Here is a 144179-nt window from a genome sequence, read left to right as displayed (position 1 = left end):
AAGAGGCGACAGACATTCCAGTTACCGAACAAGGTGAAGCGGAATGGCCCTATTGTGCTCTCCTGGATGTAGAAGGCATGCAGGACTCTAGTCCAACCCCTTGTGATGGCCGGCCGCCAATCATGTAGTTTGAGAGGTAATCTTGAGTAAACTGCTTCAGGATCCACTGCAAAAGAAAAAAGATTCAAATATTGTCATCTAACACAACTTATTACGCGCAGTAAAAAGAAGGCTACAGGGTTCTTACTTACCATCCTGCAGTTCACTGTTGTCTTGCATAAAGTGTAAACAAATAGTTCGATTGACATCTTTTGACCCATTTTAGTAACAATCTTTATCAGTTTCCTCACTTGATGCTCGTTCATAAATATCTCATTGCCCCATACGCAGAAAGGGTCGAAGTGTGGATCTTTGGCAATGATATATGTACCTAAAAGCACCAAGTTAATATTAGAAGCTAAACAACAATTGAAAAATGATGTAGTACAACACTCCATCCATCCCATTATATAAGATTTTATTACATGTATATCTAGACATCATCAGAACATTAAGGTAACACTCTTCCTTGTTGCTATGTAACCTGGGATTGCATATTTAGTCATTCAGTACAATGCATGTTGCTAAACAACAATTGAAAAATGAAAAGGCATGTTAACTGTAATATCCTTAACAGCAACTAAATATCATAATTCATAGTGGTATTCTTGAAACTGTTATTGATGAAATTGAACTGCACAACAAATAGTTGCACATATAGAGCATCATATTGTGAAGAACTAAAATAACCAAGTCATAAGGACATCTTTAGGCGATCCTTAAAAAGTTAAACGACTAAAACCCTTAGTGGATATATATATATATATATATATATATATATATACTCCAGCAATTTTTGGCCTTCTCTAGTCGATCCCCTAAACTTAAGGTTGTAAACTTCAATTTGATCAAGTTCAAAGCAGGTTCAACCAAAAGTAGCATGCATTCAAACATAAACATAGATAGTTTTGCATAACCGAACATAAAACATAAATTTAAACTAAGCTAAACTACTTTCGGTCGAAGTAGAGGTCGAGCCAATCCTTCCTCGTCATGTACGGTGTGCCGCGAGCCGGGTCCGGGCCAGTATTGTCATCGGAGTCGTTGGGGAAGGCACTCCTCCACTCGTCAACATCGATCTCCTCGTCCTCGGGGCCCACTTCGACGCCCTCCGCGCCGCCGTCGCCGCCGCCTTCGACCTCGTCCTCAGAGGAGAGCGCGATAACCTCGCTGCCCTCCGTGCCGCCGTCCTCGCCGCCTTCGACCTCATCATCAGAGGAGAGCGTGATAACCTCGCCGCCCTCCGCGCCGGCAAAGATCGCCTGCTCCACCTCGTCGGCGGCCTTGGCCTCGAGACGCTCCCACGCCTCGTGGTCCTCCCGTGCCATAGCCGAGCTCACCACCCCTGGCTCCGGCGGAACGAGGTGGACCGGACGTGTGCCGAAGGGGAAATTGAGCCTAGCCACCGCACCATGGTAGCGGACCTGCCAGCGGTCGTACTCCATGGCCGCAAGCTCGGCCGTGTGGAAGCTACCGAGCCACCGGCGGGTGTGGGTCTCTCGATCTGTAATCTCGGCGACCCACGTCCCCCACCGCCGCTGCCGGACCCCGAGGTATCGGCTGCCGGGTCCGAGGGAGGACGGGTAAGTCCTCGAACCGGCGTAGGGGTGCGGCGGCGGGCAGATCGGGGGACCGGTGACGGCGGATTGGGCCCGCGAAGGAAGACGGGTACACCTCGGCGACCACTTCGCCGACGTTGGGTGAAAAGGCCGCGATAAACCTCTTTTTGGGCATTGGCTCCTCAAGCTCCCCGGCACACGGGCAGAGGTTGAGGTGGGAGGCGTCGATGATGGTGGTGACCTACCAATGGTTTCGAGGGTTGTGTGTGTCTGTGTGAACGGAGGTTTTGGGGTGTGTGTGTGGAGGGAGGAGGGAGCAAGGTTGTGTTTGAGGAAATACTGCGGCAACTGAAAATTTTACTAGGCGGGAGTAACAAGGTGGGGATACTGAAAATTTGGATCAAGGGCGAGCAGAAATTTTTGAGATTGCGAGGAATGTAGAGGCGGGACTAAAATGCCAGGGCTACTGAAAATTTGAATCAAGGGACTGAAGCAGAGCGGGAGTAACAGACATCGCACACAGTACGCACATACTAATCGTGTGCTATAAAACATTAAAACCTTCTAGGCGGTAGACATTTTCGAGATTGCGAGGGATGCAGAGGAGGGAGTTTTTGGGGAGTGAGCTAGTGTGCTTGACACGCCGACTGTGGACTGTAGCTGACGCACCTTCTCGCATAAGCCATAGGCGTACTATACACCAACGGTGCTCCAAGATATTTTGTACTACATCTCACACGGTTAGTGATAATAAACTGTGTGGGATCTACTTGATTTGAATTACAAAATGGGGTCACAGCGGCAATGGACGCTGTTTGAATTGCTAGACCTTTTATCCGCAGTGAACATGCAACTATATGTGTGTCGTAAAAGAATTGGAATTATTCAGGGTTCGTTTGGACATTTTTATACAATAAACTGGTTTTCTAGCCATTTCACGTGCACAATTCAAAATTAAACTACATGCACATGCTCCGGTGCATACAAATTGGTTGAAAAATCAAATCTGTGTCCTTCAGTGCATGCTTAGGTCCCATGGAAGAAATGGGAATGATTTTTCCGAGGTTCTTTTGACCATTTTATACATTAACTGGGTTTTCTAGGCATTTTATGTGCATAATTCAAATTTGAACTACAAGCACATGCTCCAATGCACCAAAGTTGGTTGAAAAATCACATGTGTGTCCTTGGGTGAATTTCTAGGTCACATGCAAGAGATGGGAATGAATTTCAAACACTAGGGCACTGTTGATTACCGTCAAAACGTTGAGGTACCTAGTTTTTAAATTCTAGTAAATCCAAAACTCGTCTGAAATTCATGAAACTTGGCATGTTATGATGGAGCAGCATCAACATGCCGTGGTGAAAAATTTGTCCCATTTGGGGCAGGTTTGGGTATAAGCTTCTCACAAACCAGAGCTTCTCAAAACAAGCTTGATGGTTTCGATAGGGAATGTACCACCTTTGGGGATGGGACGATATCCATTGCCTCTTATTGCTTTCATAAAATTTCTAGTGTCAACATAGAACAATATGAGTGTTGTGTTTAATCTTGGAATTTTTCGGGGTTCGTTTGGCCCTTTTATACATTAACTGGGTTTTCTAGGCATTTTATGTGCATAATTCAAATTTGAACTACAAGCACATGCTCCAATGCACTAAAGTTGGTTGAAAAATCACATGTGTGTCCTTGGGTGAATTTCTAGGTCCCATGCAAGAGATGGGAATGAATTTCAAACACCAGGGCACTGTTGATTGCCGGCAAAATGTTGAGATACCTGGTTTTTAAATTCTAGTAAATCCAAAACTCGTCATGAAACTTGGCATGCTATGATGGAGTGGCATCAACATGTCGTGGTGAAAATTTTGTCCCATTTGGGGCAGGTTTGGGTATAAGCTTCTCACAAACCAGAGCTCCTCAGAACAAGCATGATGGTTTCGATAGGGAACGTACCACCTTTGGGGACGGGGCGATATCCACTGCCTCTTATTGCTTTCATAAAATTTCTAGTGTTATCATAGAACAAAAGGTGTGTTGTGTTTAATCTTGAAATTTTTTGGGGTTCGTTCGGCCTTTTTTATACATTAACTGGGTTTTGTAGGCATTTTATGTGCATAATTCAAATTTGAACTACAAGGACATGCTCCAATGCACTAAAGTTGGTTGAAAAATCACATGTGTGTCCTTGGGTGAATTTCTAGGTCCCATGCAAGAGATTGGAATGAAATTCAAACACCAGGGCACTTTGATTGCCGGCAAAAAGTTGAGATGCCTGGTTTTTAAATTCTAGTAAATCCAAAACTCGTCTGAAATTCATGAAACTTGGCATGCTATCATGGAGCAGCATCAACATGCCGTGGTAATTTTTTTCCCATTTCGGGCAGGTTCGGGTATATGCTTCTCACAAACCAGAGCTTCTCACAACAAGCATGATGGTTTCGATAGGGAACGTCCCACCTTTTGGGGACGAAATGATATCCATTGCCTCTTATTGCTTTCAATTTTTTTCTCGTGTCAACATAGAACAACAGGAGTGTTGTGTCAATTTTTGGGATTTTTCGGGGTTCGTTTGGACATATTTATGCATTAACTGAGTTTTCAATGCATTTATGTGCATAATTCAAATTTGAACTACATGCACTTGCTCCAGTGCATATAAATTGGTTGAAAAATCAAATATGTGTCCTTGGGTGCATGCTTAGGTCCCTTGCAAGAAATGGGAATGAATTTCAAACACCAGGGCACCGTTGATTGCCTTCAAAACATTGAGATGCCTAGTTTTTAAATTCTAGTAAATCAAAAACTCGTCTGAAATTCATGAAACTTGGCATGCTATCATGGAGCGGCATAAACATTCCGTGGTAAAAAATTGTCCCATTTGGGGCAGGTTTGGGTATATGCTTCTCACAAACCAGAGCTTCTCCCAACAAGCCTGATGGTTTCAGTAGGGAACGTACGTCCCACGTTTGGGGACGAAACAACATCCATTGCCTCTTATTGCTTTCAAAAAATTTCTCATGTCAACATAGAAGAACAAGAGTGTTGTGTCAATTTTTGGGATGTTCATTTGGACATTTTTATGCATTAACTGTGTTTTCTAGGCATTTTATGTGCATAATTCAAAATTGAACTACATGCACATGCTCCTATGCACCAAAGTTGGTTGAAAAATCACAAGTGCGTCCTAGGGTGAATTTCTAGGTCCCATGCAAGAGATTGGAATGAAATTCAAACACCAGGGCACTCTTTATTGCCGGCAAATTGTTGAGATGCCTGGTTTTTAAATTCTAGTAAATCGAAAACTCATCTGAAATTCATGAAACTTGGCATGCTATCATGAAATGGCACCTGACATGCTGTGGCATTTTGCATGTCCACTTTGAGAGAAGGCGCACTCGAATAATGACAGCCAACAAAGGCATTTTGAAAAAATAGCTGCCACTTTAATATCTCAAATGTTTGTAGAATTCAAACCGTGTGCGTTCTTTTAACCATTTATGTGACTCCACATGTCTTGGTTTTAATGGCTGTAGGAGGTGCCGCGCGGACAACTGCTTGACCTTGACTAAACGGGAGGCATGCGAGCGCAGTCCGGTGTGCAGGCTGACCAAGAGCGTGCAAGCTGTCATCCAATGCACAGGCTCACCAGGAAGCGTGCGAGCTATACGCTGCACAGGCTCACTGGGAAGCGAGCCCTTTGACTTCCATGGCCTCCCGCCTTCCTCTCCATTAATGGCGCCCAAGCCGTTGTTTAATACGGGTGGCCTTACTGTTCGCCTCCCATTCCCCTCCCTCCCGCAACCGCAGACCTCCACCAACGCCATGTCGCAGAACGATCATCTGCCACTAGTCTTCAAGTTTGGTGAAGTCGACTCCGAGCCGGAGGAGATAGAAAATAAGGAGGAATGGGGCCTCATGGACATGGCTCAGAACGAGCTGGCCCCGGCGGTTGCTGCCCCCGCTCCCGTCCCTGCTCCCATCCCCGCTCCCGCGCCAGAGATCATCCCCGTAGCATTGGCGGGCTGGTCGCCGAGCACTATCGCAGAGCTGGAAGCCGCGGGCGTCAGTGAGGTCTCCGTGGACCCGCACGAGCTCGTGTACATGCCAGCGCCAGCACCAGCGCCCGTGCCCGTGCCAGTGCGCGCCCCTCCACCCACCGTGCCGCTGGCCCCCGTGCGTTTGGATTGCACCCGCTGCGCTCGTGCGTGTTGTCGATGTCAAAACCGGCGGATCTTGGGTAGGGGGTCCTGAACCATGTGTCTAAGGTCGATGGTAACAGGAGACAGGGGACATGATGTTTACCCAGGTTCGGGCCCTCTCTATGGAGGTAATACCCTACTTCCTGCTTGATTGATCTTGATGAATATGAGCATTACAAGAGTTGATCTACCACGAGATCGTAATGGCTAAAACCCTAGAAGTCTAGCATGTATGTCTATCTATCGATCCGTACTAAGCCCTCCGGTTTATATAGACACCAAAGGGGACTAGTGTTGTACAAAGTCGGTTACAGAGAAAGGAATCTTCATATTTGGATGCCAAGCTTGCCTTCCATGCCAAGGAGAGCCCCATCCGGACACGGGAGAGAGTCTTCGGTCTTGTATCTTTACAGCCATTAGTCCGGCCCATGTCCAACAGGCCGAATGTCCGAGGACCCCTTAGTCTAGGACTCCCTCAGTAGCCCCTGAACCAGGCCTCAATAACGAGGTGTCCGGCGCGCATATTGTCTTCGGCATTGCAAGGCGGGTTCCCTCCTCCGAATACTCCAAGATAGTCTTCGGACGCAACAAATGTATTCAGATCTGCAACACAAGTACCACACACAACCACAGAGAGTATAATATTTCACGAGTCCGATCGGCTGACAACTTTTTTGTAATGTGACATCACGTCAGCCCGGTCATTATTTCGAACCATTTTCGTCTGCCATTCCATGTTTCGAGACGCGGTTTTCATTGGCACGTCTTGTCAAAGCAGAGATCATGTCCCCTTATTGCGGGATTCTCATCAATACAGGCGTGGGTAATCCAACCATGCCGTTTGCACAGCCCTTGGGAATAGGCGAGTTTTAAGGCGTGTGGGGAGGCGTTCGATATTCACTGCCTTTATAAGGGGATAAGGATTCCCTTTCTTCACCCACGCCTTCTCTCTTCGTCTGCCCTTCCATTCTTGAGCTCCAGCGCCCAAGTTCTCATCTTTTCCGCCTCAAGCAAGCTCCCAACCATGTCCGGATCTGGAGGACAAGGCAAGTGGATGGCCTCCTCCGTTAAGGAGAAGGACATCGCCGAGCTTCGGGAGGCCGGGTATCTGGCGAAAGAAATCGCCCACGGGCTTCCGGCCAAGGGGCAAGTTGTCACCACACCAAAGCCCAATGAGAGGGTAGTGTTCATCCCTCATTTCGTTCGCGTGTTAGGGTTTCCACTCCACCCTTTTGTCCACGGACTGATGTTCTATTATGGGCTAGATTTCCATGATCTAGCCCCAAACTCCATCCTCAACATCTCGGCATTTATTGTCGTGTGCGAGGCCTTCCTCCGCATTCCTTCCCACTTCGGACTATGGCTCAAGATCTTCAACGTGAAGCCGAAGGTGGTGGATGGCCAACACGCGGAGTGCGGAGGCGCCATGATGAGCAAGATGCCCAATGTCACATGGCCCAAAGGTAAGTTTGTGGAGACGGTCAAGGAGTGGCAGAAGCTGTGGCTCTATATCACAGAGCCTCGTGATGCCACCTGGGCCGCAGCTCCCAAGTTCAAATCTGGAGCTCCAATGCGGCTCACCTCCTGGATAGAGAAGGGCCCAAATTGGTCTTTGTTGGATGAGCTGATAGCGCGACGTGCATCCAAAGCAAGGTGGATAAAAACATCAAGCTCGTCCATGTGATCCAGGTGATGCTAGCTTGCCTGATCCTTCCATGCCAGAGCCGAACATGCCCTTTATGGGAATTTGATCCGGAGAAGCACCAAACCTTGGAAAGACTCTTCGGAACTACTCACGAAGATGTTTGGAAGTTGCTCTTCAAGGGCAACGAGACGCCGCCGACCATTGATTCCGACTGCGGGCACGATCTTGCTCATCCTGCCAGTGCGGTAAGTCACGTCTCAAGGCGCATCCTCTACTTGCTCGTTTAAGGAGGATCTAAATTTTACTATAACATTCTTTCAGGTATCGACGGAGAAAGCGGAGCGGATTCAGTGTCCAGCTCTGCTGCTCGAGGAGCCAGCCATCCCGCTCCTGGCGAAGATGCTGGTTTCGGCGCCCTACAAGGCACCGGAGAGGAAGGCCGAGAAGAAGGCCAAGGGGGCCAAAGGTGGCCCTCGCCGCAAGGGCGCTTCGGACGTGACATCCGAAGACAAGACTCACTCCTCTGCCGCCGAAGACGACGACGAGGAGGAGGAAGAAAGCAACTCTCTCCCAGATGGGGGGAGGAAGAAGACGGTGGCCTCCACAAATCTGGAGGCACGGGCGCCCAAGAGGGGAAAGGGCCCCCTCGCGGATAACTCCGCGTGGGACGTCGACAGCAGCCCAGAGCGGCACCCCCGAAGCAAGTCCCTGGCCACATCGTAAGTACTAAAAATCCCATATGCATCCATGTATCCGGCCTCTCCTCTCCATGATATAAACGTATTTTAATTATGTTATTGCAGTCCGGCCCGCGACAGCTCCCCGCGAACCTCATCAGGAGGTTCGCTGGATTCAAAGGCGATGGCCAGTGAGTTACCGCTGGCCGCTTACTCTCCCAAGGCCAAGGGCGATGACGAGGTGCTGCCCCAAAGGACCTCCCCAGGCCAGGGAGAGGTTCAGGAGGCCATCAGGGTGGCGCCGCAGGGTGAAACCTTGGTCGCCGAACACCTAGGGGAGCAGGTCCCCATGGAGACTGGCGACGGGGGTAGTGTTTAGTTCGGACCCCGGCCGAACACAGATCCGGAGACCCATACGGCTCTGGAATCTGGCGAGTAGCCTCCTTGAAGAGAAAGAGGTGTGCCTGTCCCGCCGGTGACCTCTGTCCAACCAGAGGCACCGGATAATCTGCTAGAAGCGCTACGAGGCGCTTCCATTGTGGAGGAACACCGTATCCTTATGGGTACGGTGATTGAGAGGGTTCAGTCCGTCAAGAGCGGACTAACCGAAGCCTGCAGCAGCTTGCTGATAGGTTTTGAGGTAAGCGACGCAAAAGAGAAAATCCCAATATAGACAGTAGCCCCTGAGACACTGTCCGGTGTTCGGAAAGAAAGGCCGGACGGAGGATCAATTCATTTTTGCAGGAAACTAACTAAATGTGTCTTATATGAATAAGCAGGCATCGTTGCTGGCCGCGACCTCTCAAGCAGTGGAGGTCTCTGGACTAAAGCTGAGTCTGGAGCAGGCCGAAGAAGAGCTCGGCCTTGTAAAAAGGCAGCTAGTGGACAAACAAGGTATGGTGTAACTAGTTGTATATTCGGAAATAATAAATGATTGATGGCAACATTGTTGGGGAATATGCCGCTAGGGTGAACATTCTCGGGTGCATTTATTTGCTTTACAAATAAATAGATTTACGGTTTTTCATATGTTTTCTATCTTTCACTATATGTAGGAAATGTAAATAAAGTTGTTCTACTTACTAAGAAAAGAGTTGAGGAACCTCCTAAAATCCTCACCACTGAAGAAGCTAATACCTGGATTATCTTCCATCCATTTGTGTGTGTGCTAATATCCAACCTGGCTTAGTATGGGAAAATACATAGGGGGAGCATGATTTTGATTCCGAAACACCGTTCGTCTCAGAAAGGGAAACACTTGAAGGGCATGCTAAAAGAATTGAATGGCTCGGTTGGTGATTTGTGTGAAATATATATATCAAATAGCTTGTTGCTCTATGAAAGGTTGTAAACACTTTCTATTCCAATGTGAGTATTATGTCATGATACACTAGCTTCTTATGTTAAGTATGAGTATAATTATTATGAGATAGAGAAAGTTGAACATTTTTCTTCACTTTAAGGCCACATATGAAATTGCTTCTATGGTTGATAAAGTTGAAACAAATGATGTTGCTTGTGCTACTAAATCTTTGAAATATAAGATCCTTCGATATTGTTTAATTTTTTATATACTATTCATGAATTATTGAACAAACTGAGAGAGTCGCCGGTGCCGGAGAAGAGGCTTATGTTGTTGGGGAACGTAGCAGAAATTCAAAATTTTCCTACGTGTCACCAAGATCTATCTATGGAGAGACTAGCAACGAGGGGAATGAGAGTGCATCTACATACCCTTGTAGATCGCTAAGCAGAAGCGTTCAAGAGAACGGGGTTGATGGAGTCATACTCGTCGTGATCCAAATCACCGGAGATCCTAGTGCCGAACGGACGGCACCTCTGCGTTCAACACACGTACAGCCCGGTGACGTCTCCCATGCCTTGATCCAGCAAGGAGAGAGGGAGAGGTTGAGGAAGACTCCATCCAGCAGCAGCACAACGGTGTGGTGGTGGTGGAGGAGCGTGGCAATCCTGCAGGGCTTCGCCAAGCACCGCGGGATATGAGGAGAAAGAGAGGGAGGGCTGCACCAACAGGGAGAGATCAGATCGCGTGTATTGGGCAGCCCCTAGGCCAAGTATATATAAGGGAAGGGGAGGGGCTGCGCCCCCTTTAGGGTTTCCACCCCTAGGGGTGGCGGCCAGCCTAGATCCCATCTAAGGGAGGCGGCCAAGGGGGAGGGGGAGAGGGAGGCGCACCAGGATGGGCCTTAGGGCCCATCTGCCCTAGGGTTTGCCCCCTCTCCTCTTCCCTTGCACATTGGGCCTTGTGGGAGGGTGCACCAGCCCACCTGGGGCTGGTCCCCTTCCACACTTGGCCCATGAAGCCCTCTGGGGCTGGTGGCCCCACTTGGTGGACCCCCGGGACCCTCCCGGTGGTCCTGGTACGTTACCGATAAACCCCGAAACTTTTCCGGTGACCAAAACAGGACTTCCCATATATAAATCTTTACCTCCGGACCATTCCGGAACTCCTCGTGACGTCTGGGATCTCATCCGGGACTCCGAACAACATTTGGTAACCACATACAAACTTCCTTTATAACCCTAGCGTCATCGAACCTTAAGTGTGTAGACCCTACGGGTTCGGGAGACATGCAAACATGACCGAGACGTTCTCCAGTCAATAACCAACAGCGGGATCTGGATACCCATGTTGGCTCCCACATGTTCCACGATGATCTCATCGGATGAACCACGATGTCAAGGACTTAATCGATCCCGTATACAATTCCCTTTGTCTATCGGTACGATACTTGCCCGAGATTCGATCGTCGGTATCCCGATACCTTGTTCAATCTCGTTACCGGTAAGTCTCTTTACTCGTTCTGTAACACATCATCCCGTGATCAACTCCTTGACCACATTGTGCACATTATGATGATGTCCTACCGAGTGGGCCCAGAGATACCTCTCCATCACACGGAGTGACAAATCCCAGTCTCGATTCGTGCCAACCCAACAGACACTTTCAGAGATACCCGTAGTGCACCTTTATAGTCACCCAGTTACGTTGTGACGTTTGGCACACCCAAAGCATTCCTACGGTATCCGGGAGTTGCACAATCGCATGGTCTAAGGAAATGATACTTGACATTAGAAAAGCTTTAGCATACGAACTACACGATCTAGTGCTATGCTTAGGATTGGGTCTTGTCCATCACATCATTCTCCTAATGATGTGATCCCGTTATCAACGACATCCAATGTCCATGGTCATGAAACCGTAACCATCTATTGATCAACGAGCTAGTCAACTAGAGGCTTACTAGGGACATGGTGTTGTCTATGTATCCACACATGTATCTGAGTTTCCTATCAATACAATTATAGCATGGATAATAAACGATTATCATGAACAAGGAAATATAATAATAATCAATTTATTATTGCCTTTAGGGCATATTTCCAACAGTCTCCCACTTGCACTAGAGTCAATAATCTAGTTCACATCGCCATGTGATTAACACTCACAGATCACATCGCCATGTAACCAACATCCAAAGAGTTTACTAGAGTCAATAATCTAGTTCACATCACTATGTGATTAGCACTCAATGAGTTCTGGGTTTGATCATGTTGCTTGTGAGAGAGATTTTAGTCAACGGGTCTGAACCTTTCAGATCCGTGTGTGCTTTACAAATCTCTATGTCATCTCCTAGATGCAGCTACTACGCTCTATTTGGAGCTATTCCAAATAACTGTTCTACTATACGAATCCAGTTTACTACTCAGAATAATCTGGATTAGTGTCAGAGTTTGCATCGGCGTAACCCTTTACGACGAACTCTTTTACCACCTCCGTAATCGAGAAAATTCCTTAGTCCACTAGTTACTAAGGATAACTTTGACCGCTGTCCTGTGATCCATTCTTGGATCACTCTTGTACCCCTTGACTGACTCATCGCAAGGCACACTTCAGGTGCGGTACACAGCATAGCATACTGTAGAGCCTATATCTTAAGCATAGGGGACGACCTTCGTCCTTTCTCTCTATTCTGCCGCGGTCAGGTTTCGAGTCTTACTCAATGTTCACACCTTATAACACAGCCAAGAACTCCTTCTTTGCCGACCCATTTTGAACTCCTTCAAAATCTTGTCAAGGTATGTGCTCATTTGAAAGTACCATTAAGCGTTTTGATCTATCCTTATAGATCTTGATGTTCAATGTTCAAGCAGCTTAATCCAGGCTTTCCATTGAAAAACACTTTCCAAATAACCCTATATGCTTTCCAGAAATTCTATGTCATTTCCGATCTATGATATGTCGACAACATATATTCATCAGAAATTCTATAGTGCTCCCACTCACTTCTTTGGAAATACAAGTTTCTCATAAACTTTGTATACACCAAAATCTTTGATCATCTCATCAAAGCATACATTCCAACTCCGAGATGCTTACTCCAGTCCTCAGAAGGATTGCTGGAGCTTTGCATACTTATTAGCATCTTTCAGGATTGACAAAACCTTCTGGTTGTATCACATACAACCTTTCCTCAAGAAAAACGTCGAGGAAACAATGTTTTGATATCCTATCTGCAAGATTTCATAAATAATGCAGTAATCGCTAATATAATTTCAACAGACTCTTAGCATCACTATGAGTGAGAAAGTCTCATCATAGTCAACTCCTTGAACTTGTCGAAAAACATCTTAACGACAAGTCGAGCTTTCTTAATGGTGATACTTACCATCATTGTTCGTCTTCCTTTTAAAATCCATATGTACCTAACAGCCTTACGACCATCAAGTAGTTCTTCCAAAGTCTATACTTTGTTTTCATATATGGATCCTCTCTCGGATTATATGGCCTCGAGCCATTTATCGGAATTCGGGCCCACCATCGCTTCTCCACAGCTCGTAGGTTCATTGTTGTCTAGCAAAATGGCTTTCAAGACAAGATTACGTACCACTCTGAAGTAGTACGCATCCTTGTCATCCTACGAGGTTTGGTAGTGACTTGATATGAAGTTTCATGATCATTATCATAAACTTCCACCTCAATTGGTGTAGGTGCCACAGGAACAACTTCCTATGCCCTGCCACACACTAGTTGAAGAGACGGTTCAATAACCTTATCAAGTCTCCACCATCCTCCCACTCAATTCTTTCGAGAGAAACTTTTCCTCGAGAAAGGACCCGATTCTAGAAACAATCCCTTATTGCATTCGAATCTGATACAGGAGGTATACCCAACTATTTTGGGTGTCCTATGAAGATGCATTTATCCGCTTTGGGTTCGAGCTTATTAGCCTGAAACTTTTTCACATAAGCGTCGCAGCCCCAAACTTTTAAGAAATGACAGCTTAGGTTTCTCTAAACCATAGTTCATACGGTGTCATCTCATCGGAATTACGTGGTGCCCTATTTAAAGTGAATGTGGTTGTCTCTAATGCCTAACCCATAAACTATTGCGGTAATTCGATAAGAGACATCATGGTATGCATCATATCCAATAGGGTGCAGTTATGATGTTCGGACACACCATCACACTATGGTGTTCCAGGCTATATTAGTTGTGAAACAATTTCCACAATGTCTTAATTCTGTGCCAAACTCGTAATTCAGATATTCATCTCTATGATCATATCATAGATTTTTTATCCTCTTGTCACGACGATCTTTCAACTTCACCCTGAAATTACTTGAACCTTTCAATAATTCAGACTCGTGATTCATCAAGTAAATATACTCAACATCTACTCAAATCATCTATGAAGTAAGAACATAACGATATCCACTATACGCCTCAGCACTCATTGGACTGCACACATCAAAATGTATTACTTCTAACAAGTTGCTTTCTAGTTCCATTTTACTGAAACCGAAGCTTTAGTCATCTTGCCCATGTGGTATGATTTGCATGTCTCAAGCGATTCAAAATCAAGTGAGTACAAACGGTCCATCTGCATGGAGTTTCTTCATGCGTATATACCAATAGACATGGTTCGCATGTCTCAAACTTTTCAAAACGAGTGAGCCCAAAAGATCCATCAACATGGAGCTTCTTCATGCGTTTTATACCGATATGACTTACGTGGCAGTGCCACAAGTAGGTGGTACTATCATTACTATCTTATATCTTTTGGTATGAACATGTGTATCACTACAATCGAGATTCAATAAACCATTCATTTTAGGTGGAAGACCATTGAAGGTATTATTCAAATAAACAGAGTAACCATTATTCTCCTTAAATGAATAACCGTATCGTGATAGACATAATCCAATCATGTCTATGCTCAACGCAAACACCAATCTCGATGGTAGAGGGAGCGTGCGATGCTTGATCATATCAAAATTGGAAACACTTCCAAAACATATCGTCAGCTCACCTTTAGCTAGTCTCCGTTTATTTCGTAGCTTTTATTTCGAGTTACTAACACTTAGCAACCGAACCGGTATCTAATACCCTGGTGCTACTCGGAGTACTAGTAAAGTACACATCAACACAATGTATATCCAATATACTTCTATCGACCTTGCCAGCCTTCTCATCTACCAAGTATCTAGGGTAATTCTACTCCAGTGGCTGTTCCCCTTATTACAAAAGCACTTAGTCTCGGGTTTGGGTTCAACCTTGGGTTTCTTCACTAGAGCAGCAGCTGAATTGCCGTTTCATGAAGTATCCCTTCTTGCCCTTGCCCTTCTTGAAACTAGTGGTTTCACCAACCATCAACAATTGATGCTCCTTCTTGATTTCTACTTTTGTGGTGTCAAACATCGCGAATATCTCAAGGATCATCATATATGTCCCTGATATATTATAGTTCATCACGAAGCTCTAGCAGCTTGGTGGCAATGACTTCAGAGAAACATCACTATCTCATCTGGAAGATCAACTCCCACTCGATTCAAATGATTGTTGTACTCAGACAATCTAAGCACAAGCTCAACAATTGAGCTTTTCTCCCTTAGTCTGCAGGCTAAGAAAATCGTCGGAGGTCTTATACCTCTTGACGTGAGCACGAGCCTGAAATCCCAATTTCAGTCCTCGAAACATCTCATATGTTTCGCGATGTTTCAAGACGTCTTCGGTGCCTCAACTCTAAACCGCTTAACTGAACTATCACGTAGTTATCAAAATGTGTATGTCAGATGTTCGCAACATCCACATACGACATTTCAGCACACTGAGCAGTGCATTAAGGACATAAGCCTTCTATGAAGCAATGAGGACAATCCTTAGTTTACGGACCTAGTCCGCATAATAGCTACTATCAACTTTCAACTAAATTTTCTCTAGGAACATATCTAAACAGTAGAACTAAAGCGCGAGCGACGACATAATTTGCAAAATCCTTTTGACTATGTTCAGGATAAACAAGTTCATCTTATGAACTCCCACTCAGATAGACATCCCTCCAGTCATCTAAGTGATTACATGATCCGAGTCAACTAGGCCGTGTCTGATCGTCACGTGAGACGGACTAGTCAACATCGGTGAACATCTTCATGTTGATCGTATCTTCTATACGACTCATGCTCGACCTTTCGGTCTTCTGTGTTCCGAGGCCATGTCTGTACATGCTAGGCTCGTCAAGTCAACCTAAGTGTTTGCATGTGTAAATCTGTCTTACACCCGTTGTATGTGAACGTTGGAATCTATCACACCCGATCATCACGTGGTGCTTAGAAACGAATGAACTGTCGCAACGGTGCACAGTTAGGGGGAACACTTTCTTGAAATTTTAATGAGGGATCATCTTATTTACTACCGCCGTTCTAAGCAAATAAGATGTATAAACATGATAAACATCACATGCAATCAAATGGTGACATGATATGGCCAATATCATATTGCTCCTTTTGATCTCCATCTTCGGGGCTCCATGATCATCATCATCACCGGCATGACACCATGATCTCCATCATCATGATCTCCATCATCGTGTCTTCATGAAGTTGTCTTGCCAACTATTACTTCTACTTCTACAGCTAATGGTTAGCAATAAAGTAAAGTAATTACATGACGTTTAAGTTGACACGCTGGTCATAAATAAATAAAGACAACTCCTATGGCTCCTGCCGGTTGTCATACTCATCGACATGCAAGTCGTGATTCCTATTACAAGAACATGATCATCTCATACATCACATATATCATTCATCACATCCTTTGGCCATATCACATCATATAGCATACCCTGCAAAAACAAGTTAGACGTCCTCTAATTGTTGTTTGCATGTTTTACGTGGCTGCTATGGGTTTCTAGCAAGAACGTTTCTTACCTACGCAAAACTACAACGTGATATGCCAATTGCTATTTACCCTTCATAAGGACCCTGTTCATCGAATCCGATCCGACTAAAGTGGGAGAGACAGACACCCGCTAGCCACCTTATGCAACTAGTGCATGTCAGTCGGTGGAACCAGTCTCACGTAAGAGTACGTGTAAGGTCGGTCCGGGCCGCTTCATCCCACAATGCCGCCGAATCAAGATTGTACTAGTAACGGTAAGCATATTGAACAAAATCAACGCCCACAACTACTTTGTGTTCTACTCGTGCATAGAATCTACGCAATAGACCTAGCTCATGATGCCACTGTTGGGGAATGTAGCAGAAATTCAAAATTTTCCTACGTGTCACCAAGATCTATCTATGGAGAGACTAGCAACGAGGGGAATGAGAGTGCATCTACATACCCTTGTAGATCGCTAAGCGGAAGCGTTCAAGAGAACGGGGTTGATGGAGTCGTACTCGTCGTGATCCAAATCACCAGAGATCCTAGTGCCGAACGGACGGCACCTCCGCGTTCAACACACGTACAGCCCGGTGACGTCTCCCATGCCTTGATCCAGCAAGGAGAGAGGGAGAGGTTGAGGAAGACTCCATCCAGCAGCAGCACAACGGCATGGTGGTGGTGGAGGAGCGTGGCAATCCTGCAGGGCTTCGCCAAGCACCGCGGGATATGAGGAGAAAGAGAGGGAGGGCTGCACCAACAGGGAGAGATCAGATCGCGTGTATTGGGCAGCCCCTAGGCCAAGTATATATAGGGGAAGGGGAGGGGCAGCGCCCCCTTTAGGGTTTCCACCCCTAGGGGTGGCGGCCAGCCTAGATCCCATCTAAGGGAGGCGGCCAAGGGGGAGGGGGAGAGGGAGGCGCACCAGGATGGGCCTTAGGGCCCATCTGCCCTAGGGTTTGCCCCCCTCTCCTCTTCCGTTGCGCATTAGGCCTTGTGGGAGGGTGCACCAGCCCACCTGGGGCTGGTCCCCTTCCACACTTGGCCCATGAAGCCCTCTGGGGCTGGTGGCCCCACTGGTGGACCCCCGGGACCCTCCCGGTGGTCCCGGTACGTTACCGATAAACCCCGAAACTTTTCCGGTGACCAAAACAGGACTTCCCATATATAAATCTTTACCTCTGGACCATTCCGGAACTCCTCGTGACGTCCGGGATCTCATCCGGGACTCCGAACAACATTTGGTAACCACATACAAACTTCCTTTATAACCCTAGCGTCATCGAACCTTAAGTGTGTAGACCCTACGGGTTTGGGAGACATGCAGACATGACCAAGACGTTCTCTGGTCAATAACCAACAGCGGGATCTGGATACCCATGTTGGCTCCCACATGTTCCACGATGATCTCATCGGATGAACCACGATGTCAAGGACTTAATCAATCTCGTATACAATTCCCTTTGTCTATCGGTACGATACTTGCCCGAGATTCGATCGTCGGTATCCCGATACCTTGTTCAATCTCGTTACCGGAAAGTCTCTTTACTCGTTCCGTAACACATCATCCCGTGATCAACTCCTTGACCACATTGTGCACATTATGATGATGTCCTACCGAGTGGGCCTGGAGATACCTCTCCGTCACACGGAGTGACAAATCCCAGTCTCGATTCGTGCCAACCCAACAGACACTTTCAGAGATACCCCTTTATAGTAACCCAGTTACGTTGTGATGTTCGGCACACCCAAAGCATTCCTACGGTATCCGGGAGTTGCACAATCTCATGGTCTAAGGAAATGATACTTGACATTAGAAAAGCTTTAGCATACGAACTACACGATCTAGTGCTATGCTTAGGATTGGGTCTTGTCCATCACATCATTCTCCTAATGATGTGATCCCGTTATCAACGACATCCAATGTCCATGGTCAGGAAACCATAACCATCTATTGATCAACGAGCTAGTCAACTAGAGGCTTACTAGGGACATGGTGTTGTCTATGTATCCACACATGTATCTGAGTTTCCTATCAATACAATTATAGCATGGATAATAAACAATTATCATGAACAAGGAAATATAATAATAATCAATTTATTATTGCCTCTAGGGCATATTTCCAACATATGTTTGGTAGGAAGAACAAGTGAGGTTATGGAACAGGAAACTGCTAAATAGAAATGCTCACTAGATGAGAAAGAAGACGAGGAGAGTGATGAACAAAATGGGGATAGTGGATTAGCTACCCATGTCAATCTTCTAATAATACTAACTCTTCACCTCAATCTATTGTTGGTAACCCTGCATGCTTAGAGGATGAAATATATGATCCTTTCAACTAATTAGATAAAAAGTCCCTTGTTGATGACTTCGATACTTACTATAATGAAGGCCATTATGACCATATAGAAAAATTATATGGACATGAATTTACTATTGTTATATATGCCAAAAATACAATAGCTAATCTTGCATCCACAATTGATGGTATTATCTTGTTTCTTATATTGGTGGTTTGCGATTCGTTTGTGCTCATGATGATGCTAATAAAAATTATAGTTTTAACATTGTCGCTACTGCTTGTAATTATTATGAGAGAGGACACTTATTTCCTTCATCTCTATGTCCCAAGTACACTAAAATTGCAAGAAACCGCTTATATCATGCATTGGTAATTACTTTGTGTTAATGAATTGTTCTTTCATGACATGGCAATGCCTCGGAAGAGGGGTACACTTTGATATTACATGCTCTATGTTACCATGTGCTTTCTAATTAGAGCCAAATATTTGTTAAATAAATTTGGCTTTGATATACTTTGGTATCTTGGTGAAATGATTACATGAGAAAAGCCTAGTAATATGTCTTTAAATAAAGCATCGCTTGTGAGTCGATCTAGAAGTTTCAAAGAGTCATTTTATTCTGGTGTTTCACCACACAAATTTTCAAAAATAAAAAATAAAAATAGAGGAACCTAAAAAATTCTTAAAAGAGAAGTGATTGGAAGGTCGAGCATCGTAGAAGTAGGGGACGACCATGAATATTTGTGCTCACGCCCATGGAAACAATGTAAATGTTGTAATGGAAGTTTCTCATAAAAATAATTATCCCCTTGTATATACCAATGTACTTTAGTTTTAAAGTGCAAGAATTGCCTTTAGCATATTATGATGCGACTGTATGCATTGATGTGCTGAAAGTGAATTTTTTATGTTGTTGTTTATCTGGGTGAAAATCAACATAGCATGCTAAAATCGTGAGAATAATCAAGCTCCGTTGTCGCAGCCCCGCAATTCTTGGCCGCTCCCCGCCCCCTCCGTTCCCGCCATCACCTAGGCATTGGCTCTCACCTCAGCCCTGGCGAGCTCTGCAGACCGAAATCGAGCTTGGTGCTGGCTAAGTTTTTGATGAATCCCCCCCCCTAGTTGTTTTTGCTATTTGGTACGAGCTAGGACTATTCATAGTGGAGGTTGTTCTATTGTGTAGATGAGATGGCGTGATTCAGTGTCTTATGATGATCCCTACTTCCAGGAGGAATATCACTGCGATGAAGATGAGGACATTGCCATGATCATGTTGAGTGACATGGAGAAGAACAAGCAGCTGAAACAAGCCGTTCCGTTGTCGTCCATGAGGTGATTCGTAGGAGGAGGCTAGACAGCCCTAATAGACTAATGCACATTAGGGTTTATGAACAATTTTGTGCTGAATTTCAGGTTTTGGATTGAAGAAATATGTAACAAAGTACTAGTACCATTTGTGTGGGATATATTTCACATCAATTCCATATTATTCAGAACATTTCATATGCAAAAAATACATATGGTAAAAATAGAACCTGGAATTTAGGTACCCGATTTTTATATACGATGTAAAAGCATGATTGTTTTTGTTACCATAGCCAAAATATTTGTCTACCCTTGGAGATGATCTAAGCTTGTTCCACATCCACCAAAGCCACAACCATTGACGACAAGTACCATACCACCGACTGTGGCTAAAATACTGTAACTCAAGTCAGTTGACTTAGCCGTCACTAACATGTGGGCCCTTTCACAAGCTGGCCACACGTTAGTGACCGAAAGGCATCACATTACTTATGTTAGATCACGCGAAATTACAACTTTGTCCAAAGTCAAATTCTTGAAAAAACATCGATCCGCTGCCACCCCCCCCCCCTACCCGGCTAGTTTTCGATTGCTCGTCCAAAACCCTTTCCCTTTCTTACTTTCATGGATCTCACATCGGGAGTACTCTTCGAACCAACTTAGTTAATGGCGCACACATCATCCATAGCAAAGGTGCAGTGTGCCCAATTTGCCTGGCTGCTAGATAGCTATGCAGTACTACGTCACATGGAGCAGTTAAGTTGAGCCAGTAGTAGTGCAAATGTTAAGGAGCGCGTGCGTGTGTGGACAGCAGCGACGGCGTAGTGGGTGTTGGATCTGCTCCATTGCTCGCGAATATACGCCCACAGCCATGAGTTGCTGGCCTGGGTGCCACCTCCATCGCCCACCAGTGATTCACATGGCCGTCTTTCTTCTTCTTCTTCTTTGCTGCAAATCAACGGGCGCACCTTTTTCCGATCTCCTAGCTTGCTACCTACTGCTGCATGGATAAATCATAAATGGATTGCTGAATTCGATGATGTGGATGAGCTTCCCCTCCCTCTATCCGATCTAAGGTCTTGGCACGCTTAATCTCACCCCCTTGATACTTGATCTGAGCAATTGTGGGGAGAATGCTTCCATTGCCATGTAACACGGGATTTGGCATCGCGGCGGGCAGTAGTGTTTGAAGAAGGAGACGGATGCTTTCGATAGAACGAGCGAGCATGCTAAGTCCTTCCAAAATGTGCAGTTCCACACATGTCCAGTTTCTTAATCGTAGTAGGGTGTGGAGGCGCTGATACATTTCGGGAGCCGACCGCAGATCATCCAGCATCTCCAGCTCAACGATACTCAGAGCGAAGACGTTCTCCAGCGCTATGAGATGGGCGTTCGTACGGATGACTAAGACTTGTGCCATGGTACCTGTGAGGATTGGTACCGCTGCGACAGACACAGAGACAGAGTACTAATCTATCCTTGCCGCGGTGGTAACCTGCTCACTTGGCTTGGCCTTCCTTGCCGCGGTGGCCTGATCTGCCTTGACCTTCTTCTATGCGGCGGCCTAATCTATCCTGGCCTTGATCTGCAGTGGGCTCCTTTCTCGCAGCATTCGCCTGCTTCTAGTCGGCCAACCTTGTTGCGTGAGCCTCTTTCATCTTCACCTTCCGCACAACATCAGCCTGGTCCGACTTGGACTTCCTCTCGACACTGGCATGCTACAACTTGCCTTCCTCAAGGCCGCAACCTCCGCCTCCTTGGACTTCTTCTCAGTGAGAGCCTCATTCGCCGACTTCTTCACAGCCGCAGCCTTCGCCGCCTTGGCGATCTCCTTCATCCCTGCTCTCCTTATCTTTCTTGTAGTGTTCAATACCCTTTGCAGTGCTTGGACACGAACTGAATTGAGTAGATACTAGTAGTCCCTAATAGGAATGTCATTCTCTGTAACTGTCAACCCTGCTCTCCTTCCTTTGTTAACTAAATTGAGTAGGTTGTGAGCTAAATAAAATGAACCGTTGCCCAACATTTATACAAAACTTTTTTACTTCATCATAACTATATGTGACACATAAATATATATGACCCTTATTGCTATATTTAGTGATATATTTTGTTATAATTGTATTTTTTGTATGTATACTAGCGAAATTGACAAGGACATCCCACTCATACACATTAAGTTAAAGAAATTTGAATATGTTCATTATGTGCTAAGCCAAAGCAATCCATTTTGCATTTTAATTAATTTGTGGTTTAATTTGGGTTGTTTATGAGAACTATTATAGAGGTTTTTACCATTAATTAAGAATACGAAAAATATCACATAACTCCAGAAGTTAATGTATACACCTTAATTTACTATGTTGTGTTTGTATGTGTCATTTCCACAATATTCATAGCTAGTTATCTTAACTTGTCGGCTACCATTGATTGCATATATATAAGGCTTAGGCATAACTAAATACACGATTCTAGAGTGTATGGTGATGCCAATAAATAGTTTATCATTGAATACCTCCTCCCTTCGCTTTCACCCTTGATGGGTGCTTGTTTCTTTGTCAAATATGCATGTATTTATCTTAGGAATAAGTAGTTAGGCATCGAAATATATGAGCTTTGTACTTGGTATGAAATCATATTGTTTATGGCATGTCGAGTTCAATGTTTTTAATGTTGTTGTGTTCAATAGTTTTTCGAAAAACTTAACGATCTGATGTAAGTGTATTGGTCTCCACACCATGAGAAATCTAGTTCGTGCAAGAACATTCTAGTTTGCATTTCTACATACACACAACAAGAGATTAGTGAGATCGCAAAGTGCACAAGGAAAATCAGAAGCATGATGAGAACATTGGATTTAAAGTTGATTCACGAGTACAAACTTTTCAGAGCCTAAACATTTATGACATTCACAATCCATTTTTATTGCGGGCTTCATATCAGTGTGGCCTTCTAACTAGACCCACAAGGGCATATTTTGAAAAGCTTTTCTCACGCTCTTTTGTTGCCCGATGGCAATGTGTTAGTTGCAAACCATTTTGTAACAAGTTACCACGTGATAACCTTGGTACCAATACAGTGGCAAATTCATAAATCACCAGGTGGTAAGACATAAGAAACTAATATATCATGTTTACACTATGGACCCAACTTAGAGACATGACACTAGTAACATAATTGATATCTCTCAAGCCTGGTCGAGAGCAATTCATTTTTTTAACAAAGTCTAAACTCATTCGATGATCCCAAAACCAACTCAGTCCAAAACGACTTGTGTAGTTATTCACGAGCTATTTCGGGAATTACTTCGGACATAAACCATGGATGTACAACATCGCTACAATGTTGCCTAGACTAACCCGGGAGCAAGGTAGGGGGGTGGGATTTCTCCCGTTTCATCGTCCCCACCTCTAACTTTTAACTTGCTTATCAATCATCAGATTGCCATCATGCATCCGCTGCTTATCCAAACGCGTTCCGCTTCTTTTTTTCTTGGATCATACCACATCATCCACTCATTCAAGAGGGGCAGGCCGTATGTGTGGTGTGCTCAACTTGAGTCTTGGATCCATACATACATAGTTACACACAGAAATCTCTTCAATCTCCACTTCTGCACATATGTGTGGGAGTTATTTGACATGAATTTGATATTATTTAGAGCAATATGCATATGCACAAATATGTGTGGTAAAAGTAAAAGTTGAAATTTAGGTATCTAGTTCTTAGGTCTGTTGTGAAAGCACAATCTTTTTGGCTACCTAAATATTTTCTCTCCTTGCCTAAAAATGGATTCAGATAACGAATGTTTAGTTTGGCTGTTGGGGATGCTCTAAGCTTATTTTGTGGCCACCAAAGCCACTGCCTTTGCCCACATTATTTTTTGATAAAGAACATTTCATTCGGTTGATATATTGAGGTGATACAACCGCATTGAAAGCATATCCGGCCTCTACATAGCACGATACACACAGTCAACAAGTCCAATAATCCTAAAAATAAATATCGTCTTACAGCAAAAAATAAATTAGTCCAGCCTAGGGTAGGGCAAATCCTAACCGGAGATTACACCGTCATCCATGTTGGGAGAAAATCCTGCTGGCCGTATGCTCCAGCCGTGTAGACGCCAGCATAAAAAGTTCTCTGTCCTCCGGCCTCTGCAAGATAGACCAAGTACGGAGCCATCACGTCCACGCATAAATAACCTGCACAGGAGATGAAATACATTTATTGTTAAAAACAACATCATTTCTAGTAAGTCACAATGCCCAACCCAACATAAGGCAGCCACCCCCACAACTAGATGTGTAGAAAATTGTTTATCAATACTTCACAACCAATTGCCGAACATGTTATGTGCACTATGTGGGAGATATAGATTTGAAGCTACTTGAACTATGGCCCAGGCTGCACGAGCAAATTTACACACACAAAAAGTAAGTGTTTAAGGAATCGTCATGTTGCCCACAAATACTATACCGATCATGTACAGATTCTCTAAATTAAGTGAGGTGACATAGCAGTCATTGACATCTGGGTCCTCTAACAACCTAGGCCACATGTCAAGTAACTGAAAGTCACATGACTTGAGTCATAGGATCTACGCCCATACTGATCACACTCATACTCACATGCTTGGTCTTTTGTTTTGCGAGGGACATCGCTGGTCATCTTCTTCATCATCTTCTCCCCATACACATACATGCATAAGTCTCTTTTTTTTTAAAAAGAAGGATAGCCCTCGGCCTCTGAATCAAGCGATGCACACAACTGAGAGGTTGTATCCATGCCGAAACTATGGGCCCAACGATGAGATAGTACTAGCAACTTGATACCTCACTAACCCACTCGAAACTAAATCGGTACCACTGAAACTCACTTGATACAACACGGACTTGTGTATTCATGGCATATATTGAGAATTATTTCCGAATAGAAAATTGTGAATGTACAATCTAGCAACTATGGTAACTAAATTAACCTCATACTTCCCTAGTGAGTGACGATGCCAATGCAAATGCTCAATGGTTCGCCTCTATCAAGCAATTGGGTCAAACGAAATAGAGATAGCCTAAGAGCATCTACAGCCGGGCGCCCCAAACCCGCTTCATACGTCTAGGCGGGCTGCCCGGTCACTGAACGGTCACGATTTTCGACCCAGACGGCCCCCTCAAACGGGCCTTAAACGCCCAGGCTGACCGGCACCCCTTATATACAGCTCGGGCACGCCCCCCACGTCGAACTGACGGCGGAGTCCCAGCCGGAAATGCCCGAAAACCCGGTGATCAGAAGCTCGTCTCCTCCGTCGGACCGGTGGCGCCGCGTGGCACAGCTCCTGCGGGCCACATAGTGCCTAGCCTGACTATTTTAAGTTGACCGGAGGCACCAAAACCTTACCATCCATCCACATTTTCGTCCGCCTGTCCGCCGCGGCCGCCACTTTTCACTCCACACGTCCGCCTAGTAGCCATGCCCCCACGCCGCCGGGTGAGGAGCGAGCCATTTCTGACGCCGGAGCGCCGGCTCGAGCTCCTTGAACAGATCTGGGCTAGGCGAAGAAGCCCGAATCACCGCGTGGCTAGCTCCGGATGCAGTGGATTCGGAGCAGGAGGAGGAAGTGGAGGTGGAGGAGGAGGAGGAGGATGAGTAAGAGGAGGAGGAGGAGAAGGAGGATGGGGAGGATGCTGGCGACGCGGATCTGCAGGCCATCTTTGATTCCCTCCGGTCGGCGTCGGCTGCGGAGGCCAGACGCCGTCACCGGTAGGAGATGGAGGTGCATGAGGCCGCCGAGGAGGCGGAGATGCTCGCCTACATGGATGAGGTCGAACAGAAGGAGGATAAGCCGGAGTCCTCCTACCCGCCCGTCCAGCCGGCGACCGGCACCGTCGTCATGGACATCTCCGACAAAAAAGAGTAGCTAGGGTAGCATATAGTATGTAGTACGTAAGATTTTGCATGCTTTGTATGAATCTAGGAGTTAAAATATGAGAGATGTGGATGCAGAGTGACTAATTTAAAGCATGACTAGTCACTGTCTGTGGACACGCCCGATGGTGTCCGTGGATGTTTGAGGAGCTAGACTTGCAACGTCGGGCTGTCGATGCTCTACGTCTAGTGATTTAGTACTCGCTCTGTAAACTTATTAGTAGATTAGCATAGAACTACTGAGTCCAGCCGAACCCAACTCTAACATGCTGGCTCCGCCAATGTCTCCGGTCTCAAACTACTGCGAATTCTGGCTTTGTCCTAAGTAAAATTCGCCGAACAAAACATCTATTCCGGCTGCCACCGCCTCCCTACCCTTACTTTTCTGTCTCTCGTCAATCATCGCCTTATCCAAAACCCTTTCACTTTCTTACTTTCTCGGATCTCACATCGTGAGTGCGCTCGATCTCTTCAAACCGTCCTGGTTAAAGGCGTGCACATCATCCGTAGACCATAGCAAACGGCAGGGCATGTGGTGCGGTGTACTCAATTGGCCTCCATCCACACGCAGAAATTTCTCCATCTCCACTGCCTGGCCGCTAGCTATCTACTCCCTCTGTAAACTAATATAAGAGCGTTTAGATCATTATTTTAGTATTCTAAACGCTCTTATGTTAGTTTACGGAGGAAGTAGCTAACAAGTACCACGTCACATGGAGCAGTTAAGCTAAGCTAGTAGTGCATTTGTTACGGAGCGCGTGCGTGTGTGGACAGCAACGACAGCACAGTGGGTGTTGGATCTCCTCCACTGCTCGCGAATCTACGCCCACAGCCCACGGCCATGAGTTGCTGACCTTGGCACCACCTCCATGGCTCACAAGTGATTGACATGGTCGTACTTCTTCTTCCCTGCAAATCAACCGGCGCCCAATTTTTCTCATGGCAGGTCCTCTGCTTTTACCAGCATGAACGACTCTGTTTTGCTCTGTTCCGAACAGTTTCGGTCTCTGCTCTGCTTGGCAGGAACGCTTCCAGGGCGCGCCCAGCAGCGTGTGGCAACAGCCAGACGGCAAGAACAAGGACGCGGTGGAGTACTACGCCAAGAGCAGCTCCTACGACCTCGCAGTGCCCGTCCGGGACGCCGGTGACCGCGCCAACCAGGTACGGTTGCAGGGACGGTGCTGCAAATCGAGGGGGTTACACCGGTGGCAATGGATAGCCTTGGCGCTGGTACACCGGGCAAGGCATCCATTATGAAGAGAAGGAGACAAGGGGGAGGAGAAGGAGATGCTGACGTTGATGATGTTATGAGTGAGGCGGCCAAAATCAATGAGAACTTTGTTTGGGAAATGTCGCGGGGTTGGCGATCCCACAACGAGTGTGCTCCGGGAGCTCATCAGAAAATATGTGCCGTCGGTGGTTTGTATCGTGGAAACACAAGTATATAAGGACAAAGAATGGAAGGCCTGACAATGTTGTTAGGTTTCGATGGTGGACTTGCAGTAGTGGTGGACTAGCAGTTTTCTGGGGGGACAATGTAAATTTGCGAGTCAAAAACTTTTCCAAATATAATATTAGGGTGTGGCTAGGTCTCAGTCGGCTGAGATTTAACCAAGTCTCAGTCAAGTGGCATAACATGCAAGAAAGAAGGAAAAAAAACTAAAAAGAATATTTTACATGAATCTCTGTGTAAGATCTCACGGATATAGTATCGACTGAGACTTATCAAAGTCTCAGTCGACTGAGCCTTAGAAAAAATGATCATATTAACACGGTTACCTCAGTTGTAGGGTAAGATGAATGGAGACTAACCTGCGTCTATCGTGAGGCCAATCGGAGCTTGAGGCAACAAACCTGGGATACGATTATTAGACTCCGTAGTGAGTCCACCCTGCCATGGATGTGTATAGCAGATTATAACGAGGTGTTGCTGAGAGAAGAACAAATGGGTCCGAATAAACGAGATGTGTCCCATGGGACAGGGTTTAGGGAGGCAATTTATCTATGCAGCTTTGAGGATATTTGTTATGTTGGGGTTGATTGGACCTTCGAAATTAGGGTAGGTGGTGGTTAGTTATGTCGCGTGAGGCTAGATAAGGGCTTTGGTGACAGTAGGGTGGAGTGCTCTATTTCCGTTGCATCATTAAGGCACTTGGTTGCAATAGTTGTACATGCAAACACATAGTGCTCTATATCAAGTAACTGCTCCGGTACTTTGCGGACACAATCACGCATGGATGTGTATATGGCCATCGCAATGGCGAGAACCTAGCTAGCCGGCTACAGCTTCTCCAACCACGTTGGCATTGTGGACTCCAGGAAGAGCATCTATAGCATGTTGTTCTTCCTCAGGAGCAGGCCCATCAACAGGGAATCAGTGAGGCAAAAGGTTGTCGTCACTTCTTCGTGCGAGGTGGAGTACATTGTGGCAGTTATAGTGGCATGTCAGGCGACATGACTGGCTCGCCTCCTCGGCGAGATGCTGAAGCAAGACACCGCCCATGCGCTCATATTCGTGACAACAAATCGACGATTTCCCTTTTCAAGAATAATTTTCTTCAAGGTCGCAACAAGCACATTGATCTCCACTATCACTTCATAGGTGACTGCATCAATAAGGGCACGGTGGTCATCGAGTTCATCAGGACTGGTGAGCAGAAGGTGGAATTCCTGACAAAGGCTCTGGGTCACGTCCGATTCCATCAGCTGCGGACAATGTCGGGATCATCAACATCCGACCTGTTCGATAGGGTTGAGGGGGGAGAATGTGGGTTTCAACCCTGTCTTCCCGGTATTATCGATATGGTGTTCATGGGTTTTATCTCTGTTGTGATTGATTCCCCGATAATGATGAGTGTGTAATTCCCCATAGGCGTGGGAGATGTAGGTGAGTGGTAAGATTCATTTGTGCCTATTCTATATGTCACCATTTGCATTCGTAGTAGTATGATCTGTCTAGTAAGTTGTTATACTATGGTGAACTCTGTGTGTGTTGTTCAATTTAAGGACCCAGGCAACATGATCTCAATACCTACACAGGTAACATATATTATTTAGGAGGTCTGTGACCTCTATCGTGACAGGTGGACATATCTATAAGGACCAAAGACAATACGAGATAACGGTGATCCATCAAACATAATGCTTCGTTCCGGTCCAAGGACCTTAATTGTGGAAACGACCACTCAGTGGCAACGGTGAAGCAGGACCATAGAATGAAAATAATCCCACGAGGACGAGTTTCATAACCTTAGGGTGATCCGCCTACAAAACACAAATATCAAATACTATGAATACAATACAAGGTAATTGGTATTACCGTCGCACTGGCACACTTGATAAATTCTTACCATGAACTAAATTCTCTCCGCGCCTAATCTCTTCATTGCAGGAAACACAACTTTCATTCTCATTTATGTTATTTACTTTTAATAGTTCTTATAGCTGCTACTTTAAAAACCATTACTCTTGTTCCCCTGGTTTATCTGTTTACTAGAGCAGTAACAATATTTGTAGAAGCTCAAATAGTTACTTCCCATAAGAACTGTAACACCATGTGTCTGATAGTAACACTACTATAAATACTCTCCTCGCTCTTCGTTGGGACGATTACTCATTGGTATACTTCTGCGAAAGTGCTACACTACTCTGTTTGGCTTGCGGGCATCACATACCAATGGGGATTCCAGACTCTGTGAGAACGCCTTAATCCTCTGTATTTCCGTCAGTCACTCTAGCCATAGTTCCTTATTTAGTTTTTATATTATTTATTTCCAAGTTCACTTTGTCACTCAATTATTATTTATATCCGCTCTCACTTTGTTTTAGGTTTACAATTATCTGCGGGCATAAAAATACATAATTCACTACAAGAGAAAAAAGTTTGATTCCTGCGCTCCCTATGGGGATACTCTTACTTCGAAAAGGCTACAACTAAGCTTTGTGCACTTGCAGGCCATCTTGTGTTGAGGTGGCGGAGCTGGCTTAGGATTACCTCAACCTCATCTCGTTCTGACGTGCGGAGCTCTCGTCATTTAGTTGGATGTCCCTGACATCGTACTTAACAACTAACCAACTGGGATTGTGGTCATTGCTCCACTGTTCTGTACTTATTTGCTTGTGAGTCGAGACATCATTTGTTAGAGCTTGCTGAGATATGACAAACTTTAATTTAATGAAAATCAACTTATCTAAGATCAAATATTAGGTAGCGTATCTATCAGATTCCTGATGATGTCAACCTAAGGGGGACTATTGTCTGCTTTCTGTTCTACCATTTCAACTCATTAGACTTCCAATATACAAACCATATTCATCAATATGGATGGTCTAACTATTTTTCAGGTCTTGAGCTAGCTAAAATCAATCGCCATCAACATTAATTTATACCAAACTTTTTTACTTCATCATAACTATTCGTGACATATAAATATATGTTGGTCCTTATTGATACATTTAGCGAAATACTTTTTATAATTTTAATTTTAGCTATGTATTACTAGAAGAATTAACAATGAAGCCACTCATACATTAAGTTACAAAAAATTTATATATATGTAATACTCGTGTTAGAAATATATACTCTTTTTTTTGCTAAATGGAAACAATGTATTTTGCAATTTACATCACTTTTTTGTCTAACTTGGATTGTCTATCAAAAAAATACAGTGGTTTTCACCTTAAAATCGAGACTACCAATAATACCACATAAGTCCACAAAATATTTTATATACATTAATATATTATATTGTGTTTTGTATGCATCCTTTCCATAATATTCGTAGTTATCTATGGACCTTGTTCGGTTGCTATTGATTGTATATATCAGGATTAGGCATAACAAAATGCACGATTCTAGAGTGTACTAGATGTCAATAAGTAGTTTATCCTTTAATACCTCCTCCCTCTCCTCTCTTCCAATGTTTGTGCTTATTTCTTGGTCAATCTACATGTATTGATATTGGGAATCGGTAGTTAAGCATCGAAATATATGTGCTTTGTACTCGGTATGGAAATCATATTATCCATAGCATGCATAATTATGTCCAATGGTTATAAAGTTTATCATCAATAATTGTATGAAAAACATAACAAGTTGATGCTAGCGTATTAGTCTCCGCACCACCACACAATCTATTTTGTGCAAGAGCATTCTAGTTTGCATGCAAAGTCTAGGAGATGGCTAGCGGTTGCAAACAAAGGAAGTTGCTAGGTGCACACAACAAGAGATAAGAGAGAACACAAAGTGCACAAAGAAAATACAAGCATGCTGACCACATTGGACTAAAAGTTGATTCACAAATAAAAAATGTTATCCTAAATATTTAAAAGATTTGCAATTGGTTTTTATTGTCAATTTCATGTCTGCTTGGTTTTCAAACTAGATCCAACATGGGCATGTTTTGACAAGCTTTTCTTATGCTCCCGATGATATGTTTCAAACATATCTATAACTTTTGTTATGTTCATGCTATACATATACCATATAAACATACTTTGGGCACCTTTTTATATTATGTTTAGTGGACTAACATATTAATTCAGTGTCAAGTGTCAGTTGTTGTTTTCTAGTGTTTTTATACAACAGAAAAAATGTATTTCTAGTGATAGAAAAAATTATGAGGATGCTTTTTTGTACCAGAGGGCCCCATGGGCCAGAAGGCCACCTGGAAGGGACTCCCCAAGCCTCCACACAGCCTCCTCCCACAGCCCAGGACTTGTCGATGAGCCCCTACAGCATTGGAGGTAGGGAGCTCCCCTAATGACATCCTTTTGCCGCAAACTTGTCACAGAAGTTTCTGAATTGATCTGTTTTGAATTTTTCGGATTTATGGATCTCCGAAATAAAAAAACGGTGACAACACTCATATTTTAGCATCTGGAACACTACTTCCCAAGGATAGATCCTTTCTCCAAGGGGACTCTCGCCCTCTGGCGGGCATGATGGACACCAAAACTAGAGGGGCAAGCTTATCCCACCTAGGTAGAAGGCCAAGGAAGAAGAAGAGATATCTATTCTAATCTCTATCGGCGGCACGGTAAAGACGTCGGGAACCGTTATCACCACCAGTGTCTACATCGACAACCACCATCTCCATCGTCGTCACCTCCCGCTCAACAGTGGTATACTTATCTACAAAAGTATGTGATCCCCTTGTTAAACATGGTGTTTTATGTGAAGAATTTGTATCCAAAGATTTATTGCACTTTCATTATGTATGGGTACATTTCTTTTGTCTTGTGGCTTTGGTGATCTATTATGATTGATTTGAGTTGTATGTTATGATATGGTGTTGTATGCTATATCACACTTTAGGTTTAGTAATATCTTGTGGTGAATATGCGTAGGGTGACAGGAGTGACAGATATTACAGTGCCAGAGTGTAGAAGTCAAAGCATATGGGGTAAAGAGAACCCATGGCTATTAATACCATGGTTGTATTTTACCTTAAATCCAAAGTATTTGTGCATGCTTGGTAATGTTTTCAATCAAAAGAACATATTAGCTAATGCATTTTGCTGCATGTTAGCACAAACATCTCCCACATATAAAACTACAATGCATGATTATCGGTCTTGTATTGTAGCCAATTAGTTAGGGACAATTCCGCAGCACCTACAACCACTACTTCATAGCTGCTTCCTTTTACTTTATTGCAACTTTATATTACAACTAACTTTTATCTAGTAATACTCAATAATCTTGCTCTTCACCACTTTATACCTACAAACTATCTTTAGTCTGAGAGTCTATGTAAAGAAAACATTAGTGTACATAGGGGTGTATTGGTGGGCAGATAGAGCATGAGAGAAATATATTCCCACCTTTCGCTCCCTTGTGATATCGACACTTCATACTTCCTCCTCCGTATTGAAAAATGGTACAACAATTCCTTGCATTTGGGGATTATCAGGTTTTTTGATGGCAACACTGTTGGGGAATATGCCGCTAGGGTGAACATTCTCGGGTGCATTTATTTGCTTTACAAATAAATAGATTTATGGTTTTTCATATGTTTTCTACCTTTCACTATATGTAGGAAACGTAAATAAAGTTGTTCTACTTACTAAGAAAAGAGTTGAGGAACCTCCTAAAATCCTCGCCACTGAAGAAGCTAATACCTGGATTATCTTCCATCCATTTGTGCGTGTGCTAATATCCAACCTGGCTTAGTATGGGAAAATACATAGGGAAAGCATGATTTTGTTTCCGAAACACCGTTCTTCTCAGAAAGGGAAACACTTGAAGGGTATGCTAAAAGAATTGAATGGCTTGGTTGGTGATTTGTGTGAAATCTATATATCAAATAGCTTGTTGCTCTAGGAAAGGTTGTAAACACTTTCTATTCCAGTGTGAGTATTATGTCAATGATACACTAGCTTCTTATGTTAAGTATGAGTATAATTTTTATGAGATAGAGAAAGTTGAACATTTTTCTTCACTTTAAGGCCACATATGAAATTGCTTCTGTGGTTGATAAAGTTGAAACAAATGATGTTGCTTGTGCTATTAAATCTTTGAAATATAAGATCCTTGGACATTGTTTAATTTTTTAGATACTATTCATGAATTATTGAACAAAGTGAGAGAGTCGCCGGTGCCGGAGAAGAGGCTTATGTTTGGTAGGAACAACAAGTGAGGTTATGGAACAGGAAACTACTAAAAAGAAATGCTCATTAGATGAGAAAGAAGACGAGGAGAGTGATGAACAAAATGGGGAGAGTGGATTAGCTACCCGTGTCAATCTTCTAATAAGACTAACTCTTTACCTCAATCTATTGTTGGTTATCCTGTATGCTTAGATAAAAAGTCCCTTGTTGATGACTTTGATACTTACTATAATGAAGGCCATTATGACCATATAGAAGAATTATATGGACAGGAATTTACTATTGTTATATATGCCAAAAATACAATAGCTAATCTTGCATCCACAATTGATGGTCTTATCTTGTTTCTTATATTGGTGGTTTGCGATTCGTTTGTGCTCATGATGATGCTAATAAAAATTATAGTTTTAACTTTGTCGCTACTGCTTGTAATTATTATGAGACATGACACTTATTTCCTCCCTCTCTATGTTCCAAATACACTAAAATTGCAAGAAACCGCTTATATCATGCATTGGTAATTACTTTGTGTTAATGAATTGTTCTTTCATGACATGGAAATGCCTCGGAAGAGGGGTACACTTTGATATTACATGCTCTATGTTACCATGTGCTCTGTAATTAGAGCCAAATATTTGTTAAATAAATTTGGCTTTGATATACTTTGGTATCTTGGTGAAATGATTACATGAGAAAAGCCTAGTAATATGTCTTTAAATAAAGCATCGCTTGTGAGTCGATCTAGCTATTTGTTGCGAGCTAGGACTATTCATAGTGGAGTTTGTTCTATTGTGTAGACGAGATGGCGTGATTCAGTGTCTTATGATGATCCCTACTTCCAGGAGGAATATCACTGCGATGAAGATGAGGACATTGCCATGATCATGTTGAGTGACATGGAGAAGAACAAGCAGCTGAAACAACCGTTCCGTTGTCGTCCATGAGGTGACTCGTAGGAGGAGGCTAGATAGCCCTAATAGACTAATGCACATTAGGGTTTATGAACAATTTTGTGCTGAATTTCAGGTTATGGATTGAAGAAATATGTAACAAAGTACTAGTACCATTTGTGTGGGATTTATTTGTCATCAATTTCATATTATTCAGAACATTGCATATGCAAAAAATACATATGGTGAAAATAGAACCTGGAATTTAGGTACCCAATTTTTATATACGATGTAAAAGCGTGATTGTTTTTGGTTACCATAGCCAAAATATTGGTCTACCCTTGAAGATGATCTAAGCTTGTTCCACGACCACCAAAGGCACCACCATTGACGGCAAGTACCATACCGATTGTGACTAAACTACTCTAACTCAAGTCAGTTGACTTAGCAGTCACTAACATGTGGGCCCTTTCACAAGCTGGCCACACGTCAGTGACCGAAAGTCATCACATTACTTAAGTCAGATCATGCGAAATTACAACTTTGTCCAAAGTCAAATTTGTCAAAAAAAAAAACATCGATTCCCGCTGCCACCGCCACCGCCTCCTACCCGGCTACTTTTCGGTTGCTCGTCGATCAACGGCTTATCCAAAACCCTTTCCCTTTCTTACTTTCCTGGATCTCACATCGGGAGTACTGTTCCAACCAGCTTAGTTAATGGCGCACACATCATCATCCACAGCAAAGCTGCGGTCCGGTGTGCCCGATTTGCCTCCATCCACGCGCAGAAATTCTTGGACCTCCACTGCCTGGCCGCTAGCTAGCTAGCCAGGCAGTACCATGTCACATGGAGCAGTTAAGCTAAGCCAGTAGTAGTGCATTTGTTACGGAGCGCGTGCGTGTGTGGACAGCAGCGACAGCACAGTGGGTGTTGGATCTCCTCCACTGCCCGCGAATCTACGCCCACAGCCCACAGCCATGAGTTGCTGGCCTCCATCGCCCACAAGCGATTGACATGGTCGTACTTCTTCTTCTTCTTCTTCCCTGCAAATCAACCGGCACCCAATTTTTCTCATCTCCTAGCTAGCCACCTACCTCTGGGTGTGTGTGTCTGCATGGATAAATCATAAATGGATTGCTGGATTCGATGCTGTGGATGAGCTTCCCCTCCCTCTATCCGATCCGTCAGGCCACCGCTCCCCTAGCTTCCTCCTATCCACCGTCTCCTCCTACCTCACCTCAGCTAGCTAGCTCCACTAGAAACTAGTAGTGTCAATTGCTATTTCAGCTGGGCGACTCTCCCAATCTCGATCCATTCCATCTGATCCTTGCCCGGTCGATCGATCGCGGGACGAAGAACAGCACGCAGATCATTCTGCACGTTGATGCGTGCAAACTGTCTGATTGCTGAAGATAAAGATGAAGAGCAGCAGTAATCTCGAGGCCTTCCTCCAGGCCGCCACGCCCCTGCTACCATGGCGCTCCAGCACCATGGTACGTGATCGATCCATCTATCCTTAGTTCCTTACAAACCGGCCATGGCAGGTCCTCTGCTTTTACCAGCAAAACGGCTCTGTTTTGCTCTGTTCTGAGCGGTTTCACTCTTGTCTCTGCTCGGCAGGAACGGTTCCAGGGCGCGCCCAGCAGCGTGTGGCTACAGCCGGACGGCAAGAGCAAGGACGCGGTGGAGTACTTCGCCCTGTCCGACCTGTGGGAGCACTACGCCGAGAGCAGCGCCTACGGCCTCGCCGTGCCCGTGCGGGACGCCGGTGACCGCGCCGTGGTCACCACCCAGCACTTCGTCCCCTACCTCTCCGCCGTCCAGCTCTACACCGCCACAAAGCCCACCACTCACACACTCGGCGCCACCTCCAGGTAGTCAATTGATCGGCCGGTGACCGGAACAGCCACCGGTGCATTTCGATCGATCCATCAATAGTTCTTGCTTGGGGAAACAACCATTGATTTATTTCTTGGTGACCAGGAGCACGGGGAGCGAGACAGATTCGTGGAGCGACGACAGCGTAGGCGACAGGTTCGCCGGCTCAGGGTCCTCCTCCTGGGACGCCGCGTCTGACGAAGACGATTCTTCCTCCACCTACGACGGCAACGGCTCCACCGGCGTCTCAGCGAAGCAGAGCGGCTACCTGAATTTCCAGTACAGGGAGTGGGACTCGCCCTATGAGAGGGTGCCGCTGGCTCACAAGGTTCATTCACGGCCATCTTTGCTCGCCGGGTGCCGGAGTTGGTCGGTGATTCTGATTTTTAAACGATGCTGAGCAGGTGGCGGAGCTGGCTCAGGATTACCCATGCCTGACGTCGCTCAGCAGCGCGGAGCTCTCGCCGTCCAGTTGGATGTCCGTGGCATGGTACTTAATTTCTGAGATCACTCCACTGTTCTCTACTTATTTGCTGGTCGGTCGAGACTTCATTTTGTTAGCATTATCTTGCTGAGGCATGAATGGTGCGGTTTAACAAATCAACATTGACTTATCTATGGTCATTAGGTACCCAATATATCACATCCCTGCTCATGTCAACGTGAAGGGTACCTCTGCCTGCTTCCTCACCTACCATTCCATCTCATCGGTCTTTCAAGGTACATATTTACCATCTGCCACGTACATTGGTTGTGAAGAACAACCAATTTCTTCCACCATGGCAATGTAGTAGGAAGCAGGTAATTTGCAGTCATTGATGATGCTAACAAGCGCCGTTGTTTCTTCTCCCGCAGACAACATACACAACGGACCGGAGCACGAGGATGGTGAGATCGCCGCGCTCTCGCCGTTCGGGCTGGCCACGTACCGGATGCAAGGGGATTTGTGGAGGAGGCCAGGGTCATCGGACCCCAGGAGGCTGTCTGAGCTCCATTGGGCGGCGTCCTCCTGGCTCAAGCAAGTCGGCGCGCACCATCCTGACTTCACCTTCTTCACGTCGTCTCACCGTCGATGACACGACACCTTGTTGATTCCGCGTGTGTTTCGGTGCATTGCATGGTGTGAAGATATGACACAAAGGATTGCTTGTAGGATTTGATAGAACAACACGAAATGGGTTTTTGTTCTTCCTCTTCTTTCTGAACTTGCAGGAAGATACAGTAACTTGTTGAACTGGTCTGTGTGGAATTGAGTGTCCAAGCGAATGGCCTCTGTTTTCTTCACTGACGAGCATGCATCATGGAGGTGCAGACATAACGTTCTCAAGAATTTGCAGTTCATGAAATGTGGCCTCAGGGGATATAGTTTGAGTGTAATCCACCTAGTTTTACATCTTGGATTCAATGTACTTCACTGCCTTACGACATTCTTCGTTATGCACCCTGCCTCCTATTTGGAGTACAAAGATGGAGGAGAAATACATGATCTTTCGCGATGCTGCTAGGAGAATTATTGTTTTGGATTCACCTTATTTTCAGTTGGATTTTGCATATGCAAATGTCATTACAAGATATCTATACTCTACCAATACAGAAAGCTTTTTTTTTGTGAACAAATGGGTAATTCCGGCCTCTGCATTATCATGATGCATAATATCATAATTTATTTAATTGCAAATATCTTACAAAAAAGTCTCAGTAGCAACAATTGAAAGAAATAAAAAGATAGGACCACAACCGGCCAGCAAAAGGATTACATGACTCAATACATAAATCTTTTTTTAACAAAGGGGTAATTCTATTAGTGACACGCAATCCAAACCAATTGTTGCACCCCAAGGCCATATGATCCGTGTAGATAAATTGAAAAAAACTGGAGAGTGATCTGTTGAAAACCTAGTCATCCCGACAATTCCGTATTGCGATAGTAAGGCAGAAACCCCCACTTGGATATGTTAAGCTAGTGGTGGTTACCAACCAAGCAGATCCCCAAAAAAATTTGCGATGCTTGTTGGCAATGCTAGGTTGGATGCTACACGAAACCGTGCGCCATATCAAAGCATTGAATGCACAGGAGATAAAAAAATGTTGCATTCCGTCGTCTTGATCACGAAGCAATATGTTCTGCGTCTGTGCAAATTTCTCTTTGCTAAATTATCCTTAATAAGAATTACCCCCATTTGAACAAACCACATGAATACTCTAATTTTAATTGGGACAATAATCTTGAAAATTTATTTTCTACAAAATATCGACGTAGGTGGGATACCTTTGAACTCAATCATCCGATTCAGATCGTTTCATAGACCAAATAGCAATTCTTGGATTTTTTTTGTTGTTCTCTCTTCTGTCTTTTTTCTCCATTTTTGGATCTATTCTCTTTTCTGAGATTTTTGGCTCTATGTTCAAAATTTCAATGCAATATTTCTAAAAATGATCCAATTTCTAAAACAATGTTCATGAATTTAAAAAATATCTTAATGATATGAATTTAAAAATGTTTGCAAATTCCAGAAATGGTCACGAATTTCAAAAAATGTTCACCACTTCAAATAAATATATTTGGATCACAAAAAAATTGTGAACTCGAAAACTATTTTCAAATTTTTAAAAATGTTCCAAATTTTAATAAATGTTCACATATGAAAAATGTTCCGATTTCAAAACAATTTCCTAAATTTGAAAAATGTTCACAAATTAACAAAAATGTTTGAAAATTAAAATATTCTAAAATTGAAAAAATGGTCATGAACTTTAATTTTTTTCTAAATTTCTAATAGTAAAAACCAAACAAATATAAATAAAGTGAAAATTTGAAAGAAAACAAACAGAAAAAAGTGAAAATGCAGTGCAGGGAAGGTCTTTCCCAAAGCCGGTGAAAGGAAGACACAACCTATCTCGTAAAATGGGTTGGCCAATACAACATTGTTGCCTCTAGAGGTGCCCATTTCGTCGTTATCCCTGTGGTACGTGGGGAATATGATTCCCCGAGGAAGATTGTGAGGTTGAACAGATTGGCAGACCCACTGATAGAGATTTAAGATATTCTCCGGTCCACCCCGATACTGCTTTCACCCTCATTAGCACATCTGGCTGGAGATCAGTTTATATCAGGCAGTGAGCGATATGGTACTATCTTTCGCCTCATGATTTCTCCGATACCACCTATCCAAATAAATCCATTAGAACCGCTAAATCATCTTTTTGAGGTGCTATATCCAATGTACTGGTCTGATAATTTTTAGACACATTGATATTATAGCTAAATAAAAATGTAGAGATTTGTCGACTGGATTTATCAATGAACGAGGAACCTATCATTGGAAGTTTCTAGATATTTTGAAATAAAATTTGAAGAAATAATTTGTAAAAATAACTTTCTAGATAGCTTGATAGACTTTTACAATCAGATTTCATTTTTTTAACAATTTTCTAAACCAGCACAAAAAGAAAAATAAGAAGGCATGAGGATCCACAAAAGAACAAGGTTAAAGCCATTGTAACCATAGCTACTGGAAATGTTGCTATTAGAAAATGTTGCTGACATGATATTAATGGGATATAGGGTATGAGTGATAAGATGGAGGCTAGAATTTGGCTAGTGCATCAAAGCAGATGGAAAACAAGGGTGGCGAATGGGCACAAGGGTCGTTGTCAGACACGCCTCCTCTTTGTCTGCGCCAACAACCGTCAGCTGCCATGACGCAAGCGAGGGTCGCCATCACACACTGCTGGTCTCCTGGTCTGCTGCTGATTGGGCGACGATCCCGAGGAGGATATATTCCCCAAGTATGGACACAACAAATATGGCACTTGGGGGTCAATTTCTTCACCATTTTCCTCGCTGTTTGTTCCTGCAACCATACCAGAGGACTCATGTGCACTGTTAGGAGGGTTAGTCAGCATTGAATCATCACAAGTATTCCCCCCTTGATCAAGGGCAGTGAGGTGAGATGGCAAGAGAAGAATTTCTTTGCGAAGCAATGCGCCGGCATTGGGATGAAGATCAGCGAAAGGAAACTTGGTTTCGTCAAAAACAACGTCACGGGAGATATAAACGTGCCCCGAAGACACATCTAGGCATTTTACACCTTTGTGTTGAGCGCTATACCTAAGAAACACACATTGCTTTGAGCGAAACATGAGTTTGCATTGATTATATGGACGAAGATTTGGCCAACATGCACACCCAAAGACGAAGAGACGTGTAGTCAGGTTTGGTATGGAGTAGCCTTTCTATTGGAGTTTCATTATTGATAACACGACTGGGAAGCATGTTAATGATGTGAACGGCAGTGAGAAAGGCTTCATCCTAGAATTTGAGAGGCATAGAGGCGCCAGCTAAGAGAGCTAAACAGACATCAACAATGTGCATGTGCTTGCGGTCGCCAGATTCTTTTTGTTGGTGAGCGTGGGGGCATGCCACATGATGAGAAATACCGAGAGTTTGAAAGAAAGAATTTAATTTATCATACTCTCTGCCCCAGTCTGATTGGACAGCAAGTATCTTGCTGTCAAACTTGCGTTCAACGAGTGCTTGGAAGTTTTTAAAGACTTGAAAAACATCGATCTTTTCTTAAGAAGATAAATCCAAGAGAATTTACTGTAGTCATCAATGAAGCTCACATAGTACATATGTCTACCAACTGAATTGGTGGCAGGACCCCAAACATCTGAAAAAATTAACTGCAACGGTTTGGTAGAAACACTACTAGAGATAGGATAGGGTAACTGATGACTCTTAGCTCGTTGACAGGAATCACAAATAGTTTCAATATTGTGCTCACCAACAAACGGGAGCTTATTCTTTCTAAGCAATTTTTCAACTAAAGAAAAAGAAGCATGTCCTAAATGATCATGCCATCGTGTGGGTGAAAGCTTGATAGCATCACAAGCTTGTTTACTTAGTCTCCTAAGCTCCGGAATCAACTGATAGAGCCCACGAACGCATCTACCTCGATAGAGAATTCTCTTCGTCACCTGATCCTTGATCAAAAAGAAATAAGGGTGAAATTCAAGGAAGACATTATTATCAAGGGCAATTCGATGGACAGAGAGAAGACTTTTGTCGGCATTAGGAACATTCAGAATTTTTCTAAGATGGATTTTACGAGAGGGGGTACTAAAACTTGAATGACCAATGTGACGGATCTCCATACCTTCACCACTAGCTGTGTGGATTTGGTCCTTGCCGCGATATTTCTCCTTCATGGTCACCTTCTCGAGCTCGTTGGTGATGTGGTTGGTGGCGCCGATGTCGACGTACCAGTTGGTGTCGACGCCGTAGGAGCCATCCGCAGCCGCCGCCACCTTGTCATCATCTTGAGAGGAATCATCGTCCTCTTCGTAGCGGTACCAGCAATATTTTGCTGTGTGCCCCAACTTGCCACATATCTAGCAACGGGGGGCATCAGGTCGAGCGCGAGGGTTGCCACCACCGCGGCGAGTTCTGTTGTTGGCAGGAGCACACCCGCCATTACGGGAGTTGGAGCCGCCACCGCTGCCTCCTCCACTGGACCTCCCCCTCCCACGGGAGAAGCTGCCGCGCCGAGAGGAGCCACCCCGGCCACGAGAGGCCGAGTTCGTCGAGGACTTGAAGCCGCCACCGCTGGAGCCGTCGAAGTGCACCATCCGCTGATCAAAGTTTGACAGCATGGCGAAGAGCTCGTCGATGGTGACGGGAGTGACGCGAGCATCCAGAGCAGAGATCAGAGGCTGGTAGTCAGCGTCGAGCCCGTGGATGATGTAGGAGATGAGCTCATCATCAAGGATCGCCTTGCCCGCCGCGGCCAGCTCGTCGGCGTAGCCACGCATGGTGGCGAAGTAGGAGGCGACAGAGAGGTTGCCCTTCTGCGCATTGATGAGAGAAGTGCGAATGTTGTTGATGCGACTCACCAATTGCGACGAGTACATGCCGGCGAGCGTCGTCCAGAGCGCGCCCGCGGTGGTGACCGTGGTCACCGTGAGGAGCACTTCCTTGGTGAGATTGCTCAGCAGGTAGCCAAGGACCTGCTGGTCGTCCCGGACCCAGATTGGGTGGAGAGGGTTGGGCGTTGAAGTCTCCTTGCCATCCTTGGTGGTGACGAGGAGCTTTGCCGGCTCCGGTTGGGTGCCGTCGATGTAGCCGAAGACCCCGGCGCCACGCAGTTGAGGTCTGATTTGCGTGCGCCATAGCATGTAGTTCGTGCGTGATAGCTTCTCGGTGACCTGGCCATTGAGACTAGGTTGGAAGGAAGCGCCGGAGGAGGAAGACATGGTGCGGCTTTGACACAGATGGTTTTGGTAGCTAGATGAGTTGAAGAAGAGGGGCTCTGATTACCATGTGCGAGCGGAAAACGTCTTGCTCTGTTGGGAGCGACGTGTTCATGTTATATAGTAGGGGAGCCAAAGCCCTAGATGGCGTACAACATGCGGTTACAAGAGATAAGACTTGAGAGAGAAGAAAGGAGAAGATGGTTACAAGAATATCTCATACAAACTACCTCCTAGTCTATATCTCTATCATATCCCGTGATACACATGGCCCGCATATGTATGATGTTTGACATCCCAATCAGTGGTCATCCTGCTTGAATGACAACAAATCTAAATGGAAAAGGTGGGATTGGTGAACATACTTTTGCCACTCGAAACCAGAAGAGTTGAAAATGTATGGCGCAAAAAGCCAGGATATAACCATGAACCAACTACTGATAGTCAACAGAATAAAGGACGATGACCCACCCTTCGTGTAGCCGTAAGCAATGTAGACAATAAGCAGGAGAGCAACCTCAAGCCTGCAATAATATATAGCCATTAGATTGATCACCAAGTAATGCTAGCAAGAACACAATAACTGGAATTGAAGATTCAAATGTGTTGCATTGAGTCAGAAGATCCCTGGATGGGGGTAGTGTTTTGGTGGTCGTATTTTTTTGCATCGGTCAAAATGCTTAAGCTTTGCCACTAAAAATTGACATTCGTAAAAAAACATTTTTAACATGCTGGAGCCAAAGATACTCCGAAGAGGCGAACGGCAAGAACGGCTCTGTTTTCCTCTGTTCTCAATAGTTTCAGTCTCTGCTTTGCTTGGCAGGAACGCTTCCAGGGCATGCCCAGCAGCGTGTGGCAACAGCCGGATGGCAAGAACAAGGACGCGGTGGAGTACTTCGCCCTGTCCGACCTGTGGGAGCACTGCGCCGAGAGCAGCGCCTACGGCCTCGCCGTACCCGTCCGGGACGCCGGTGACCGCGCCGTGGTCACCACCCAGCACTTCGTCCCCTACCTCTCCGCCGTCCAGCTCTACACCGCCACAAAGCCCACCTCTCACACCCTCGGCGCCACCTCCAGGTAACCCAAACGTACATCAGCCACCGGCACTCTCCAATCCATCCATCCACCATTGATTTGTTAGTGCTGTGCAGGAGCACGGGCATGTTAGGCGATCTCTCTCTCTCTATTACTCCATTGATTCAGATCCGAGCTACAATTCGAGAGGAGGGAGGGGAATTGGGGAAGGAAGTACAGATACACGCGCAAGCCTCGCGGCCAGCTAGCCGTTTGCCCCCCCCCCCCCCCCCCCCCCCCCCCCACCCCCCCCCCACACACACTACAACCTCTTTAAAGTAGTGAGTCCACTAGGCCCATTCCGGCCTAGCGAGCCGAGTGGGCAGACAAGGCTCCCTTCTGGGCCGGCCCGTCACTTGAATCAGCTTCTCGCGCTCATCTGATGCACTCCTGCTGGCCTGATTCGCTGACAATTCCCCCTTTCTTAGAAGCGGCTTCTCCCCAAGCCGGAGCCCTTGGAAACATTTGCTTCAACGTCTCCTTATCTTCCCAAGTGGCGAGTTCATCAGAAGAATCACTCTAACGAACCAAAACTTGAACCAAAGGAACTAGAACCACGTCTGATCACTCGCTGTTGCAAAATCTCAACAGCACCTGAAGATGAGCATTAGAAGAAGGCAGTTGTGGAAGTGCTTCGCAACCAGGAGCCAGGACCTTCTTCAACAGTGAAACATGGAAAACCGGGTGGACCTTACTAGAAGGAGGCAAGGCCAGCTCATAAGCCACTTCTCCCACACGAGCAATAATCTGGAAAGGCCCATAAAACTTAAAAGCCAACTTATGATTAGCACGTGGAGCAACATAAGACTGTAAATATGGTTGCAACTTGAGGAACACAAAATCCCCAATGTCAAACGAACGCTCAGTACGATGCTTATCTGCCTAAACTTTCATTCGCTGTTGTGCACGGGACAGATGCTACTGAACTGAATCGAGGACCACCTTGCGTTGATCAAGCCATTGTTTCAGATCTTTAGACTGAATTGTATCATCAACAAAAATACCAAAGTGACGAGGAGTATGCCCATAAACAACCTCAAAGGGTGTTTGCCCTGTAGCCGAATGCCAATTCGTATTATACCAAAACTCACACAAGGGTATCCATTGTGCCCAATGAGTGGGATGTGCACTGACAAAGCATTGAAGAAAGCATTCTACTTGCTGATTCACACGTTCAGTCTGGCCATCCGTCTATGGGTGTCTAGCAGAGCTCATGCGAAGCAAAGTGCCTGTCTTAGCAAACAACTCCTTCCAAAAAAGGCTAGTAAACACTCGGTCACGATCTGTACACAATGGACAGTGGCATGCCATGAAGACGATAAACTGCATTCAAAAATGCTTCAGCCATAGACACAACAGTGAAGGGGTGTTGCAAGGGAATGAAATGACCATACTTTGTCAACTTATCAATGACCACCAACAAACAATTATACCTGCCAGATGTGGGGAGACCTTCAACAAAATCCATAGACACCATTTCCCAGGGCAATGTTGGAATTGGCAAGGGTTGCAACAAACCAGGATATGGTATACGTTCGGGCTTAGCTTGCTGACAGATCAAACAATGTTGCACAAACTGTTTAATAAAACCTCGCATTCCTGCCCAACGAAACAACTGTCTCACACATTTATAGGTGACAGGAAAACCAGAGTGTCCACCAATTGCACTATCATGGAAAGCACTGACCAATTTATGATGCAACTGAGGTTTAGCACCCACCCAAATGCACTGATCAATGCGCAAAATACCAGCTCTCAAGGAAAACTTCTTATCAGATCGAGGATCAATTGCCAATCATTGCAATAATGCAGCAGAAAAGGGATCATCAACATAGCTCTGAATGATATCTTCCAACCACAATGGTTGAACAGAAGAGATATGATGAAGTTCAGAGAGTATTTCCTGTGTAGTGTGGGGCCTCCTAGATAAAGCATCAGCAGCTCTGTTCTCGACTCCTTTTTTATAGCAAATGGTGTAAGTCAGACCAAGCAATTTATTCAAAGCTTTTTGTTGCCAAACTGTATGCAAACGCTGGTCAGACAAACTGGCCAAACTCCTCTGATCTGTCTGAATAACAAATTCAGATAACTGCAAGTATGGTCGCCAATGATCTACAACAAGAAGTATAGCTAAATACTCTATTTCATAAACAGAGAGAGCCTGATTCCTGGGGCCCAAGGCCTTACTAACATAAGCTAAGGGGTGACCATCTTGCATAAGAACTGCTCCAATTCCCACATCGCAAGCATCTGTTTCCACAATAAACTTCTTTGAAAAATCAGGAAGTGCTAACACTGGTGCTGAAGCAAGAGCTTCTTTGAGGGCCACAAAGGACTGTAGTTCCACATCTGTCCAATGGAAGTACACCCCTTTTTGAGCAACAAGGTGAGGGGCCGACTAATAACTCCATAAAGCTTAATGAACTTCCTATAATATCCAGCCAAGCCCAAAAATCCCCTTACCTCTTTGACAGACACAGGAACTGGCCAATCTTGAATAGCAGAGATCTTAGCAGGGTCAGTGGACACACCTTCACCACTGATAATGTGACCTAAATATCCAATTTCTTGCTGAGCAAAAGCACACTTGGATAATCTGACTTGCCATTGATGCTTAAGTAACAACTGAAGTACTTCTGCCAAATGTTGCAAATGAAGTGCATAAGTAGCACTAAAAACTAGAATATCATCAAAGAAGACCACTGCACATTTCCTCAACACAGGGGACAAATCACTATTCATAGCAAACTGAAAAGTGTTAGGCCCCCCAGTCAGCCCTTGTGACATAACCAAAAACTCAAAATGCCCATTATGAGTTTGAAATGCAGTCTTATACTCCTCTCCAGGGGCAAGCCTTATCTGATGATAACCTAATCTTAAATCCATTTTTTGAAAACCATGAAGAACCAGCTAACTCATCCAAAAGCTCATCAATCACTGGAATTGGATATTTGCATTTAGCAGTAATAGCATTAAGATGCCTATAATCAAAAACAGGCCTCCAAGAATGGTCCTTCTTTCGTACCAACAACATTGGGGAAGAAAAAGGGCTGTTACTAGGTCTAATCACACCAGAATCCAACATTTCTTTCACTTGCTTCTCCAATTCATCCTTCAAAGCAGGAGCAACTCTATATGGTCTGATGGCAACGGGACCAGCTCCAGGAATGAGATGAATTGTATGATCATACTTCCTTCTAGGTGGTAAACCGGTAGGGGCTGCAAAAACTGGAGCAAATTTCTCAATAAGCTCTTGAATTTCCTGAGGTAATTCAGACAGAACCATTTCTTCAGTTACTAGCAAAGCTGGCATTTCCATTATTGCACACAACTGAGGGCTAGCATCTGCACCAAGCAATGTAACTAGAGCATGGTCTTTCTGGAAGGAAATCCAATGTTCAGCCCAATCCACTTGCATTGGGCTATGAGCAACAAGCCAATCCATGCCCAATATGCCATCATAAGTCCCCAAGGGAAAAACCTTAAACTAACTAGTGAAATTATAACCAGCACAAGACCACTGCCCTGTTTTTAACTGATGAGAGCAAGGAATAAGTTTACCATCAGCCACTCTGACCATGGAGACTAGCATGTCAGAAACACCTGATAAGGAAGCAGCTACAACTGCATCAATAAAAGTATGACTACTACCAGAATCCACTAAAAAATACAGTGTGCGTCCTTGCAACTGAATTCTGAGCTTCATAGTGGACACAGCAGGAACAGTAGGATCACCTATAGCAGCTGCAGATAATGTCATAGCATTAACTTCATTAACCATGTCTTCCTCTGAATTACTGAATTCATCAGGCCAACACTGTACACATTCCAACATCTCTTGAACCACATGTAACTGAATTTCCTGCTTACATTTATGATCTCGAGCCCAACGCTCACCACAGACAAAACACAATCCCTTAGACCTTCTGAATGCACGCAAAGCTGACAATCTGTCATCAGTTGCGGGCGATTTCACAGTGTCAGTTACCTTCTTCTTCTCCAAAACCTTACTTGAGCCTAAGCGACTCGTTCCAATCAACCCTGACGATGTTGAGCGAGAAACAAATGGTATGGGATGTGTCGATGAACTGGTTAATTCATCTGATAACAAAGCCAAAGCATATGCAGAGTCCAAATCAAGCGGGTGCTGAATGCCAACCAACATGCGCACTGCAGGTGTCAACCCTTCCATGAAACGAGTCACATAATGCACTGTATTGGGGTGATCCTCATAAGCAGTTAACTGATCAAACAGTTCTGAAAATCGCTCAACATACTCTTCAACAGTGCTAGTCTGACGGATAGAAAATAACTGACACAACAAATTTTGGTGCTTATTACGGCCAAAACGGGACATCAACAAACTACAAAACTCTGACCAAGATGCATTAGGTGCTCTACGCTGAACAGATTCCAACCAACGAGCGGCAGACCCATCAAACAAAGATGAAGCAAAAGAGACCCACTGATTCTGCGGTGTGTTCCAGAAACGGAAATAATCCTCACATCTAGTCTGCCATAACTTCGGATTGGACCCATCAAACCTAGGTAACTCAATCCGAGGGCCAAATCCAAGTGCCTCAACAGGGAACTGACGGAAATTCTCCTGAGGTGTACTGACGTGCCTAGGAGAATTGTGCTCTGAATGCATACCTCGAACCTGAGGGGGAACATACTTGGGAGCCGATCCATCAAACCCAGCCGTGGTACCTTGCACCGGCTGCTTGCTAGCACACGGATCTCGCGGTGACGGAGGCGGTGTGGCCCCAATTTCTCCGCGGATCTCGTCGAGGTCGATGCTGAGGGCGAGCTTGACGTCGTCGATCTGCCCCGAAAGCCGATCCAACTTGGTGTCGAGCTTGGCAAGCGCGGTCACCGTCGCCTCGTTCCGCTCGGAGGAGCTCTTGGCGAGGGCGGCGTCGAAATCCGCCCGCAATAGCTCGTACAGCGCCTTCGTCTCCGATGGAATTCGATCCATAACTTCAGCGCGGCGGCGGTCGGCGAAGCGAGTGTGGTGGGGGTGGCGAGGGAATTCCAGGATGGAAGGCTCTGATACCAGATTGTTAGGCGATCTCTCTCTCTATTACTCCATTGATTCAGATCCGAGCTACAATTCGAGAAGAGGGAGGGGAATTGGGGAAGGAAGTACAGATACACACGCAAGCCTCGCGGCCAGCTAGCCGTTTGCCAATTCCCTATCTCTCTACACACACACTACAACCTCTTTAAGTAGTGAGTCCACTAGGCCCATTCCGGCCCAGCGAGTCGAACGGGCAGACGAGGCTCCCTTCTGGGCCGGCCCGTCACTTGAATCAGCTTCTCGCGCTCATCTGATGCACTCCTGCTGGCCTGATCGCTGACAGGGCAGCAAGACGGATTCGTGGAGCGACGACAGCGTGGGCGACAGGTTCGCCGGCTCCGGGTCCTCCTCCTGGGACGCAGCGTCGGACGAAGACGATTCTTCCTCCACCTACGACGGCAACGGCTCCACCGGCGTCTCAGCGAAGCAGAGTGGGTACCTGAATTTTCAGTACAGGGAATGGGACTCGCCCTACGAGAGGGTGCCGCTGGCTCACAAGGTTCATCCATGGCCATCTATGCTCGCCGGTCTGCCGGAGTTGGCCGGTGATTCTGATTTTTAAACGATGCTGAGCAGGTGGCGGAGCTGGCTCAGGATTACCCATGCCTCATGTCACTTAGCAGCGCGGAGCTCTCGCCGTCCAGCTGGATGTCCGTGGCATGGTACTTAATTAACTAACCCACTTGGATTTCTGACATCACTCCACTGTTCTTTACTTATTTGCTGGTCCGTCAAGACATTATTTGTTAGGATTATCTTGCTGATGTATGATGAACTTTAATTAATCAACATTGACTTTTCCATGATCATTAGGTACCCAATCTATCACATCCCTGCTCATGTCAATCTGAAGGGTACCTCTGCCTGCTTTCTCACCTATCATTCCATCTCATCAGTCTTCCAAGGTAAATATTTACCACCTACTAGGTACATTGGTTGTGATGAACAACAAATTTACCATGTTAGTGTAATAGGAAGAAAGTAATTTTCAGTCATTGCTGATGATAACAAGGGCCGGTGTTTCTTCACCCGCAGACAACATACATAGCGGGCTGGTACACAATGAGGGTGAGATCGCGGCGCTCTCGCTGTTTGGGTTGGCAACCTACAGGATGCAAGGGGACCTGTGGAAGAGACCAGGGTCATCTGACCATAGGAGGCTGTCTGAGCTCCACTGGGCGGCGGCGTCCTGGTTGAAGCAAGTCGGTGCTCACCACCCCGACTTCACCTTCTTCACATCTTCTCACCGTCGATAGCACGGCACCCGGTCGATTCCTCATGTGTTTCGATGGCATTGCACCGGGCAATGTGAAGATATGACACCAAAAACTTCATGTAGGATTTGATAGGACAACACGCACTGGATTTTTCTTCTTTCTGAACTTGCAAGAAGATTCAGTAACTTGTTGCATCGACCTTGTGGATTAGATTAAGTGTCAGACAGCATGCTCTGTTTTTTCCTCATCGACGGGCATGTTATAGCTGCAAAACAACATTTTCATATAATTGCAGCTCGTGAAATGTGACCTCAATGCCTATAGTTTAACAATCCACCTGGTATTACCTTTTGGGCTTTGACTGTATTCACTGTCTTAACGACACTCAGCAACCCTGTACATATATAGCATGTAAGTACAGTTTTTATTCAGTCTGCCTGCTGTTTGGATCACAAAGATTGAGGAGCAATGCATCATCTTTGACGATATAGTCATGCGTTGTATTGGATTCAGTGTTATTTTCCGTTGGATTTCGCATATGCAAAGGTCATGACAAGATATCCATACCTCTGTACCGATACAGGAAGCACCACCTAGGTGGGAAGTGGGATACTTCTGACTTTTGATTTGTCATCCCATTGAGATCTCAAGCACCACTTAGTAGGCTTTCCCCTTCTCTTAGGAGGCGATGGCCAGCCGCCATACGCGATGATGCCATCCGATTGCCCTGGATTCCGGAAGACGACACGACACGATGTTGCCGACCCTGCCGGGGAACTGAGCCAGTTGGTTCTTCAGTGGGTTCTGTAAGAAAAATGATGCTCTTTGGGAAGACTTACCAAGAGACCATTAGTGGCATGGCAGAGCATGTGACACCATTCTACAGGTGTGGCCAGCCGGCAAGACCAAAATAAGTACTCCCTCCATTCCATAGTTCTTGTCGTGTTTTTAGTTCAAATTAATTATGGAATTTGAACTAAAACCATGACAAGAATTACGGAACGCAGGGAGTGGTTTCTTTGCAAACCAGTATAGAGGATTTAATACTCAAAATATTGTTCAAAAAATCAATTCATAACAGAAAATAACGTAGCTCCTTCTATTAGGCCAGATGAATTGCATATATCATCACAAAGCAGTTTGCAAGCAAATACACTGACGATTGTTTACATTGTTACAAGCACAATAACACTTACACAGAAATGTCTCAGCACAACAAAACACATAAACATATTATTAGAGTTTCTCAACAAAAACACAATTCTGATGGTAGTATATATGATCGAAATCTCCAGCTGATAATGCGGAAAAAATCACAGTTGGAAAGTATGGTACTGATATAGATAATATATCCTCTTTACTGCCTATATTCAGTCCCTCTTCAAGTTAGTGGTGTCGGCGGTTGTACCGATAGTTCCACTTTTCGACTATGGTAGTTTATTGTGGCCAAAGAAAATACAACTATTATGGGCCACAATTGAATTAGAACATTGGCCACGATAAATAATACTGACACTCCAAATGTCCAGACTATCCCATTTCTCCTGCAGAGGGGTGCTACCATGGCAATATTATTGCTTGCCAATTCCCAATTTTGATAGAGCAATATGAGAGAACTCAAGATACATAATCCAATGGCAGTCTTATGAGCAAGTGGAGCTAGTATGGTATAGGTAGCCAGTGCAAAGGCAGCAACCAAGCTTGTAACTGAAACCGACATGAGGTAGTAGGCAATGCGTAAGTGCTCTATCCGGCTCCGAGGATGTCGTATTGGTGATCCAGAAGACATGAGAGAAATTGTTGCCATAGTGGAGCAAGTGAACGCAAGTCCATTGGCCAGGGTGAATGCATCAAAACCATACCTTCCAGCGAGTGTTGGTGTGCCTCCATTAGTGTGATCATCAGCTCTGTAACCTCCAGGCATGGCAAAAGCTGCACCAAATGTCACGGTTGCGATAAGGACTGACCCAATACATAGACTTTGTGGCGCGTCCTTCACTTTCCCCATTTCATCTATTTCACCCTGATTTTTTTGGACAATATTGTTTTTCTCAAGGTAATCCTGGTGACGGATACCCCTTTTAGCACCAGCATATTGAAGTAAGGAGAGTATTCTTGCTTCACTGTGCTGCAAAATCAACATAAGTAGAAGTTAGACCGCACAAATCTCAGTTGTTTATGCTCACCTAAAAGCTTCTGCTTAAAACTAAAATGACAGTGTACATTACCAGTGATTACCATGTAAGCATGCAGCCCTTTAGGAATATTTTGATACGCTATATCTAGTGGAGTCTCCCCTTTCTTATTTGTCAAATTCAATTGTACTTGTCTATTCCTGAACAAACAACAAAATATTTTAACACTGCCAGCCTGGGCAGCTAGGTGTACTGCAGTGTTCCCATTCTTGTCTTGCATATTAAAAATCCATGATAATGTTCCGTTCTTGCAAGCATAACTAACTGTTGATATTTTCTTATTATCAACTGCAACATGAAGAAATGTCATTTTCCTAGCATCACGTAAACCAGCACAATTGGGCGTATTTTCAATAAATTCACTGACTACACTTGTTGCACCGACAGATGCAGCCATGTGTACGGGGAATGATCCATTGTGGTCTGGCTGATACAATGCCTCTGCATTGGCTTTCAGTACTTGTGAACGTATTTTCTGATTCCCTGGAACAGTTGTGGCGGCAAAGTGAAGAGGTGTATGTCCGTTGTTATCCCCTTGCAATGCAAGGACGTTGTTCCATTCCAACATCTTCGTAGGATCTGCAAGCGGTTAAACCAATCAATATAAATAGAGAGCAAAAAGGCAAAAAAGATATGAAAAGAATGTTAAACTAGATGTTAGGTTTTCCCAAAGATTGAAGCCGCAGTCTTTCGACAGATCATCTCCAGCAACAACACAACTCATCATGTATGCACAACTTTGACCATGAACGGAAACACTAGACACAATTTCATTTATCCGCACTGAATTTGCTCGACGAGAACGCACGCAAGGGAGCACATATCGTGCATCTTTTTAATCTTTACTAGAACAATGACCGTGCGTTGCAACGGGATATAAATATTCTACTATGTTAGCTTGTGATTTTACCTTTCAATAATAATGTGATTCTGTAAATAAATGTTCATAAAATTCTGACCATGAATTACCATATATTTTGATTAGAAGTTTGGTAAGTAACTTAAAGTGAAATTGGATCAGAAGGTAAGTAAATTAAGGTGATTGATTATCATATACATGAAAGGTTGGACGAAGGGCTGGTAGGAAGAAAGGTGAAATGAGAAACTTACATTCTTTTTTAAGTAGTAGAGAGTAGAAATTTCTCTTCTTGTTTTTTGGTGGTGTACAAGCTCTATGCGTATTCACATATATACCCTATTAAGTGACTGCCTAGACTTTGAATCGTTTACTTACTCGACACAGTCTCGGATATGAAACTCCGAAACTAACATACTGATTAAAACTCTGTTTGGATTATTCCAACACACAAATCTATATGTTTTTAGAACTTAGAACTCGTCGTATAGCCTTCAAACAATACACTAATGGTCCTGAATCGAAAATGTAAAACACTAATGAGGCAAATGTATTTTATACTATATATATCTTGCAAAAATGTATAGAAAAATGGTAGGCAAAACGAGATATAAAAGTTGAAGAGGAAGGCGCGCATTTACCTTCGCCTCGGAGAACAGTAGCGTGCAGTACATTTTGTCCATTTGGTCCAGAGTATGAGAGCACCCCGCCGCTCAACTCATAGAGTGTTTCCGCGATGAAACTCTTCCCCTCCAAGATGGCCCAGGTACAATGGCGACGTGCCATCTTTCGGGAAACTGGCCAACTGCGGGTCCTTCTTCATGAGCAACTCGACCATATCATCGTGCCCAGTGAGGACAGACTTGATAGCCTCATGCAAGGCTGTCCATTCGATCTTGTTTTCTGTTCTCAGCAGCGCCTTCACTCTGTTGGCATTGGTATCATCGCCTCTTCTAGCAAGATCAATGAGAAGAGACACCATGGCGAAGTTCCCCTCCCGCGCAGCACAATGCAGCGGCGTATCTCCGTCATTGTTCTGCGCACAGAGGAGGTTCTGCGCCTTCCTGTGGACGAGGCCAGCTTTCTTCAGGAACTCCTCAGAATCACCATTGGTGGCGACCACATGGAGAACAGTGTCGCCTCCGACGGTGATCCCGTCCAGGAGCGACTCTCTGAGAAATGCTTCCCCGTCTTCACCGGAAGCCCGCCATGTCGCCGACCCTCCGACGGCGGAAGATGCTTGGTGGTCTTGTGCGTCGAGGAATGATTCTAGATCCTGGAAACTGCCTGAGCAGACCAGCGCTAGCAGCCGGGCATCCATCTCCCGTGGAGAGTTGGTTTGGACCACAATGGTGCCCGACGCCATTGATGAATGATCACCGGCTCTGTCGAGTTGGGACATGGGAATGAGAGAGAGGATCAATTTGGGGCAACGTACTGGCAGGTAGTGGAAACTGGAGTGGAGCAGAGTGCGGCCAAGGCTGAGGAGGTGTGCCTGTGAGATGTACTTTGGTTGGGAGTGGGACAAGAAAGATAGAAGGCACGGGAGCCAAGAGAATCTCCGGCGGACACGCTATCCCCTTTCCTTCCGGCCACCGTGTGAGCATCTCTGGCGGACACGCTATCCCTTTCCCTCCCACCACCCTGAGAGCATCTCCGGCGGACACGCTGGCTGGCAGAAGAGCTTCTGCTTTGCTTGGAAAGGACCAGCTCGGAGCCTCGGACACGAAGCAGAGCATCTGCTTTGCTTTGCTCCGGTACATCTGGTTGAACATTATAGGGGTCAATTTGCTAATGAAAAAAGAAAATCCACTGAAGTGCAATAGTTTCTTTACACCCTAAGCTATCATAAAGCAAATGTAACATAGGTAATTGACAGACTAAAACAGTGAGATCGTTTAGTAGCACAAATGGTTTGACTGTCCAGTTGTGATAGTACATTCCTTTCTTTCATTTACTCTAAAATTTCATATAGGTAGTCCCAAGTATGAAACCGACCATGGAGAAGCCACTCATACTTATAAGTGTTGGAGGTACCTTATACAACAGCGTCAAAAAGTCAGCTTTAGTTTCCCTTCCGGTGGCATTTTCTGGAGCTCTAATGGGTAAACATGATTTTTTTTTCCCACACAAATGACAACATAATGAGCGAATAGGGGCTTACAAGACGATCCTTATATAATCTTATGCCAAACAAAAAAAATGTGTTCTGATTATCGTTTAAACGTTCTATATCACTCTAAATATGAACCGCCCTAACCCTACCCCGCTCCCGTGGGGCGCCGCCGCGCCGCACCGGAGCGCCTCCGCCTGCCGCCTCCCATTTCACTCCAGCGCATCTCCTACCCCCGCCGCCGCCGCGGAAGGCGTCGCAGGCAAAGGGTGTGTGCCGCAGCGACGGCGGCGGCGTTTCTCGTCGGCCAACGGTTTGGTCAGGACTGTGGCGGCCCGTGATGGTCGGATCTACGGCAGTGGGTGCAGAGCGGCGGCGGACGACGACAGGTGCAGCGGCGGCGGCGGCGTTTCTTCTCGGCCAACGGTTCGGTCAGGACTGCGGCAGCCCGCGATGGTCGGATCTACGGCAGTGGGTGCAGGGCGGCGGCGGACGACGACAGGTGCAACGGCGGCTTGGGCACCCGATCTGGGCCCAGATGGGCTTCGGCGGGCCGCACTTGCTGATCTCGTGTACCGTCCCGTCAATGGCTTGCTGCCCCTAGGATCGACCCGCAACTCGAGGACGTCGCGGGCTCCGGCCCTGGGCGTGGCGGTGGTGGCCACCTCCTTCGTTGGAGATGGTCGGCCTGAGGCTGGGTGGTCGGATTTTTAGATCCATCATCTAGTCCCGACTGCGAGTTGGGGAGACAGAGTTGCCGATGAAAACCAAGCCGATGACGGCGTTTTGCGTCGTTACCTTGATGAAGACAGAGGCAGGAGGTGGAGCGGCTTCGTCTTGCACGGAGCTTCGATGGAGCTATCATGTCATGCCTAGGATCCACTCGTGGTGGCTGGGGGGGGGGGGGGGGGGGGGGCTCTAGGATCTGGTCTTCCAGATAGGATGATGACGGTACTACGGTGTCATTTCTCTCTTGGGAGCATCATTTGTGGAGCAGCACTGGAAAACAGAGGCAGGAGGTGGAGCGGCTTCATCTTGCACGGAGCTTCGATGGTGTTGTCAAGTCATGCCTAGCCGACAGGTGCTACGCTGAGTCATGTCTGGTTGGCAGGTGCTACGCACGATAGATCTTCCTGATTCTTCGCGTTTGGGTGGACGAGCGCAGGGCGGTGGCGCCGTGGTGGCGTCGACGCATGTCCAACCTGGCAAGGATGATGCGGATCTCTCTCCTGAAGATGGCTCAGTGGTCCGATGATGATGGAGGCTTCTAAAACGTGTGCATGTGATGTGCGATTTAGGTAGGCTGCACCGGCTATTGGTCCCGATACGTTATGTGGATGGATCGGCGACGACCCCGGTTTTAGATATGGGGAGTGAGAACACTCCACATTATCGAGTTTGTAAGTGTCAGTGGTGGCTTCGGATGGATTGATATATGTTTTTGTCACACCTTTGTGGAATAATTAATAAAAATGGCTGCATGCATCAATTGATACAGAGGCCGGGGGTTTAACCTCCTTTTCCATAAAAAAATCACTCTAAATATTTGAGAAAAAACATATTAAGCCACGGTTTTTTTTATGACTTATTGAACCAAAACATCAAATTTACCTTAACCACAAGTCCGATATAAATAGAGAGTTAGGTCTAGTTATAGTGCCATGATAAAGGGAGCTTATGTCATCTTAAAATATTACCGATTACTTCTAACCACTAAGAGATAAAAGAGGAGAATCTAATAATTAAACTCACCAAACCTGAAACAGCTCATTATCCAAGGAAATCTAACACCGGAAAGAGTTCTTTTTGCAAAAAGAAAAACTAATTTGCTTGACCGCCAAATTAAATAGCTGCCAAAGAACAAACCTTATGTTAATTCGATTTTTGCTTGGACTCACATAAAGAAAAGAAAAAATCCCCTGAAACTTACTGATTTAGTGGCTACCTGTGCTCCGATACGGCTCCAGGTGCCGTGAGATTGAAGCAGAGAGGAGGGCTGCTTGTGCGATGTGAGGAGGAGATGTACATGCGTTGACCATTCCACGAGTTGAGAGGCAAGGATCAGACGGTGTGCTCAGGCTGATCAAACGGTCAGCGAGACTGGTGGTCGGTGGAGACGAACAGCGGTGAGCGAGGCGTTCGGGCGACTTCTGCTTGGACCCGAACCATACCCGCTGATGACATGGCGAGTATTGTGCGTTTAGATTCGTGCGCTCGATCGAACGACGACAAAAGCGTTCGGGACGAGAGCACCGAACGTGGCACGTTCGGCGGTTATCGTTTCCGAAAATAAAATAAAATCTGCAGGTATCGTCAACTATTCTAATTCAAGTCAACCAGGCAACTCCATCTCGTCACGGCGAATCAACTTGTGATTGAGTTGGTTAGGTGGATAGTAGTATCCCCAACCCACCAGGGTTCAAATCCTGGTGCTCACATTATTCCTGGATTTATTTTAAGATTTTCGGTGATGCGCTTTCAATGATACAGATAGTCTGGAAGCAGTCAAGATGGTGCAAAGCAGAGATACTAATAGATCAAAATATGCCTTTCTAACAAAGGAGATCAAATAAAGTTTGATCGAGTGCAATTCTTGTATTACTCATGTTGGCCGCACAAAAAATTATGCTAGTCATTTTTTTTGGCAAATTTTGGAAGATCACAATGCCAAACTGTTGTGTGGCTTGGGTATGGTCGAAATAAACTTCTTAATATTTTCAGTCCTGACTGTAACTCTTGATTTTGACCATAACAGTTGTAATACAAGTATTATTCCGCAAAAAAAAGGTATGAGTATATCTCAACCCTTGCACCTGCACTAAGAACTACACAAAGTATAAATGAAATAAGAACTGATCCAAGGCAATGTATGAGTAAATCTCACACAATAAAATATGAGACATCAATCATTTTGTCGATCAACAATCCGCACCATTTCAACCTAAGTCTTTAGCCAACATTTCCGCCAACATTATATTGTCCCATCATTGCTCCTGATTTGGAGTTGGAGACGTAAATACAAAATATTTGGGATCTGGAATACAAAATAAAGAAGGATCATAGTTTTGATTATTTTAAAATATTATAAAGAGAATCTTCAGATTCCTCATATGCGAGTTACCACTACAAGTCTACAGGATATGTACTACAAAAATACGATCTCACCATATAGTTAATGAATTTACAAAGTAAGGTAGCCCAAAAACTCCAACGTGCACTTGTGAGCAATTATCCGCTGTAAAAAATGAAAGAAAAATTGTACATGTAAAGTTCAAGTCATGAGGTGCTCATAGGTAATGCAACAGTAGTTACAACATTATAACCCCTCGGGTCGCCCCCTGGGCGACCAGGGGGAAACCCTAGCCACCGGCGCCGGACTCTCCCGCATCTCCTCCATCCTCGCCGCCGCCAGTAGCGCCGCCGGGCGAAGCCAGGCCGGCAGGGGCGGTGGCGGGGCTCCCTTCCCCTTCCCCCGAATGTGCTGGCGCGGGACGGCCAATCGAGAGGAGGCGCCGTATTCTTGCGGGGTGCGGCGGCGCTGCAGATGGATCCTGGCCGCGACGTGCACTGCGCGCGGGCGGTTGGGGTTCGTGCTCGCGGCGTGGTGCGGCCGCTGCATCTGGTGGTCACGTGCGCCGTCGGTCTCGGGTCCGTTTCTTCGGGATCCGGTGCCTGATCGTCGTCGGCCGGCGCAGGATGGTGGCTTTCGTCGCTGCCAGGTCGGGTCCCTTGATCCGGTGCCTGGGTGGATCTACGCCGGAGGTGTTGAGCCTTATGGTGCTTCCCTCTCTGGAGTTTTCGGGTCTTGGCTGCTGCCAGATCCAAAGGAGATGGAGATTGGTTGTACAGGAAGAGGACCGGAGGAAACTTTGGTCGGCTAGCTCGGCCCGGCATCGGCGACGGCTTTGACGTCGTTACCCATCTTAATGGCGAAGTCGAGGTCCCTCCTATTCACCTCCGTCCCGTTCCCGGACGAAAGTCCAAAATCCGTCTTGGATTGGACGGCGGCGGCGCCCTTTGCGTCGTAACCTCCATGGAGGCGCCGTCTTGGGAGGCTTGGGCGTTCGGGGGAGTTGCTATGGGTGAACGGCTTCGTGTGTCAGTTCCAGCAGCGGCAATGGTGTGGTGGTTGGCAGGAGGAGAGGCGTTCTAACCGCGTCTGATGCGTCTGGTAAGAGATGTCAAGTCATGCCTGGCCCACAGGTGCTACGCTGAGTCATGCCTAGTCGGCAGGTGCTACGCACGACAGATCTTTCAGAGTGTCCGCGTCGGGATGGACGAGCGCAGAGCGGTGGAGCTGTCTGGCGTCGTGGTGGCGTCGACGGTAGCTAGACCGTGCAAGGTAGATGCAACAGTACAGCTCTGAAGATGGTTTGGTGGCAGGTGGCTGCGGCGGCCTCATTGAGGTGAGCCGGACTGGTAGGTACCCCACACCCGGCAGGCGTCCTGGTTGGGACCTCAGGTCTTAGATGTTTAGGTTTGGCTGCGATGTCTGTTTGGTATTAGGCCTAGACTATCAACGCCCCTTCATTGATTGGATAGGTGTAGCGACAGTTGTTGCTGAGAAAGTGGCTTTAGTCTTGCTGTTGTATGTCTTTGTAAGGTCTTGTGAGAATAATTAATAAAGTGGCCGTATGCATCGCCCAGATGCAGAGGCCGGGGGTCATCCTCCTTTTCTAAAAAAAAACGAGGTGCTCATAGGGGTAGGGTGTGCGTGTGTGCGTTCAAGTCACGAGGGCTGACTAATTTTCAGGGACAAGAATACCTTTTGCCATTGAAAATCTGCGGCGGCTGGGGGGGGGGGGGGGGGGGGGGGGGGGGGGGGGGGGGGGGGGGGGGGGGGGGGGGGCTCACCACCAGATTGACGACGTTGCAGCTCGTCGAGGTGAGCACCATGTTCTACAGCTTCTTGGAGGGCCTCGGCCGGCACTGCCCGGCCCTCGAGGAGCTCCACGCTGAGAGGTGCAAGCTGCAATTGCATGTCATCGCCTCGCCCGCGCTCAGGCGCCTCGCCATTATCAGCCCGCTTTTTACAGAACCGGGGCTGTCGCTCCCAGGCTGGAGGCCCCACGACTCGCCTCTCTCCGCCTCGACATCCTGTACGGCTAGGTGTCTGGCCCTAGTCATCAAGCCATAGTGGAACCAGCTGTGCTAGAGCCGCCGGCGACTCTTGCCGAGGCATATTGGTCCGGTTGACGAACTGGAACCAGCACCGGTCGATCCTGCACTAGCTAGCTTGAATTCTTGAAGTCTGTGCACAGCTTCCTAGCCCTTGTAAATCTACATCTTCAGGAGTTCGGCACCCTGGTAAGTAAGTGTCTGAAAATAAACTTTCTCATCCTAGCTTATATATCATGAACATGATATTCAAAACCATATTTAGAAACTTAATATAACTTTCAGAAAACATTTAAAAACAGAAATATATTTGTTGGTAGAAATATAATGATCCTACTATAATAGCATGGATCTTGTAAGCAAAGAATACATAAGCATTTGCCCATCACAAAATGTTTCAGTCACTGCTAGACGAGTCCTCCCCGTGCTGCGTAGCTTGAAGGCCTTGGTATTGGAAAAATGTGACGTTGGAGAGAAGTTCCAGGCATTGACAGGGATACTTTGGAGCGCACCTAACTTGGAGAAACTTGGATTGCACCGATGCGCAGCAAGTTCTACTAGTAATTAATTAGTTAATTAACATGCATACACACGACATTTTGATTATCTTGCCTCCTGGTAATTTTTGGTTTATTGCCTCTCTAGCTAACTGAATGATCTCACACATACAACCACAGTTTGTATCTCCCACGATCCTGGAGTGGAGGATCAGGATAGCATCTGACAAACGTCGTGGCCCATCACCCAGCTACACATGATGTTTTATGGTGCAAGAACCGAAAATCCATAGATATCGAGCGCTGGCAGGAAGACGAAGCACACTTGGCTAGGGTTTTATCAGCAATCTCTGAGAAGATGCCGCTGGAGCAATGGCAATAAGTTAAGATGTCCAGTGGACTTGTGACACTATAGTAGACTCCGGACAAAACTAGGGGAGCTCAAAGAACAGAAATAATTGTGATATCCAAAGATACGAAAAAGCCTGAGGACCATACCAAAATTTGTTAACTATACCTAGACTATGGACTATGGTGTTTAGTAATTTGAAATCACATTGTTTTTAGAATGTTAGATTTATATTTTTATTATATCATAACCGTAGTCCACGGAGTCCTACTACTGGAAATTATTTACATACATGAACAATACAAGTCCATATGGACTGGGTCACGCCATAGAGATTTGGGTCATGCAGTTTCTTTGAAGTAACTATACAAAGAATTCAATGTTGTGGAACAATTTTATTTGATCAAAGTTAAATAAGTTTGATTTAGAATAAAATTTGGAATATATATAATTGTTGTCTTGCATGTACGTCACTCTTGACCTCTTGTAGTGTGACTTTACTAGGCTGCATGCAAACTTTCATCTACTCTACTTGGTGCCTCGAATACAAAACGAAATTGCTCCAGAGACCACACTTTCGGCACGATATGCGAACAATACTTTCTGTGTCCAAATCTAGGGCGTGCATGCTCGCTGAGGCACAGCCATGTAGGATCGTTCTGGCATCCGCATGTTTGTTGTGTGTATAGAAGGGTCATAGTTTTGATTGATTTAAGGATGTGGCTAAGTCTCAGTCAAGTGATATAGTATACAAGATAAAGGAGGAAAAACTGAAAAGAATTTTTTTGTACGAATCTTCGTGCAAGATCAAAGGCATATAGCATCGACTGAGACATAACAAAGTCTTAGTCGACTGAGACTTAGCAAAACTGTTCATTTAAAATATACTAAGATGTTTGGCCTTGGAGCTTTGTGGAAAATGAACCAATGTGAAATCACGATTTTAGTTATCTGACAAATAGCAAAATCATACATATACTTACCTACATATTCCCTCCATCTCAAAATAGATGTCTCAACTTAGTACAAACTTTACACTTATTTTATGGAGGGACTACAAAATATTGGAGACGCCCTTTAATAACGAGAGTACGAGACAGTGATGTGCAGTTCCCTAAAAAAAAGTGTCGTGTGCATTCTCTACATTATACACTATATTCCACCTGCTGTTTTTGGAAAATAAAGATCGACAAGAATTACATCGTGGACTCGTTGTCTACTGCAATGCGTATCCCAAGTTCCCAACTAAATCGTTTCCTGTACGGATCCGATTCAAGTCTAACGACAAGACCCGTCTGACCCCTCACCTATGAAAAGCTTGCCGCCTCCCTCCAAGCGAACGACACGCCACGATCCGATCGTCATGAACAGCAGTACCAGCAAGCGCGGCCGCGTCGACGCCGCTGACCGGCTGGGCGAACTGCCGGACTGCCTCCTGCACGTCGTACTCTCGTACATCGGCTCTCGGCAGGCGGCGCAGACCATGGTGTTGTCGCGGCGGTGGAGGCACCTGTGGCGCGACGTGCCCCGCGTCGACATCCACGACCGGGAGCTCGTCGACGGCCAGTACAGCTGGGAGCGCTTCGAGGACTTCGGTGACGGCCTGCTCATGTCGATCCGACCAGCCGCGGGGCTGGACGTCTTCCGCCTGCACCTGGCCAGCGCCGGCAACGACATGGCCATCACCGACAGACGGATCCGCCGCGGCCTCCGGCACCTTCCGGCTGCCGTCGAGATCCATTCATGCTGCACATGACCGAGTCATCGCCTGGAGACCGCACTCGTCGACACTGTGGCCAGGATACAAGCCGGGCCTGTCGGCGTGCTCTGCCGGTCACACGCGGCGCCTGAAAACCCTACGGCTTGTCGGTGTCCACGTCAACCTCGGCTTTGTGGAGAACCTCGGCCCGGCCCTCGAGGACTTGTACCCCGAGAGGGATGTTGTCCAGGCGCCTCACCGTCGTCAACACACGCCGCACCAGTGCCGCTCCTAGGATGGTGGCCCCCCGGCTCGCCTCTCTCCGCCTCGAGTTCTTGTACAACGGCGAGGAGCGCGACGACATGTTCAGAGTCCGACGAGCAGCCTCGTCGGAGCTGTTGCCGGCACTCACCGAGGCTCTTAATTTTCTAGCATATTTCTCTACTTATTACTCGAATTTTTTTAGTATAAAATAGAATAGAATGATAAAGGAATTTACATATTCTAGATTTTTCTGTTTGGGTATATACATTAATAAATTAGTACTCCCTGTGTAAACTAATATTTGTTTACGGAGTGAGTAACAGTTATCAAGGCATTTTACTCTGCCATACACTGATTAAATCCCTACCAAGATATTTAAAAAATTGGCACATAAACATATACATTATATTCATGTAAGTATCATGAATGGACCTAAGAAGAAATACATTTTGTATTTCTTACATTCTAACATTGAAGAGGATTTTGTTAAAATATATATTTTCAATATTAAACACATTAAAAATAAAATAAAATAAAAATTTACGCTCTTTACTATTTAGTAAAATACATTAGCTACAACTATGATTATGAAAATGAGTACCAAACTAGTATGAAATCTTAGTATATATAGTGATATTTATTTAGACATATTCTAGGATTGAATAAACAGTAGCCGAACCTTGAGGTGTAGCAAATAGTTAAAATTCTTATAGTCCATGTCCAATTTATTGTCCTGCTCCCCAACATCAAACATCATAAGGGCATCTCTATTGTAGAGGCGATTGTGGTGCTTATAAATAAAAATTAAATACTAAAAAAATGAAAAAGATTAGTTAGCTCTTTATAACCGAATGCTAGGCACTGATTAATAGCAAAACTCATCCAAAATGCGGTCGGCGGCGCATTGGACATGGCACGACAGTGACGGTGCGACGAGCATCGCGACGGTGGCGACGACGCGTCGCACGCTATGGGAAAATCTTCTTGCTCGATCAGGTAACATCGTTTAGGGTTTCCAATTTTATAGGGTTTATGTGTTGGTGGGATTTAGGTGGATTCTGGATGGAATTATGATTGAGGATTTAGGTGTTGGTGAGAGGTTTGGAAAACAGAGGGAGAGGTTACAAGGATTTATTTTAACCTCGCCGGGAAAAAAAAAGGCAATTGGTTCTGCTGCTCTCTGTTGTTTTACAAGGAAGGAATGCTCTACACAAAATGGATACCAGCCATCCAATACTAGTCTTTGTTCCCTCTTCTGATGTGAAAACTATTACTCCCTTTGTTAGCTTCACCGACAATTAGTACCACCATATGGCTGAAAACGTGATTGATTTACCTACTTTTTGTCTTGCCCAAACAAGAGCTGCAAGTACTAGTTAACTGAAACCTAGATAGTTAACTCAATATAGCAGTAGCGGTAGTTTTGAACCCTTGTTGTGCTTATGTATGCTTGCTTAGTTGTAGATGCTCTAGGGTTTATAGAAATAAACTTGATGTGGACAGAAGAAAAAAAATCATTTTAGAGCAAAAAATTCAATACGGAAATAAGCTTGCTCTGGACCCAATGTAGTTAACTAAACAATTTTTCTGGGACAGGTTTCAGTTAACTTTAACTCTATAGATAGTAGGAAATTTTTCTGTAAAAATTTAGGTTTACAAATTAGGGTTACAAATTAGCTAGGTTTACAAATTAGGGTTGCAATTAACATAAATTAGATGGATCATAAAAATTTGCTATTAAAGCAGGATGAACAGAGTGGAAAGGGCTAAGTATTTCTATTATATGAAAAAGTTGAAGTGGTCATGTTATATGCAATTTTTCTTCAAATCTATATTTTCTTGAAGTGGTCCTGTTATATGCAAATTTGAAGTGGTTCGATTGTGCCTAAGTGGCCTATGGATGTGACCAAGTGGTCTTTTGTTGTTTGCAGGCCTATGTTTTGCCAGAATGTTGATTCATTTTCATTCCAGCCAATTTCAGACGCTCGATTTATCCACTTTTTAGCAAAGTTTATGCCGAAATTTTCCCTGAATTTCGATATGACTTGTGCTAGAAACTAGGACATATTGAGTGCCCTGGATTTGCTGGAATGGGAATGATCAACATTCCAGCAAAACATGGGCCCTTTTTTATCTCATTATTTATTTTACTAGGTCTAAAATTAAATGAGCAGATTTAATCATAGAAAACGTGGATAACACTCATGGCTAGTGCTGCTACAAGAGAAATAAAAAAATTGGATGATTTAAAGCAAAGCTTTCACTTGATATCCATACACATAAGCAAGCATGTACGAACAATATGTGATAAGTTGCAAACACCAGCCGCCAGCCACACACCCCAAACGCTAAACAAAAAGAACCACCGGTCACCCAGTCCACCGAGCCCATCCAGGCAAATTGATCGCCCCCGTCGTTCTCGGAGCTCCAATCATCCGACAGAGCTGAGCCAAGTTTAAAATACAAAACCGTCAAAAAGAAAGAGAGTTAAAGATACGACGCCCACGTACAAAACTCGTAGCTCATAGATATACGTGGCCATAACTCGGGTCGGGCCTAACAAAGCCCGAAGCAGAAAACCTAGGCCCGGCCGTCGGGCCTAGGATTGAGGCCCAAGCCTGGCCCGTCAGTCAAAAAACCTATCGAGCCTTGGGCCAGGCCTCTTCCAGAAATTGAAAAAATGACAAGCCCAAGCCCGGCCCTGTCAGGGCATCGAGCTTAAAATCTAGGCCCAGGCCCGGCCCGTGGGCAAGGTCGGGCCAGGTATACTCAGAGTCAGGCAGCTCATCTCGTACACACGTACACAATCCGTACATACATACGCACATGCCCACGTACAAAACGCGTAGCCACCGTGGAATTCCATTCCAAAGCCGACGGGGCGAAGCAACCGAGCCACCCCGCGCCCGCCCCCGCCCCCCACCACCGACGGGCGGGCCCCATCACTACCCGGGCCCACACGTCATCCTCCGCCGTCCAACCACCTGCCAGCTCCACGCGGTGCGCGGCCGGAAGCAAGAAAAAGAAAAGAAAAAGGGCGTCTCCTCCTCAGCTCCTCCCCACGCCACGCGTTCCGTCCGTTTTCTCCTCCCCACGCGGCGAGCACCCGCTGCTTTCCCCTTTTCGCACTCCAGTCCCTCCCCCCGCCGGCGACGCCGCCGCCGCCGCCGGGAGGATGGCCTCGGCGGGGTTCCTGGCGGGCTTCCTCCTCGGCCTGCTCGCGCTCGCGGCGGCCGAGGCGGCCGCGCTGCTCTGGGTCGCGCGCCGCCTCCGCCGACGGCAGGAGGGGGCCGCGGCCGCCGGGCAGCCCGATGGCGAGGAGCTCCCGGGCGAGCAGCCGTTCCCCTGCGAGAAGAAGGTGAGGAGTAGGCAACACGCCCCACTACCTGCCGTAGCTTAGTTCGCTTCTCGATTCGGCGGCAGCAACTGCTCCGGAGCTTCGCGCAGATGCGGCGGGGGCTAGGGGTCGGCTGCCGGTTTCCCCCGCGCTCTCCTAGGAGTTCGTTCGGTTTGCGAGCTCGGAACCGCGCGTAGTTCGTACTTGGTGGTAGTGGCTTTGCTTAGGGTGGTTGGATACTTGGATTGCTGCTGATTGGGGGCAGCAACAGTGCGCATTCGTGCCAGTTCTTCCTCCCCCCAATTGCGGTGGCTGAAATTGGGGGAAACTCTGGGTTGCTAACTGCACTGCGCATTCGTGCTAACCACCCCAAACCCCCACAATTTTAGTGGCTGGGCTGGGGAATCAGACATGGGTTTGTGTTCAGGGTTCTGCTTTAATTTGGATCCAGGGTCCCAATGTAGTTTACGACGCTGTGGTTGCAGTTTGCTACTTATGTATTCCATCTGTTTATTTCGGAATGTCGAATGTCTCCCAGGCAGTGGGTGCTGATCTGCTTCTGATGACAGACCGCAATCCTTGTGTTATATTTAGCATATTGAAATTGAGTGTCGCCTTCTCACGTTAAATTGGTGTTCCTTTTTGGCACCAGTATACGTAGTCCCAGTTGGTAACTAGAAAAATCATGTAGTCCATGAGTGGGAATTGCTACTCCGTGTTTGTACATATCATATTTGCATACTAGTCAGGTTCCCAGGGTTTTTAATCGCTTCTGACAGTGACATGCACCTTTAATCTGTGATGCTATCCTTTAGCAAGCCTAGCTGTTAGTTCTAGCAATGTCAGAGCTCAGAAGCAATACACTGAAGGATACATTTTATGTCTCTGTTGGATGGCGTGTCCTAGATGCTCTTGTCCTAATTTAAATCTGAAATATGGGATGACTCACATTAGACGATTTTGGGATGCACATGTAATAGAGTGCATAAGTCCTTTGCTTATTATATCAAGGAGTCTACGAGTATGATGCCTGCTTAAGAGCCTTGACCTTGAGTATAAGCAACTTGCCTCTGGTTATGAGAACTCGTAAAGCCTCACTGTCACTGTTGACCAAGATACATATGGATCGACCTTAGCCAGAAGCTATAACACTACATCTCGCCTATCACTCTGTTTACATCATGATATTATGAATGTGCACTATCCAACTTATATTGTGCAGGCAAGGATTGACCAAGATACATATGGATCAACCTTTGTCTTTATAAGCGCTGTTAATTTTGTCCACGCAAGGATTGTATTTACGATGTGCACTATCCAACTTATATTGTGAATAGGATGGCTGAAGAAAAAAAATATGCAACATGAATTTGGCCAGTGAAGGGCTTTTTTAACTTTGCATTCAGTTTTCATCAAATTGCTTTGGCTTGAAGGATATGCAATTGCTTTGCATTTAGCTATTGCATGTTTCAAAGTTTCAGTGAAGGGCTTTTTTAACTTTGCATTCAGTTCTCATCAAATTGCTTTCGCTTGAAGGATATGCCATTGCTTTGCATTTAGCTATTGTGTGTTTTATCGCTAATGATCATTGATGAAGCCTACTCACATTACTGCCATATATATTGACAGGGCTCTCTGTGGATACTAGAGCCAGAAAAGCTACCAAAAGTTAGTAATGAGCGCTTATCAAGTGGAGGTCCCAAAGAGACGAAGGAGAAAAAGAGTATTGTCGAGGTTTTTCCTGCAAAGAAATCGGCTAAAATCAAGGGGCACTCACTTAGTTTGTCTGGTCCTGATGGCCCTGACACTACGATTGAGCTTTTGAATTGCACGGTCGTTGCTGTTTCTGCATCAAGTATGTCCTCGCGCAAATGGTCAGTGCTACAGACAAATGAAAATGCTTACCTTTGATCAATAGATTATCAGACATCTTTTTCTAGGTGTAAATAAATGTGAAGCTAGTTAATATTTTTTGGGACAATAGCTATTCAAGTTTGAGCTTGCCTTATTAAGTACCAAACAAATCTGAGAAGTATATTTGATGAATTGCATTGAATGTCTTGGTTCGAAGGTAAATCATACATGTTACAATCAGCTAAAGATTAAGTACATAAGTTTTTTGATGAAGGGACTCCTGTAAGAACGAAATCTATTTTGGAGGACAAGTAGAAGTATTTGACAAGCAACTTTATGTGCCTTTCATCAAGCTGTTTGGCTACAGCTGGTAGACTCTTATGCTTAACCTATATGTGATTGTGCTACTGTTGCTTACTTTCAGGACTAAGAGGTATCCGATAAAAGTGGAAAGCCAGGAATCTGAGATATATAATGGAAGCAAGGTGTGCTTTCTTTATGCTGAGACTTCATGGGAGAAGGAATCATGGTGTAAAGCACTTCGTCTTGCAGCTACTGCTGACAAGGAGAAATTGAATTGGCATGCTAAGTTGAGCAAAGAGTTCGGTAATTATATATCATCATTGAATTCTGAATACCCGTGTTTCCTAAAGCCTACAGCAATGTCAGCTGAGGATCATGAGGTTATGGATAGTGAAACAAAGACGGACGGGTCTTCCAAAGTTCGTCTTTTCCTCAAAAAGCTAGCAAAGAAGGCATCTACAAAGGTTCCCGTAGAGGGTAAAACAAGTGCTGCGTCATCCACACAAGGTGAAAGGAAGATGTTAGATAAATTACGCAGCTATCAGGCTGCACCGTTTATTGAATCCTTCCTAGGTCCACAAGAGGACAAGTTCAGTAGCAGCTCATCACAAGATACAGCAAAACCCAGTGTCCCAACTGCTCCATCGAGTCACACTGGACAGCTTCCAGCTTTTCCTGATGTAAATGCAGATGATAAAGTTGTGGATGAAGGTACACTCTGTTGGAACCTTCTATCCTCACGGCTCTTTTTCGATGCTCAAATGAGTGATGAGATAAACAAGGCCATAAAAGCACGTATTCAGGTTAGATTATACTGCTCATGTTCAAGAAATCTGTCTGTGTGTTCTTTCCTTTTTGTTTATTCATGATTCCCATTTGTACAGCGAACATTATCAAGCATGAGGACCCCAGCTTATGTGGGTGAAATTACACTTACGGAGTTCAGCCTTGGAAAACTTCCACCTTATGTGCATGCGATGAGAGTTCTTCCACTGGATTTAAATGAGCTGTGGGCCTTTGAAGTTGATTTTGAATATTCAGGCGGAATATTGTTGGACATTGAAACGAGGCTTGAGGTTGAGGAACCAGAGTTACAAAAGGATCTCATGAAAACCAATTTCGGAACAGACTCTAATGGGGAGGTTGACTCCGAGCTTCTTGAGAGTATTGAGCAGTATGGTAACCAGTTTAGAGGTTCACAGAACTCAGTTTCTTCAGTGGAAGGAAAAGACGAAGCAGGTTTGTTTAAACTTTATATTCTTCCTTGGAAGTCTTGTCTATGCTTGTTCTACCGAATGACCAAATGATTCTTAAGAGAATAAGAGAGCCATTGTCTTTCTGCAAAATGTCCTGATCAACCCCTATATTCATAGTCTTTGACATGTTAGTTCCCTATGTTGGTTTTGTATATACCTGTAGCAGACTTCAGATAGACATTGCTAGGATTTATGATTTCAGGCTTGCATCAGAGCTTAGGTTAATAGTTTTGTAAGTATTCCTATGCAATTTGGGAATACTGGTTTCATGTATCTGCATTTATTATTTCTTGATGATTCTACCAAAACATCATATTAATAAAAAGGGCTCAAATTATGATCCATCGACATTGATTGTATGTACATTATGGTCTTCTGTATCAGATGCTAGTCAGTCAAAGAGCACTGGATGGACATCAACTTATATATCAAGGTTGAAAAATATGTTGCACTCAATAGCCGATCATGTCTCACAGGTTTGCTCTTCTGCTCGTTGTCTCCTGACTCGCGATTCATGTGTTTTACCTATGTATTCTTATGGATGTGTTATGCATAGAGAAATGTCAAAAGCTTAAGATCAAATGTGCCGTTACATTCTTCTTGCAGGTTCCACTTTCTCTGGCGATAAAAATCACATCTGTTAGAGGTACCTTGCGCATACATCTGAAGCCCCCTCCGTCGGATCAACTCTGGTATGGATTCACATCTATGCCTGACCTGGAGTGGGACTTGGAATCCTCTGTTGGTGATAGGAAAATTACCAACAGTCGCATCGCATCACTTATTGGTAACAGAATCAAGGTAAACAACACAACCTTCCTCTGAACATGTTGTTCCTTTTCTGACTTAATACATGTCTAACAGCGAAACACACCATGCTGTGTCAGGTTTCGCTCCGTGATAGCTTGGTGCTTCCAAACTGTGAAAGCATTTCCATTCCAGGGATGTTGGCAGAAAAGGATGACTGGGTCCCCCGCAAGGATGGACCTTATATCTGGCTCAACCATGAACCCACCGAGGCCAAAAGCCATGTCGCAGCCGCCACACCAACCCATCCTGAGGAAGCTGGCCCCAAGGACGATGCCATCAGCAAAAGCAGAGCACCAAGTCTGCCTGCTTCCTCAGCCGGGAGCGAGGAGTCCCTGAAATCCATCGACGAGTCAGCCGAAGACCCTCCTGCAGAAGCATCTCATGCGCAGTCTCTCCTGGCTGAGACTGCCTCTCCTCCTCACCCGGACGCTACCGACGAGCCGAGGAAACCGCTGCTGGCCACGGAGAAGCTCCAGGCAGACTCATCGGAGAGCAGGGCGGGATCCCCACCGTACACCTCCCTGAGGGCCATCATACCTGCTGGGGAACAGCAGCAGCAGCAGCAGGCGGTGGCGGCAGCAGCGGGCTCTGTTGGAGATGATGCAAAGCGGAAGAGCGGGAGGCGGAGCCGGATGATGGACCTGGGGAAGAAGATGGGGGACAAGCTGGAGGAGAAGCGGCGGCAGGTGGAGGAGAAGGGCAGGCACATCGTTGAGAAGATGCGGGAGAACGCGAGGACCAACAGCATGGAGAGAACCACCTCCGCGTAGTTAATTAGCCGGGAGCAGCAAGTTCGGTCAGTCGTGCTCTGTCGATTCTCTTTTCAATCGGGAAACCTGTGTATGGTAGCTAAGCTGAATCATTCCAGATGCATGCCACACATGTATAAATGTTGATTGACAATGAACATCTAGGCAGAACCAGCTAGGACAATGTGTACCCTTAGCTTAATGGTGTTTCAGTGGTACCTGAGTGGCAATCACCATACTGAACTTTTGTAATGTCAAATTAATGGCGTTTCAGTAGTACATGAGTGACATTACATGGTCTACCAAGTTGATGAGGTCCAGGAATCATCTAGGCAGAATCATCTATAATGAACATCTAGGCAGAACCATCTATAATGAAGCATTCTTCTGAACAAATGGTAACAAGTTGATGAGGTTCATGAAATACATTTGTCGAAAAATATGGTCGAAGAAGAACTACACAGAGGTAATGGCAAGCCAAAGTAGAAGTGATGTCCAGTTACGAAGTTATTGCCCAAGGCCAGAACAAGGAAAATGAAAAGAACAATTACACATGAACTTACAACTCAGAAACTACACAAGATAAGACGAAACCGCCGCCCAAACTGGAACATAAAGAAACACACTGGCAAGTAGGGCAACAAGTCGAGACCCCTCGCCGACATATGCCCGCGGATTGAATCTCCTTTGCAGCATAGTAGGTTCAGAAAACAATTTGTGGACCTAGCTCGTTCATAATGGGGCAGTTTTCATTGTTGGCGAGCTGCTTCCTCATGTCCGCCTTGACTTTGTCTTCCCTGTGTCTTGCCTCCTCTTCCGCTTCTTCTTCGGTCATGTTTTCCTTGAGTGCGATGAGTGTTGGGGTAACGACGACCAAGAGCCGCACTTCCTTGATGCTTGGGAGAAATTCCAGTCCAAAAAAGCCAATTTTACAATCGATAAGTCGCAGGTTCAGCACCTCGAGTTTGGGCATTGATGATGCCTTGAACTCCAACGATCCGACCTCCACGTCCATGTAAACAAGCTCGAGCGTCACGAGGCTTCTGAAAAGGCCACTATGGAAAGTGATAGGTAGTGCACTCTGGAACGATTTCTCCTTGATAGACAGAATGGATAGGTTTGGTATGTTCCCAAGGATTCGCAATTCTTCATCGTTTATAGACACCTCGGTGGATTCTAGCTTAATCTTCAGCAAATTCTGGAGCACCTTGATCCATTGCGGCAGTTCATCCATCCAACCGAGAAGCTTGAGGCTCCGGAGATTTTCTGGAGGCGAGGACATGCCATTCAAGATGTCACATAAATCCCATACCTCTGACCGCACTGACAAAGATTCAAGGTGGTCGAGACCTGAAATGGCTGAACAAAACTCCGGGCCATTACCCCTATCAATGCCAAACACTCCTAACTTGCGGAGGTTGGTGAGACCTTCTATCTCTTGTATGATGGCATTTTCCCATTCAAGGTGCACACATTGCAGTGTGTTCAGGGATTTCAGTTCCCCGATCCCTACTGGCACCTTAACAGCATAAGCTTGTATGACCATTGCGCAACAACAAGCGAAAGGTACACAGCATGCTAGTGATGGCCGTTCTTCTCCGATATAGGATTCATTGCCAGCTTTCAGTTGACATAGCTTGCTAAGCTTGGCGATGGTTCTTGGCAGCCTCGTTATTCTTGTATATTTGATGTCTAGTGTCTCAAGTTGTCGCAGGTTACCCACTGAATCTGGCAGGTAATATATTCCTTCACACCCTCTTAGAGAAAGGTATCTCAGATGAAGATGATTCCCAATGTGCTCAAGGTGATAATCGGCTAGATCTTTAGTTCCTTCGAGGTCCAGCACACGAAGAAATCTCATCTTGTCAGAAATATAAAATGGCCTCCACTTGCCAAACACCGTCAATGACCGTATACATGACAACTTCATGGTGGCCTCAAACTGACCTTCGTCTCCATCCCAATTACTGCTTATGGCAAGGTGACGGAATGTGCCTTGGTTGTTTGAGTTGCATCCTTCCTCTAGCCTGAAAACAAGATTTTCCTCCATTGACTTTTTTATGATGATATCACGGATCGGATCATGTACTTGACATGAGTCAGTTCCTTGTGTGCTGCAAAGTGAAATCTGAGTTGGTAATATCATGCTTCTCTCTAGAAGTTCCATGAAGTATCTTTTGGCCGTGGATGTATCCTCTGAGTAACCTTCCGCAACCCATCGGGACACCAAACGTCTCCGGCTAACTATGCGATCTTCAAGGAAGATGGATAAGTACAAGATGCAGGACTTGAGGTAATAGGGTAGGCCATCATAACTTTTCATAAGGACTGTTTTTACGCCCTCAAACTTTGGATTCATCTCCATCTCCAGACTGATACATCGATCCAGTTTCATCCACTCTCCGCAAGTTTTTGTTGGTTGTTCCGCCAAAAATCCACCTATGGTGATTATCGCAAGGGGAAGTCCATTGCACTTCTTTAGGATCAGATTTGCGGGTTCAACCAATTCAGGATAATGCTTAGTTAAATCTGTGGCTTTATCCTTAAATACCTGCAATTGGTTAACATATAATTAGTTTTGACCACTATGTAATTAAGATGAGTCAAGTGTATGGAAACTAGTGTACAGAGTAAAAAATTTTTGACTATCATGTGCATGTTTGGGTGTCTAGTACGCAATAGGCTATGTTTTCTATTGACTTGGTAATAAACATCAGGAATGCAATTAAAAATATTTCTTTCATTATCTATTTTTTTAATTGGAGTGACTAGGACATAGTCCTGTATGTAAGAATTCTAAAACTGAAATATGAAACACTATCTGTTATTATAATACAAGTTGAGTTATAACTTATCATGTTCATCACCCAAACATACTTTGTACCAAATTTAACATCAAGGCATGTTTCCATCAATTCTCTATATGTATATTTTTTTTGTAATTCTCGGAAAGATGATTATGTTATTTGGCTCAGTTTGAACAAAAGGGGAAAAGGAGAAGTACTTTTCTAGCACCATGTACATAAACCAACCTGTTTGGAGAGCACGTAGTTTCAAAAATATGGAAAATGATTAAATTGTATTCATTATAGTTACATGATTCTTTCAAAACATTGTTCCCATATAATTTGGTAAGAGAAGTAGTGAAGTCATGGAATTTGCCAGCTTGATGCTAAGGCTAACCTGGCCTAACTCGGGAAATGGGTTCATGTAATCAGTATTTTGGTTTCACACCTAGCATGTCGAATGTATATGATTCCTAAATATTGCCCCACAACATGATAGCCGAATTTACGTTCTTGCAACCCACTCTGAATTATCTCTTGTAAAGGGGGATGGTTGTGTTGTGCTTACAGTATGCTAATCTGAAATATGACCCTTCGAAGATCTAGATAAAGGGAACTATATATTTTTGCAATTGAGAAAGTGAATAATATGGGTAGTGTTCTTTTAGTACCTTTTCTGTGAAGAGGTCACAAGCACCCTTTTCGTCTAGACCATTGAGCAAGCATACGCACTTTGGGTTTTTGCAACAATGCTTAGCAATATCCTCATGCCTTGTGGTGATCAGAATGACCAAGCTTGGACTATTCATTGCAAGCAAACATGGCAATATTATATCCCATTCCATGGTAGACGAGAGGTCATCAAGAACAATCAAGCAACTCTTTTCTTGTAAACACCAGTCCAGCAGTCCAGTAAAGTCTTCAACTTTCGTTGAAGCAACTTTCCTTGCATCTAGTTGAAATATTAAGCTGCTAAGGAGCTTCTCAATTTTGAAAGGTTGCAAGACCGTGACATAGGCATGTTTTTCAAACATTTGATTGACCTCTTGGCTATGGTAAATATCACTGATTAGAGTGCTTTTCCCAACACCACCCTTTCCCCACATTGCAATGACCTGAATTTGTTGGGTGCTAGAGTGTTCTTGAATCAATTCAATAATATTAGATATTTCTTTCTCCCGCCCAATAAGCTGAAATTCCTCTAGAGGACCTTGCACATTACTGGTGTGTGTGAGGCTCTCTTGGATCATTGTCATTTCATCATCTTCAGAATAAGATTGGCCTTCTTGTATCTCATTCTCAATGGTGTGGGGTAACACTAAGCTTGACGCTGCCTTTGATGAATATTTTGTGTCTTGAAAATCTGAACTCAAACAAACAATAGTTAGACACATTTCCAATGATAAGTCACCCATCATAATAATATGTGTCATGTCATCACATATATAAGTCCTAAGCTAGACAACAATATCAATGTCAAAATGAACCGTAAATCAAGCTCAAATGGTGTGTATACAAATAAGTTTTTCTCACATCATGTTTGATTTTGCCAAGAAATTCTGAAAGCAGGTGAGGAATTAGTAAATAAAAAACCATACACGACCATGAACACAAATTATTCTTGAATCATGCGAAAAGTTGAGCAGTACTACAACAAAATATAAAGTTAGTGAAGAAACAACGCACTCACATGACCAAATAGAACATGAAATTCATTTACACATTAGCAATACGTATGCCAAAAGTGTTCTTGTAATTTCAAATTTATCAAACCATCACAACATTATCCATGTACTACACTAGATGGCAGCATCCCCATCCCAACACGGCAACCTCTCCAATGGAACGGTGCAGTGGCATCAACAAGAAATACAGGGTTGGTGACTGATCTTGGAGGTTGCATATGTCTCTGGTGAGGGGGCTGTTACCGGGGTCATCAAGAGAAGTTCCACAACGGTCCCAGTTGGCGACCTTGGCTAACCTTGTCCAACACACAAATTAATCTGTGTGGGATGTTCCACAAGACCAAACGCGTCAAGATAATTTAGCTTTGCGCAGTTGTTTAATGGCCCATATTTTCGGTGACATGTCTAAAAGAGAAAAAAAACTTCAGCTAATATCTGGAGACGCATCTAATCCAAATTAGGAGACTAATGCTAGCGTGACTGCAAAACAAATAAATGAGGATATTAAAGTTGACATATCCTAACGGGCTTTCGATAACCAAGATTTGGAGCAAGATGAAAGAGTAACAAAAAGCTATTTCCAAAATTGAACTAGCTAGTACCTGCTGGTGGAAAGCATAGATGGTCTGCTCAGCAGACAATTTCTTCAGCTTGGAAACCTTACTTTTCTGGCCTGGACACAAGCTTGCAACTTCAACTCGCTCCGCGGACACTACGATTTGGCTCCCCATTTTGTTTTCGGGCAAGCAAGCCATGATCTGGTGCCACTCTTCCATGGTGGATAGGTCCGTAAGCACAATGAGGTACCTCTTCTTGTTGACGTGCGTGCCGTCTTGGCGCGCCAGCTCTCGACCCGTCTTTGCCTCCTCCAGCTCCAGCTCCAGCTCCAAAGGAGAATCAGCCACCTCTAGAAAAGTTTCTTGAAAGGCAAAGTTGTTCCGTAGACCGAGCTCCCCGGTACCTTCTATCTAGAGCATTGATTCGTTTCGAGATTTGTGCAGTTAGGAGCCTCACGAGCAACGCATCAGTTCGATGCAGTGTAATTAGCAAGAGCTGTCCTGTCTAGGTACAGGTCTGCACGCTAGGTCCTGTAATCCTGTGGAGTCCACCTGTTTCTGGAGCTGTGCGCGTCGTGGCACTCAGTGGCGGTCAGCAGCCACCTCCTGCCCCACGCATTAACTTCTATCACGTCTTTTCAGCCACCCACCCACTCTTATCTGTAGCACACTAGGCCGCTTCCACCTCGTTGCAAATCCACAGCTCGTCGGACGTCCTTGGCGGTACTGCTGCTCATAGAAACAGCTCCAGATTGTGAGAGGAAAGGGAGACGAGAGAGAGAGAGAAAACGACCAGAGAGAGAGAGGGGTGGTATGGAAGAAAAGAGAAGTGTTGTCCATGAGAGAGAGAGAGAAAAGAGGAGCAAGAGATGCGGTTGAGGCAGGGATCTCTTTCTCCAAATATCCGACGCACACGTGAGAGAGAAAGAGGAAGAAGACTGTTGTGCAGTCTTGTCAAAGAACTGTGATGTGCATGCATGTAGAGAGAGATATAGTGTCAGAGAGTGTGTCCTGCCGTCTTGTCAAATAACTGTGTAAGGAGAGAGAGTCCATGTTCTGTTCTTGTCCTACACTGTAAATGGTGTCATTTTCTACTGCCACGGTCTGCAAATTGTTTAGTCTATGCACATATCCCTAAATGGTTGGACGGCAGTGATAGGAGGTACCACGTAGGCCGAGCTACAAAAAACCGTTCTCTTCTTGAAACTGTTCCACCATACTTTGGACAAACTCTTGGGGTTGGAAAGGCCGCGTCACTCTGACCCACGCGCGGCATGGAAATTTCACTTTTATGGTTGGATTGTCATAGGCCTCTAGGATGATGGAGGTATGCCCAGCGGTGCCACTTGTTCCCCACACTCCGATCACTCCAATTTGGCCCGAGCCCGAGCCCGCGCCATACCTGACGATCAGCTGGGCAAGATCTATCCCTGGTCTTGATTCATGCTGATTCATGGCATGTCTTGTTGCTTCATCAACGCCGAGCATGGCATCAGTAGCGCCGGTGTTGATGGAGAGGTCTGGAGCTTTGGACGCACCGTCGATGAGGCGGTAGCATGCATTCCTCTGGCTCACGTCCTCCACCTTGGCACGCAGCTCCTTCATCTGCTGGACGACATGGCGCCGGTCGAGGATCGTGCGAGGGATGCCCCACCAGGTTTGCCCGTGGACGCGGAGGACAACGTCCTGGAAACCATCCTCGACGTCGTAGGCGACGTCGCGGACCTGGTTCGCCCAGGTCGCGACCACCTTGCTTAGCTCGTCCCTCTCATCATCGTATGCCACCATCAGGAAAGATTGCATCCTCTCCAGCTCGTCCGTGATGAAGGCCTTGTCGTGCTGGACTCCGAGCTCCATGGCCGCGTCCTCCATGACGGCGGATTTGGCGCACCCAACCGCTCCTTTCAGCACAGACTTGCCGATGCTCACCGCCGTGGACTCCATCGGTGTCGATCGAGCTTCTCTCTCCCTCCCTCTCCCTGTGAGCGTTTGTGTGTGGATGGGATCTGAAAATGCAGGTCTCCGGCTCTAATGCCATGATTTTGGTTGATAATGGAAGTTCATGCGCGGCCTCGATGGTTCACAACTTCAACCAATTGTTAATCAAGGTTTGCCAGGCCTCTGATCGAGATTTGCTTAGTACTTAATTCTATTCTGTCCCCTAATTAAGCTGCTTGGACTAAGCATGCATGTGAGGCTCTTCCTCCACTAACCCACGTCATGGATTAAAGTTAAGAGAAAAATCAATCCATGCGGCTTTGATGCCAGGCTTGCCAGCACAAAGTTTGACTATTTATCAAGATCGATCGATATCGAACATGCATGCATGTTTGTGGTTTAAAAATTGATTCAAGCCATGTAGCCTTAATCCTTATGACTCCATATTTGAGTATATCCGGAGTTTGGATAACCCGGCCTGACTTTGGACGATAAGTCGCCAATGTGCTTTGATTATGTGCTTGGAGATTTTCACGAAGTATTTGGGATGTTACCTTTGCTGCATATTGCATTGTAAGCCGGCAGTATGAACTGATTTCACAGGCCATCTAGCCTTGATTATATGGCTCATCATTGAGCATCTTTTGGTTCGATAACCCGCCCTGATAGCAGGCTTTAAGTCGCCAGGATATCTTGCCTTGAGCAATCAAAATAATGATATTTCATGACTCCGGGTTGTTACTGGCCCCGGATTATAATTATCTAGGCATCACCATGGTATTAATCTACAGGTATGTCTTTAAATAATGGAATGAATATTTTGGTTTTGATAAACTGCCCTGGCTATAGACTTTAAGTCGTCAGTATACTTTGGATTGCGCAATTGGGATTATGCATTTATGAATACTTGGATTATCACCCTCACTGGATGTGGGCACTGTAAGCCGGCAATTTGAGTCAATTCTCCAGGTATGTTTTTAAATTGTTGGATGAATATGCGAGGTTTGATAATCCGCCCTGGCTTTGGACGTTAAGTCGCCAATATATTTTTATCGCGCCATTGGAATTATGCGCTTATAAATTATTGGATTATTACCATCATTGGATATGGCGATGTAAACTGGCAGTAATGAGTCAATTCTACATATATTGCCGGATTATCCAGCTCCAGGTTATATTGTTCAATATTGAGTTTATTGAGGCTATGAGCCGCCAAAGTGATCTTTTCAAAAACTGGACATGATTATGAGCCGCCATGGATGGGGTTATCAATTCCTATTTTTTTTTGCAAAGGTTATAAGCCGCCGGGTTGTATCCCGGAGGACAATGGATGTGCATTAAGTCGCTATTGGCTAAGAGCCGCCGGATTATATTATTCCAATCTTTAATAGACAACTTGGCTGGATTTTCATTATGATATTGAATGATTGAGGTTTTCAAAGTCGTTTCAACACAATGGCTATTATTTCTTTATCAATGGATATGATTTATTCCGCAATGGAAGAAATAGTCCCGAGTCGCTGCAGGCTTGCTACCCGGCACTTGGGGGCTACATTATTCAGATTGATATTACATCAAATACGCAAGTCCCATGTCACTGCCAGCATGCACCATGGACTTGGGGGCTAATGCAAGGTCATTTTTTTACTTGCGTTATTGAAGACCCGACTCATCACATCATAATGAGCCGGCCCCTGGAAGCTACCAATTGCTCCTGTCAAACAATTCAAAGTACACAAACCTTAATCCATTATATTGAAGGGTCCACTGCTCAGTTGATAGAGCACAAGGCTCTTAACCTTGTGGATGTGAGTTCGAGCCCTATGGTGGGGGTTACATCATATGATGTTATTTTTAAAAAAGTATATATAAAGTCCCAGCTTAGTATTATCTTGCTGAGCCGGCCCTTGGGGGCTACACGTTGCTGCTCAACTCCACATGATCATATCTACAAAGTTCCTGCTCACTAATGACCTGGCACTTGGGGGCTACACATGGGAAGTTCAAAATATGCAGTTTATGATTGGCGGCTTACATGAACAACCCGGATTTCTCCAAGTTGTAGCATATATATTAAAGCAAGTCTTAAACTATCACCATGTTCTCCTCTTAAGAGTTGGGGGCTACACGTGATATGCATATAAAGGAGGAACATCTTCAAATTCTCAGTTTTGAGCAAACCAGGAAGATCAATTGTGTGATGCGGTGTTGGCAACAATCATGACCCGGCTTCTATAACAGTCATGACCTAGAGTCACCAGTTTTTATAACCCGACGATTTTGGAAATCATAACTCGGCAAGTTTTATATTTTCAAGATAGCTGGATATCAATTGAATATTTCAAGACTAATATTTTGTCAAGTCAGAGCATTGAAGGCCGACTCAAATGGATTCTTTATTTAAAATATTTCTTCTACAATCAAATGGGCTATGAAGTTGGTCTATTGACCCAGACTTTCCAGAAGTAGGAAATGACAAGGACTTAAGGATGATCAGGATCAGTTTAACATGGACAAATCCAAATTAAACCGAGGACTAATGTCGGGGATATACCCCGTGGTATGACCTGGCCGAAAATATGAACCGGACGGACTTGGCGGCTCATCAAAGACCCGACTAACACTTGGCGACTCACTGGAGACCCGCCCGAGCCTCGGCGACTTATTAGTGACCCGGTGGGTGGGTCGGACGATCGACAAGGCCCAACGGCCCAAAAGGTGACTCGTAGGAAGGCCGGCTTATGTTCTGGTGGGCCAGCTTAAGAGGAAATGCATGAGGAATATTTTCGTTACAAGGAAGCAAGACCCGGACTTGTATCCGGCTTGTATTAGAAGATAGGCTAGTCCTAATCCTGGTAGGACTCCACATGTAACCCGCCCCTCCAACTTATATAAGGAGGGGAAGGGCACCCCAAGAAGGGGGGGAGTAATTTCTAAGGCTAGATACAACAAAAGGCGAGCCGGCTTATACTGCAACTCCCTGATGAGCATAATAAGACCTAGCCACAAACAACATGTAGGGCTATTACCAGATAATGTTTGCCGGGGCCCGAAGCTGTCTAAACCCTTGTCTTGTGTGTTAACCCGCCTCGCGTCTCTTGATTTCGATCAACCCCTCTCAAGCTACCACATAGATGCGTTGGCCTCACGACTAAGTCCTTTTCACGAGGACATCTGTCGTGACAAATCCACGACACCACTAATTCAATTTCCATCCTTGTGTAGAAACGATCAAGCATTGTGAGCCTTCTGAAAAGGCCAGTCTGGAACTGGAGTACATCAATCTGAAACCAACTATCCCACAAACCCAGAATGGATAGGTTTGGCAGGTTCCCAATGACTTGCATGGTTTCGAGGTCCCCTGATAGCTTGCTGAGTTCTAACCTGAGCTTCACAAGATTTTGGAGCCCCTTGATCCATTCCGGCAATTTGTCGAGGCTACCGGATAGCTTAAGGCTCTGCAGGTTTTCTGGAGCTGCGGGCATGCCATACAAACAACCATCTAGGCTATCACTTGACTGCACTGACAACGATTCAAGACGGTTGAGACTAGAAATAGCTGAACAGAAACCCAAACCATTTCTCTTGTTGATGCCGACCACTCCTTGCTTCTGCAGGCCAGTGAGACCTTTTATCTCTTTTATAATGGCATTTCTCCAAGCAAGGTGAACATATCGCAGTGTACGCAGGGCCTTCAGTTTCCTGGTCCTGCTTGGCACCTTAACACCAGAATCATCTATGCCCCTAATGATATTAGGGTATATTTTGCTGCAACCGATGAGAGATGATAGCACGGGAAACGTACAACCGGTTTGAATGACGGCGGTCCAATAATACAATAGGTGTTTAGGCATGGTGTCCTACAATAACCAGTTGTGGCTATTTGTTTTCTATTTTTTTGGCTACATAAGATGTTCTAGGCACTATACTTTATTCATTTTAATAAATGATTGTGTGCATGGCTTGATGCAAAAGGTAGAGCGTAACATTTAGGAAGACAAAATTATACCCACACTCTTGTATTTGTTAGATAAAACGAGAAATAAACGAGACACGAATTTTTACGTGGAAACCCTTGCGGGAGAAAACCACGGACGCACGAAGGCGCAATCACTATGAGGAGAAGTATTACAAGTACGAGACGACAGGCCGTCTTAGGTGCGACTACATGGGGTATATATGAGGGCAATGCATGAGAGTCGTTGGAGGACAAGTAAACGAGTTGTACTCGTACGCGTCGGTACCAACGCAAAGGCCCACACTGTATGTACCACGTCTAGTCCAATACCGCACTAGAATTTCGATCATAATTTAACAATCTCCACCTTGAGCCAAATTCCCTCCAGTAGTCAAAGAAAGTGAATAACTCCATCCAAATCAGTATAAACACCTTGTGTGTCAAAGTCCATAGGACTAGTGAGAAATACCAACTAAGCCTGAGCAAAGCTCAAACTTATTTGTAGAAACTGGCTTTGTCATCATGTCAGCAGGATTATCATGAGTACTTATCTTGTATACCTTCAAATTGCCTTTAGCAACAACATCTCGAATATAATGAAATCTGACATCAATGTACTTTGTTCTCTCATGATACATTCAATTCTTTGTAAGATATATGGCACTTTGACTATCAGAAAATATGGCAGGGCAAGATAAATCTCCACAAAGCTCAGCATACAAACCTCTCAACCAGATAGTTTCTTTGCATGCCTCAGAAATAGCCATATACTCGGCATCAGTAGTGGAACATGCCACAATAGACTGCAAAGTTGCTCTCCAACTCACAGCACAACCACCAATGGTGAAAACATAACCTGTGAGCGAACTTCTCTTAGCCAAATCACCAGCAAAATCAGAATCAACAAAACCAACAAGTCCATCTCTAGTTTTCCCAAACTGTAAATAAGCATTAGAAGTACCACGCAGGTATCTGAAGATCCACTGAACTGCTTTCCAATGCTCTTTTCCAGGATTAGCCATGTATCTACTGACAACACTCAATGCATAAGATAAATCCGGACGGGAACAAACCATGGTATACATAAGTGAACCAACTGCACTCGAATAGGGAACTCTAGACATGTACTCAATATCTGCATCTGACTTAGGACATAAAACTGATGATAATTTGAAGTGTGTAGCTAACGGAGTACTCACCGGCTTGGCATTATGCATATTAAAATGACGAAGAACTTTATCAATATACCCCTTTTGACTTAGATATACTTTTCCAGATGGTCTATCTCTGGATATTTCCATGCCAAGTATTTTACCTTAATGATCTTTAGTAGTTGCGGATGCTTGCTAGAGTTTCAATCATAAGTGCATATGATCCAAGTAGAGAAAGTATATTAGCTTATGCCTCTCCCTCAAATAAAATTGCAATAATGATTACCGGTCTAGTTATCGATTGCCTAGGGACAAATAACTTTCTCGTGACAACAAGCTCTTTACTAAAACTAATTTAGTTGTGTATTTATCTAAACAACCCCTAGCTTTTATTTACTCGCTCTTTATTTTCTTGCAAGCCTATCCAACAACACCTACAAAGTGAAAGATCGTGGATGTCGCCTAGAGGGGGGGGTGAATAGGCGTTTTAAAATAATTATGGTTGAGGCTTGAACAAATGCGGAATAAACCTAGCGGTTAATTTGCCAAGCACAAAGCCTAAAACAACTAGGCTCACCTATGTGCACCAACAACTAATGCTAAGAAAGATAAGCAACTATGTGATAGCAAGATATATGACAAGAAACAATATGGCTATCACAAAGTAAAGTGCATAAGTAAAGGGCTCGGGTAAGAGATAACCGAGGCATGAGGAGACGATGATGTATCCCGAAGTTCACACCCTTGCGGATGCTAATCTCCGTTTGGAGCGGTGTGGAGGCATAATGCTCCCCAAGAGGCCACTAGGGCCACCGTAATCTCCTCACGCTCTCGCACAATGCAAGATGCCGTGATTCCACTAAGGGACCCTTGAGGGCGGTCACCGAACCCGTACAAATGGCAACCCTTGGGGGCGGTCACCGAACCCGTACACTTTGGCAACCCTTGGGGGCGGTCACCGGTACCCGTCAAATTGCTCGGGGCGATCTCCACAACCTAATTGGAGACCCCGTCGCTTGCCCGGAGCTTTGCACCACAATGATTGAGCTCCGAACACCAACAACCGTCTAGGGAGCCCAAGCACCCAAGAGGAACAAGCTCAAGGGTACCAAGCACCCAAGAGTAATAAGCTTCTCAACTTGTAACTTCCATGTATCACGTGGAGAACTCAAACCGATGCACCAAATACAATGGCAAGGGCACACGGAGTGCCCAAGTCCTTCTCTCTCAAATCCCACCGAAGCAACTAATGCTAGGGAGGAAAATAAGAGGAAGAACAAGAAATAGAACACCAAGAACTCCAAGATCTAGATCCAAGGGGTTCCCCTCACATAGAGGAGAAAGTGATTGGTGGAAATGTGGATCTAGATCTCCTCTCTCTTCTCCCTCAAAAACTAGCAAGAATCCATGTAGGGATTGAGAGTTAGCAAGCTCGAAGAAGGTCAACAATGGGGAAAGAACACGAGCTCAAAGGATAAGGTTCAATGGGGAAGAAGACCCCCTTTTATAGGAGGGGGAAAATCCAACCGTTATGTGCTCAGCCCGCACACGAGCGGTACTACCGCTCCATGAGCGGTACTACCGCTCAGGCGCAAGAAACAGGGAAAAGGAGCAACAAAACATGAACCTTGGGGCGGTAGTTGTTGGGGAACGTTGCAGAATTTTTTTTCCTACGGTTTCACCAAGATCCATCTATGAGTTCATCTAGCAACGAGTCATCGGATGCATCTACATACCTTTGTAGATCGCGAGCGGAAGCGTTCAAAGAACGGGGCTGAAGTAGTCGAACACGACGTGATCCAAATCACCGATGACCAAGCGCCGAACGGACGGCACCTCCGCGTTCAACACACGTACGGAGCGGATGACGTCTCCTCCTTCTTGATCCAGCAAGGGGGAAAGATAGGTTGATGAAGATCCAGCAGCACGACGGCGTGGTGGTGGATGCAGGGCGTCACAGTAGCAGGGCTCCGCCTATACTACGAGAGAGAGATGTAACGGGGAGAGAGGGAGGCGCCAAGGGCTGGTGTGTCAAGTCCCTCCTCTCCCCCCACTATATATAGGGGTGCTAGGGGGGGCACCGGCCCTAGGAGATGGGATCTCCTAGGGGGGGGGCGGCGGCCAAGGGGTGGAGGCTTGCCCCCCAAGCAAGGGGGCGCCCCCTTTAGGGTTTCCCCCCAACCCTAGCCGCATGGGCCCTAGGGGAGTGGCGCCCCAGCCCACTTTGGGCTGGGTTTCGTCCCACTTTAGCCCATGGGGCCCCCCGGGATAGGTGGCCCCACCCAGTGGACCCCCGGGACCCTTCCGGTGGTCCCGGTATAATACCGGTGACCCCGAAACTTGTCCCGATAGCCGAAACAGCACTTCCTATATATAATTCTTTACCTCCGGACCATTCCGGAACTCCTCGTGACGTCCGGGATCTCATCCGGGACTCCGAACAACATTCGGGTTACTGCATATACATATCTTCACAACCCTAGCGTCACCGAACCTTAAGTGTGTAGACCCTACGGGTTCGGGAGACTAGCAGACATGACCGAGACGACTCTCCGGTCAATAACCAACACCGGGATCTGGATACCCATGTTGGCTCCCACATGTTCCACGATGATCTCATCGGATGAACCACGATGTCGAAGATTCAATCAACCCCGTATGCAATTCCCTTTGTCAATCGATATGTTACTTGCCCGAGATTCGATCGTCGGTATCCCAATACCTCGTTCAATCTCGTTACCGGCAAGTCACTTTACTCGTACCGTAATGCATGATCCCGTGACCAGACACTTGGTCACTTTGAGCTCATTATGATGATGCATTACCGAGTGGGCCCAGTGATACCTCTCCGTCATACGGAGTGACAAATCCCAGTCTTGATCCGTGTCAACCCAACAGACACTTTCGGAGATACCCGTAGTATACCTTTATAGTCACCCAGGTACGTTGTGACGTTTGGTATACCCAAAGCACTCCTACGGTATCCGGGAGTTACACGATCTCATGGTCTAAGGAAAAGATACTTGACATTGGAAAAACTCTAGCAAACAAACTATACGATCTTTATGCTATGTTTAGGATTGGGTCTTGTCCATCACATCATTCTCCTAATGATGTGATCTCGTTATCAATGACATCCAATGTCCATAGCCAGGAAACCATGACTATCTGTTGATCAACGAGCTAGTCAACTAGAGGCTTACTAGGGACATGTTGGTGTCTGTTATTCACACATGTATTACAATTTCCGGATAACACAATTATAGCATGAATAAAGACAATTATCATGAACAAGGAAATATAATAATAATGCTTTTATTATTGCCTCTAGGGCACATTTCCAACAGTCTCCCACTTGCACTAGAGTCAATAATCTAGTTACATTGTGATGAATCGAACACCCATGGAATTCTGGTGTTGATCTTGTTTTGCCCTAGGGAGAGGTTTAGTCAACGGATCTGCTACATTCAGGTTCGTATGTAATTTACAAATCTCTATGTCTCCATCTTGAACATTTTCACGAATGGAGTTGAAGCGACGCTTGATGTGCCTTGTCTTCTTGTGAAACCTGGGCTCCTTGGCAAGTGCAATAGCTCCAGTGTTGTCACAGAAGAGCTTGATCGGCCCTGACGCATTGGGTATGACTCCGAGGTCGGTGATGAACTCCTTCACCCAAATTGCTTCATGTGCTGCCTCCGAGGCTGCCATATACTCCGCTTCACATGTAGATCCCGCCACGACGCTCTGCTTGCAACTGCACCAGCTTACTGCCCCACCATTCAAAATATACACGTATCCGGTTTGTGACTTAGAGTCATCCAGATCTGTGTCGAAGCTAGCGTCGATGTAACCCTTTACGACGAGCTCTTCGTCACCTCCATAAACGAGAAACATTTCCTTAGTCCTTTTAAGGTACTTCAGGATATTCTTGACCGCTGTCCAGTGTTCCTTGCCGGGATTACTTTGGTACCTTCCTACCAAACTTACGGCAAGGTTTACATCAGGTCTGGTACACAGATGGCATACATAATAGAACCTATGGCTGAGGCATAGGGGATGACACTCATCTCTTCTGTTTCTTCTGCCGTGGTCGGACTTTGAGCCGAGCTCAATTTCATATCTTGTAACACAGGCAAGAACCCCTTCTTAGATTGATCCATATTGAACTTCTTCAATATCTTCTCAAGGTATGTGCTTTGTGAAAGACCTATGAGGCGTCTTGATCTATCTCTATAGATCTTGATGCCTAATATATAAGCAGCTTCTCCAAGGTCCTTCATTGAAAAACTCTTATTCAAGTAGGCCTTGATGCTGTCCAAGAGTTCTATATCATTTCCCATCAAGAGTATGTCATCTACATATAGTATGAGAAATGCTATAGAGCTCCCACTCACTTTCTTGTAAACGCAGGCTTCTCCATATGTCTGCGTAAACCCAAACGCTTTGATCATCTCATCAAAGCGAATGTTCCAACTCCGAGATGCTTGCACCAGCCCATAAATCGAGCGCTGGAGCTTGCACACCTTGTCAGCATTCTTAGGATCGACAAAACCCTCCGGCTGCATCATATATAGTTCTTCCTTAAGGAAACCATTAAGGAATGCCGTTTTGACGTCCATTTTCCATATCTCATAATCGTAGAATGCGGCAATTGCTAACATGATTCGGACGGACTTCAGCTTCGCTACCGGTGAGAAAGTCTCATCGTAGTCAACCCCTTGAACTTGTCGATAACCCTTAGCGACAAGCCGAGCTTTATAGATGGTCACATTACCATCCGCGTCTGTCTTCTTCTTAAAGATCCATTTATTTTCTATGGCTCGCCGTTCAACGGGCAAGTCAGTCAAAGTCCATACTTCGTTTTCATACATGGATCCTATCTCGGATTTCATGGCTTCTAGCCATTTGTCGGAATCCGGGCCCGCCATCGCTTCTTCATAGTTCGAAGGTTCACCGTTGTCTAACAACATGATTTCCAAGACAGGGTTGCCGTACCATTCTGGTGCGAAACGTGTCCTTGTGGACCTTCGAATTTCACTAGGAGCTTGATCAGAAGTATCTTGATCATTATCATTAACTTCCTCTCTAGTCGGTGCTGGCACCTCAGGAACATTTTCTTGAGTTGCGCCATTTTCCGGTTCAAGAGGTAATACTTCATCAAGTTCTACTTTCCTCCCACTTACTTCTTTCAAGAAAAACTCCTTCTCTAGAAAGGATCCATTCTTGGCAACAAAGACCTTGCCTTCGGATCTGAGGTAGAAGGTATACCCAATAGTTTCTTTTGGGTATCCTATGAAGACGCATTTTTCCGACTTGGGTTCGAGCTTTTCAGGTTGAAGTTTCTTGACATAAGCATCGCATCCCCAAACTTTTAGAAACGACAGCTTAGGTTTCTTCCCAAACCATAATTCATACGGTGTCGTCTCAACGGATTTCGACGGAGCCCTATTTAAAGTGAATGCGGCAGTCTCTAAAGCATAGCCCCAAAAAGATAGCGGTAAATCGGTAAGAGACATCATAGATCGCACCATATCTAATAGAGTGCGATTACGACGTTCGGACACACCATTACGCTGAGGTGTTCCAGGTGGCGTGAGTTGTGAAACTATTCCACATTTTCTTAAGTGTGTGCCAAATTCGTGACTCAAGTATTCTCCTCCACGATCTGATCCTAAAAACTTGATTTTTCTGTCACGTTGATTCTCAACCTCACTCTGAAATTCCTTGAACTTTTCAAAGGTTTCAGACTTGTGTTTCATTAAGTAGACATACCCATATCTACTCAAGTCATCAGTGAGGGTGAGAACATAACGATAGCCACCGCGAGCCTCAACGCTCATTGGGCTGCACACATCAGTATGTATGATTTCCAATAAGTTGGTTGCTCGCTCCATTGTTCCTGAGAACGGAGTCTTGGTCATTTTACCCATGAGGCATGGTTCGCACGTGTCAAATGATTCATAATCAAGAGACTCTAAAAGTCCATCTGCATGGAGCTTCTTCATGCGTTTGACACCTATGTGACCAAGGCGCCAGTGCCACAAGTATGTGGGACTATCATTATCAACTTTACATCTTTTGGTACTCACATTATGAACATGTGTAGCATTACGTTCGAGATTCATAAAGAATAAACCATTCACCATAGGAGCATGACCATAAAACATATCTCTCATATAAATAGAACAACCATTATTCTCGGATTTAAATGAGTAGCCATCTCGAATTAAATGAGATCCCGATACAATGTTCATGCTCAAAGCTGGCACTAAATAACAATTATTAAGGTTTAAAACTAATCCCGAAGGTAAATATAGAGGTAGCGTGCCGACGACGATCACATTGACCTTGGAACCATTCCCGACGCGCATCGTCACCTCGTCCTTTGCCAGTTTCCGCTTATTCCGCAGCCCCTGCTTTGAGTTACAAATGTCAGCAACTGCACCGGTATCAAATACCCAGGAGCTACTACGGACACTAGTAAGGTACACATCAATTATATGTATATCACATATACCTTTTGTTTTGCTGGCCTTCTTGTCTGCTAAGTATTTGGGGCAGTTCCGCTTCCAGTGACCGCTTCCCTTGCAATAAAAGCACTCAGTCTCGGGCTTGGGTCCATTCTTTGGCTTCTTCCCGGCAGCTTGCTTGCCGGGCGCGGCAACTCCCTTGCCGTCCTTCTTGAAGTTCTTTTTACCCTTGCCCTTCTTGAACATAGTGGTTTTATTCACCATAAACACTTGATGTTCCTTCTTGACTTCTACCTCCGCTGATTTCAGCATTGAAAATAACTCAGGAATGGTCTTTTCCATCCCCTGCATATTGAAGTTCATCACAAAGCTCTTGTAGCTTGGTGGAAGCGACTGGAGGATTCTGTCAATGACCGCATCATCCGGGAGATTAACTCCCAGCTGAGTCAAGCGGTTATGCAACCCAGACATAGTGAGTATGTGCTCACTGACAGAACTATTTTCCTCCATCTTACAGCTGAAGAATTTGTCGGAGACTTCATATCTCTCGATCCGGGCATGAGCTTGAAAAACCATTTTCAGCTCTTCGAACATCGCATATGCTCCATGTCTCTCAAAACGCTTTTGCAGCCCCGGCTCTAAGCTGTAAAGCATGCCGCACTGAACGAGGGAGTAGTCGTCAACACGTGTCTGCCAAGCGTTCGTAACGTCTTGGTTCTGTGGGACGGGAGCTTCACCTAGCGGTGCTTGTAGGACATAATCTTTCTTGGCAGCTATGAGGATGATCCTCAGGTTCCAGACCCAGTCCGTATAGTTGCTGCCATCATCTTTCAGCTTGGTTTTCTCTAGGAACGCGTTGAAGTTGAGGACTACGTTGGCCATTTGATCTACAAGACATATTGCAAAGAATTTAGACTAAGTTCATGATAATTAAGTTCATCTAATCAAATTATTCAATGAACTCCCACTTAGATAGACATCCTTCTTCTAGTCATCTAAGTATAACATGATCCGAGTCAACTAGGTCGTGTCCGATCATCACGTGAGACAGACTAGTCAACGTCGGTGAACATCTTCATGTTGATCGTATCTTCTATACGACTCATGCTCAACCTTTCGGTCTTCTGTGTTCCGAGGCCATGCCTGTACATGCTAGGCTCGTCAAGTCAACCTAAGTGTTTGCATGTGTAAATCTGTCTTACACCCGTTGTATGTGAACGTCTGAATCAAACACCCGATCATCATGTGGTGCTTTGAATCAACGAACTGTCGCAACGGTGCACAGTTAGGGGGAACACTTCTTGAAATTATTATGAGGGATCATCTTATTTACTACCGTCGTCCTAAGTAAACAAGATGCAAAACATGATAAACATCACATGCAATCAAATAATAAACGTGACATGATATGGCCAATATCACATAGCTCCTTTGATCTCCATCTTGGGGCTCCATGATTATCTTGTCACTGGCTTGACACCATGATCTTCATTATCATGATCTCCATCATCGTGTCTCCATGAAGTTGCTCGCCAACTATTACTTCTACTACTATGGCTAACACGTTTAGCAATAAAGTAAAGTAATTTACATGGCGTTTCTCAATGACACGCAGGTCATACAAAAATAAAGACAACTCCTATGGCTCCTGCCGGTTGTCATACTCATCGACATGCAAGTCGTGATTCCTAGTACAATAGCATGAACATCTCATACATCACATATAGATCATTCATCATTCATCACAACTTTGGCCATATCATATCACAAAGCACTTGCTGCAAAAACAAGTTAGACGTCCTCTAATTGTTGTTGCAAGTTTTACGTGGCTGAATTAGGGTTCTAGCAAGAACGTCTTCTTACCTACGTGAAAGCCACAACGTGATTTGTGAACTTCTATTTACCCTTCATAAGGACCCTGTTCATCGAATCCGCTCCAACTAAAGTGGGAGAGACAGACACCCGCCAGCCACCTTATGCAACTAGTGCATGTTAGTCGGTGGAACCGGTCTCACGTAAGCGTACGTGTAAGGTTGGTCTGGGCCGCTTCATCCCACAATACCGCTGAAGCAAGATAAGACTAGTAGCGGCAAGAAAGTTGACAAATCTACGCCCACAATAAATTGTGTTCTACTCGCGCAAGAACAACTACGCATAGACCTAGCTCTGATACCACTGTTGGGGAACGTTGCAGAAAACAAAAATTTTCCTACGGTTTCACCAAGATCCATCTATGAGTTCATCTAGCAACGAGTCATCGGATGCATCTACATACCTTTGTAGATCGCGAGCGGAAGCGTTCAAAGAACGAGGATGAAGTAGTCGAACACGACGTGATCCAAATCACCGATGACCAAGCGCCGAACGGACGGCACCTCCGCGTTCAACACACGTACGGAGCGGATGACGTCTCCTCCTTCTTGATCCAGCAAGGGGGAAGGAGAGGTTGATGAAGATCCAACAGCACGACGGCGTGGTGGTGGATGCAGGGCGTCACAGTAGCAGGGCTCCGCCTATACTACGAGAGAGAGATGTAACGGGGAGAGAGGGAGGCGCCAAGGGCTGGTGTCTCAAGTCCCTCCTCTCCCCCCACTATATATAGGGGTGCTAGGGGGGGCGCCGGCCCTAGGAGATGGGATCTCCTAGGGGGGGGCGGCCAAGGGGTGGAGGCTTGCCCCCCAAGCAAGGGGGCGCCCCCTTTAGGGTTTCCCCCCAACCCTAGCCGCATGGGCCCTAGGGGAGTGGCGCCCCAGCCCACTTTGGGCTGGGTTTCGTCCCACTTTAGCCCATGGGACCCCCTCGGGATAGGTGGCCCCACCCGGTGGACCCCCGGGACCCTTCCGGTGGTCCCGGTATAATACCGGTGACCCCGAAACTTGTCCCGATAGCCGAAACAGCACTTCCTATATATAATTCTTTACCTCCGGACCATTCCGGAACTCCTCGTGACGTCCGGGATCTCATCCGGGACTCCGAACAACATTCGGGTTACTGCATATACATATCTTCACAACCCTAGTGTCACCGAACCTTAAGTGTGTAGACCCTACGGGTTCGGGAGACAAGCAGACATGACCGAGACGACTCTCCGGTCAATAACCAACAGCGGGATCTGGATACTCATGTTGGCTCCCACATGTTCCACGATGATCTCATCGGATGAACCATGATGTCGAAGATTCAATCAACCCCGTATGCAATTCCCTTTGTCAATCGATATGTTACTTGCCCGAGATTCGATCGTCGGTATCCCAATACCTCGTTCAATCTCGTTACCGGCAAGTCACTTTACTCGTACCGTAATGCATGATCCTGTGACCAGACACTTGTTCACTTTGAGCTCATTATGATGATGCATTACCGAGTGGGCCTAGTGATACCTCTCCGTCATACGGAGTGACAAATCCCAGTCTTGATCCGTGTCAACCCAACAGACACTTTCAGAGATACCCGTAGTATACCTTTATAGTCACCCAGTTACGTTGTGACTTTTGGTATACCCAAAGCACTCCTACGGTATCCAGGAGTTACACGATCTCATGGTCTAAGGAAAAGATACTTGACATTGGAAGAACTCTAGCAAACGAACTATACGATCTTTATGCTATGTTTAGGATTGGGTCTTGTCCATCACATCATTCTCCTAATGATGTGATCTCGTTATCAATGACATCCAATGTCCATAGCCAGGAAACCATGACTATCTGTTGATCAACGAGCTAGTCAACTAGAGGCTTACTAGGGACATGTTGGTGTCTGTTATTCACACATGTATTACGATTTCCGGATAACACAATTATAGCATGAATAAAGACAATTATCATGAACAAGGAAATATAATAATAATGCTTTTATTATTGCCTCTAGGGCACATTTCCAACAGTAGTACCGTAGGAGACAGCGGTACTACCGCTGGGTTCGGCGGTACTACCGCACCCTTCGGCGGTACTGCCACACAGAACGAAGGGTAAAGGGAAAGAGGGAACCGGGCGGTACTACCGCGGAGGAAGGGCGGTACTGCCGCTAAGGAGCGGTACTGCCGCACTACTGCCGCAGCGAGGTACCGCACAATCCGACACAGAAAAAGACCACTCGAATCGACGCGGTAGGGACCTGGTAAGCCAGCGGTAGTACTGCTGCGGAGTCACCGCCGGTACTACCGCTGCGGAGCGGTACTGCCGCTTGTGACTCAGCGGTACTACCGCTGGGTACCATGGTATTACCGCTGGGACCCTGACAAAAACCACACTCAAGAAAATCAGAACTGCCATAACTTCTGCATATGAGCTCCGAATTGAGCAAACTCAAGCTTGTTGAAAACAAGACGACGAGTAGCATCAAAACCGAGAAGAACCGGCAAAAACCTCCAACCGAGAAGAACCGGCAAAACCTCCAACATCGAAAACATCATAGAAGATGCATGCGAACTTCATTTTGGATGAACTCAAGCTTGTCATCAAGATGACCATAAGCTCTAAGACTCACAAAGAGAACCAAACAAGAACCAAGAAAGATGATGAAAGGATGCAATGGTTTGAGCTCTCTACGAACGATACGATCAAGCTACTCATCGAGAGCCCCCCTTGATAGTACGGCAATCGATCCTATAACCCGGTCTCCCAACTACCATCATGAGACCGGTAAAATAGAAAACCTATCAAGGGCAAACCTTTGCCTTGCACATGGTCCACTTGAGCTAGATGATGACGATCTTGACTTCCTCAAGTTGGACCACCTTTCTTGATTGTGTTGGCTCGATGAAGACTAGTTGATTGCTCCCCCATACTCCACTATGGGTGAGCCTTTCTTCCGCACATCTTCACAAGTCCATTGTCACCACAAGGACGGCAAGCTTCAAGCATTTGATCTCTTCGTGATGCTCCACTGAACTTGCACCGCACAACCTTTCTTGATTTGTGTTGACTCGATGAAGACTAGTTGATTTGCTCCCCCATACTCTACTATGGGTGAGCTACTCTTCCGCAACCTAACCCCACAAAGAACCCTCACAAAGACCATGGGTTAGTACACAAAGCGTAATTGACAATGCTTACCATACCATGGGATCACTTGATCCCTCTCGGTACATCTTCTACGCTTTGTGGGTTGATCAACTTGATTCACTCTTTAACTTAGTCTTGATCGACCTCTCACAAGACCAATCTTTAGGTAATTCCTTGAATAGCACCTTGGTCGACACAAACTCTCCTTGAAACCAACACATGTACTCCAAGAAAAGCCTATGGACAAAGCCTTCAAATATAACTCAAGGCAACCATTAGTCCATAGAGATTGTCATCAATTACCAAAACCAAACATGGGGGCGCCGCATGTTCTTTCACAAAGTACTTCTAGTTTCATACTTGTTCTAGGTAAAGCGAACGTCAAGCGTGCGTAGAGTTGTATCGGTGGTCGATAGAACTTGAGGGAATATTTGTTCTACCTTTAGCTCCTCGTTGGGTTCGACACTCTTACTTATCAAAAGAGGCTACAATTGATCCCCTATACTTGTGGGTTATCATACCTCAATTGGACTTTTCTTATTAAGAGCAATAGATGGTGAACGGTTAATGAGATAACAAGTAGTGGAAGCGGCCTCAGCCCAAAAACGCTTATGCAAACCTGCATTGGACAACATGCAACGGGCTCTGAAAATAATGGTCCTATTCATACACTCAGCAACACCATTTTGTTGAGGAGTATAAGGAACGGTGTAATGTCTGACAATGCCTTCAGACTTGCTATAATTCTTAAATTGCTTAGAACAGAATTCCATACCATTATCAATGTGAAGTATCTTTACCTTCTTTTCAGTTTGTCTTTCAATCATAATCTTCCACTCCTTAAATGATGAGAATGCTTCATATTTATGCTTCAAGAAATAAGGCCAAACTTTTCTGAATAATCATCAACAATAATCAACATGTAACTTGCACCACCTAGTGACTTCTTGCGAGATGGTCCCCATAAATCAGAATGCACATAATCAAGAATACCTTCAGTTGTATGGGTCGAAGTATTGAACTTCACCCTCTTGTGCTTGTCGAAGATACAATGCTCACAAAATTTCAATTTACCAGGTTCATATCCATCAAGAAGACCTATCTTATTTAACTCTGCTAAACCAAGTTCACTCATATGTCCAAGACGCATATGACAAAGGTTAGCAGCATCATAATCAGAATTCTTTGAAATAACTGGAGTAGCACTACCTGAAACGGTAGAACCTCGAAGGTAATAAAGACCATTGGTCGAACTCAAATCACCTTTCATCACAATAAGGGAACCTTTGGTGACTTTCAAAACACTATCTCCACCCGAATACTTGTATCCCTTTGCATCAAGGGCACTCATAGAAATAAGATTTCTCTTTATCTTCGGAATATATCGAATATTTGTCAAAGTTCTGATTATGCCATCAAACATCTTGATTCGAATAGAACCTATGCCTTCAATCTTGCATGGTGAATTATCAAAACCCAAAACGGAACCAGCAGCAGTAGTGGAATCAAAAGTATTAAACCAATCTCTACGCGGGCACATATGAACAGTACATGCAGTATCAAGTACCCACTCATCATTGGTCTTAGCACATCCGGCAATAACGACAAGAGCATCATCGGAACTATCATCACGAGCAACGTTAGCAGAATTTTCACCTTGTTTGTTACCTTTCCTCTTTTCCTTGTTCCGCAACTTGAAACACTCTGAGATGTCATGCCCGTCTCTCTTGCAATATCTGCAATATTTCTTGTCTCTGGATTGCGACCGGCCCCTATGGACGTTCTTACTTTTGCCTCTGTTTTCGTTATGTGAGTTCTTCTCCTTTGTCCTGCCACGAACAGATAATCCCTCGCTTGGGATGAACTCGAACCATCATGAGGCACCATTAATTTCATCTTCTCCTTAGAGTTCAAAGCTTCATAAACTTCATTCAGTGTGAGAGTATCACGACTGTATAATATGGTGTCTCTAAAATTGGTATAAGAACTTGGCAGTGAACAAAGTAACATTAAAGCAGTATCTTCCTCTTCATACTTAACCTCCATTGCAGCTACATCAGATATGATCTCTTTAAATTCTGAAATATAATTCAAAACGTTACCTCCCTCGGGTACCCTGTGCAGGAATATTTTTTGCTTCAGATGCATCTTGCTGGTGAGATCTTTAGTCATGCAAATCCCTTCCAGCTTTAACCATAGAGCGGCGGCAGTTTTCTCGCTCAAAACTTCCTGCAAAATATTATTATGCAAATGGAGTTGAATTTGTGACAAAGCCTTACAATCAATTCTTTTCTCCTCATTAGTCTAGTCCTGAATTCTGTTTTTTCCAAAACTATCTAGTGCTTCATCATAGTCAGACTGTGCCAACAACGCACGCATCTTGACTTGCCATAAGATAAACCTTGTGTCACGGTCCAGCAGCGGAAGATCGTACTTCATGGATGCCATGAGTCGATAAACTGTGCACAAAGTAGTACAAGTCGAAGTAGAATAATTTTTAACAGAATTAATATGCGGAGCAAACAAAACAGAGATAGTAGTTGGTGGACGTAGCAACGGACAGAGAACAAAAAAAGTCCGAACTAGCAGATAACCTTTGACCTCCACGTGAGAAGTACTAGTAGTAGTACTAATGATCAGGTAGTCTCAGGACTTGAAGCCTGTACGTGCAGCAACCACGGCTCGGTGGATTTGACGTGTGATGCTGCGATTTTGCTTCTGTTGCCTTGAGAGTTGGGAGTAGAGGCGGCCAGAATAAATCATAGAACACAGCTCGGTGCAGCGGGATTTGTCTCGATCTCGGCGAAGAGGAAATCAGTCTCAGAACTGATCTGCACACGGATGATGAGCCGTCCCTGTCGGACTCGGCGGATTGCACGACGCGGCGACGGCGCGGAACCTAATCCTCTCAAACTCAATCTCGTATAAGTAAACTCGGCTTTGTATACCACTTATTAGATAAAACGAAAAACAATGAGATACGAGAGACATAAATTTTTACGTGAAAACCTTTGCGGGAGAAAACCACGGACGCACGAAGGTGCAATCATTATAAGGAGGAGTATTACAAACACGAGACGACAGGCCGTCTTAGGTGCGACTACATGGGGTATATATGAGAGCAATACATAAAAGTCTTTGGAGGACAAGTAAACAAATTTTACTCGTACGCGTCGGTACCAACGCAAAGACCCACACCGTATGTTCTTCGTCTAATCTAATACGGTACTAGAATTTGAATCATAATTTAACAGTGTTCACAGTACAACATCCAAGCACGTGTTGATGCCCTGTCATTTAGCCTTGTTCTAAGCAAATAGTCCAACCGAATGCCCTGCTTATTCTAAAAAGGCGAAAATGTGTGTGAAAAATTAAAAAATAAAATACGAAAAGAGCGACCAGAGTGTGATCCATGGCAGTGGCCCCATCCAAAGTGACTCTTGGAGAGACTTCCGAGCGAGCACTCCTCAATTAGTGCTCAAGACGTACACATGGCCTTAGCGTTTTGGGGCCCTGTGACCTAGGAAACCTGTGCCTTATGCGTAGGTTGCACACTTCTAGGCCCGGGGCTGAGTTACATGGACATAGACACTCAATAGCAGTCTGAACAAATGAATAGCTAAAAAACCTGTAAATACTAATATAACATACTTTTTTGTCGCTTATTTTCAGATGGAGAAAGTAAAATAGTCGTCATCTCATGGCACCCCATCCCCAATTACAAGTGACCCCTCCTCCTTTTTCAGGCTTGGGGCTGAGCCCCCTCCCATTTTGCCCATCCAATCTATAAAGATGTACCCCACAGAGACGTCACATTTCTGGACAGAGGGAGTGCATTCTTGGGGAGCAGTCAGCCTTGTATTATTAGCTACTCAGTTTTTTTAATCTAGAAAAAGCTAGTCAGTCTTTTCATTTTTGTACATAGCTTCCTTTGATTATATTTTTTGGAAAATGCAGCTGGTTGGCCTACTATTTAGCCTAAAAACCCCCAAAGAAAAGTACACAAAAAAGAATTAATGACTCATCTTTGTTTTCTTGTGAGTTCATTTAGTTAAGAGCAATAATACAGTAAAGAAAACATATTACTATATGCTATACTGTTTCCAACGGCCAGGGGCGAGGGGCTGCTGCTGCTCGACGGCTGGGCTCCCCAACCTGTCTCCGGCCTGCCCAGCAGAGCACTCTATCGGCTGGCGACAACGAGAAGCATCACCCTTTGCGGCTCAGGCCACCACGCGCGGCAGCTCGGATGGGGAAGGGAAAACATTTCGCAGATAAAAAATGCATATTATTTTTCCCCAAAACATAAAAATATGCGAGAAATGTGTACATCAGTTTTCTTGTTCAAAACAAAAACACCGTGAAATACCTTTATTCACCACCGTAGCTTAATTGCAACGAGTTGTCGTCTAAAGAAATTACACACATAAGATAAGCTGCAAATACAATTCAGGAGTTTACATGGTATACTCCTACTAAAAGGAACTACGTACATTACATAGTTTTTCTATATAAGCACGTGTAGGGTACCTGACATGCACCTCAGAAGCTTAGTAAGCAGATGATCATCCCACTGTGTGCTTTGCTAGCGTGGAAAGCTGGCCGAGTTTAAAAACTCTTGCTCCAGACTGTACTTTCCGGAGCTGCATGTAGGTGTTAAGCCAACATTACTGACAATGCTGTTGCTCTGTGCATGAGAGCTAGCGCCATTTAGGCACCCAAATGACTCGATCTCTCCATCATTTATGGGAGGAAGTTGACTCCTTAATCTTCTAGTTTTTAGGAGTTGCAACTTCATTTCTACCTCTTTCATGGTAGGTCTTTCTTTTCCTTTGGTTTTCAAGCATGCTTCCGCAACTGAGGCAATGTCATCAATTTCATTCTGGTTTGCTTCTTCTGCAACTTGGGGATCCATGATTTCCATGAGAACTCCCTGCTGAAGGCCTTCCACAAAGTAATGGGCCAAGCTTTGTTTCATACCTTGTTCATTAATAAAAATTGGCTTCTTTCTCATCAGAAGCTCCACCAGTATAATTCCAAAGCTATAAACATCACTCTTCTCACTTAGCTCCCCGGTGTGGTAGTACTCAGGGTCTAAGTAACCAAAAGTTCCTTGTACAATTGTCACTACATGTGTCTGATCAAGTGATAAAGACCTCGAAGCACCAAAGTCAGAAACCTTGGTAGTAAAGTTGCCATCTAGGAGTACATTGGAAGATTTGACATCTCTATGGAAAATTGGTATCGCAGCAGCTGAGTGGAGATAAGCAAGAGCACCTGCAGCTTCTACAGCAATCCTAAGGCGATCACCCCATAAAAGTAGGCATTTAACACTTACATCAGTGTGAAGAAGATCATATAGTGTGCCATTGGATATGAACTCATAAACTAGCAAAGGCACTTCTGTTTCGAGACAACAACCAAAAAGCTTGACCACATTCCGATGAATGATTTGTGACAGGATGGCAACCTCGTTGATAAACTGGTCAATCTCAGTTTGCTCCACCAGCTTAGACTTTTTTATGGCCACTACACGTTGATCGGATAAAATCCCTTTGTAAACTGTCCCATGTCCTCCACGGCCAAGAATACGTCTGGCATCAAAGTTGTTGGTTGCTTTATCTAATTCCTCCAAGGAGAATATCTTTGTTTTATCTGTGGCACTTTCATCTAATATTAGTTGTTCCAAGAGTAGGCCTTGATTTTTCTTGAAGTATGTCCTTCGAATTCTCTTTTGCATGCCTCTCTTCCACTTGCTGATGAGTACTGTTGCACCTAGCACGAGAATTATGGCACCAAGTCCACAACTAATTCCAATAGCGATACCTATACATCCAATAGTAGTTGTTATGAAAAAAAATCTCACTTTGCAAGTTGCAATTTGTACCGAGGTGGGTAAATTCGGTATGATTTACCTAAGAGAAGATTGCGTCTCTTTGTTGACATGACACATTTTAGTTCTATTGGATCAAACTCTTTTCCATGGGTGCACTCATTGCAGCTATAGCCTCCAGGATAATTTAGGCAAGGGCCATTGCAAATATGCATCAACAAACACTCATTGACATCTGCAAATGGTAGGTATCTGAGCAACATATGATGCCTAAAAATATGTGGAAGAAATGGTGGAACCATAGGTAGGTTACCCTTGGCCTAGAACTCATCCTAGAGACATCAAAACTACCTCTATACAACAATGTGATCTCCAAAATACACCATTGAACATTATTGTTTCTAAGCACATGTTAGTAAGCAACCAAGCTATATAGAAATGTAACATTATACAAATATGTTTGATTCCATATATGTTAATAATATATTATTTCCATGAGGTGAGTTTACATGTTTATGAATATGCAAATGTCACTAAAGTTCTGGAAGTTTGTATGCGCACATTTAAAATACCAAAGAAATGGTGTATATGATTAATCGTATACATGATGGTGATATTCAGTGTGAGCTCAAACAAGGATCAATCCCTATGTTTTCATTGTCATGAATTAGCTAAAATCTAGTACCAATGCGTGGCTAGGGCCATTTAGCATAATGTACCCTAATGTACCATTTTTAAGTAATAAAATGATCGCCCTCCTAGTCTCTACAACATATGATGCACATAACTAAAATGGGGCATGTTAGTGAGTTGTATGACTTGAATAACATGTTTAGCCTAAATCCACTAAAAAAGGAAATAAATTCTTTGGATCAAGATGACCGAAAAATTGCATCACATGAATCCTGCTAGATCTATCATTGCAATGTTTCGGTCAATCATTTCATGTACATGGAAAATCATCCCTGCAGTTGGAGGACAATTTGTACTGGCAGTTGTAGTGTGTTTACCTTGGCAGCCATTTGGTATGTATGGATTTCCGTCAAAACCTTGAGAGCACTGGCAACGATAGCCGAGCTGCATCGTCCCATTCTTGCGGCCGCGGGTGACAGGAATGCATCTACTATTGACACTGCGGCATGCGTACATAGCACTTCTTTGCTTCCTCATAGCAACTGGACAAGTTAAATTTTCGATAGACCACCACATCTTCATACCGTAATCTTCAGATAAATAAAAACCTTCAGCAGGCATGAGTCCTACTTCCCAGCCCCCCTCGTCTGCTTCAAATAGCACCGTGAGCTCTTCTTCTCCGTACTTTGAGTTGTTTTGTGTTTCTCTAACACTAAGATATCCTTCATTCACTGAAATGTTTGCCACAATGTATTTGCCCCATTGATCAAGAATTGTGATGTTTTCTGATGTACAGTTAAGTCGAAACTTTTCAGCAGCATAGCAACCATTTTCAAGCCCAAAAGGGAAGGGAATGCTTGTGTTCCCGCAAAATTGGGTGCAACCTCCTTTATGACTGGGATTGTAATGCGCTGCAAGTATAGTGACAGAGGAAAAAGTCACACTGGGAGACTACCACAGGAGAAGTTACATTAAGATTGTGTGAATTAATGGTCATCCTATCTAGACTAGAGGTACAACTTATTAAATCATTACTTAATAATACCAAGTTTAATTGCTAGCTAGAACATTATAAGGCTAGTCATAGTGGGGAGTAACTTATACTAGTGTCATGCATATGACACTAGTCTAAGTTACTACTTCATAGTGCAAAGTAACATAGAAATAGTATTATAGATGATTGCATTTTAGTAGATTGTAAACTCATTTTTCTTTGGGTTGCGATATGTTACAGTAGCATATTATGTTACTCCAAACACCTATTTCCTTGTTAACTACATGTCACGTGAATAAGCAAACTTGTCTCTAAATACGCTATGTTACTAGCTAAGTTACTCCCGCTATGACCAGCCTAAAGAAACGAGCGACTCCACTGTCTTAACTGGGAAACCAATCCCATTAATTGGGTGGATACTACCCCACATCCATCTCGGTGCATAGGGCATGCACCTGGTTTTATGTCATCAAAAGTATATCACTGGATAGATAATACACATTTAGCTAGTAAAATTGATGACCTAGAACTACAAGCATTCCTTATGCACTGAGACGTAGGGAGTACCAAAAATAACATCAGTGTTTTTTTTGCGAAATAACATAAGTCTTATTAACACCTTGTCAAGAATTCTCCATTAGTAGAGACAATATGAGAACTGAGAATTAACTTACCCCATGTGGCACTAGTAAACAATAAAATCAATAACATTAGTACATCCAAATGTATCAAAAGATTCTGAAGAAAAGGCGTGTCCTAATTTTCAAACTTCTATGATTGGCAATTTTGAGTCTTGGGCAAGAAAGAATTAGTGCTTGCTTTGTTGTACGTAGAACTAGTTATATTAAAAAAAAATGTTTTTTCTATAAAAAATGATGACGGGCATAGAAAAGGAGAGGAAAAAATACAATCTTGGTGCAAAAATTACCATAATATTCAATGATGCATATATGAGACCAATATTGATGACATGGCAGGTCAATATTTTTATATTCCCGATTAAAGAGTAGATTGCTGACCTGGTAGTTGACAACCATCCATAAGGTACGGATTGTGGTCGTTTGTGCCAGGGCGGCACTGACAGGAGTAGCCTCCAGATTGCACATCCCTGCAATCGCTGTTATCGCCACAAGCATAGCTTGACCTTTTCTTCTTAGCACTTTCACATCTTGGTTGATCCGTGATGGCCATTCCAAGAAATGCCGCATCAATGTTTCTATTGTCTACCCGACTTGAATAGATGTCGGCAACATGAAAACTGTAATCTCCCGCCAGGAAAACTTTGATAGTATTAGAGAGCCCACGACCTTGACCTGATAGTGCTGAGACGCCTTTGAGACGGTTAACTGTGAACCCTAATGCTGGCACGTCTTTCTGCAAATAAATGGAACAAGAACCCATCCCAACATAGCCATAGTGGTTTGCATTTGCCTCCTTCATGGCCTCTTTGTCGTCTAGGCAAATACTCATGCAAGTACCGATGGGATCGGTGGTATCATGGCCGAACAAGTAGACACCCACACCGCAACCAACAATGAACAAGCCTGTATCTTCAGAGGCCATAACACCTTTAACAGGGGCCTCCCATGACATGTTATAGGTGTCGTTCGTACCTGGTTTGAGGGTGACGTTGAAGTGGATAGGAGAGACTCGAAGTTGACTTTGTCCGGGATCTAACTCAAGGACCTCAGTGGTAGTGTTGGCCAGAAAGAGCCTCTTATGACCAGCGGTGCTGTTGCAGGTGAGCTCGAAGCCTTGCCGGAAGCAGCCCGGCCCTACCCCAAATGGGTAGTGAATGGCAACACCACCGCATCTGGAAGGGCAGCGAGCCCGAGCCAGGTCGGCGGCGGAAGGGATATGCAAGATCCCACTGCTTCCAGCCTCGGTGGCCGACGTTGGCTGCAGAGCTGCCGCCAGGCACGCCAAGAAAAAGCACACGGCGCTCATCGTGGCTCCGACGGCGGGCAAGTTTGGTCTAGGTGTTGGTGGTTGGTTTCGTGTTATGGTGGCAATAGCATCAATAATAGCTAGATAGATGGATATATACAGCGATACTATTGAGAGTGTATGTATGCTGCCTCAGTACGCATCGATCGCGTATTAAAAGCAGGGTGCCCCATCGGATATTACGGTCATCGCCTGGTCCGTTACCACCAGTATTTTTAATTTCTTTTAAAAAAATTACGGGGGAAATTCTTTTAATTTTTTGCGGAAGTTACCACCAGTACTTGCGACGTGCATGACCCGCCTGCGCGGTCGTCACCTTATCGCTGCATGCGGAGCGCAGCTTGGCCAGCTAATATGATGGTAGCCGTTTTGGCAACACTACGCCTTGCAAATTTTATACGGTCAAGGTACGTCTGATTTTGTGGCCAAGGAGAAGGATACGGTTATGCTTGTGGCCGTGCAGTGCAGGGAACTGCTGAGAACCATCCAATTAATCACCGGGCCACCTTGACGGGCAGAGTACGTGACAATTGACGGGTCTAGTCACAAAAATTCCTACAGATTTTCCACACGTACGTCCACCGGAAAGACGTAGACATGCGAGCGTGCCCTTCACGTACCAGGTACCACTACTACTGCGATGTTACTTGGTTTGTGCCTAGACTTGTACCCTAGTGAGTGAGTGCAGGCCCAAAGAGAGGGCTGGGCTTTTCAACGATGAAGTATATGGTTTGGTTAGCTCGAGCCCAATGGACCTAGGGCCGCCCCTGCTCCTTATCTTCGGGTTCGCAAACTTTTTTTATTTGTGATTTTTTTTCAAATTTGTATATTTCTGAACTCCTGAAATACTTTCAAATTCATAAACTTTTTTCTAATTTGCAAACATTTTTCATATTCATCAACTTTTCTCAAACTCCTGAACTTATTTTCAAATTCCATTAAGTTTTTCTAGACTCATGACGCACCAGGCAGCGAGGAGGGGCACCACGCTTTGCGGCTGGGTCCAGGCAACGGCGGCAGTGAAAAGGGAACCGGAGAGAGATGATGAGTGATGTTCGCGGGTGGAGGATAAGAAGATGTACATGAAAAAGAACTAAAATTTTAATTACACTAACAACTAGGGTTTCAACTCAAAAACAAAAAGAGAGATTTTTTTCTGAAATACCCGGATCTATTATAAAAGTTCATCGAGGAGGGTCAAAACCCAAAAGACTAGCTCGAAGATGAAATGCTGCCATCTGTTCGAGCGCCGCCCTACGAGGACTAAAAACCCTACCCTAAACTACTAAACGGAGCCGAGGCACCTAGATTCCCCTCTTTGCCACCAGCTACCAAAGCGACATGCAGAGGGGGAAGAATCCACGGGCTAGCCGGTGGAGCTTGGAGGGAAAGAGAACTTTGCCCTAGCCGCCTTTGCGTGGAAGAAAGAACAAGAATATTGATGGTAAAAAGAGATATAATAACTGGGGGTTTAGGTTTTAGAAAACCATAATTAATCTTGAGAAATCTTTTTCGCAAAACAAGAACTTCTTAGACTAAAAAACACACTTATTGCAAACCACAACGCAAACATTTTGGATCAGCAGGACCGAGAGGCCCACATTTGTTTGTCGTCGCTCTAGTGTGATGAATCCAACAGTTGAAATCTGTATGGTACAAAATTGTGATGAATCCAATCGAACTAATTTGCTGGCGTAGATGCTGACAATTTTTTTTCTAAAAAATTGATCAAATTTAATAAGTTTGGCTTCGAGCAGCTAAAACTTCTAATATTAATTTGGTATGGAAATCTTTCTAAAAACATGGAAGGAAGAGCTAGAGAGCCTCGAATACTATCATAATAAAACCACACTGTTGTATTGTACATTTAAATATCTTTTAATTTTCAGAGAGCCATGACACCCACATAAACTAACTTATGAGGTCACAATTTTAACTGGATTAGACGAACTAGGTCATGCATGACACGCGGCCCTGACGAACTAGGTCATGCATGTCATAACTGCACTCAATTTTAACAAAGTGAGTGACCAATGATTTTTTTTTTGCAAAAAATAGCACAACATCCATGGTTTTTGAAGCGAAACTGAATTGTGGTGTTTCTTAAACGCTAACCGATTTGGGGTAGTCCTATGTTGACACTTCCTAAATACAGTGACCAAAGTGAACAATGGATTCAGTTTACACTAATAAAAATAACTATATGAGCACACATAACAAGAGACACATGCATATTGAAGCATATCCTAAGGGATATACGCAGCTGTACATGAAACCACGCCACAACAAGAAACACGCGCATATCTTAATGAAGCTTTACCGCCGTCTCCTCGGAAGTTGCTATAAGAAGCGGGTTGGAGCAGGCAGTAAAAATACGGCAAGGACGGCAGCTTCTAGGATAGTGGTGACAGCGCCCTTGTCCCATCGAAATTATACTTTAAATCTTTTTACATACACAGTAAACATTTTTAAATACACGTTGATCATTTTTTTAAACATGCGTAGAGCTTTTTTTAAAATTGGATGAACAAATTTTTTTGTATTTCCATGAACATAAGGCGTGAACATTTTAAATTTCGTGAATAATTTATGGAGTGGTACGAACATTGTTTTCTTCAAACTATGTTACCTAAATTTTACATTTCGATGCTCATTTTTAGAAATGCCACGAACAACATTTAAATATTTGAACATTTTTAAATGTCAAAATTCTTTTTAATGGTACTAAAATCTGAAAACAATTGAGCAAATATTTTTTTCATGCTGCATGAATTTTTTGAAAAGCCAGTGAACCTTTTCTAAAATGTCATGAATACAATTTGAAACGTGTGAATATTTTCGAAATGTAACGGAGATTTTCTTGATTGGTATGAAGTTTATCAAAAAACTGCGCAAATAATATTTTTACAATGGATGAACATTTTCTTAGTCGCGTGCTGAATTTTTGTAATAAAATTAATTAAAATGTTTTCCATTTGAGAAATATGAATAAAAGTAGGAAATTAGAAAAAGAAATAAAAAGACAAAGCAATGAAACGTACGTAACAATAGAATTAACTATTACTAGACTCAATAAATAAAAGTACATGCTATGTGAAACAATTTAGCTGTCTGACTACGTAGATGGACTGACCCTTCGAGACATCTGTAAGCTGTTGATGCCTAGGTAGATTATGCTGTATGTGGTTACATCATTCATTCCATTCTGCTGACAAATGAAAGGGACAGAGCCGCGGACTGACACGGTCACCAAGGGCAGAAGAAAAGGGTTGCAACATAAAATACTGACGAGGTTTCTGCATCTAATCCAAAACTTTATTCAGTCACCAAAGTACGATGATACATACACACAGCGCCCCGAAGCAGGTGCCGATTCATTCTTCACCATATCGAAGCAGAAATGCCATAATCACAAAGTACAGAGCATCTTACAAGCGTAGCATATGATGCAACATACTAGTACAGAGTACTGACGAATTTTATGCATCTAATCCAAGCAGTTTTCACAATTGCCCAAGATATCACCACACCCTTATTATTAAGCAGCCCACCGATGGTGCACACATCACCATAAGATACGGAGCATCATATATTGCATCGGCTATTCATTCTTCAGAAACTCAATGAGATGCCCAAAGCAGAAAAAGAAATACCACTTCTAGCAGACTCGTGTCGGCTATATTTCAATCCATCATTACAATATATAACAATCAATGCAAAAGATAAAAACAAGAGAGTGGATACATGATAGATTTTCAATGGCCTGGCATGGCGGCCACTCAGTAAGGATATTTAGGACAGAAGTAGGCCCCAAGTTTTTGAGCTCATTGCACCTTCAAGACTGGTCGGTTCTTATTCCTATCAAGCTGCATCTGCAACTCCTGCCTGACTTTATCTTGCATGGGTTTGTTTCACTCTTCTTCTCTTTTCATGTATTCATACAATGTTTTCCCCATTTTTTCATTTCCCCCATTTTTTGATGATTTGGGTGTACCAAACAAGCAGCTATGAACACTAAGCCGTACTTCCTTGATGCTTTGGAGAAGTTCTAGCCCAGAGAAGGCAATTTCGGTATCTCCAAGGCTAAGGGTCAGCAACTCAAGATTGGGCATTGATTCTTCCTCAAACTCCACTAATTTAATTTCCATCCTTGAGTAGAAAAGATCAAGCACCGTGAGCCTTCTGAAAAGGCCACTCTGGAACTGGAGTACATCGATCCTAAGCCATTCATCCCATAAACGCAGAATGGATAGGTTTGGTAGGTTCCCAAGGACTTGCATGGTTTCAAGGTTCCCTGATAACTTGCTCAGTTCTAACTTGAGCTTCACGAGATTCTGGAGCCCCTTAATCCATTCCGGCAATTTTTCTAGGCTGCCGGATAGTTTGAGGCTCTGCAGGTTTTCTGGAGCTGTGGACATGCCATCCAAACAGCCATTTAGGCCATCACCTGACCGCACTGACAATGATTCAAGATGGCTGAGACTGGAAATGGACGAACAGAAACCTGGACCATTTTTCTTGTTGATACCGACCACTCCTAGCTTCTGCAGACCAGTGAGGCCTTTTATCTCTTTTATAATGGCAGTTCCCCAAGCAAGGTGAACATACCGTAGTGTACGCAGGGCCTTCAGTTTCCTGGTCCCTCTTGGCACCATAACACCAGAATCCTCTATGCCCCTAATGATATTAGGGTACATTAAGCAGCAAGTAAGATGGAAAGCCTCACACCCCTGCCAAATCCATGCATGTCTGAAAGATCCAGTGAGCAGCATCCTACACATAAATCACGTTGCATTTCACAAATGTCTTCACACTTTGAGAAACAATTTCTCTCATTATCCCCTGAACCTCTACCAGCATGTAGATAATATAGCTTACTAAGCTTGATGGTGGTTCTGGGCAGCATAGCTATACCCGTCCCTTTGATGTCTAGTGTCTCAAGTTGTCTCAGATTACCCACTGAATCTGGAAGGTACAAGATTTTGTGACACCCGCGTAGAGAAAGGTATCTCAGATGAAGAAGCTCCCCAATGTGCTCAAGGTGATGAATTCTTAACCCTTGTGTTCCTTCCAGGTCCAGCACCCGAAGAAACCTCATCTTGTCAGAAATGTAAAATGGCTTCCACTTACCAAACACTGTCAATGACCGTATACGGGACAACTCCAGGGTGCTCTCCAACTCACGCTCATCTCCCTCCCAGTTGCTGCTTATGGCAAGGTGACGCATTGCGCCGTGGGTGTTCAAGCTACAGCCTTCCTCCAACCTGAAAACAAGATTTTCCTCCAAAGACTCTGCAATGCTGATATCACGAATCAGATCGTGTAGCTGGCAAGAATCGAATCTTTGTATGCTGCAAACCGATTGCTGAGTTGGTAATATCATGCTTCTCTCTACGAGTTCCATGAAGTATTTATCTGCTGTGGCTTTGTCTCGCGCATAACCTTCAGCGATCCACCGATGAGTTAAACGTCTCCGACTAACATTCCGGTCTTCAGGAAAGATGGACATGTACAGGAAACAAGGTTTGAGGTAATAGGGTAGGCCATCATAACTTTTCATAAGGACTGTTTTTATGACCTCCAATTTTGGATTCATCTCCAACTCAACACTGATATGCTCATTCAGTTTCCTCCACTCTACAGCAGTTTTTGTTGGTTGATCAGCTAAGAAGCCACCTATGCTGACTATCGCCAGGGGAAGTCCATCACACTTCTTTAGGATTAGTTCTGCTGGTTCGACCAATGCAGGATATTGCTCAGCCAAATCAGTAGTACCATTCTTAAATACCTGCAATTGTAGGAAATATAATTAGTAAATTAATTAAGTAGGTGCATCCAAACCACTTTTCCTAGTTTACTTGATAGCTAGCTAGACTCCCCCCAGTTTGGGTGGCAAGTACACAATAGGTTATGTAACGATGAAAATGCATTTTAAGGCTTGAGCGACAGGTAGCTTTGTTGTCATCTGTTCTGTCACATTGAGATCATATTTGTACAGTTCATACAGTTTACATTGAGATCAGTACAATATATACTAAATGGACATGCATTAGATCCCTGAGAATTTTTAGTTTTGAATACAGGGACCATAAACTGTGTATAATTTGATAAGGAAAGTGGCGAGTTCATGTAATATTGTTTACATTACTGAGAATTTTTAGTTTTGAATACCTGTCCTAACCCGAGTAATATGTGATGTAATCAGGTTTTTATTCAATTGCTAATAAAACAGTTGAAACTATATCTTTCGTAACCGATGAGTCTACAACATGAGTCATGGTGTCGTAATCTTATGCTTTTGCAACCCACTTTGAAGTATGTCTTCCAAGGATGGTTGGTCGTGATGTGCTTACTAATTTGAGATGACCATTCAAAACTAAAAACTGAACTGAGATAAAGGGATAATATATTTTGCTAACCGATGAGGTGAATAATACAATATATATATATATATATATTATTTGATTACCTTTCTTGTGAATAGGTTACTTGCATCCTTTTCTTCAAGACCGTGAGCAAGCGTATGCACTCTGGTTTTTTGCAACAATGCTTAGCAATATCCTCTCGCCTTGTGGTGATCACCATGACCAGATTCTCCATTCCATGTAAACATGGCGATATTTTATCCCATTCTGTCATAGATGAGAGGTCATCGAGAACAATCAAGCAACGCTTTCCTTGTGAACGTCTTTGCAACACTTCAATCAACTCTGCAACACCCATCAAAGCAATGTTTTTTTGGGTGTCACCTACAAAGTCCATGGATCCCTTGCTTGCATCTAGTTGCAATGCCAAGCTCCTAAGGAGCTCCTCAAGCTTGAAAGGTCGCAAGACCGTGACAAAAGCATATTTTTCAAACAAGCCATTGACCTCTTTGCTCTGGAAAACATTTTTTATTAGAGTGGTTTTTCCAAGACCACCCATTCCCCATACTACTATCACCTGAAATTGATGGGTTCTAGCTTGTTCTCCAATTAGTTCAATTATATCAGATTTTTCTTTCTCTCGCCCAATAAGCTGAAATTCGTCCAGAACACCTGTCATTGTGTAGGTGCGTGTGAACCTCTTTTGCACTGTGATATTTCCATCAACATCAGCATTGGATTGGTCTTCTTGTATCTCATTCTCAGCGATGTTGGGTAACTTTGAGCTAGACGATGCTGGCTTTGATGGATATGTAACGCCATGAGAACTCTGAACAAAAGCAAACAAGAGTTAGATAAAAATGTAATGATGGATAGTCAAAATAATACTGATGGGTCAGCTCAAGCGTGTCTCTTGCTATACAGGAATATTAATGTGACAACGATCCAGAAATAGTACATAAAGCTCGACTGGTATGTATACAAGCTAACTTCGCCAGAAATAATGTAAGTAGTCTAGAAGTTTAAAAGGCGAAAAAGAACACGAGCCCAAATTATTCATGAATTACATCAAAGTTGACTATTACTACAAGAGAACATAAAGTTATTGAAAACCTTAGCCCTCAGCATGATATGAACAGCATGGACAATTGATTGTCAAACAAATGCAAAAAAAACCTTTGCGTTGACACTTTTATCAAAGCATTGCAACATAACATTTATTTGTCAGATGAAATATCCATATTTACACCCATTTTCTGGGCAGCTCCCTGCACACTGCATGCCCACTAAATGCCTCTCCACTGAACAGGCATTACCTCGTCCACGGACCTGGGCAGAGGACATCTGTATCAGCAGGTCGATGAGGAATCCAGGGAGGCTGAGAATGTATCCAGTTAGGACCATCAGGGTAGTCCAGGGAGTTCCCAATTCGAGAGCTGGTTTCGTTCCACACCTAGGGGACTTATTCTTTCCTGCATGGAACAGATGAGGAATTCCCCCTTCCCCGCCTTGTCCAAACACGCAAATTAATTTGAGCCTACCCACGAGACGCTCCATAGTGATTACCCTTCGCCACTATATACTACATCTAACTGATATAATGGTTCATATTTTGGGTGGTCCTATTGAAAATCGTAAACTTGCGTTTAAAACTTAAGTAGTACCTGCCGGTAGAAAGCATAGATGGTTTGTTCAGCAGACAATTGCTTGAGCTCTGATACAATACTTTCCTGGCCTGGGCATAAGCTTGCAACTTCAACATGCTCTGTGGATACTACGATGCGGCTCCCCAATTTGTTTTCCAGCAAACAAGTTTTGATTCGATGCCATTCTTCAATGGTGGATAATCCGGTAAGAACGATCAGATACCTCTTCTTGTTGACATATCGACTGTACTCATGAGCAAACTCATGCCTCGCCTTCTCCGCCTCTAGTTCCAATGGAAAATCAACCACACCTATGGCAGTTGCTCGAAACTGTTCCATTATACTCTGGACAAATTCGTTTGGATGGAAAGGCCGCTCCACCCTGACCCACGCTCAGCATGGAAAACTAAGTTTGATATTTGGATTCTCATAGGCCTCCGAGATGATGGAGCTATGCCCAACACTGCCACTTGTTCCCCATACACCAATGACTCCAATTTGGTCATCACCCTCTGTGCTGATCAGCCGGGCAAGATCCGATCTTGATTGGTGTTGCTTCGCAGCTTGCCTTGCTTCATCAACGCCAAACATAGCAGCATCAGCAGCAGTAGGGGCAGCATCAGCAGCAGGCTGAGTGGAGCTAGACCCCTTGATGAGGCCGTAGCGCAAGTTTCTCTGGCTCACGTCCACGACCTTGGTCCTCAGCTCCTTCATCTGCTTGGCAACATGGCGACGATCGAGAAGCATGTGAGGGATGCGCCACCAAGACAGTTTGTCCACACGAACAACAAAATCCTGGAGCGAATCCTCGACGTCATAGGCGACGTCGTGGACCTGCTTCACCCAGGTCCTGACCACCTTGTTGTGCTCGCCTTGCTCTCATGCGCCACCATCAAGAAAGACTGCATCATCTCCAGCTCGTCCGTGACGAAGGCCTTGTCGCGCTGTACTCCCAGCTGCAGGGCCACCTCCGCAACGGCGGACTTGGCGAGGCCAAGGGCCCCGCTCAGCACGGACTTGCCGATGCTCAACGCGGTCGCCTCCATCGTCAGCGATCGAGGTTCCTCCCTCTCCCTCTCCCGTGAGTGTTTGCTGGTGGATGGATCTGAGATGCAAGGTTCCAGGCTCCTATGTCCTGCTTAGTAGATACATAATGGAAGTTTACTTAGCGACCTCAATCGTTTCAAAACTTCCATTCTTAATCAAGATTCGCCAGGCCTCATGTTGACTCTTTATTGATCTATTACATATGCACATGCTAACGCGATGTTCAAGGATCAAGTGGGGATGCTAACGCAAGTTTGAACCTACTTATCAATCTGCACACACGTTATGGGTTGTTGGGACTAGCGTGCGCCATGTGCTCTAGTTCAGCACCCAAGATCGCATCGCGTACTAATTTATTTAATTGATTGACAGTGGGACTGGTCACTAGCTAGGCTTCACATCGATGACAGGATTAATAATTGCTAATTGTTAACTTCAATGTGCAGAGCACCCCAGCGCCACTGAGGGGAAGAAGGTGGTGGAGAGGAGAGGAGAGGAGAGGTCGAACCTCGCAGATCCTAGGCATCGCTCGCCAGGGAGGAAGCGCGGCCCCAGCACGCCGGTCGGAGCAGCCACGGCCACGGCCCCCTCCCTCCCTTCCTTGCTTCGAGCCACACGCCACCTTCGCCCGCGCTGCTCCCCTATGGCGGGGCCTTCGGAGGCACCGCCCAGGAAAAAGCAGAGGCGGCTGGCAGAGGAGGGGCACCACGCTTCGCGGCGAAGGCCAGGTGGCGGCGGCGGCAGCCTCGAACCCGTGGGCTCCGACGGCAGATCGAATCCATGGCGCCACACGGCGAAGAGGGAACGAGACAGAGGCGATGAGTGATGTTCGTGGGTGGAGAATAAAAAAATGTATATACATGAAAAAGTACAAAATATCAAGTTATGCTAAGTAATATAACTGGGATTCCAACTCAAAATCAAAAGAGATAACAAAAGTACTAAATTTTATCATAAACTGCATGATTAATAAAATGTAGTTATTTGTATGTGAGGCAACAAGTCTTCACGAGAATTGATGTTCAAAGAATCATCCTGAAGACTACGCCAATGTCCTAAAAAAAACCTACATACTGGATTGGATGAAATCATAACAATTCTGAAACATATTAGTTTTACAAAAGTTAGGAGTTCCATATCTCTGGCTTGTACTCAAACTTGCAAGAATCTGAATTGACCGGCCCCATTTCATGGATTCTGATTTATGTCAGATAATATTTGCTAACAGGTTCGCACTTGCCTTCTAATATTTGTATGAATTTTTTTATTTCTACTATGTTTTTACTTTTATGTGCCCACATATAATATTTTTAGGGTTTTCCAATCCTCACATCCTCCTGTATTATGTTTGTTGGGTGAGAAAATCCAGCTACCAAATACATGATGGCGAATTTGGCGTACCCAAGCACTCATTCAGCACGGATTTGCCAATCCTCACCTCAGTGGCCACCATCAGTACCGTTCCAGCATCTTTCTTCTCCTCTGATCATTTGTGTGTGGATGGATCTGAGATGCAGATTTCAAGCCCCTATGTCCTGCTTATATAGATAGATAATGGAAGTTTACTTAGCGACCTCGATCGTTCCACATGTTCTAGTATTCTTAATCAAGATTCGTCAGGCCTGAAGTTTCACTATTTGTCGATCTACTACGAAGGCACATGCCAATGCAATCTTCAACGAGCAATTGTACTAGTACATGCTAACACAAAATTTAACCTACCTATAGATCTGCGTAGATGCTTGTTGGGACTAGCGAGTGGCATGTGCTCCCGTTCAGCACCCAAGATCGCATCGCGTACTTGTTTAATTAATTGACAGTGGGACTCATCACTAGATGCTAGGCTTCACACCGATGGCAGGATTAACAATTGTTAATATCAATATATGCACGCCAGGCCGCCGGAGGGGAAGAAGGTGGTGCAGAGGAGAGGAGAGGTCGAACCTCGGAGATCCTAGGCGTCGCCGCCGGGGAGGAGGCGCGGCCCCAGCACGGCGGTCGCACGCCCCCTTCCTCTCTTCCTCGCTACGAGCCGCACGCCACCCTCGCCCGCGCTGCGGCCCTACGGCGGGGCCGCCCAGGAAAAGCAGAGGCGGCTGGCGGCGAGGAGGGGCGCCATGCTTCGCGGCTGCGGCGGCGGCGCTGGCCTCGAACCCGTGGGCTTCGACGGCAGATCGAATCCATGGCGGCCGAACACGGCGAAAAGGGAACGAGACAGAGGCGATGAGTGAGGTTCGCGGGTGAAGGATAAAAGGAAACGTACATGAAAAATACCTACTCATAAATATCGAATTACGCTAAGTAATATAACTGGGATTCCAACTAAAAGCAAAAGAGATAATTACTGGGGTTCACGTTTTGGGCAATCCCTTTTAACAATATGACAGTAGTCATTACGCTTGTTAATCAAGGGACTTATCATGTGTTCAATCATGTACTACATATTACCTCCGTCTCAAAATTCTTGACTTAGATTTGTTGAAAGTTATTTCTTTCTTAATCCGATTGAATTGCATTGCATATCGGTTCAATCGACAGTTGGACCAAATCTACATCCGTTCTTAAAAATACAACATCACTGCACAATAATTTACTTATAAAGTTTCACTAACGGGTTTCAGACTACAACCTCTTACAATTACAGCGGAATCTAGTTTTATGTTTTGGCCCACTGGAACCTGCTGTACAGGAGGTTCCCGAGAGCGAGGCCATGGATTCATTCAGCAAGCATCAAGAAATTCAGAGAGGCGATATGGAAAAGGCTGGAACAGAACAAGTGCATTAGACACACAAGCAGACAACGGATTCTTTCTTTTTCCTCGGTGGTGTTCAACTGCTTGAGCGAACAACCTGTTCAACCTGTCACAAGAAAAATACGTTAAGCATTTTCCCCCCTTCAAATATAAGAGGTGACGAACATGGATGGCGTGGGCAATCCCTCCAGTAGCACACAATTGTATGATTTTGGTGGTTAGTCGAAAAAATAACTGGGTATATGGTAGAAGTATACCTTAGAAAGATACTCTGTAATCAGTTCACATAGTCCCCATCAATTTTGACCTCCAGCTTGCTTGTTGCTAGCGATCTACATTGTTCTGATAACTCGACGCTGCAATAACGGATCATCAGTTTTTCGAGCGAAGGTGGGAGGCCCGCATTGGGAAGCCCTGAGATTTGTTTACACCACCTGATCTCCAACTTCTTCATGGAAGGGAGGCCTCCCAGCCCTGCGGGAAGATGTACGAGACCCTTACAAGCATAAAAGCCGAGCTTTTGCAGGGAGCTGAGGAGCAGAAGCGCTCTCTCTTGCTCATCTGTTAGTCTCCTTGCATCCGGATAAACAAGCCTTAGGCTTCGGAGGCAGGTGAGGCCCTTGCAGAATGACATGTTAAGGGGAGACAAGTCATCGATCGCGAGACTTTCCAGTGCAGGGAATAACTCATGGCTATGACTTGAAATCCCCCCAGCTGGCTCGGTACTCTCCAGTGCGGTAAGGGAATCCAAGGCAGGGGAATCAAGTATTTCCAAATGCTTGAGGTTCACGAGGGATCCCAAGCCCAAGGCAGAGGACTTGAGTATTAACAAATGCTTAAGCTTCACGAGGGATCGCAAGCCCTCTAGTGTGACGAGCGAACTGCAGAACCAAATTTCCAAACGTTCCAGCGACATGCAGGAATGCAGCTGCAGAGATTTCAATCTTGAGTTATAAGATAATTTCAGAGACATGAGGGTTCCAAGCGATCGCATGCCCTCTAATGTGACGAGCTGATTGCAATCGCGAATTTCCAATTCTTCCAACGCCTTACAGGAATCAAGTTTTAGATATTGCAAACTTCTTCCATTCCTTACATTTAATTTTTTGAGCCACATGAGATTACCCACAAAACAGGGCAGTAGAGTTTCTCGGGAATAATCAGACCAATCAAGATGTTCAAGTGATTGCGGGAGGAGACATCTTCTGTTCTCTACCTGTGAGGAGGAGGTAAATCCTTCCCTACTCCCGTCAAATATTATATGAGGGCATCTACCAATTTTTATCTTTCTGAGATTCAATGGAATGTGCACGACTCCATCAGCATACCCGGATGACGAAGCCTCGAAAGCTGGGAGAAGGTTTGGTTGAACATTTCCTTCCTCTTCTATCTTCAACTGTTTCAACTGCGGGCAGTCATATAAATACAATTCCTTCAGGGTCGGTGAATGTCGCAGCATCAAAGATAGCCACTTTCCCGTTATTCCACATCTGATAATATCAAGACTTTCAAGAGCTGTGAGAACATCTTCATTTGCAATTATCATGTTGTCATGGGTCTGCTCTAGTACATCATCCAAAGAGAAAAGTTCTTTGCAGTGCACTATTTTAAAACTCTTTAAGGAGATGAGCTGACTTAAGCCTTTGAATGAAATGGATGTTAGGCTTTTGCAATTCAATATCTCCAAGTATTTGATATCTTTAAGATTATGGAATGCCAAAATTTTGTCATCGAGTGTATCACACAAAAGTTTATCTCCGCTAATTTTTAATTTTTCCATGGAAGATCCCTCCATTGCCATAATTGTTGAAACCTCATTAATTGATAGTTCAGAAAATGTTGCTGAAGGCGGAAGGGCGGTATGTACTTGTAGACGAGGACAATCGCACACAATGAGTTTCCTCAGACTGGGCAACCACGACTTATGCTCAATTCCATAGTTACCACCTTTCTGAAACAGATCGAACACCTCAAGTAAAGGGCATCTCCGGATCTCCAGCACCCTTAAACTAGACTTCATATCCCCCACGGAAGTGCAGGAACATGTCTGTAAATCTGGCATTCCATCTAAAACTAGCTCCTCCAATGACGGAATCGATACTTCGCTTACTCTCTGCATGTTGCTCAACTTCAACCTTTTAAGAAACCGAAGCATTTCCAAAGATATTCTCAATTCTCCGCAATCCTCTAGAAGAACCGTATGCAATGGCTTAAAGAAAGTAACATCCAATACTTGAAGATGAAAAACCTTGCTCAAAATGTGGGGCGAAGCCTTCTGCTCAGTATGGCCATCCTGAATTTTTAGATACCGAAGATGTGTGGGATTTGCCAAGCTACACAGAAAGGAATTAAAACAAGGAGATGTTGCAGACATTTGTAGCAAACGCAGATTATGTGCTTTTTCAAATACATCTTGGAATGCTTTGAAGAAAAAGGAGTCATATTCCCCAATTAAGACCAATGTTCTCAGTTTTCTCACTGATGCAACTATATTTTGCAAGCGAAATTCAAACCTCTCATTACGAGGTATGTTTCCAGTCTGGTGGTCCCTCTGATATATAGAATTGGTTACTATAGACAAATGGTGTATAGTTGGCAAAATTCCACTGCACTGCAAACCATCCAAGGCTGCACACTCCGTTCTTGAAACTAGCCTTGCAAAATCATAGATCAGGCTACACATAACATAGCAAGTTCGACCTTCAACCTCCTCAAACAAGCCCGGGTTCACCAAGTAAATCAGATAATACCGTCCCATCTCCTCCAAACTATTACTTGAATGATCACTCTTCACAAACCCCTGCGAAATCCAAAGATGAACTAGCTCCTCGGCATGAAATTCATAACCATAGGGGAATATGGAACAATATGAGCAACATTGCTGCATAAGGTAGGGCAGCTCATCATAGGAAAGCTTCAAAGAAGACATGATGCCACCAGTGTGTTGCAAGGATTTCCAACCTTCGGTCTTCAGAATGTTACTCCAGTGATCCACAGTAAGATGATCTTTTAATAGTGCCCCAGCGGTTTGTGCTGCTAATGGGTTCCCTTTTAACTTTTTTGCTATTTCATGTCCTAAGTCACTTAGACTTGCTTGCTCTTTGTAATTCTCATCACCAAATGCACATGCTTTAAACAATAGCCAGAAATCATCATTGTCCAAACCATGTAAGTTAATTGGTCCAGTTGTACCTCTCCTTTTGGCAATAGACGGTTTTCTAGTTGTCAGAATTATCATATTGCCGGCTGCACCATTAGAATTGAAAGGAGCCAACAATTTTTTCCATCGGCCGTCATCCATGGCTTCCCATACATCATCTAAAATAAGTAGAACCCGCTTTGATTTAAAATGACCCTTCAAGACCTCCTGAAGCTTGGGAAAGCTGCATAGGCCATCATGTGTTTCGTGTGAGACGTAATCTAACATCTCTCTTGTGAGTCTCATTTCATTAAAGTTGCTAGACACCCAAATCCATATCTTGTGATCAAACTGACTTTCCAAAGCTGGATCATTGTATACAAGCTGAGCGAGAGTTGTCTTCCCAACTCCTCCTATGCCTACAATAGGCAGAACAGTTACACCTTCAGTTGATCTGTGTTTTTTTATCAACGTTTTGATGGATCCCCTCTCTTGAGCTCTCCCATACACTTTCCCTTGAACAAGAGCTGATGTTCTTCGGCGTGCATCTGAGATTGTAATATGACAGTGATGATTAGAACTTGCAACACCTGAGTCTGGCCCAAGTATCTTGAGAAGCCTTGTGATAGCCCCGTGTTTCCCTTGCAGCTGACTAGTGATGTCTTGTATCCTTTCAGAAAATGCACCCTTACTCCAACCGTTTGGGTTAGCTGCGGTGATGTGTGTTGACTCCTGATCGATTCTCATCCTTTTTCTGCTAGACAAATTACCAGCTGCAACATGCGTAGGAATCGTAGTAGCACCAGCAGTGCTGCAATGAGAAACAGACCATGGATTAGCAGTGAGAACATTAATATACTCTTAAGCACATGTGTATTGGAAAACACTCGCAAAAAGTGTGCAGGTGCAATGTAGAAAAATAATCTAGGTTACCTTGAAGAAGGGTCAGTTGCTCCACGTTTGTTGCTACAACCTTTGGTGATGAGATGTTTGCGCAAAACTGATGTCCCATTCTTGGTTCCGCACATAAGCTCTGTTTGGCAGCGCTTGCATCTTGCTCTCGAAGGCGAAGGCCCTCCGGTTTGTTCAAGAAAAGATGTGATTTCAAATTGATCCCATACCTCGGACCGTAACCTGTTATTGCCGCAACCCTGTACATCATCAGTATTTTCTCTAGAATTCTCAACAGTTTGTTGCGTTCCATCCGTTTGGAGCAGTGTCTCTAAGGCAGGCAGAAGAGAAAGTGGACCAGATATTTAGCATGTCGTGCCTGACGTAAATAATAGAAAGAACAAAAGGGAACTGCCAATTAGCAAGCAATTCAGCAGATACCAAAATTACCTGGCTGGAGCTGGTGCTGCTGGAGCCTGTAACAGTCCAGCTCGTCGACCGCATCGTCGGCATCGTAGAGCAGCTCCTTGACGGCTGCGAGGGATCGGGCCAGCGGCTTGTTCCCGGCCGCCCTCCCCTGCACAGCAGAACTCACCATCTCCACCGCCTCGACCTCGGCCTTGAGCTTCCCGATGTCGTTGCCGAGGCCAGCTTGCCGTATCCAAGAATCCAGCTTGCCGCCGTCTGGGAGATTTGCAAGGATGGTGTCTGCAAGCCACCCAATGGCGGCCTCCAGCATGGTGTCTTCCACCGCATCCATCACCAGATCCCGGAGGAACCACGGAAGCAACTATCAGGGGATGGAGAATTGGAGAGGGCAGCAGCTGGTTAAGATGCAGCAGCAGTGAGTGAGTGAGAGTGGGTTCAGAGACAGAGGAAGAGGAAAGGTTGAGAACAGTAGTCGCATCGTAACCCGGCCGCTGCTTTTCACTGCCCGTTCACCTTTTGTCTTTGTTGTGCCGTGGGAAAGTCCAAAAGCACCACCACTGCCTGCTTCCCGTTCACCTTTCTTTGTTGTAATCATGAGTGAGAGTGAGGAAACCGATGAAACGAGAGGGGCTGGAACGACACGACGAAGGTTCAGACTTCAGACTTGAGAGACCATCAGAGACGTTCAGAGACGTGTCGTACTATTTCGTATTTGTCCCTCTCACATGGGCTGCCCTCTAAACGAGCCCACTCTGGCCCGTGAAAGTCTCTCCTTCCCGGGAAAGTACACATTGTTGGGTGACATCGCTAAATTTTTTTTTAAGCATCAGTACAGATACAAGCGCTCATATACACGCGCATACACTCATTTGAATAATGTTCCTTGCACAGGTCATTCCTGTCTCTTGTTGGGCGGCGTTTGTTTTATCTCTTGAATAATGTATCCAAATTACGAACCATTTTCATCATTACATTTCTCGTCGACATCATTGAAGCTACATCATGTGTTAACACAGAATTTGATGAACTTTTGTTTAGTGGAAAAACAAAAAAACCAAAAAAACAGAATAAAAATCGTAAAATCATAAACTACATAAAGAGAGATAGAAACCGGAAAAAATGGAACCCAGAAGCACAGTTGTGTTTTCCACTTTTTCCTGGGAAGCAGGCCTGCGTTTTTCACTTTTCGGGAACCATAGTTGTGCTTCTCGTGGAAACACAAGCTGTGCTTTTCCCTTTTTTTTAAAGCACAGTTGTATTTTCTCTCTTCAGAAAGCATAACCGTGCTTCCCGTGAAAGCATGGACTGTACTTCTCACAAAAGGACAACTATGCTTTGTGTTTCTTGAAAAAAAAACAATAAAGATTTTTCACCAAAACCTAGGGAAACCTAGCAACAGCCGAAAAAACAAACAAAACTAGAAAATGTTGCAAAAAAAAAATCCAAAGATGCACCAGCACGCGACACATGCCGATAACTGGGCGCACCAAGTGGCACGCTCCCAGGCCGCCAAAAGTGACAGTTGAGTTCCCCAAAAAGGGCACCCTCTAATTAGTTGGTTTTCTTTGTTTATTCCAGGGTTTTACTTTTTTTTCATTTCTTTTCCGTTTTCTTTATTTTTTTCGTTGTTTCTTCACAGTTTTTTCTTTGCTTTTCATCGGTTTTGTTACTTTTTCTATATTTTTACTTGTTTATTTACTTGGTTTTCATTGGTTTTATCTTTTATTTCTTTGGTTTTTATTTATTTGTTCCTTGATTTTCATCTGTTTTCTTTGTTCTTTTTGCTTTTTGCATTTGTTTCTTTGGTTTTTGTTTTTCTTTTTCTTTGGTTTATTTATTTCATTTTTTTGGTTTTCTTTGTTTCTTCTGGTTCCATTCTACAACTTTTGTATATGTCAACAACATTTTCATAATACGCATTTAACATCCTTACAATACAAATTTATTATTATTTTGATACATGCTCAACAGTTTTTTCCAATACACACTTTTAACATTTTAAAATATAAAGATTAACATTTTTTGAATACTTGGTCTACATTTTTCCTATACACGCTTTTAAACTTTCTTTAAATGCTTGATTAAATTTTTTCAAATACAATATTAACATTTTATAATACATGGTCAATATGTTTTCTATGCACATTTAACATTTTTTGAGTGCTTTATTAATATTTTCTAAATGCAATATTAACATTTTTTAACACATGGTCAACATTTTTTCCGAACACATTTAACATTTTTCAAATGCTTTTTGAGCATTTGTTAAAATTCTTGAATAACATTTTTATATACATGATAAAAATTAATTCATTATTTTTAATACATTGTCAATATTTTTTCTATACACATTTTAAAAAATTAAATACTTATTCAACAATTTTCAGATTCTTGATTAACCTTTTTCTATACAAGATTAATTTTTTTTTCATCATTTTATTAATACATGGTCAACATTTATTCTACACACATTGAACATTTTCCAAATGCTTGCTTAACATTTTTAAAACACTTATTCAACATTTTTTTCAAACGATTGATTTAAATTTGAAAATACATGATCAAATTGTTTCATACATGTTTTATTTTTTATACATTTTTCCTTATTCATGATAAAGATTGTCTCTATACACAATGAACCTTTTTTAAATGGTTTTTGTAGAGTGATTTTTGTAATGTATTTATTTAGAATATTTGGATGTACAAACGGAAGTAAAAAAAGAAAGCAAAAAACATGAAGAAAAAAACAGAAAAACAAAGCTATTGTTTTCCTCGCGCCTAAGCCGGCCCTACTCACGGCACCCAACGCTTCAGCGAGGGTTCATTTGTCTCGCTGAATGTGAGACATAGGGCGCCCTTCCGTCGAAGCCATTCCATAACAAAAATTGTGTGCATGTGCTCTCATGAAAATTGTGCGCGCGCTCCCACTGCTAACGGGCCGCCAGCCTGATATCAGAATGTAAAATACTTTTCAGAAAAACTAAAGTTGTATTTTAGGCCGAACCTGTTCTGCAAAATATGGGTGCGTTATGTGATATTGATTCATCCAAACGGGTGAATAAGATCTCCCAAATTGTTTCACTTTACCTTTATGTTTGCACATGGAAATACAAAATATAGGAAGGCAAATTAACAGGAGTAATTAACTCATTACTCTTAAGACAAAAGTTATTTCAGATCGATCGTGAACTACATCTGAACCAATAACTATTGACCGAAGAACACACTAGATTGCATCATATATAATGAATAACCAAAGCTCTCCCGGACACACAACGCTACTAGGAGAAGTAGGCTACGTATTAGCTAGCTTAGCTTAGCAACACCCTGGACATGCACATAGTTGACAGTTGATGCTCTAGAGAAAGCTGAAGCCCCCAAGAGCAGCCACGAAGACGAGAGGGAGGATGGACACCCAAAGCACCGTCTTCCCGACGTCGTGCCTCTCGTGCAGCTCGCCGGACACCCAGACGCCGACCAACGCCTCCACGATCCCAAAGACCACCACCGCGATGAGCACGGCGAAGTAGAGGTACAGAGCCCCGCTGCCGTGGTGAAGGAAGATGCCCCCGGGCGCCTTGAACAGAAGGAGGCAGAGCGCCGCGGCGGCCTTGAGGACGCCGCAGGAGATGAGCGCCCGCGGGAGGTTCTTCCGGTCGGAGAAAGCCTCGGAGATCAGGGTCACAATGTTGCTGAGGACGGCCATGGTGGTGAAGTGTTGTTGGGGTTTTACAGAGAACTTTTGGTATATGGGTGTATCTATTTATAGAGAACGGCCTCAGCAGTGGCAAACCGAAGAGAAACCGAACGGCTGCCTGCAGCGCTGTGGAAAAGAAAAGGCAGAGGATGGCATAGTCAGCAAGTCCTGGGTCCTCTGCTTCACGACTCTGGAAGCTGCCTCAGCATTTCGTCGTCAGCTGAAGCAACCCGAACCGAACAAACCCGATCGGTGCACTCGCCGTCGCCCTCTGCCGTGCTGAGAATCTAATCTTACTTGGTCGTCAAACCCCCAGTCTGTTACCGGCCAGCCAGTCCCTTTAAGCAAGCCCCTAGTTCAAATATTAACATTCCAAAATGCAACATTGGTTTGCTCACTAAAACTGTACTGCTATCACATTTTACCATGTCATCGGTTAACAAGATTTAGATTTGCCAATGTAGATAATAATTTTCCATATTACTTAGACAATGGTTAGCCTTCCACAAATAGTTTATGTCAAGAAACAAGATGTTCGGGCCGGGTTCAGGTCCGATTCGTGGGTTAAGTCAATGTGTCACGTCGCTGTCTTAATCTAAACGGCAGAAAGGGCAATTAGAGCGGGGGTTTCCTTTCGGGTTCGGTTCGTGTTTGCCACTCTTCTGTTCGGGTTGGTCTGTATAAGCACAAGTGAATTTTTTTGGTACATGCCTGTCAGCGACAGCTATTATCCAAGCTCAATACTGTCTCAGACAACGCACTGTAGATACACAAGCCAATGAATTTGCTTGTCAGCATTTTGGGCTTAATTTGCAAACGAAACAGTAGCCCTCAAATGCACATTCAGTTTCCTAATACTAATTTTGGGTTTTCATTTTTTAGTTCCCTTTACATGCGGAAAGAGGTACCCAGAAATCTAGGCAACAGAGTATCCACTATCAATCACTAATTCTCTACTGTGCAAGACAAAGAAAATGTTCAGTTTGAATGGAATAACAGCATAACATTATCACGAGGACTGATGACTGCCTTAAGTATGCATGCTTAGCATCCTACAGATAATAGTATGTCTCTGTCCAGCCGATAGGTCTGCGTAATATTCTTCGGGTTCGGCTCGGATTCAAGTGGTGGAGCATCTCAGTGGATGAAAAGGACAACGTCCACATGCCATGTGTGACAAAGCCACCAACCAAAGGTCAAGCCGTGCATGGATGACACTTAGTTAATTTCATCTGGAATCAAGGAGCAAACCCGATCGGGTTCCGTTCGGGTTCGAAACTCTGTGATAGTTTGTGAATGGTTTTAGTGCTTTGCTCTTAATATTCTTGAATTATGATGGTGTTTGTGATGCCTGAATCATTCTTGTGAATGGCTTTTGTGTTTTGCTCTTATTGCCTGAAATACTTCTATCCTTCGATTGTGCAAGGAAGATGTGTGTGGATTCCAGAATTAGCTACGGCAGTAAATCCTTGCATATTTAGCAAAACCATCTTTGATAGTGCTTTGACTTTTGATCATTACTCCCGTTGGTTGGTTGCCTCTGATTCTCAGTTGTTTGCTCTGTTTTCAAACAGCTTAATGAAAATTGAAAATACATGAGTCCATAGAACTGATTATATTCTTGACTCATGTATGTCTAGCTGTTTGAATCATTAAAGGAAGGGACACAATTTTGCAAAATCTCAGAGTTAATCATTTTGTATTATATTTTATTCTAAAGAATACAAAAATATTAACTAGTTATCTGCTTCCTTAATAAAGGGACACAATGTCAGTGCTGCAGCAACCCGATCTGAAGTTCCGAACCGAACCCGAAAACTCACAGACAAAGGCAAGGATGAAGACGCGTTTAGACAAGCATTCTTCTCCGTGACAGCGACCTTGGACACACGCACGCATGCCAATTGAACATCTCTTGCTGAGCACATCTTTGCCTCCTAAACCGATCACAGAACCCGGTCCGAACCCGAATGCTAGTTGGCAGTACTTGTGTCAACGCCGGCCCACGTAGTCGTAGTCACCCAATCCCAAGGAGGAGGAACCTGCAGTGCCAGCCGCCCATCTTCGCCGACGTAATCCAACCCGAACTACTGCATATCAGTTTTCATTTCCCAGGAGTTTGAGAAAGGGACACCCATTGCAATAGTTCTACGGTCAATGATAATGACTCATTCCTTTGAGAATTACTTTCTTTTTTTCTTCCATCCAAAATCCTTTTGTTCCAAACGAGACTTCACATCTTCAGACACTACTTCTACAATCAAATATGTGATGTTTTCAGGTTTGTAGGTTGCTCCTCTTTTTAAAGAAATCATGCCAGCCTAGGTCGGTGCTGCAGTCCCCGTCGTCCTCGCCCTCTGCCATGCTGAGAACCTCATACTTCTTCCCCTGCCCTGCTAGCTGCTGTTTACTTAGTCCTTAACCCCTGTTACCGGTCGGCCAGCCAGTCTCTTTAAGCAAGAGTAGTTCAAAATATTAGCATTCCAAAATGCAACTTTGGTTTGTTCTCTAAAATGTACTACTATCACATAATTCACATTTTTTGTGGTACGTATCACATTTGAGCCTGCCTATTTATCACATTGGTAAACAGGATTGGATTTTCCCCATTCTAGAAATTAATTTGCCCACACCCCTGTTTAGCACTCCAGAAATAACTAAAGTCAAGAAACGAGATGTTCGGTCGGATTCAAGGGTTAAGTCAATGCATCATGTCACTGTCTAAATCTAAACGGCAAAATGGGTAATTAGAGCCGGGATTGACCACATGGGGCTTCCTTTCGGGTTCGGTTCGTGTTTGCCACTCTTCTGTTCGGGTGGTCTGTTAAAGCACCTGTAAAGTTGTTTATAGGTCCCATACCTATCACGGTCAGCAGCTAATATCCAAGCTCAATAGTATCTCAAACAAAGCCGTTTATCGTGCACCATAGATACACAAGCAATTGGTTTGCTTCTCAGCATTCTTGGGCATAATGCACAATCCGCAGTAGCCATCAAATGCACGTTCATTTTCCTAATACCAATAATTTTTTATTTATTTCCAGTTACCAAAATACCAGGGAACTGAATATCCATCATTGTTCGGTTTAAACGAAATAACACTATGATAAAGGGCATTTCTGAAGCCGCCGCCGACTGATTGTAACCCTAGGTATCCTTCGCATTCTAAGGAGAATTAGTATTAGAGTCATCAGTGACAGCATTTGACAAGGTCTCTAATCATCATCACCTTCGGGTTCGGTTCGGATTCAAGTGGTGGGGAATCACAGGACCAAGGAAAAAGTGCATTGACGAAAAGGACAAGATGTGTCCCCATGCCATATGTGACAAAAGCCACCAACGTCAAGCCATGCGTGCATGATACTTAATTAATTACTTTGGGAATCTAGCTAGGAGAGAACCCGATCGGTTCCGTTCGGGTTCGAAACTGTGTGATACTTTGTGAATGGTTTTTGTGTTTTGCTCTTATTATTCTTGGATCATGCTGTTTTTCGTGATGCCAAAATCATTCTTTGTGCTATTTCTTGTGAATGGTTTTCCTGTTCTGCTCCTATTGCCTGAAATACTTCTATCCTTGGATTGTGCAAGGAAGATGTGTATGGATTCTGGAATTAGCTATGCCAGTAAATCCTTAAATGTTTAGCAAAACTAGTCTCAGTAGTTCTTTCACCACTGAATCACTACTCGTTGGTTGGCTGCTTCTGATTGTCAGTTGTTTGCTCTGTTTTCAAACAGCTCAATGGAAATTGAAAATACATGAGTCCAGAGAACTGATTGTATTCTTGACTCATGTATGTCTAGCTGTTTGAATCATTAAGGAAAGGCTCATGATTTTGCAAATCTCAGTTAATCATTTTCTATTATATTATGTATATAACCCAAAAATATTTAGTAGATTTCTCTAGCCCTTGTATCTACTGTGTTCATCTTCTCACTGATTGTCTGATCTTCAGGTAAATGTACTTGTCTAGCTACTTAGAAAAATCAACCAAGAGACATTTAACTGATGAAGTGATCAAAGGAGGTTGTGATAGTTAGATCAATTATTTCCACCGCGTGGTTGTACTCGATGCTTGTGGTTTGATGCTTTATATATAAAGCGGGGCAAAAGCCTTTTTCGGTAATTATTTCCACCGTGTATACCTTGTTAGCTTTGTCCTGTTTGAGAAAAAAAACTGAGTCGAATTTTTGAAGAATGTTTCATTAATCCCTGTCAGTAGGGTCGTCAGTTGGCGTCTAAGTTGTAACACAACAAGTTCACATACACAGAATATTACTAATGAAATCAAATGATAGATGTCTCACAACACCACTGCACTGATTATTCTGGCACCAACTGTGCCAAGTCTGACATCCTAGCAAAACGATACATGTGACGTTCATATACAGGATGCACTCGGATGGCACAGCCGGCTCAGTTAGCTAGCTAGCTAGTTCACCTTCCTCAGGACTACGAATCCCCCGAAGGCAGCCACGCAGATCAAAGGAAGGAAGGACACGCAGAGGACCGCCTTCCCGGCGGCGTGCCGATCATCCAGCCTCCCGGAAACCCAGCATCCCACGGACGCCTCCACGAGCCCAAAGATGGCAATGGTGACGAGGATGCCGTAGTAGAGGTAGTAGGGGGCCTTCCCGTGATGGAGGAACACGCCTCCCGGCCCCTGGAAGAAGACGAGACACAGCGCCGCAGCGGCCTTGAAGATCCCGCCGGAGATGAGGGCCTTGGGAAGGTTCTTCCTGTCGGAGCACGCCGCGGAGATGGATGCCAAGATGGTGAAGATGATGTCCATGGCTGACCTTTCCGTAGAGCTGCGCGTGGTGAGGCGGCACAACAGAGAGTGGTTCAGGTTGGGGCTTTGAGAGCTTTGGAGAAGAGAAAGGCTTGCTTTGGCAGGTTCAGGTTGAGGAGCTATTTATAGTTTCATACACATGCACACCGGCACACGGCCGGTCTGAGTGGACGTTTCGCAGTGCTGTGAAGGCAGAGAAAGAGAGGGGTGACGAGCCCAGCAAGATGGTCAATACTGCAGCAACCCGATCTGATCCGAAGTTCCGAACCGAACCGAAAACCCGAAAGTTGACAGCCCTCTGAAGGCAAAGGCGTGTTTAGCCACCCATTCCCATCGATGCAATCCCACAACTTTCCCTGACAGCGACATTGGGCACACGCATGTAAGCGAATGGAGCCATCTCTTGCTCAAGACTTTTTTTCCTCCCAAACCGATCGCAGAACCCGAGTCGAACCCGAATGCTCGTTGCCAGTATTTATGCCAACAGTGGCTCACGTAGTCAGAATCACCCAATATCAAGGGAGGAGGAAGTTGCAATGCCGCTCATCTTCAGCCAAACCCGGCCCAAACGTTGCATTTCAGTTTTCAGCTCCCAGGAGTCTGAGAAATGAACAAAAAAATATGCGAAGATGTAAAGTCTGAAAAGCATATATGTGGAGGAGTTTGAGAAATGGGAGAAGCCTGAAAACATCACCATATTTGGTTGTAGAAATATGTGATGTTTTCAGGCTTGCTGTTTACTCCCCTTATAAAATAAAGGGAGTGTCTGAATTTGATTTGAGTCTAGGTCGAATTTTTTTGAGACGGTTTGTTGACACATATGTGCTCTTTGTTTCTATTCCGTTTTGTCGGAACTTCTGTTGGCAGCTGAAGCAACCCGAACCGAATGAACCCGATCGGTGTAGTCGCCCTCTGCTGTGTTGAGAACCAAATACTAGTATACTGCTTCCACTGCCCTGCTACCTGCTGCTTACTTAGTCTTCGAACCCCAACATCTAAGCTACCAGCCAGCCAGTATGGTTAAGCAAACACATTTCAAATATTTGCATTCCAAAATGCAACATTCTATTCTCTAAAATGTATTTCTATCACATTTGACCCTGTTTATCAATTATCATATGGTAAATGGTATTTTGGACTCTCCCATTCTAGAAACTAATTTCCCACACCCATGCTTAGCACTCCACAAATAACTTAAGTCAAGAAATGAGATGTTCGGGTCGGTTTCTGGTTGAATTCATGGGTTAAATCAATGCGCCACGTTGCTGTCTTAGTCTAAATGGTAAAACAGGCCATTAGAGCAGGGGTCGACCACGCGGGGTTTCCTTTCGGGTTCGGTTCGTGTTTGCCACTCTTCTATTCGGGTTGGTCCTTATAAAGCACCAGTGAAGTTGTTTCTAACCTCCCATAATATCTGAAAAACAAGGAACGGAAGATACCCAGGCCAATGGATTTGCTTCTCAGCATTTTTGGGCCTAATTAATGCACAAACAAAAGTAGCCATCAAATGCATGTTAAGTTTACTAGTAGTAATTTAAGAATTGTTTAAGTTCCCCTTGCACACGGAGTGAGCTACCTAAAAACTAGGCAACCGACTATCCATCACTAATTCTCTACTGTACAAGACAAGGAAAATGTTCAGTTTGAATGAAATAACAGTATAATTAGCACATCCTTCAGGAAAATATTCTCTACAAAAGGACATTTCTCAAATTGACGAAGATTGATGACTGCAGCGCTAAGTATACTTAGCATTCTACAGATAATTAATTAGTATGTCTCTGTCCAGCCGATAAGCCTGCATAATATTCTTCGGGTTCGGTTCGGATTCAAGTGGTGGAGCATCACAGATGGAGGAAAGGTGCATTGATGAAAAGGACAAATTGTGTCCCCATGCCATGTGTGACAAAGCCACCAAACAGGTCAAGCCAACCCGAACCGAACCGAACCCGAATGGAACTATAAAAAAATGATAAAACATACTTACTGATGATATTACTATTGAAAGGACATTTCTGTGTCTGATGAGGAGTGATAATTAATTGCAGCGCTAAGTGTGCTTAGCATTCCCTGCGTGGTATCCTTCGGGTTCGGTTCGGATTCAAGTGGTGGGGCATCGCAGATAGATAAAAGGTGCATTGACGAAAAGGACAAGCTGTGTCCCCATGCCATGTGTGACAAAGCCACCAACCAGGTCAAGCCGTGCGTGCATGATACTTAATTAGTTGCCACTGGAATCAAGGAGCGAACCCGATCGGTTTCCACTCGGGTTCTAAGTTCTGTGATGGTTTGTGAATGGTTTTCGTGTTTTGCTCTTATTGTTCTTGAATCATGATGATGTTTTTTTATGGCAAAATCATTCATTGTGCTACTCTTATTTCTTGTGAATGGTTTTCATGTTTTCTCTTATTGCCTGAAATACTTCTATCCTTCAATTGTGCAAGGAAGATGTGTGTGGATTATGGAATTAGCAAAACCAGTCTCTGATTATGGAATTGCTTTCACCATTGAATCACTACTTGTTGGTTGGTTGTCTCTGATTGTCAGTTGTTTGCTCTGTTTTCAAGCAGCTCAACGAAAATTGAAAATACATGAGTCCAAAGAACTCATTGTATTCTCGACTAATGTATGTATATCTGTTTGGATCATTAAGGAAAGGGATATAAGTTTGCAAAATCTCAGTTAATCATTATCTATTCTAATTCGTATAATCCGGAAATATTAACTAGATTTCTTTAGTCCGTGAATTTATTGTGTAATTCTTCAATCAAGCTACTTAGATATAACTCATTCAATCTATTGTGTAATTCTTGATCTTCTCACTGATTGTCTGATCTTCAGAAGAAAAAAATGGACTTCTCTGGCTACTTAGAAAAATCAACCAAGAGACCATTTAATTCATAAGTGATTTCTTGTTTGATGATTTTTCTCAAAATTGATAGTTACGTCAACTATTTTCCACTGCTCATACGCTGATTAAAGATGATCTAGTTAGTTTTTGTCCTTCTTGAGAAAAGTTTCCGAGTTCAATTTTTGAAGGAGGATTCATTCATCCCTGTCAATAGGGTCGTCATGTGGCCTGTAACATAATACTAGTTCTTTCTTTGCTGATTATTTTAGCGATTGGTGGTAACTCAAAGTTCACATACACAGCATAATACAAATGCGGTCAAATGTATATCTCACACAACACTACTGTCTGCCAAGTCTGATAGTCTAGCAAAAGAATGCAGAATTGATACAGCTAGCTAGCTATTTCACCTTCCTCAGGACGACAAAGCCCCTGAACGCCACCACGCAGACAAGAGGAAGGATGGATACAACAGCAGTTTTGAGATTTTGGGCTTGGACAATGATACAACAGCACCTTTGCAGCCACTTCAAGGGCTATTTATATTATATACACATGGTCGATCTGGGAAGGCACGAACCCGCCTGGTCAATGCTGGGTCCCCGCTTCATGACACAGCAACCCGACCCGAATGGAACCCGATCGATGCAGTCGCCTTACACCGACAAACCAAATCTGTCGCAATCCGCACGCACGCAAACTACTGAATTTATCTATCTACTATGTCGATCCGAACCGAACCCGAACAGTTTAGTTGTTGTGGAGCCAAAGGCAAAGGGTAGCGACCCATCTGGTTAATGCTAATTCCCCTGCTTAATGACACACTAACCCGAACCGAACCGAACCCGAATGGGGCTATAAAAAAATGATAAAACATACTTACTGATGGCCCCTACTTTTGCTGAAGCATCTTTCCTCCCAAATCCATCGCAGCACCGGACAACCTGAACGTTGGGACTTGCAGTAAATCCGAACCTGATCCGAACGCCTGGCCTTCCCATGTGGCTCTGGACCACCACAAAGCCCTGCGATGTGCTTTTCCTTCTCCTACTGAAGAAGGTTGTATTTCTGTTCCATGTAAAATAAGAGACTGTTATTTTTGGAGTGTATCTTTACAGCAGCAGTGTTGGTTGGAACAACACGTAGCGCTGTAAATGCAAGAAATTTTACAGAGTGTGTAGAGGAGCTCCACTATACATACCACTGAGGCATAGAAGTTTTTTTGTTCTTTTGATGTCAACGACAAAGAACATCAACCAATTTCGCTGAGACAATTAATAGTCTTTTTGTTGTTTAAATGGTTAATGCTTGTTGAATTTTATCGCCGTGCTCTTTTCATTGTTTTATGCTTAGATTCTGACTTCTGAAAATGAATTATTTTGTGTTTTTACAAAATAAAGTACCCCCTCTGATCCATATTAGCTGTCGCTGCGACAATTAATTTGTATCGGAGGGAGCAGTTCATATTCTAGTATGAGCAACACACCTTTGAACTCCTCAGAACTTGCCATTGCCATTGTTCACACCCAGGTCAGATCACAAAAGAAAACTACAACAATCAAAGACGGAATAACAAATGTCATCCTGAATATATGACAGATGGAGATGAGAGTTTTGTGTACCGGTGGGTCGATCCTGATTTATTTTCTTTTCTTTTTCAAACCATTGTGCATCCTGTTTTTTTTTCTCTCAACCACTGACCATCCTGATTTCTGAAGAAGCAAATGTGAACTCCATCTGTCCGGGCCTATGGATCTGGTCCGCCTACCATTTGTGCATGGCGTCATCGCAAGGGAGTTTTTGGACTGGCTTCTTCTGGTCAATTTGTGAACGATCAGCAGAACACATCTATGGGAATGGAAAATAATCATCTTTCTGAGCTCACAACATCATATAAATAAATAAGAAACAATGAAACAGGCAGGTTTACCATCCAATGCCTTGGTTGATATGGCAGAGAGGTAGTAGTAACTTGTACATGGAAGCATGACTCCTGGTTTTGCTTTCTGAAATCCAAACAGGTTGAGACTAAAATTAAGATTAAGAGACATCATACTCACCAACTTGACAGCATGATGATGTGATTTTGAAGGGAACTCAAATCTGTGCATAGTCTAGAGCCAAGTGTTATAATCATAACAGAAGGAATATACATTTAGCTTCTCTTTTCTTTTCTTGAAACACAGTTGGCCTGAGCGTACCATACAATGATACAACTGCTTACAATTCCAACCCGATAAATGGCAGAAGAATACCTTACAAAGCAACCTGATAAATTGAGCTGCTAAAACAACAAATATTATGGTACAGAGGGAGTATCTTCTAATCCATGATTCCAACAAAAGGAAGAACCAATAGCAACCGGCACTACTAAAGCCTGAGAGGTATCAGGGACGTATCCGGGAAGAATCAGTATCGGATACGGTATCCGATACAGATACGCTAGTTGCTGGAAGTATCGGTTTCTTCTTGGTCATAGTCCTCATAAATTATGACATTTAGCTTGCTTGTTGCTAGCAATCTGCATTGTTTTGCCAACTCAACGCTGCAATAGTCGATTTCCAGTTCCACCAGCGAAGGTGGGAGTTCCTCCTTCATAAGCCTTAATATGCTGCTACAGCTTCTGATTTTCAATATCTTGAGGGCAGGAAGGCTGTGCAGTCCTGCAGGAAGATGCACGAGGTACTCACAATCGCCAAACACTAGCTCTTGCAAGGACTTGTGGAGCAGAAGCGCGCTCTCTTGATCATCTGTTAGTCTCGTGGCCTTGCACTTCAAATTTTGAATTATTAGGCTCTGGAGACAGGTGAGCCCCTTGCAGATTGATGTGGTAAGGAGGGACAAGTCACTAATTATAAATAGATCCAGTTGAGATCCTAGGTGATAGCCCTTCCCTGATATACCACGAAAAATAGATGTTTTGCATACATTCAAATGCCTGAGTTTCACGAGGTGAAGGCCCTCTATTGCGATGATCCCTCCACAGTCTTCAATTCTCAAATCTTCCAGAGATGTGCAGGAATGCAGCTGTAGAGCATCCAATGGCTTCAGCTGAGTTTCCGAGCTGTGAGTTTTCTCGAACAGATCAAACACCCTAAGTGCACTGCACTTCCGGATCTCCAGTACCCTTAAACTAGAGACCCCATCCCCCAAGGAAGTGCAGGAACATCTCTCCAACCCAGACATGTTAACTAAAACTAGCTCCTCCACTGACGGAATCAGTACTTCTCTTACTCCCCACATGTTGGTTAACTTCAATGTTGTAAGGAATGGAAGGTTTTCCAGAGATAGAACCGCTTGCTTTTCTCTGCAATTCTCTAGACACACATTCTGCAAGGCAAGGAAAGTAGCATTATGCCGAACAGCAGAATTATCATACAAGTGAACTTGAGGCGAGCAGCTCCCCTGCTCACCATGACCATCGAGTTTTAGATATCTAAGATGTATAAGATTCACCAAACTATACCGGAATGAATGGAAATCAACAGATGTTGCAAAAATTTGCAATACACGCAAATTATATGCCTTTCGGAATACTTCTTCGAAGAAAGAAGATTCATACTGCCCAATCAAAACCAATGTCCTCAATTTTGCCACTGATATAAATATGCTCTGTATGTTTTCTTCAAAGTTCTCACTACCAAGTATATTCCCAGTCTGACCATCCTTTACTATAGATAAATGATGTATAGTTGGTAGCATGTCATTGTACTGCAGACCATCCATAGCTGCACACTCAGTTTTTGAAACTACCCTAGCCAAATCATGCATAAGAATAGACATAGCATAGTAAGTTTGAGTATGGCCAGAAGGGAGTTCTTTTCTTTCAACTTGCTTGAAGAAACCCAGGTTTACCAAGTCACACAGATAGCGCCGCCCTTCTTCCTGTATCATACTTGAATGGTTACACTTCACAAATCCCTGTGAAATCCACATACGTACCAGCTCCTCAGCAAGAAAATGATAACCGTAGGGGAATATAGAGCAATATGAGAAGCATTGCTGTAAATTGTAGGGCAGCTGATCATAGCAAAGCTTCAAAGCAGACATGATACCACTACTGAGTTGTAGAGATTTCCAATCTTCGTTCTTCAAAATATTATTCCAGTGATCAATGGTAAGATGCTCTCTTAACAGTGTCCCTGCAGTTTCCGCAGCTAATGGGTTTCCCTGTAACCTTTTTGCTATCTGCCGTCCAAGCTCACCCAGACTAACTTGCTCTTCATAGTTCTCATCACCAAATGCACACGCTTTGAACATTTGCCAGAAATCACCATTTTTCAAACCATCTAAGTTAATCGGTCCAGTTGTACCTCTCTTTTTGGCAACAGATGGTATTCTAGTTGTCACGAGTATCATGCTGCCGTTTGCATTGTTAGGCTTAAACGGTGCTAATAGATTGTTCCATTGGCAATCACTTATGTCATCCCAAATATCATCCAAAATAAGCAGAACCCTCTTTGATTTAACACGATCCTTCAAGACTTCTGGAAGCTTGGGAAACCTGCATTTCCCTTCATGTGCTCCCAGGGAGACAAAATCTAACATCTCTCTTGTGACTCTGGTTTCATCAAAGCTGCTAGAGACCCAGATCCATATCCGGAGGTCAAATTGACTCTCCAAATCTCGATCATTGTATACAAGTTGAGCTAGAGTCGTCTTCCCAACTCCTGCAACGCCTACAATTGGCAGAACAGTCACCCCAGCATCTGATTTGCGTTCTTTTATCAACTCTATGATGCAACTCTTCTCTTCAGCTCTGCCATACACTTTCCCTTGAACAAGACTTGATGTGCCCCGGAGTGGGTTTGAGGTGGTTGTACTCTGGCAGCGATTTGGACCTGCACGAGACCCTGGCCCAAGCATCTTGAGAAGCCGTCGCACGTTCCCTCGGATATCTCGCAACTGACTAGTTATGTCTTGTATCCTTTTCGAAATTTGGTCCTTGCTCCAAGGGCCAGTGTTAGCTGTGGGGACATCTGTTGAATTCTCGCCCCTTCTCCTTTTTCTTCTGAATGAATTATGAGCAGTTGTATTTTCAGTAACGTCACCGGTCCTGCAACAAAAATGTGCAGTGGATTGGCCATTAGAGTCACATTGGGCTGTTACTCATCAGATGTATAAAAACAGAGACTTATAAATGTACAAGGTATAATGCACTTATTAGTCACCTTGAAGAACTTGGCACATCAATTTCGTTGGGATGGTGCCAATGCCATGGACCTGTAGCAGAAGAAATCATGGACTCGAAATTAGTATGGTGGTGCTGGACCCAAAGAAAATGCAAGTGGTAATTAACACAAACAGGTGGCGTGCTTGGACGGATGTACCTCCGTGGAGCTGGTGCTGTAGGCTGTAGCAGTCGAGCTCGTCGACCACGTCGTCGGCATCGTAGAGCAGCTCCTTTAGGACCGAGAAGGATCTGACCAGCGAACTATTCCTGGTCGCCCTGGCGTTGACGGCGGAGACCACCCCGTCGACCTGCTGGATCTCGTCCCGGAGCCCCTCCACCTGGCTGCCGAGCCCTGCTTGGCGAATCCACCCGTCCAGCTTGCCGCCGACTAGGAGGCTTGGCAGGATGGTGTGCAGCAGCCATCGAATCGCCGCCTGCAGCTGTAGGGAACTGGTGTCTTGTAGCGCCTCCATTCCGTCGATAGAATAGATCCCAGGGGCAGCGGACGGCGAGGGGCGGAAGGGGGGGAGCACTAGCCCGCCTATAAGTATATGGCTAGGGACCGAGTTTGATTTCGCCGGTGAGCGAGCGAGCGAGCGAGGGAGGGGTTCAGAGGAGGAGGAAGAAGGTTTCAGACTGAATATTTTGTTCTTCTTTGGGTCTTTCTCTGAAATGACCTCCATTTGCCCATGTTTTCATCCATAATCCTACATCTACGGGCAACTACGAAAAGTCTTATGTAAACTTCCTAATTCTCCTCCCCCCTCTCTCCAATCATTATTGTCCACCTGACCTATTACATTAAGCGTGTAACGATGTTTACCTACATGTAGTATTATTCCGTTTTCATTGTCATCAATTTTTGCCATGCTTTTGCCAAAACTTTAATGCTTTGCTACTGACAAGATGGGCCCACCAAAAGTAGACAAAAAAACCCTTGAGACCCGCCATGCTCGAATTGCTCAGCACTCTCTATCGTCCACACCATTGCTTGCATCACCGGCCCCCCTTTCTCCTCTCAAAGGCGATGCCCACAAGAGGGACGACTATGTCAGGTGAGCTCTTCTACCTGCTACCCTCTTCTTGGACGCCCCCTGTATTTGTCCTCTACAACCCGCCGACAACGATTGCGCTCCCAAGCAACGAACGGCCACGGCAGAACGGGTGCCGGCGGTGGTATTGTGCGAAGTAGCAGCAACAACGGGATGTGGGCCACGAACGAACCTGCTCCTTGCCAACGACGTGTCGGCGTCGATTGCCTGTCGCGAACCTTAAGACCAAGGGACATCCACACTCACTGCTAGCACGCTTCGGCTCTTAGATCTCATCATCCGGGTAGCGTCGTGCAGGCGACCTTCGCCAACACTTGCAGGGGGGCAATGCGTGTGCATCTAGAGTTCTCCACCAGCACTAGGGGGAGAAATTGGAAGTGGAGAGGGCTCCACCCGGTCGCTCACACCTCCTCCCATTGGTCGAAATTAGAGAGTTGGGCCACGGTGGTTGTTGGCACGCGAACTGCAGAGAGGGATTGGGCACGACATGGCAATGGTGGTCGTAGTTCACTTGGTGTGCAGCACGACGGAGCAACAGTAGGGGGAGAAGTAGGGCGCGGTGTCTGAGCTCGAGTGTAAAAGGGCAGCGAGGCTGGAGCAATAGTAGCATCACCACATTACGGCAGCGAGCGAATGGAGCACGGGGAGAGACGAACAGAGAAGAAAGGGGCATTTTAGTCCTTCATTTTGTTGCCCAAAATAAAGTCCATAGGCGTCTGAGTAGTCGGCCTACATCGTCATCTTCCATCAGGCGACCATAGACTTCAAGGTTATATGTGGTTCAAATGTCAGGTGAACATCGTGGGAATTATAGCAGTAGCGCAGTATTGATTTGATAAAAAAAGTAGGAACACTTTATATGTGGTTTGTTATTAAAATCAATGGCATTTCAACATCAAGCTCAATGCAAGCACAACTTGCCCAACATATTACTGAAGCAACATTTTATGACAGTTAAAGCATCATGTGAGCTATTAGGTGATAATCTCATAGAAACAGTATTCATGTGTTTAGGTATTCATACACTAGAAACAACTTTTTTAGTGTTAGAACCACTTTTGGGATATTTGTAAAATTTTATGGCTTATATATCTGTCCCGACATATATAATAATATTAAAATATAGACGATAACACACATATATAAACTATAATTTGTAGCAAGTTCCATATAATAATCAGTGGAGCAATGAGATTCCATTCTTTTTATTGTTTTTCACGTTTAAAGGGTTCAACATATTATTTTGAGAGACACTTTTTGACAACAACAAAAACTCTAGCTAAAATATATATTTACATTTAGTATGGTGTGCGTGTGTGTGTCTTTCAAAGATAGACGTTAGAAATTTATAAGGAATAACTTTGTTACCATTGTGGCTAAGTAAAAAAACATAATAGTTAAGTTTGTAAATTTATAAAATAAATCATAAATTCGTATGAAAGTTTAGTACAAACGTTATATGCTTTAAATTAATGCTAGGCCACCTCGGCCGAAGCCGCTTCAAGGTCCTTCTCTGCCTTAGTGCTCTTCACCGAAGCTTTTTCTATCATGGCAGACTGATCTCGATGGGATACGGGGTTCACAGGTCTCTCGGAGCAGAGTTGGGGTCACCGTGGTAGGTAGGGAAGAGGGGATAGAGCTTCTCTGAGGTGAGACGAGGGTAATATCTATACGATGTTAATGACTATATGACAGGTTGTCAAAGTATTAGTGGGAAAAATAGAGAGTGAAAAATATCTTGTATGTTAAGTGCTACACCTGCAGTTAAAAAGCTTTTTTCACCTTTATAATTATACCCTCTATTCCTAAATGCTTACATTTAAACTAATAAAACAGGATTGTGCTCCCAATAGCATATCATTCACTTTGAATCTTTAAACTAATAAATCACAATTGTGCTCCCAACAGTATATCATTCACTTTGAATATTTAAACTAAAACATTTCAAACCAAATGAGCTAGTTTTTTTCCCGTTTATTAAGAGAGTACAAAAAAACACAATTGAATTGATCCATCTTATAATTCATGAAATGTGCAACTGACTCCCAAGCTTGCTTTAAGCACTAGTAGAAAAATGGTCAAACGTGAAGCACATTAGTGCCAGTTTGTATTTGAGCCGGCACTAATGTATACATTAGTGCCGGTTCCAACGGCTAGCCGGGCCGCTTTCATTAGTACCGGTTCGTGGCGAACCTTTAGCACCGGTTCGTGCCACGAACCGGTACTAATGAGAGTGGTGGCAGGATGTTGTCAGAATGGGGCCCCTCCAGCCCCTTTAGTACCGGTTCTTGGCACCAACCGGTACTAAAAGTCGTCCTACATAAACCCTTCGTCCACCCGAGCTCGCTCTGTTCTTCCCCTTTCCCCTCTCCTCTCTGTTCTTCCCCTCTTCCTCTCGAGCTCATCACACATTTTGCCCAAAATTTGTCAAGATTTGAAGGCCCACATCCATTCAAATGATCACAAAGGTTAGCAACTTTGTCCTTTCATCTCTCATTGCTAGATTAGCTCTTGCAATGCTTTATATAGTGATTAATTTGTGAGTTTAGTAATTTGGAGGATATATATATATATATATATATGTGCTAGTATTTGATTTATATGCAATTTGAGGTCAAAAATAACACTTAGTTTGCATATGTAGGTGTGGTTTACTTAGTGCCTTCTAAATCTCCATCGTAGCCACCGTCGATCGCCCGCACCGTCCCGTCGCCGGCACCACCTTGTGGTGAGCCTCTTGTTCATGAAATTTTATATAAAAATTGATGTTTGTGTGATTTGGATATATAGTTACTCGTATAATTATCTTACCAGTACGTTGTTTGTTATACATATAGTGCCATGGTTTTGATATCCGTCCCCGTCGGCCCTAGTCCTTGTTATGATTCGGATGTGGTATGTATATTCTCTTTTAAAACTAGTTGCATTTCGTGTTTATGACAAATTATGCCCATCAAGTTGACATAGAAATTTTTTCTAGGAGGTATGTGAACCGGAAATTCCAACCGACCCTATTGCCGAGAGGTTAAATTTAGTTGAAAGAGAAAACGAGTACTTGAAAGAAAAGTTGAAAAGAATTGAGGGGGAGAAGATGGAATTGGAGTTGCATGTTGCCGATGTCGTCGATGATCACAAGATCAAGATGGAGAAAATGCGCTTGAAGATTAGAAAGATTAGAAAATATGCCATCGATAGTGAGGCTTGGTATCATTATGCTGTTGGATCCATTGTTACCTTAGTTGCGATCTTGATCGTATTTGTTGTTGCATTTAAATGCTTTAGCTAGAGAGTTATTTGTTTGTTGCATTTAAGTGTTGTATGAACTTTATGTATGAACTTGTATTAATTTGGTCTATTCGGTGTTGTGTAATGAAGATGAGCCGGCAATGGATGTACGATGACCGATGCTCTCCCCAGTTCGTTGAGGGCGTGCATACTTTTCTGCTTGCGGCTGAGGCAAACAAACGGGCGGATGGTTTTATGCCTTGTCCATGTGCTCACTGTAAGAATGGTCACAATTACTTTATGTCAAGAACCATTCACGTCCACCTGTTTAAGTCTGGTTTCATGCCCCATTATAATGTTTGGACCAAGCACGGAGACAGAGGGGTTATGATGGAAGACAATGAAGAAGAAGAGGACGACGACAGCTATCCTGGCCATGGGTTCCCTGAATACGATGATACAACAATGGGGGAAGAAGCTGAGCCGGTAATGCGGGAAGAAGCTGAGCCGGCAATGCGGGAAGAAGCTGAAGAAGAGGCATCAGATGAGCCCGTTGATGATCTAGGTCGGGCCATTGCCGATGCAAAGAGAAACTGTGCAAGTGATTTGGAGAAGAAGAAGTTGCAGTGCATGTTAGAGGATCACAAAAAATTGTTGTACCTGAATTGCGTAGGTGACAAGAAAAAGCTGGGCACCATACTGGAATTGCTGCAATGGAAGGCAGAGAATGGTGTATCTGACAAGGGATTTGGAAAGTTGTTGGTAATGATAAAGGATATGCTTCCAAAGGACAACGAATTGCCCGAGAGTACGTACGAAGCAAAGAAGGCTGTCTTCCCTCTAGGGTTAGAGGTGCAGAAGATACATGCATGCCCTAATGATTGTATCCTCTACCGCGGTGAGTACGAGGATTTGAACGCTTGCCCGGTATGTGGTGCATTGCGCTATAAGATCAGCCGCGATGACCCTGGTGATGTCGAGGGCCAGCGCCCCAGGAAGAAGATTCCTGCCAAGGTGATGTGGTATGCTCCTATAATACCACGGTTGAAACGTTTGTTCCAAAACAAAGAGCATGCCAAGGCGATGCGATGTCACAGAGAAGACCGTAAGAAAGACGGAAAGTTGAGAGTAACCGCTGACGGGTCGCAGTGGAGAAAAATCGAAAAAAAGTATGGGAAGGAGTTTGCAGATGACGCAAGGAGCGTATGGTTTGGTCTAAGCGCAGATGGCATTAATCCTTTTGGGGAGCAGAGCAGCAACCATAGCACCTGGCCTGTGACTCTATGTTTGTATAACCTTCCTCCTTGGTTGTGCATGAAGCGGAAGTTCATTATGATGCCAGTGCTCATCCAAGGCCCTAAGCAACCCGGCAATGACATTGATGTGTACCTAAGGCCATTAGTTGAAGAACTCTTACAACTGTGGAATGGAACAGGTGTACGTGCGTGGGATGAGCACATGGGGGAAGAATTTGACCTAAAGGCGTTGCTGTTCGTGACCATCAATGATTGGCCTGCTCTCAGTAACCTTTCAGGACAGACAAACAAAGGATACTGCGCATGCACTCACTGTTTGGACGATACCGACAGTATATATTTGGCTAATAAGAATGTGTACCTGGGACATCGTCGATTTCTTCCGAGCAGGCATCCCGTAAGAAAGAAAGGCAAGCATTTCAAAGGTGAGGCGGATCACCGGACGAAGCCTCGCCACCGTACTGGTGCTGATGTACATGATATGGTCAAGGATTTGAAGGTGGTCTTTGGAAAGGGTCCTGGTGGACAACCTGTTCCGAATGACGCTGACGGACGCGCACCCATGTGGAAGAAGAAATCTATATTTTGGGACCTGCCCTATTGGAAAGACCTCGAGGTCCGCTCCGCAATCGACGTGATGCACGTGACGAAGAATCTTTGTGTGACCCTGCTTGGCTTCTTGGACGTGTATGGGAAGACAAAAGATACACCTGAGGCACGGGAGGACCAGCAACGTATGCACGGAAAAGACGGCATACATTAGGGTCATGCAAGCTACGCTCTTACCAAAGAAGAGAAGGAAATCTTCTTTGAATGCCTGCTTAGTATTAAGGTACCGTCTGGCTTCTCGTCGAATATAAAGGGAATAATAAACATGACAGAGAAAAAGTTCCAGAACCTAAAGTCTCATGACTGCCACGTGATTATGACGCAACTGCTTCCGGTGCATTGAGGGGGCTTCTACCGGAAAACGTTCGATTAGCCATTGTGAAGCTATGTGCATTTCTCAATGCAATCTCTCAGAAGGTAATCGATCCAGAAATCATACCAAGGTTACAGAATGATTTGGTGCAATGTCTTGTCAGTTTCGAGTTGGTGTTCCCACCATCCTTCTTCAACATCATGACGCATGTCCTAGTTCACCTATGCGAAGAGATTAACGTTTTGGGTCCTGTATTTCTACACAATATGTTCCCCTTTGAGAGGTTCATGGGAGTCTTAAAGAAATATGTTCATAACCGTGCTAGGCCAGAAGGAAGCATCTGCAAGGGCCGTCAAAATGAGGAGGTCATTGAGTTTTGTATTGACTTTATTCCTGACCTTAAACCGATTGGTGTTCCTGAATCGCGGCATAAGGGCAGACTGGATGGAAAAGGCACGCTAGGAGGGAAACAAATAATACGTATGGACGGACATTCTCTCACTAAAGCACACTACACAGTTCTACAGAATTCCGCCTTGGTGGCTCCATATATGGATGAACACAAGAATTTGCTACGCTCCTGTAACGCCCCACATGTAACCTCCCCCAATTGTACTCCGACTCATGCCGTTTCCGGCATTAAGTTATATTTAATTCTCGGGTTCGGGTCTTTGCCTCCGT

General features: G+C 44.4%; 7 protein-coding genes and 2 pseudogenes across 12 annotated transcripts; 3 read left to right on the top strand and 6 right to left on the bottom strand.

The window, feature by feature from the left end:
- The first annotated feature begins 35315 nt into the window (after nt 1-35315).
- On the top strand, nt 35316-50158 carry LOC125515600. 4 transcript variants are annotated; one of them, XM_048681100.1, is made up of 6 exons: nt 35316-35899; nt 36027-36280; nt 36390-36612; nt 36689-36774; nt 49504-49595; nt 49703-50158. In XM_048681100.1, the coding sequence occupies exons 1-6, from the start codon at nt 35825-35827 to the stop codon at nt 49885-49887; spliced, it is 915 nt and encodes a 304-aa protein (XP_048537057.1). In that variant the 5' UTR covers nt 35316-35824; the 3' UTR covers nt 49888-50158. The 4 variants fall into 4 exon arrangements, with proteins under 4 accessions (XP_048537057.1, XP_048537058.1, XP_048537056.1 ...); XM_048681101.1 differs by lacking the exons at nt 49504-49595; nt 49703-50158 and adding exons at nt 36913-37004; nt 37140-37568 and having other exon boundaries at nt 35319-35899; nt 36689-36820; XM_048681099.1 differs by having other exon boundaries at nt 35321-35899; nt 49726-50158.
- Nucleotides 50159-51991: 1833 nt separating this feature from the next.
- Nucleotides 51992-54436, bottom strand: LOC125515602 (ankyrin-1-like). Its single transcript, XM_048681102.1, has 3 exons — nt 53600-54436; nt 52146-52681; nt 51992-52035 (listed from the first exon to the last, which is right to left on the bottom strand). The coding sequence occupies exon 1, from the start codon at nt 54358-54360 to the stop codon at nt 53677-53679; it is 684 nt and encodes a 227-aa protein (XP_048537059.1). The 5' UTR covers nt 54361-54436; the 3' UTR covers nt 51992-52035; nt 52146-52681; nt 53600-53676.
- Nucleotides 54437-66062: 11626 nt separating this feature from the next.
- On the top strand, nt 66063-71609 carry LOC125515598 (testis-expressed protein 2-like). The gene is made up of 7 exons (XM_048681096.1): nt 66063-66356; nt 67965-68209; nt 68614-69295; nt 69377-69731; nt 70133-70224; nt 70355-70549; nt 70636-71609. Exons 1-7 carry the CDS (start codon nt 66174-66176, stop codon nt 71326-71328), a joined length of 2445 nt encoding a protein of 814 aa, XP_048537053.1. The 5' UTR covers nt 66063-66173; the 3' UTR covers nt 71329-71609.
- Nucleotides 71610-71744: 135 nt separating this feature from the next.
- Nucleotides 71745-78365, bottom strand: LOC125515599 (disease resistance protein Pik-2-like). The gene is made up of 4 exons (XM_048681097.1): nt 77526-78365; nt 76371-76697; nt 74765-75456; nt 71745-73858 (listed from the first exon to the last, which is right to left on the bottom strand). The coding sequence occupies exons 1-4, from the start codon at nt 78277-78279 to the stop codon at nt 72011-72013; spliced, it is 3621 nt and encodes a 1206-aa protein (XP_048537054.1). The 5' UTR covers nt 78280-78365; the 3' UTR covers nt 71745-72010.
- Nucleotides 78366-99169: 20804 nt separating this feature from the next.
- On the bottom strand, nt 99170-104377 carry LOC125515596 (wall-associated receptor kinase 2-like). Its single transcript, XM_048681094.1, has 4 exons — nt 103335-104377; nt 101699-102232; nt 100771-100923; nt 99170-100681 (listed from the first exon to the last, which is right to left on the bottom strand). The coding sequence occupies exons 1-4, from the start codon at nt 104260-104262 to the stop codon at nt 99441-99443; spliced, it is 2856 nt and encodes a 951-aa protein (XP_048537051.1). The 5' UTR covers nt 104263-104377; the 3' UTR covers nt 99170-99440.
- Nucleotides 104378-107833: 3456 nt separating this feature from the next.
- On the bottom strand, nt 107834-115572 carry LOC125515595 (annotated as a pseudogene).
- A 276-nt stretch (nt 115573-115848) lies between these two features.
- Nucleotides 115849-120990, bottom strand: LOC125515594 (putative disease resistance protein RGA1). 2 transcript variants are annotated; one of them, XM_048681093.1, is made up of 4 exons: nt 120554-120990; nt 120146-120434; nt 116331-120023; nt 115849-116179 (listed from the first exon to the last, which is right to left on the bottom strand). In XM_048681093.1, the coding sequence occupies exons 1-3, from the start codon at nt 120861-120863 to the stop codon at nt 116351-116353; spliced, it is 4272 nt and encodes a 1423-aa protein (XP_048537050.1). In that variant the 5' UTR covers nt 120864-120990; the 3' UTR covers nt 115849-116179; nt 116331-116350. The 2 variants fall into 2 exon arrangements, with proteins under 2 accessions (XP_048537050.1, XP_048537049.1); XM_048681092.1 differs by lacking the exon at nt 115849-116179 and having other exon boundaries at nt 116264-120023.
- An 11210-nt stretch (nt 120991-132200) lies between these two features.
- Nucleotides 132201-137695, bottom strand: LOC125515593 (putative disease resistance protein RGA3). Of its 2 annotated transcripts, XM_048681090.1 has the most exons (5): nt 137201-137695; nt 137042-137093; nt 136048-136926; nt 135813-135890; nt 132201-135624 (listed from the first exon to the last, which is right to left on the bottom strand). In XM_048681090.1, exons 1-5 carry the CDS (start codon nt 137514-137516, stop codon nt 134313-134315), a joined length of 2637 nt encoding a protein of 878 aa, XP_048537047.1. In that variant the 5' UTR covers nt 137517-137695; the 3' UTR covers nt 132201-134312. The 2 variants fall into 2 exon arrangements, with proteins under 2 accessions (XP_048537047.1, XP_048537046.1); XM_048681089.1 differs by having other exon boundaries at nt 132204-136926.
- Nucleotides 137696-141470: 3775 nt separating this feature from the next.
- LOC125516321 overlaps nt 141471-144179 on the top strand; it is a 26729-nt pseudogene continuing 24020 nt past the window's right edge.

Source organism: Triticum urartu, chromosome 6, assembly GCF_003073215.2.
Source record: "Triticum urartu cultivar G1812 chromosome 6, Tu2.1, whole genome shotgun sequence".
Taxonomy (NCBI): Eukaryota; Viridiplantae; Streptophyta; class Magnoliopsida; order Poales; family Poaceae; genus Triticum; species Triticum urartu.
This window is presented reverse-complemented; position numbering and strand designations above follow the sequence as displayed.

Bases quoted from the DNA above. Each gene is read 5' to 3' on its own strand.
- LOC125515600 (XM_048681099.1), top strand. From the start codon at position 35,825: ATGAAGAGCAGCAGTAATCTCGAGGCCTTCCTCCAGGCCGCCACGCCC. The intron at 36,281-36,389 runs GTAGTCAATTGA...CTTGGTGACCAG, and splicing joins ACACTCGGCGCCACCTCCAG to GAGCACGGGGAGCGAGACAG. The intron at 49,596-49,725 runs GTAAATATTTAC...CTTCACCCGCAG, and splicing joins CATCTCATCAGTCTTCCAAG to ACAACATACATAGCGGGCTG.
- LOC125515593 (XM_048681089.1), bottom strand. From the start codon at position 137,516: ATGGAGGCGCTACAAGACACCAGTTCCCTACAGCTGCAGGCGGCGATT. The intron at 137,094-137,200 runs GTACATCCGTCC...CTTCTGCTACAG, and splicing joins ACAGCACCAGCTCCACGGAG to GTCCATGGCATTGGCACCAT. The intron at 136,927-137,041 runs GTGACTAATAAG...TTTTTGTTGCAG, and splicing joins GATGTGCCAAGTTCTTCAAG to GACCGGTGACGTTACTGAAA.
- LOC125515599 (XM_048681097.1), bottom strand. From the start codon at position 78,279: ATGGAGTCCACGGCGGTGAGCATCGGCAAGTCTGTGCTGAAAGGAGCG. The intron at 76,698-77,525 runs GTTTTTTGTAGC...TTGCCTTTCAAG, and splicing joins ACAGTTTCAAGAAGAGAACG to AAACTTTTCTAGAGGTGGCT. The intron at 73,859-74,764 runs GTACTAAAAGAA...AACCAATTGCAG, and splicing joins GTGACCTCTTCACAGAAAAG to GTATTTAAGGATAAAGCCAC.
- LOC125515594 (XM_048681093.1), bottom strand. From the start codon at position 120,863: ATGGATGCGGTGGAAGACACCATGCTGGAGGCCGCCATTGGGTGGCTT. The intron at 120,435-120,553 runs GTAATTTTGGTA...TGCCTGCCTTAG, and splicing joins GCAGCACCAGCTCCAGCCAG to AGACACTGCTCCAAACGGAT. The intron at 120,024-120,145 runs GTAACCTAGATT...TTCTCATTGCAG, and splicing joins GCAACTGACCCTTCTTCAAG to CACTGCTGGTGCTACTACGA.
- LOC125515596 (XM_048681094.1), bottom strand. From the start codon at position 104,262: ATGAGCGCCGTGTGCTTTTTCTTGGCGTGCCTGGCGGCAGCTCTGCAG. The intron at 102,233-103,334 runs GTCAGCAATCTA...CTATACTTGCAG, and splicing joins GGATGGTTGTCAACTACCAG to CGCATTACAATCCCAGTCAT. The intron at 100,924-101,698 runs GTAAACACACTA...TACCATTTGCAG, and splicing joins CATACCAAATGGCTGCCAAG to ATGTCAATGAGTGTTTGTTG.
- LOC125515598 (XM_048681096.1), top strand. From the start codon at position 66,174: ATGGCCTCGGCGGGGTTCCTGGCGGGCTTCCTCCTCGGCCTGCTCGCG. The intron at 69,296-69,376 runs GTTAGATTATAC...CCATTTGTACAG, and splicing joins CCATAAAAGCACGTATTCAG to CGAACATTATCAAGCATGAG. The intron at 70,550-70,635 runs GTAAACAACACA...ATGCTGTGTCAG, and splicing joins TTATTGGTAACAGAATCAAG to GTTTCGCTCCGTGATAGCTT.
- LOC125515602 (XM_048681102.1), bottom strand. From the start codon at position 54,360: ATGTCCCAACTCGACAGAGCCGGTGATCATTCATCAATGGCGTCGGGC.